This window comes from Ostrinia nubilalis, chromosome 15 (assembly GCF_963855985.1).
Source record: "Ostrinia nubilalis chromosome 15, ilOstNubi1.1, whole genome shotgun sequence".
Classification (NCBI taxonomy): domain Eukaryota; kingdom Metazoa; phylum Arthropoda; class Insecta; order Lepidoptera; family Crambidae; genus Ostrinia; species Ostrinia nubilalis.
In genome coordinates this window covers 3,188,368-3,315,926 of record NC_087102.1, presented here as the reverse complement: position 1 = coordinate 3,315,926, position 127,559 = coordinate 3,188,368, and the positions used below count along the sequence as shown (strand labels likewise).

The following is a 127,559-nucleotide window of genomic DNA, read 5'->3' as shown; positions in this document are numbered from 1 at the left end:
ATTTTTAAAGAATTTAGAAAAAGTTTCATATACAAACGAAACCTTAAACAAAACCACATTACAATATTAGTTAAGTCTGCGCTGTCGCCGTAAATTGTAAACTTGTGCGGTTACCTTCGCACCTGTAGTCTGAAACTTTGGACGTAAATTATAAACAGAATGCTACTAACAGAACCTGGTTTTGTTCGTAAGTGAGCTCACTTACGAACAAGTTTGTGGTTTTAAATTATTTTTGTTCACTCCCTTGATTCAATCAAAAGACGTTCACTGCTGGACAAATACCTCCGCCACGGATTTCTACAACGATTGGCGTGCTTCCCATTAATCATTCGTTTCAGCCGAATGACGTCCACTGCTGGACAAAGGCCTTCCCTAAGGATTTCCACAAAGACTGGTCCTGCGCCGCCCGCATCCAGGCACCTCCCGCGACCTTCACCAGATCGTCAGTCCACCTAGTGGGAGGCCTGGCCACTCTTCGTTTTAAACAGTTTATTAGACGAAATTAATAAGATAAAATATAAAACATCTTTTTAATTTACTCCTATCTATCACTATCTAATAGCCTAAGTTGACGTTACTTGCTACGACGCTACGAAAATGCTACAAAATCCCGTAGAACCAGGCGCTACGACTAGTCGACTACGGCATTCTGTAAAATCATATTCGTTCATTCAGTGAGTGATTTCTTTTTTTTTATTTAGATTTGTTTGGATATAAAGTAAGATGCTTATAGTGACCTTAATGCCATATGGCATTATGTTCCAGAATAAATGAATACCTACATTTCTTAGAAAACAGCACCAGTATAAATCTTATTAGGATTAGCAAGCTGAAGTGGCAATGGGCAGGGCACATAGTACGCAGAGGCCGGGTACTGGAAAACGCAGCGTGGGACCGACGACATCGTAAAGGTAGCAGGAAAGCGCTGGACGCAGGCCGCTACCAATCGATCAACGTGGAAAGCATTGGGGGAGGCCTATGTTCAGCAGTGGACGTCCTATGGCTGAAATGATGATGATAATGATGATAAATCTTATTCCTTTCTACAGTAAAAGTAATAAGCCCCTACAGTAAATTTTCTTATCATAACTACGCCCATATTTCTACGTCGTCAGTCCGATACTTTGTACTAATGCTAATGACTGTACACAGTTACGTTGCCACATTACTCCAAACTTGTAACATAAATATATCAGCCATTTTCATTGTAGCGAGTGGGCGTTCACAATGCGATGACAAACGTTTAAACTTCGGAATAAAGGGTTCATGAATCATTTAGAAAAGTGAAATATGGCTTAACTGGAGCAAAGATAAAAACGTAGAAGGCCTAGACTGAGTTGCACAACCTAATAACTTTCAGTAAATATAACGATTAACCGGTGTTTTTTGTATGGAGTTTGACAGATTTTTAACGGTTGTTAATGTTAAAGTAAGATGGAGCAACCCAGCCTTATTGTTTACTAGCCTAGCTTTTTCCCTTCACTGGTTTTTTTGGCGGACAAGTTGTAGATACTGGCTACACAGGAGTTGCAGCGTGAATAGTCCCGTAGATTTTGCACGCGGTGTTACCCGCCCGAATATCGGTTTGTCAAAGAAAGACTATCGTACACGTCCCCCTTTCAAATCTGGGATAAAAACTATGGTATGAACTTACTCTTTGACGAATTTTGAGTACCTAAACCTTTTTTATGAATCACTATCAATAGATAGTAAAAACCGTATAAAAATGGTTAAGATGGATTTATCGCAAACAGGTGGACAAAATGTGGCGAAGGACTTTGTTTTATAATAGGTAAGTAAGTAGGTAGTGATTAATAGTGATGAAACGAACAAAAACTCAAAAAGCAAATACCTACCATTTTCATGAAAATATCTTTTACATTGACAATTTTGTTCCCTAAAACTGTGGGTAGGTAGGTACACAATATTTTTATCCCTAAAAGGTACTAAAGCTAGAGATACCCACCACATCTCGATTTACAGCTTTGGGTTGGCACAGCAGTTATGCTTCTATGCCTTTTCTGTCCCCCGTTTAACTCGTCGAAACTTTGAGAAATACAGCTGATTGTTCTAAAACTTCGCAAAATATGATTCGAGTTTGTTTTTGGATTCTCTCATTTGGGCCGCGGACATTTTATTGCTTGAAATTACACCTGAGATGTGTCGAAAGTTTTGCAGACAGACAACTCAAGTTGTTTTAGTCAAGATTATGAGAAATGTAAAGTTTGTAAGCATTTAGCGAAATGTACGAAATTGCTCATTTCTTTTTTTTGGGATGGACTATCCCGCATTGCTCATTTCAAGTAAAGCTTCAATCCTATGATTGTTTTGTTTTTTTTTTCAATTGGATTTGAATGTATTAGTAGGTAGTTAGTGATATTTAATTTTCATACTTGGGTGATTTCATAGGGGTATAACTGTCAGTCAATCAACTAATAAAATAATATAATCTTATATTGATCAGATTTAGCCTACATCAAAAGCGGCCAAAACTATATGTGACAAATCCCAACTGGTATTGTTAATACGATAACGAAACGGGTGCCTTTTAATTCCAACAGAGTAGACTTAATTGCCCATTCTTTCCGTGAATGCCATCAAAGTCGACTAAGGTACAAATAGGTATACAAAAATCAGGCAAGCCTCTTACCCAATCGACCTGGCCAGCATGAGGAGTGTAGGCCAAAGACCGAATAGACATAGTATTTTGTAATGAGGGCTATCGTTTTAGCGCTCACCAGTTAGCGCCACTGTAGAGTAAGGTCCTGTCACTTGCTAGTAGCGAAGACAGTGGCACCAACTGGTGAGCGCGAAAGTGGTAGGAGGACTATCGCATTTGCACTCATCAAGATGGCGCCACTGTAGAGTAAGGTCCTGTCAATCGCCAGGGGTGCCAACTGTTAAGTATAAAAACGATAGCCCTCATTGAGGCGGCAACCTGATCAAAGTCAATATTTCTTTATTTGTTTAGAACTAATAAACAGTACTCACAAATCTCAAATATTTTGCTCTTAAGGAGCCTTTACATGTCTCATAATCTTTTTACCCTACCAGCGCTTCAAGACCAACATTTGGCAAGTGCTGAGAAGAAGCGCCGCAACAAACTCAGTCACCACCACCTGATCCAAAGGAAAGAGTAAGGCGTTAGGAAAGAAATGCGTTTAGCTACAAATTGAGGTGTGTCTTGCCTTTAGGTTATACAGATTTTATAACGTATCTCCGACGAATCGCGGGTGTTTCGTCGTAAAGCTAATCATGGTGAACTTTCTTTCAGAGAACCTACGGTTCATCCAGTGAGTAACTGATTAATAGTGACCACTTACCATCATTTGTAGCGTTTGGCGAAGAAACTGCAGTGGAGAAACGAGATGCTCGCAGATCCCAGAAATGGTTATAAGTAAGTCCAACGTGCATATTGTTCAAAGTCACACGAAAATCTAGTTTTTTTCTTGTAAGTAATTTACACTATAGATTTTTTCTTAGTTTCACTTTCACTGCACAAATTAAGCAACACACCTAATTAGTATTTCTTTTTCTCACTGTAAGTAATCAAAAGTAGCGCTTGCAGTAGCGGTGACGATACTTTGACAGAGCAAAATTTTACGACTACCTACACACCTGCCCAATATTTTTTTTGTTTGGTACTTTCTTTTTATAGGAAAAGGCAAAGGCATTCGCCATACAGCCAGCCCAATAATTTAAAAAATATATATTTTATTAGGGATGGGATTTATTAGGGACCAGTTAAGAATATTTTTTTGACCATTTCAAAAAACATTTTTTTAATATCTATGAAGTCACATTAACCTTTCATATTTATCTCGTAGGCATGGATTAGGTACAGTTAAAACTGTTTTTAACTGGAATTTCAAGGGACCTAGAATCATTTGTCATTTAGATGTTTTTCATTTACTTCCCAAATATAACTAACTTGCTTGCTGTATCATCATGTTTTCAGGGGTCAGTAAAAAAAACAAAAATAATGTTACGTAATGTTTTATTTTATAATTAAAACAACTAACCACGTGTAACTAAGGTACGTATTGCGTTATTTATTTATATTATGTACTATACATACGCCCGCGCCACCAATTCCCGGCATCGTGCATGGTGCAGTGGTGTATACCTCTCTCGCTCACACATATATACAAACATGGCGCGGGCGTGCAGTAACTATGATAGTTAATATTACAGTTATAGTATGGCAATCTAAATAAGGCCAAAACCAACATTTCCATTTTTTCAGCAGCTCTAGTGCAACTTAAAATAACGTGTTTGGTTTTACTTATGTTTAAAAGGGTTTGTAGTGAATAATAAATATTTTAGGTAGGTATGTATATCGAATGTAAAATCCAGGAACAAAAATAGGTGACAAAAAAGTAATTGTAAACTAAAAATCATACTTTTTCCTATATTGTAGAGCCACAGGACATCATGAAAGTAATAAAACATAGAGTATTAAGTAGTTAATTGAAGAAAAATCTCATAACTCGTAGACCTATGTACATGGCAAGCTACAGACCTTACGAAACACCGAATCACTATAGGTTATATGTTTTTATTATATACTTATATTTACATAAACTTATTTCTATAAATTATACTTAGAAAAAAATATTCACAACAGATTTTGGTCAAATACTGCATTGGCAATGTTAATCAGTATATTTACAAAAAATAATAATTTCTAGCGCTAATTTAACAATTTATTAATTACTTACATCGCATTAAATTGATTTTCAACCAAAATATCAACGTATTTTTAATGTAAATATTAAACTTATGCTTTAAGTTCTATTAATTTTCTTACATACTGGGTTTTATTTATTTAAAAGCCTTTTCACAAGAAACCTAGAGTTCTATAATTTTATAACTATGTAGGTATACAATTTTAGTTAATTTATTATTATTATAAGTGTCATTTTTTATAGTTACTTTTGTGAAGCCTCAATGTAACCTTGTTGGTGTTCAAATAAATAAATAAATAAATAAATTATTCATTACAGAATGTCACACTGGATTTTCTAAATTGGAAATTCTCAAGTAAAATATTTTTATCTAAAGCATACATAGACAAATGAGTGAGAATTGCTTACTATTATGATTTATTAAATTAATGTATCGAAATAAAGTGCTCGTCAGATTGAAAAACTTAAAAGAATTTATTTTAATACTTATGTACAAATCGAAAATACTTAAATACTAATTATTTGTATTAAAAACAATAAAACAGTATTTATGGCACAAGACATTGGCACGTGGAATACTTTTGGGCAGTTCGTATGGCACATGTGAACTCACGGATTTAATTCAATAAAGTATTTACAAAAGGTGAACTTTGTAAAAGCATGATAATTTCCTAAATGTGTCATTCCTAAAGCTGCGATAATATTTTTTGTTTTAATGAATGAGAATCGATATTTTATTTGTTGATATTGTAGTTGAAACGGCAGCATCAATAGCACTTGCGTGTTGGGCAGTAGTGCAGAAGCGCTCTTTAGAACCATGACTTCTAAATAGGTTTTAAAGTTTCCGCTGTTTAATTGATGTAGTAGCGTAGAGATGATGTTTGTATATGAGTCGCATCATCTTTGAGGCTAGATCGACGCAGCTTCGCAGCAGCATCGAGCGGCAGCGGGAGTGGCAGCAGCGCTCGCGAATGGAAGATGGCCAGCAGGAGCGTTCTTTAGAACCAGAATTGAATCTGAATAGGTTTTCTCTAAGAATTGCAGCTGTGACTTGATGTAGTAACATAGAGATAAGGATAAGGATGTATCTTTTTGAGTCGCGTCGTCTCTAGATAGCTAGGCTAGCGGAGCTAGAACGTGATTTATTTTGCAAGGTCTTTCTCCTGAGACAAATCTAAAACCTGAACACGCGATTGTTCTAGTTTCTAGTAGTTTCTTAATTATTCGAGGTGTTTGGGCGGGTCGGGCGGCTGCGTCGTGGACGGCGTGTCGTGCGGCAGCAGCGACAGCGGCAGCGGCAGCAGCGCGCGCGACTGGAAGCTGGCTAGCGAGTTCAGGAGCGTTCTTTAGAACCAAAAGTATATCTGAATAGGTGGTCTCTAAGAGTTGCTGCTTTCACTTGATGTAGGTAGTAGGGTAGAGATAAGGATATTTCTTTCAGTGGCGTTGTCACTATAGGCTAGACTGGCGGAGCTAGATCAAGATCTTTGCGAGCTAGAACGAGGACTTTGAGGGTTTTGCGAGGTGTTTCTTCTGAGACAAATCTAGATCCTAACTACGCAATTATTCAAGATTCCAGCACATTGTATATAGCTTCTTGGTAGATTATTCGAGGTGTTTCGGCGGGTCGGGCGGCTGCGGCGCGGACGGCGCGTCGTGCGGCAGCAGCGACAGCGGCAGCGGCAGCAGCGCGCGCGACTGGAAGCTAGCCAGCGAATGCACGAGTGCTGCTGCGGAGTGCTCTTTAGAACGAGAAGTACCAATAAATAGTTTTCTCCACAAGTTGCCGCTGTCACGTAGCATTAAGTTACTTAGGGCTGTTTATATTTGAGTCAAGACGCTAAAGGCTAAGCTGCCGCAGGCAAAGCCTGATTTTTCGCCTAGCAATTAGATTTCACAGTTGAAGTTGGTTGTATTTATAGCAGTTTCTTCTGAAGATTTTGCGTTCGGTAGATTAGATTATTCAAGGTGTTTAGGCGGGTCGGGCGGCTGCGGCGCGGACGGCGCATCGTGCGGCAGCAGCGACAGCGGCAGCGGCGGCAGGTGCAACGGCAGCGGCAGCAGCGCGCGCGACTGGAAGCTGGCCAGCGAATGCAGGAGCGCCCTTTAGAACCAGAAGTGAATCTGAATAGGTGATCTCTATGAGTTGGTGCTGTCACTTGATGTAGTAGGGTAGAGATAAGGATGTTTCTTTCAGTGGCGTTGTCACTATTGGCTAGACTGGCGGAGCTAGATCGAGATCTTTGCGAGCTAGAACGAGGACTTTGAGGGTTTTGCGAGGTGTTTCTTCTGAGACAAATCTAGATCCTGACTACGCAATTATTCAAGATTCCAGCACATTGTATATAGCTTCTTGGTAGATTATTCGAGGTGCTTAGGCGGGTCGGGCGGCTGCGGCGCGGACGGCGCGTCGTGCGGCAGCAGCGACAGCGGCAGCGGCGGTAGGTGCAGCGGCAGCGGCAGCAGCGCGCGCGACTGGAAGCTGGCCAGCGAATGCAGGAGCGCTGCGGAGTGCTCGTGCGCTTTGCGACGGAGTTCCGCCACGCTGGACGAGCGGACTTCTTCTTTGGGGCAGCAGGGGCAGGGCGGGCCCCAACCTGGTTGGAAAATAATTTAAGTTTTGTAATTCTGTGAGTTATAATTATAGCACTAGATATACTCGTAGTTTGTGAAGTAATTTTTTACATGGGGATTCGTATTGGCATTCGAAATACAGCTTCAGCTTTGTTGACCTAAACTTAGTAAAAAATATTTGAGAAATTAGAAGCTCCAAACAGTTTTGACAAATCTACCTATTTATTAACGATTAAATAAATGAGTATAAGATGGCAGGCCTTAGACCTTACCAGTAAAGTAACAGTTAGCCTATAGAAATTTTAACCTAAGAGAATCATGGCTTCTTGAATTGTTTCAAAACAAGCGTTGACCTTTTTACTTATGAAGAGTTATCTTCTTAACTATGAGTTTCAAGAATAGATTATTCATTGTTCATTCTTAACTAAGTAATATTAATTAAAAAAACTAAAGCTACCTTTCAGCGGGAAGAAGGGCTGTGACAAGTGGTTGAGGTGCTGCGACAGATGCGAGAGATGCGGCGGCAGGAACAGCGGCGGCGGCGGCGCGGGCGCCGGCTCGCTCGTGGCGCCGCCGGGGGACGAGCGGAACGCGCCGGAACTACAACAATGAGAAATACCGGTGAGATGCTAGTTTTATAAGGGCCCATGGACACCATGGGCTTAGTTGCGCTGTGAAACTTAAAATATTGATTACTTTTTGTATCCATCTTACAAGTTACAAGTTTGTTATAGCACTATATACAAAAAAAACGTAAAAAGCGCGTTCTGATTTCATGATACCGCCCTTGGAGGGCTCCTGAAATGAAACGTAATGGTTTGAAGTTACTCGAAAGTTAACTCATACTTTGTACTCACTAGAGGGGTTATAACGAGGGGTACGAGAGGGGACCGTAAGACACTCTACGTCACTTGATTCTAAGATAAGCTCCATATTAGGTCAGCTTGTTATTAATTAATAGCTTAGGAAAATAGTTATACCCAACTACGTAAATTACGTCTGCCTTTAGCCACGTAAAACAGACATCTTTATCTACTTTTTCAAAATGTAAAGATGCAAACATTTTCTTCTACATGATAAAAAGGGTTTCACATCAAATTTAACATTTAAAGTTAGTTTTTCGAATACAAAACGATAAAACTCTAGCCCCAGACGATGTGTAAGACACTCTTACTTGACATCCAATCGCTTTGATCTAAGTAACTCCATTTGCGACCGGCGAAGCGTGCGGACAGTCGCCGCCTTTGGCACGGCCTTACTTCAAGAAAATTTGTATAAATGAGCAAATCTTGTTAAACCAGGACTGTTTTGGGGATTTCTAGGACACGGGTACTAAACACGGGTTCAGCAACAAATTATTGAGTTATTGAATACTTACTAATGTCAATGTAGAAATTAGCAATCATTTTATTGTCTTTCTTTGTAAGATAATGTCCTTTTTCATGGAAACGCAAAGGTATACAGTCAAGTCTTCAGTATGATTACTTTGTTTTTCTATTGCTTATGCATTTGATTTGCGTACCTAAACCTATATGTATAAAATTCAATATTTAAATGAACACTAGTCATAGTCTAAAATTAAACAAACTCTTTTTCAAAAAGCAAAAATAAACTCGCTCTAGTTTCATACCAGTTATTCTCTTTGCAAACATTGTTTAGCATTCTCAACAAGATCAAGCGTCCAGTTCCACATTACAATGCTTTTATACAGCGCACTGTACAGTGAGAAATGAGATGTAGGTATACCTAGTATGCATTCAATTTTCAGCTGTTCTACTCATACTTACTTAGAATTTGAATTTAAATAGTATACGAGTAATACAATGTCTAGTACAGTTTCCTACAAACATTTATTTTAGAATTTAGGGGATACCGAAATTTCTAGGAAAGTTAAATGCTACAAGTAACGTAGTAGTACTCATAACGACTAATTAGGTATTTATTGATTTAAACCTAGTTACTAAAAATAACTCCATAGTAGGGTACTAAAATGAAAATTGAAATGTTCCTCAAATTAGGCTGTAAGTATCTATTTGGCTTGATTCGGGCACTGCCAACACGCAAAAACAATACGCAAGAATGATCATTAAATACCTACCTGAGGGTTCATTATTTTGTTATCTATCCATGGACTCCTTTTATTTCTAAGGGGCAACGCACACTGTAGTCATATTTTCAAGCGTCGCCCGGTACTTCCTAGTCTAGACAATGAAATGCACTACAATTTTAATTAGGCTTCTCGGACATCTTAGCACTCCGGGGGCTTAAAGGCGCGTTGTATAATGCAGTCTGAAATAATATTTAAATTACTTTAGAAAAAGAGCTGTAGTTGTTATTATTATGATATGACGGCTTATTGTAACTAAAGCAATAAAGTTTTAAATATTTGTATTATTCCTCCAAAATGTCGAGAAAATCTATTCAAGCACATAATTGCACATAGTCTGAATAAAACCGAAAATTAAGAACCTTTTGTAGATGACCAGCAGAAAATTATTTTCTTCATTGAAAACTCTTTCAATAATCTGTTTGAAAAGTAATGTCGGAGACTGGCGTTAGACAAACATACAAGTAACTTGATAGAATCCATTTTAAGATCCATTCTTAGACACCTTAAGCTATATATAAGTAATTACCAACATGGATTCGTGAGCTCTAGATCCACTTGCACTAACCTTGTAGTTTTTACAGAATATCTGACAAAAGCCTTGGATGCTGGTAAGGAGGTTGACGTCATTTACACAGATTTGAGTAAAGCCTTTGACCGGGTCCCTCATGATGTTCTGATTCAGAAGTTGTCAGATTACGGCATTACAGGATCACTACTGAAATGGCTCGAGTCTTACCTCTCTCAAAGGGGGCTCTTTGTCGTGATGAACGGTTCTAACTCCGGTATTCGTAATATTAATTCAGGCGTTCCCCAGGGATCTCACCTGGGCCCTGTCCTCTTTAATGTTTTTATAAACGACCTTCCCTGGCACTTACGACATTCCGAACCTTTCCTATACGCTGACGACTTAAAAATTGCCAAAATTATCAACTCTAAAAATGATGCTGATCTTTTACAGTTGGACATTGACTCCCTAACAACATGGTGTAGTGCTAATAAGATGCAACTCAATTACAAAAAATGCTTTCACATGAAATTTTCAAGGAAGATAAATGAATCGCACTTTAGCTACTTGATCAATAACAACATAATACAGGCTGTAGACACAATGAAAGATCTAGGTGTTATATATGACAAAAAATTAACTTTTCAGTCTCATATTGAGTACATAAACAAAAGAGCATCTAAAATGCTGGGATTTGTGCTCCGAAATATTAAGTGTCTTAAACGACGCAAGATCAAAATACTTTTATATAATTGTTTAATACGAAGTATTCTGGAATACTGTTGCACAGTGTGGCGTCCTCACTATGCCGTGCATTCACTTCGTCTAGAACGCATACAAAAGCGCTTCTTGTGGCATCTTGCGTTCGCAGAGGGTAAAGCTAAGAAGCTTTCCTCATATAATAGTAGATTACTGCAATTTAACATTATGTCACTTGAAAAGCGTAGGGATCTAATGGATGCACTGTTTCTACATAAAATATTCCACAACAAGATCGACAGTCCACAATTGTTGGGTCTATTCGCGCTTCGCGTCCCTCTTAGAACACCGAGGAAGCCAATCACTCCACTATATCCCCCTCTTAGAAGAACCGTATTAGGGACTAGTTCTCCAATACCCCGGCTGAGTAAGCTTGTCAACAGCATAAGTGATCTGGTTGATTTACACGCGGACTCTCTGACATCATACCGTAAAGCCATTTTTAGTCACTTGTCCGGTCCCAGCTCTGCGGAAAACACGTCTTCATGAAAATAAAATTCTCTAGATACTTACTTGCTTAATTAATGTAAAAAATCTGTACAACTTTGTTTCTGTTAAAACTTAGCACATGTCTGTTGGATTGATTTATACCTATCATTATAATATAATGTATAATATTAGTCTTCACGTTAAATGCATGCTGTGTTTGCCTGTAATAAGTTAATACATTGAACATGTACCTATTCTTCTTAAGATTTATACAATTGTATTGGTGTAATTAACTGTTGGTGAACCAAATAAATAAAATAAAATAAAAAATAAAAAATAAAATAAAGAGCCTAGATCATCAGGTCGAGAAATCAGGCAGATTTTAATTCTATTCTTACTATGAGTAGAATGTACCGATGTCTGCCGGTGCCCATAGACTAGGCAGATCACAACTACCACTTGAGTAGTGCGTACATTTGGTACAATACACGTACAAAGCAGCTTTGGCTTGTTTGCGAGGGCAGCGGCGCCGTGCAAAATTCATCGCCCGCCGAGAGCACAGAAATTAAGTAAGCAGGAGGTGTCTTGATACTTTTTATATGTTAATTTTAAAGAAAACTGCTTGGAACCCTCAAATGTCACTGTCCATATACTAGTGAGATCAAACTATAGATGACCTACACTGAACTGTCATTGACAGGGGGGCATCACCATCGTTCAACTTTAAAGGTTTCCAACATGGCAAAAATCGGAACCAGAAAGAAAGAAAGAAAGAAAATAACTTTATTTTGGCAACAACAAATTCAGGCAACATAGACATACACAAAAAAAATAATAACTAAGTTGCCAAAAAAGGTCACCCACTCAGTAATATCTTGACAGTGTGACTGCCAAGACACTGATTTTCAGTGGGTGCCTTTTGCAGCGCTATACAAAACAAAGAAAGAAATTAGAAGAAAAAATTATAATAATAAAACCATAAATTAATCATTCAAAAAATTAAAAATTAAATAATAACAAAATACATCATTCCAAATTAAAACATAACAATATTATTAATAATCATTACATACACATGTCAAAAACAAAAACCAATGCTACAGACAGAGAAAAAAAAAAACAATTAAAAAAAAAAATAATGTCACTTGTCAAGTTGACATTTGCCACGTCCACCAGCCACGTAACAAATTAGCTATTGGTTTTTGCAATAATAAAAAAATAACATATCATAAAATTGTGATTAAATTGAATAGAAATTATAAAAACAAAATATAAAATTGTGATTAAAATAAATAGAAATGTCATAACCAGGTGCCGAGAATTGATGAGAACATGGTAGGTGAGTGGATTTTTCTAACCTCGACGAATAATCCCGCGTTCAATTAAACAATTTACTCAATAACGTACGAACCAGCGATCCAGTATTAAACGGTAGCGCCCCCTGTCAATGTCACGGGTGGGACAGTTCATTGTATTGGGTCTATACCACTTGAGTAGTGCGTACATTTGGTACAATGCACGTACAAAGCAGTTTTGGCTTGTTTGCGAGAGCAGCGGCGCCGTGCAAAATTCATCGCCCGCCGAGAGCAGAGACAATGAAATCAGCAGGAAGTGTCTTGATACTTTTAATATAATTTTAAAGAAAACGGCTTGGAACTCTCAAACGTCACTGTCCATAGACTAGGCGGATCAAAACTACCACTTGAGTAGTGCGTATTTGGTACAATACACGTACAAAGCAGTTTTGGCTTGTTTGCGAGGGCAGCGGCGCCGTGCAAAATTCATCGCCCGCCGAGAGCAGAGACAATGAAATGAGCGGGAGGTGTCGCGCCGTTCCCGCATTCTCTCAGTGCATACTTGATGCCGCGGGCTGGAGCGGGGCTTAGGCGGCAGCGGGCTGGGGCATTGGCGGCAGCGGGGAATATGGTCGAAAGAATTGAAGAATAAGTTCAAAAGTCAAACCGAACAAGAGCGACAAAATCTGACCGAACTCGTATCGTAATAGTTACCCGTTAATAATACGAGTACGTAGATGTATAAAGGACTTTTATAAGATAGCTAGGATCTGCCATAAAGTGTAACATTAGCTATAGTTTTATCGCCAGGGCGAAACTACTAGTTTTTCCTTTTCTCATAAAATTACGGCTAAATATGTTACACTTTATGGTAGAATCTGGAGTATTAACTTTGCCTCAAAGAATCAGCACCACAAAATTAACGGTCTTGCACCAAGATACACCCTTATTTATTTATGTAGTAGGTTGTACCTTATCGCTGTCGCTTGTGATTCGCGCCGGAATTCCCTTCGGCACTCGTTCAATGGAATCAAAGGATTTGCGTTCATTACAGGCTGTAATAATTGATGGAATGACGGCAACGTCGGACCGCACGACGAACGTCGCAGTATTATCCGTGATTTTTCATTTTATACAAAATATGCAGAATCTTAACCTAACGCAAACAGTGATTGGTGTTCCATAAATGATATTCCATGACCTAAGGTATCATAATTGATGGAATAATAGCACACCGGATCGCAAGACGAACTCCTCAGATTCATCCGTGATTCTTGATAGATTTCATGATCTCCAAGATATTTAAGGAAGATCGTGAAATTAGTGGAATGACGGCAGCGTCCGACGATGGAACTGCACACTTTCATCCATGATTCTTTGCGTTTCACAGAAAAGCCATTCTTATCCAAACAGTGGTTGTTGTTCGATTTAGATGTTTAAGATGATCTAAGTAAGCATAAAGAAAATGAGGGCAAAAAAGGAGGACCAATGTCCATTCAGTCCATTTTAGGTATCAATAAAATACGAGAAAAAGTTAAAATTGTCATTATTTTCATGGATATTTAAACGTAACAAATTATGCATGGTACTGTATTGCCCCAACAACTAAAAGCCACACTGACAGCCGACCTTTAGCTCCTACAACGGGTAGGCGCCGTATTATTTGATAAAAAAAACTGAAGCTTTAAGCTTCTTAAAAAGCTTTTAATAAAGATGAACCAGACTGGATACTTTTAAAAGTACGGCAGTAGGTGCATGTAAAACTACCAAAACACTAAGCAAAACTATGCTTTAAGCAACGAGGACGATTTTTTTACGTTTTAGTCAGTCTCAATTTTCAATCTTAGACATAGATTGTGTACTGTGATTAGTCTAAATATCAGATATTCCATTAATAAAAGCCTCAATCTATGCCTGAAAAATCAAGATTTGAGCCGTTTTGTATGTAATACGACACTTCCACTTATATTGTGCCGTTTCATTTATTCTTTTATCTACGGACCTTAGACTTTAAACTCTTAAACCCCTTTTGAGTTGCATTTATTTTTAACATTTTACAGTTACTTGATACCCAGGTTAGGCAAAGAGCCATAGTGTAGGCATTCGCCGAAGGTAGGGGGCGCTCGTGTCGCTATAATCAGTTAATTACATGAATAATTGAGCCGTCATTAGGCGGCACTACCCGCCCGCCCAAACTACGGGGGCGGCGGGGCGGTTAGACAACGAGCACACTGGTGCTTGAACAGTAGCGGTTGGTTAGTTAAATATCTTGTTTTTTTTTCACTAAAAAGAATTCATATCAATTGGTTTTTCAAAAATTGATGAAACTTAATTTTTAAAATAATATTCAAGATCTTTTCCAATTAAGAGTCCGTCGACTTGTGTTGAGTTTAACATTATTTTATTAGTCGTATCTTGATTTTTTTATTATGAAATTATCAAATCTTAGTTTAAAATGAGTCCTGTAACATCTAAGAAATTGGTACGTGCAAATACTTTATGATGTAAATATAAAATCATTTTGAAATGTTAAAAATACGGATAACTTTAACTGGATTTAAATAGACATTAAATAACATAGCTTTGAACACCTTTGGACTAAAGGAAGTCTTACTTAATAAATATTCAGGCACCTTCGAAGCTAATAGACTATCTTGGCACTCAATTCACTAATGAAAATAACAATGACTTATTTAGTGTGATATTAATTCTCTTTGTAGAGGAGCTTCTTGTAATTCGTGAAATACAGTGGAAGCTCCTTAGACCCGGTTTCCACCAAGGCCAAGAAGAAGTGTCGGACCGTAATTTTTTTCTATAGAATTTGACAGCGGCGCGTCACGGCGCAGCAGAGTTGTGCGGAGCGGAGAGAAGAAATGGAAATAATGAAATGTGATTGATTATTGTATTCTTTAAGGCCGTGTGGGGACGGCTGCAAAGAATATAATTCCCCACCAGCAACAGGAGGCGTGTCGTAAGAGCCGACAAGATCCTGTGGCACGAGATGGGCAGTAGCGTTTGCGTGCGAAACCTTATAAAAAAAACTGCGCTCGCCAATCCGCCTGCCCAAGCGTGGCGAGTATCTATCGGCAATGATCCCCGCAATGAGAAACACAACAGCGACCAGGCCCCCAGTCTCCAGTGGCCCAGCTGTTCCTGGCTATGCTAGAGGTCAGGGTGACAGCGGTGCGGGGGGTGCTAAGAATGCCCGGAGGCGGTCACGCCAACGACGACATCATAAAGGTAACAGGGAAGCGCTGGACGCAGGCTGCTACCAATCGATCAACATGGAAAACATTGGGGGAGGCCTATGTTCAGCAGTGGACGTCCTATGGCTGAAATGATGATGATGATGATTGGTTATTCAAAACACTTCTCCGCTCCGCTCTGCTCCGCCTTGGTGAAAACCGGGCCTTATTCTGAGGTTATAGTGTCTAGACATGGCACCATTATTGCCATAAGTCAGTTTGGTGACTACAGACTCAAGTAAAGGTGAGAGCCACAACTACACAGAAAGGTACTTTATACTCGTACTTTACTTTGACGCATAATTTAATTAATTTGTGAGTCTTGGTATTCAATTTTCTTATTGTCAATTATACAGGTAACCTACTTAGCCACAGGAAAAATTCAAAGATTGACAAGGTTTTAACAAAGTTACAACGATACTTATGTGTATTAAGGAATTTGTTGCTCCTAGTCTTATTTTCAACATACGCATTCTGTGAAAAATTTACTGTCTGCCTATAACAATTTCAGCCCGCCGCTTCGGCAGACGGGCGAAAGGACAACATAGATTTAGTTATTGAGTCCTATTGGTTTGACACCCATGGGGTACGGAACCCCAAAAAGGACCAAAGTATATCGCCTGTACTCGAATAGGGAGTTAGAATATTAATAGAAGGAGCGGAGTGTCTCGCAGAAATCAATTAATACGCAATGCTTCGTTAGCGGCGCCACTGTTGACCCTCCTTCCTTCGTAATGCCATTTGCTGGCCCAGCTTCAGTTTGATGTTGTAATACACAGATTATGGCAGGGGTATTACTTTCTGTAACATTTTTAGGGTGTAGATTGTAGTTTTTTAAAACTTGTACGTCTAGTTTTGGCTAGGGTAACTACTTATTGGTGATTTTTGGACACGAATGGAAATATTGGGGCATTGTATGTAGGTATGTTGTAATAGGTGTTACTTCACACTAAAAAGATACAAAAATACAACGTTGTCTATGAACAAGAAAAAGTGAAATCATTACAATACATTAATAAGGCTGGGTTGCACCTCTTACTGTAACAAACGTCAAAAGCCTGTCAAACTCCATACAAAAACACCAGTTATTGTTATAGTATACAATAAAAAATAAAGATACATAAACGTAATGTGCTTTTATGTAAACTGTAAACTACTGTAACTACACCAAGTATACAGATTCTACAAAGTAATTAACCCGTTCGCATCCAGACACGAGCTCAACCCGATTACGGGCGTAACGCGGCATTACCATACGTCGCTAAGACGGCACACCCTCCGAAATTACTGTCAATTTATCATTATGCATAGTTAATTTTCATTAGCCGGCACAAGTGTGGATCCGGTTAGTGTTCAACTATATTTTGATCATTAATTCATGCGCTGTCAGCCCTGGCGGCGTATCAAAGGAATCGAATCAGTCGCAGGAGTGTAGCCCGATTTAATATTTAAAAGCGAATATAATATACATATTGATAGTGCTGCGAACGTGTTAATTAGGCTTTGATGGGTCATTATGAGGGTAAAGTGATGATTTGGGACGGTGGGCTTTCGGATAAGCTGTAAGTTATGTTGGTTTTATAAAGGAATATAACTCTGTGTTTCGTAGGTCACATTGAGCCATCGTAAAACCATGTTTCTGTTTTTTAACTATGTTATTTAAGAGTTGCTCAGTTATTACATCCCAAACGGTACGAGAAAAATATTTTTATTGCCTTTGTTTATTTGAACTATGTATAGTATTTGGTGATAAGCACAAATATTTTAATACTTCTTTTATTTTAAATACTGAAGTCTGAAACAACCTTGATGATGATGATGATGTTCATAGATCAATTGGACTGGCATTATCAGATTTATTTTCTTGCGATTCAACTTGCAAACTTTATTTTATCCTATCCTTTTTAAAAATATTTCACTGACCTACAAGTATCAGTAGCTTCAGATCAAGAAATTATCTATAACTACCTTAATTTCTTTAATAACTTTTCTCTACTTTTTTATGATTTTACATGAAGGCAAACAGCTTCGAGCCTTAAAAATGGGCGGGCACCCTAATTTGACGGGGAGGCGATTACGGCTATTAAATATGCAATAACGAATTTTTCTCTTAAAAAGCTGAAAAAACGTTGAGGATAAAATTGCCAATTAAGGCCCGCCCGCCTTTCGCCTGAAATTCAATTTTCCCCTTAAGTATACAAAGTGAGTGTCGGAGGCTTAATATTTCCCGTTATGCGTAAGCTGGTAATTACCTAATTTAAATGTATACGGTATGACAGAATTAGCCATGATTAAATATAACCGTCTCTAGCCGTCGTAAATGGAAGCACATCGCCAGGAGAGCTACCCTCGGAGATGACATCGGACACCTCACCGTGTAAATCGACAGCGCAACCACGCAAAGAGTGCCCAATTAAGAAGACGAAGAATATACTAATATACGTAATGGGATCATATACGAGGTGGACCGACGACATCGTAAAGGTAGCAGGAAGGCGCTGGATGCAGGCCGCTACCAACCGTGCGATGTGGAGTCATTGGGGGCCTATATTCAGCAGTGGATTAAATGGTGATTAGGGTGGTCCTTATTCCTACGAAAAAAAATTTTTTTCTTATATTTTTCGGGGCACCACGTAATTTGAATATATACCATATGAAAGTCTTTCATTATTTTTTTTTTAATTTTTAAAAGACATTTAGGGGTCGCTACCAAGGTTTGAATTTTAAGTAAAAACAAAATCTGTATTTGTTAGATTCATTTATTTTCAAAGCCAAAGCCACATAAAAATATTACAAAATTATTGTTGTTGCTATGAACTAAGATATTATGTACAATGTACATATTTGAATCAATTATTTTTAAGATATAAGGGTTTACTTGTTAGTATCTCGACGCGTCGGTACCATGGTCGGTATAGAAGAGGGGTTGAGGGGAGAAGGGGACAAGAAGCGATTGTCTATACTATCTATGCGATGTTCATTTGCACGTAAAATGTGATATAAACACTTAAATAAAACATTTATGAAACCATGATTTAAGATTTTCAAAGCTTTTGTAAATATTTTGACAGCTGGTAGCGACCTCTAAATCTTGACTAAAAAAAAAAACAAAAAAAGCTAATTTCATATTTAGAGGTATATAATCGAATGAGAAAGTGCCCCGGGGATAATTCAAAAGTCGAAAAATAAGGACCACCCTAATGGTGATGATGATGATGAAATAAAATCTTCATAAATGGAAGCACGTCGCCAGGAGAGCTAACCTCGGAGATGACATCGAACACCCCACCGTGTACCTCGTCAGCGCAACCACGACAAGAGTGCCCAATTAAGAAGAAGAATTACAGTTTGAAAACAATAATAGTGATATCAGTCGATTACTTATTTCTAAACTATACAAGATATCGAAAAGCTAGTTACCGATGCTGAAAGTGCTTCACGAGCTCTTTCAAACGGTACTACTGTAATGGGATCAAGAATGATACTTTCATAATTGAAAGTCAAATTAAGCGACTACTCGTGTCAAATTACTTCGAATTTCGACTTGGAAGATGAAAACGGGTCCAATGACACTTGTGATTTACTTAATGAATTGTAAGCTATTTTAGTAAAATTAATCAAAGATGTTACATTTACGTAGAGGCTTTGCAAATAGCACTCTTTTAGCTATATTAGGCAGTTAAGCAAATAAATTAACTATGTTGATGTGTTGTATGAACAAGTTGTACAAAATGAAGTTATTCCTTTAAAATTGAAACAGGTTGCAGGTAAAACCATTTGAGAATGAAAATGTAAATTATTCTGAAGCAGAATTTTCTTTACTCTGACTAAAGAACTACATGACTGAAATTTATGGAAGTGCAAGCCAGTGTTAGATTAATTTTAAATTGATCTGTGCAATTGTAAGGTTTAATCTTTCTGAAAGGATGAAAATGATACAGTTGAATTAATAATTCTGATAGAAAGGAGCTCTATTACAATATTTACAATGTGTCTTAGGACAAATCTATCGCTTATTATTTTATGCAATAAACTAGTTTTTTATTTCAAAATACACAACACACCTTAGCACATATACTTATTTATGTACATATCGCTTCACATAATCCAATACAGCCTCGCAAAGGTATATTCCCAAACTATATCCACCTCAAAAGAAAACACGCATTACGTGATTAGGTAGAGACGTGGCCTGACCCTCGTAATTCCGCAAATGGCTGTAACTAGAGCTGCGGCTTTAAAATTGAAATTTATATGCGCGCATTATACATGAGCGCGGGGATTACCCGAAAGACGCGGGTAGGTACGTGTAGTGCGCACTACCCACCTCGAGCGGGATTGGACTCTGCATATTGATAGTAATATCACTCCACTTTTCACGTGACATTACAATTTGGAAGTTCAATTTTGTTATTGACCAATTTAGAGACTCGTCTGTGGCGGGTGTTGGAAATTTCGTGAATTCGGTCTTATTTTTGTGTTCTATTTGTTTGAATAGATTTTTTAGACATTCCATAAAATCTAATGTCTCTAACTCGTAACATTTTGGAATCCTTTTAAAATTTATACACTGCATTAATGCATTTAACCAATACTGTTAAACCAACACTGCTTCTAGTCATTCAATGAATACTTTTCATGTGATTCCCAAGAGACTAGCGCAAAATTGAATAATAATGTGATGTAGACTCTGACCTGGCAGACCTGCAGTCTAGTTCAACTTATTGTATTTCTTGTGATCGTTAGTTTTCACAGTGTATTTTTTATTAGTTGGTATCTTTATAATCAAGGGATTAAGGCAGCCCAGCGTAGCCCTCTTATTGCGGACTAAAGGAATTTTGTCGTAGTTACCGTAGCCGAAAGCGGCTTGGGAGTATATGGAATATAGGGATTTCTTAAAAGTCCTATAGACCTCTCAAAGACAGTTCTAGAGTCACAGAATAAACACGCAGAGTTTACCGTTCAGGAGTCAATTCCGCAAAATCATAACAGCCGTCTTTCTCAGATTTACAGACCAAGAAAACAGTGGGAGAAACTTTACGATTGTTTTTTTTTTAAGTAGAGGTTATTGACAACCGTCTTTCTCTGATCTACCGGTAATAAAAGAGACGGATCAAATACTTCGGGATTGGTTATCAAAGTAGAGGTTTTGTTTTTCGTACGAATGGGGTTTTTAAGCCATAAGCAGTTTAAAGTCCGTCGGGAGACGGCTGCATTAGCGAGCAGGATTTGAGCAAATGTTATTATTTCGCGGCGGATTAGCGGATGCCTTTTACCCTCGGGTATGGGGTTCAGTTCCCCTTTGGTTTGTTTGGTTTTGTTTAAACAGAATGTAAAAGTTTAAAGTATTGCCAAAGGTCAGGAATGTACTAATATTAATTGCATGTTCAAAATGTCTTAAAAAGATGACGTTACTTATAATTATTTTGCTGTATCTCCATTCCGTTCAAATTTTATTATACAAAAGAGTTAGGTAGGTACCTACTATTCCTTTACTTATATTTAGGTCACACCTATTTTATTTTTGATGCAAATTACAACTTTATATGACGCTACAATGTGTTAGATTGATGTGCGGTTGCCCGTAAGAATTGTAAACCACGGCAGATTCCAATTAGACACACTGATTGCGTTATCAACTCAAAGCCATAAAAATTAAACAGCAAAATCAAAACGCATCATTGAAAATTACTAAAATAAATACGTATCAGATTTCTATGATTACACCGTGTTGAGATTCGATATCAAGCTGAATCATTGTTGATTCGAACCAATTGGTCCAGTTAATCCGTTTACGCCGCATTATTCAACAAATTCAAACGTGAACGAACCGCTCTCGTCTCATGAACCTAATCGAAACACATTTGTTCAAATTACGCGTATAAATTGAGACGACATCGTCACTACCAAACACCACATAAATATCAATGAAGTGTTATCAAATTAGAAAAATTAAAGTGATAAATAAAGGCCAATTAAGCGTTATTGCGTAAAAAACGCATAAATTAATGCGTAGAACGGAACGTTGGAAAAGCGCGGGAGATGTCAAGTGGAATAGGGGTGCGCAGAGGACGGATCGAGTGTCACGATGATTATTTTAGATTGGATAAGGTTTTGATACAATTACATTAGAATGGGTATTGATTTTGTTTGTTCTTGTGGGTTAGTAGAGCAGATAAAGATACTACTGATTATATTATTTTTGATAAGGAGATACAGTCTGCTTAATTTTATTTTATAATGCTAATTTCAATAGGTATATGTACTCGTAAGTTCATAAATAGTATTTTGTGAGATTCAGTTATGTTGTGAGATGTAAGCAATCGCATAATAGAGATCGTTTATTTAATTTCGGTGTACATATCCACCATTTAAAAAACTGTTGACAAAATTAAGATATTAAGAGAGAGTTTACCATTCATTAATCAAAATATAAAGTAGTTTGCCATTCATTATTTTAAATAGAGGATCTAGGTCACTCTTCTCACAAGTTTTTCTGGATTAGAGAGTCTTTCGCACATATTTGTCCCTTAGTCATCTTACGACATCCACGCGAAGACTAAGAGAGGTCCTCTACTCTGCTACAACTACGTGGTGAAAGTTTGCCGTTTTGAGTCGAAAGTAAATATTTTATCTTTATTAGCGACATCGTCCGATCATCGATCCGCAGGAGAACCAAAGTGACCGACATAGCTCGCAGAATTGCTAAAATCAAGTGGCAGTGGGGGGGCACATAGCTCGTAGAGACGATGGCCGTTGGGGCAGAAAAGTTCTCGAGTGGCGACCACGGGCTAGAAGACGTAGCGTGAGTGGCCTCCTACTAGGTGGACCGACGATCTGGTAAAGGTCGCGGGACGAGCCTGGATGCGGGCAGCGCAGGACCGTGCAAGCCGTGCATTGTGGAAAACCTTGGAGTAGGCCTTTGTCCAGCAGTGGACGTCATTTGGCTGAAACGAACGAACGAACGATTAGCGACATCGACATTGCGACATCACTATCGCCCGCCACACGTGGTCTCTAATTACGCGCTTAAATTCCCTTAATTAGAGCGCGACCGAAAGCGAAAGGGTTAGCTCATTGAGCCGAATACTTTAAACACATCCGTCGCATTATGAGGGTAATATGCATAATTTTATCGTCTTATCAATTAATTGTTATGGATGCTATGACTTTATTAAGGGAGGAGTGTTGGTTTTAAGGTTCTTACACTTATTATTTCTGCTTTACGTTCGGTAACTCCGTTTAACCCTGTGGTAGAATAAGCCAATAAACACCTAAGGGCTTGTTCCCATGGAGACATCCTGTTTTTTGCAGTATCCCGTTTAGAATACGTGTTTTAATATTAATGTGCACACGAATATCCCGTTTGCAGTGTCCGCAAAAACCCGATCCGTTTGAATTTGTAATTTGAATTTTGTAATTTGAATTTTAAATTATAAATGTGTGATCATAGTCTAGTTTTCCTTTTCCCGGATCCTGCATTACCTACTGAATCCCACACAACTGGATTGCCTTGAGAACGAGCTTCAACCAGTGAAGCTTTTAGAACAATCCCAGAGTAAAAATAACTGTCAATTGTCTCAAATTAAAAGCATTAAAAGCTAAGCATCAATACAAAATAAATAAGCCGTTGTTACCCAACTATACATAGTCTCAGATATTCAAATAGCCCACTTGCGATTCTTTGTAGCAACTACACCGTGGATAATCTAAAACAAATTGTTATGTTCCCAAGTCGCCCGTTCAAAGGCTATAAACTAAACTGTATAACATAAAAGGCGAATTCACAGCATTGGATACATCAAAAAGGGGCTATTATGAAAAATCGTAACGCATTTACTGGGCAGACTTGTGTGTATTATTCATGAGAGAAATTGCTCCTCAGGTACGTACCTGCTCGAGCTGTTATTTATACGTTCCGGGCAGTACTCGTAACAGTCGGTATGGGGAGAACGCCCCTCCCTACGCGATGTGTAAAAGTTAGGTGGATTATTTTGTAGCGTTTTACATAAAACGATAGAGAATATTGGATGAGTGTTGGGAAGTGAGCAGTTGAGAACGAGTCTTCTTTCTATTACTTACTAGAAACTTAGAAAGATATTTTCAGAGGAGCTGAGCTGAAAGTTTTTTATATGATTTTATTTGTACGTAGGAAAATTGGTTTCAGTGCTTAAGTAATATTATGTTTTTTTTTATTTTTAACATTGAAATGTGCATAAATACAAGCAATTTTAGGCTCTAGCTAGAGGGTCAGACTGTCGTAAGCTAACTTTAAAACAGACGACATCTAGGTCTTTAGACAAAGTTACCTAGGATTTTCATGTGATAAACTCGCTTATACCTATCTATACATACATTATTTACCTACATATGTAGCTCTAGATAATTCTAGAAAATGTGACGTGGTTCTACTCAAAAAAAGTGAAATACCTACCTACTCTTTTCGACGTATAATTTGGCAAAAACAGCGAAGCTGACTCAATCTAAATCAAGTCAAATTGAATTTAAAACTGATAAGCATAATCTACACCCACTTTTCGACGTATAATTTGGCAAAAGCAGCGAAGCTGACTCAATCTAAATCAAGTCAAATTGAATTCAAAACTGATAAGCAATATCTACACGCCTAATCCCAGCAGTAACTTACATTCACTTCTCCTTCACCACAGCCCCATCATTACACCACAGTCTCGCCGTCCCACAACAAATGCGTCCCGTCAGATCCGTAACCCGGGACATTTATCTGTCCCCTAGCAATCAGGGTGTTTGCAATAAAGACGTTAGGCGACGAGCGCGTGACTCGCCTGAAGATGGTTAGGGCCTTGACACGCTGGCGTTTACAGCGCGATCTTGAATATAGTTTTTATGTTGGTAGTACGTGAAACTAAGCTTAGTTCTAATGAGAGATTACGCCCGTATTCACAAATTATGCTTGCTTAAGTGAAGCAGAAAATCGAACGCACAGCGTTGAATAGAGCTCAGTGATTGGCACCCTGTACGTTCACGCGCACTGTGAGACCTCATAATAATGTTTGTGAATAAACAAACTCAAGCTCAGCTCTTGGCAACGTCTCTACATACAATAGAAATATTCTAATTCGTGCACTTTCTTAATATACTGTTTATAGCCATATAGAAATAATTTTCCTACTTTTCGATGTGAACAGTACCTTAAAATTGTATCTGTGATTAACTGTAGATAAATGAAACCTGTTTTGAGACAAATAAACACTTTATTTCTATCTATATTTGTTAATGTGTAGTTTTAGCACATGGATACACATGAACTAAAAAAGTAGGGATCACTTAACATCATTTGCCTTATTCAATACAAAATCACTGTATCTGTACTGTATTTTGAGTATTTATCGGTAGTGTGTATTGTTGGCCCTTTTCAGCACACGGGTCCTACCCATGAACTAGAAATTCACTAACACTAGCGATTCACTTAACATCATTTGCCTTAATAACTTATACAAAATCACTGTATCTGTATTTTGAGTATCTATCGGTAGATTCGGTAGCAATACAAGGCTTTTAGATCTTTTCGTATCACACTTGATGCTAGTATGTGATTGGCCTTAAGTGAACAGCCAATGGCGTTTGCTGAAATCCTCTTGGACACAATATGGCGGCTTTGATTTGAGGCTTGGGGAAATTGCCTTTTTGGTACTTATTAATTTCAATTGCATGTTTGCTATGAGTTTCAGTTTTTTAAGAAAGAGCCTGAGGCCTTTGCTAAGCAGTGGACGTATTTGATTGAAACGATCAGACATGAAGACTTATAGAAACTGTGATTAAGATCCTATTCAATAAGTGTATATAAGTTAGACTCCATATTTTTGACAGTCATCGTTAATCAAATATTAATATAGTACTTACTCAGAAGATTAACTTCTACATGAATCAATCAATTCAGGCTCAATAAACACTAAGAAAAAGTATTATTTGAAATGGATTTACATAAATCCAAATACAACCGAAAAATTATATTTTTTCAAATCCTGCGCCAATCCTAACGAAATACAATTACATAATCAGCAGTTAGAAAAGAAAAATCTCTTCGGCTTACGGTCGCATTAAATAATGTCACCTTCACTCGCTCAGCGGATTTAGTCCGCTCGCTCCGCTCAGCTCGCGGCGCGCAGAAACTCAATTATCATATTTTATACCTCATAATACTTACGAGAGAGATATTCAATTATATAATTTTTCCTCTGAAAAGGGAATCCCTTTTCATTTCTCATTTGGATTTTTCTCTTAAACAATTACGGAGTCGCCTCGGGTATTCACGAGTATTCTAATTTATCTTTTAACAAGGAGCGGAATGCTATGTTAACTTATGCACGGACCGCGTTAGCTGTTTTCGTTTATTAAAAGTGTGTTCCGCGGATGATTTTATGAGTTTCGGCGAGTTATGAATTTGTTTGCGCGCGGAATAGAAATGAGCTCATTTCATGCTCCTCGGTTGGTTTATTCTTGATTTATATGCGAATATTGTATGACTTCGCGATGCCGAAATTGTTAATCCGGTACAGCTCGTTAGAAAACACTGGCGCGAAATAAAGAAAAATAAAACGCGAATCTAGAACGCGCTCGTCATTTGTTTCGAAGTTCCAAACAGCCTGATAATTTTATATTTGCAATCATGTCGAACGGCAAATGGAATTTGAAAGCAATTCGAATTCCGAACGCGGCAGATCTCCCGAAACATGATAATAAATATTGTAATCTTCGCTTTGACAGAATCAAAGTTTAATTCGCAGCATAATTCGGACAAATGAAGTTCGAACAACTCGATGCTCAAGCGGTCCGAATTCGATTCGTGAAACTGGCGGATCGGATTCCGGGAAACTCGGGTAATCGTATCGCGCGGCCGGGAACACAAATTATTCGTGAGCCGAAACTCGCTAACTTCGTCAACCCTATAAAGGAGGCGAGGAACAAAGAGAACCACAATTGGAGTGAGCCGAACCTCTACCTGGGTCGATGGAAGTTTTTAAAATGGCGGCTCTTTGATAGCAAACTCGATAAGGGCGCGCCGCGGGACGCGAAAATGCAATTTGCCAGAATCGCTCCGCCTTTGCCGACGCTCGTGACGAGGATTTGCTTGTTTTCCTTTGCCTGTGTACCTACACGTGAATAAACTAAAAATGTTGCCAGATGAAACTTGTACGCTTAAAGATTGGGGAAAAAGAAAGTGCCAGCAAACGTGATTTGGATGCCCGGAATATTCGGTTTTATCCCGCTTTGCGGAACTGAAACTAGGTTTTAAAGCCTTTAATTTTTAACTAGTGCTTCTCTTTTTGATATGATTCAGATAAATACTTCTCCGTATTATTTTTAACTTAGTAATAATAGGTACCTATCTCACCAAAAGATTATTTATTTGTCGAAGCTGTAGAATCCAATTTTGCGGTAGTAGTTAAACCCAAGTCACGTTATAAAACACATAGGTTGTAAAATAACTTTCTTAGTGCCTCTAGAAAAACATATTTTGGTTAGCAGATAAGTAAGTAAAGGTAAACTGGTCGAGAATGCTTTAGTGCATTAAGTTCGCCTTATGTACAAATTTATTTTGACATTAAAGTTTAAATAAATAAATAAATAAATAATCCTCAAAAAATCCTATTTGTTTCAGAGGAAATGCAATAAAGTATTGAGTATTGAGGACACGTTAAACCGTTTGATTCATACGAGTTCTCAAGAACTCTCTCAAGATTCGGATTGTATCAAAACTACTAATACAATCTAAAAACATACTCAAAAGCAAGTTCCCTTTTCAGTAAAATCATGAAACCCTCATTTCATACAAGAAAAGAAAAAATACAATAACCAGCACCATTTTATCAACGTCTGTGCCAATTCCAAGATGGTCGGCGTCGCAAATGATCAAAGTTTTAAGTAGATCAGCATAATTTTTATTGGGTAAATCATTCTTGGGGATGTTACAACACGACTTTCCGAGTGGCCCGACTGCGACGCGACGTGGCGTAGGGGTACCATGAGTTTGGGAAAATTTAGGACTTTACATTGCTATTATCCTACAGCCTAAGAGCAACTCATGTAAACATGGTATTTGATATATAGATTTAATAAGTATAATGTGCGATTTCATCGAACCTACCTCCAGTATTTTTTTCTTTAATGCGTTTCAAATTCATGATTTTCAAATTCGTTAAAGATTTAGATTCGTAATTATTCACTTTCTTCAAAGAAGGTTCGGTTAGGTACACTATCAACCATACATGTTGGTCCTAGCTACAAAATTATGAGAGTTAGTTACAAAGATATTATATTTTGTAATAGGTCGTATTTTTGGCACCCAACATGTAGCACTGATAGGCATGAAATTAAGTGAAGTGAAAATTGTTTGATTAGTGATTACTTGTAATAATAAAGCATTTTTTTATAAGAAATCTTATTGGCTGCATAATATTATCTGCAATTACCGTCATGAACGAAATAAGCGCAAAAGTAGAAATGTTAAATAAATAAAACAACAGAAATATCCGAAGGCAGAAGTGTCATGTGGTCACCCGAGTCGCATTGCGATGCAAATTAAGAGAATGATAGCGCAACTCCCTTACAAATTACTTTCCAAATTTTAATTTGTTATTTGGAACCGCAATTAACTTCCACTCCATTTTCAATGTAAAGATGAGGGATTATTTAAGCTAATAATGGTGTCTATGGCATTCTCATTTACTGTGTAGATTTAATAATCAATATATTTAATGATCTTGAGAACAGTAAACTAAATAAGTGAGATCTAAATAAATAATAAATCTTTGGACAATTTCACACAGCGCCAGCTAGCCCTAAAGTAAGCAACTTAATGCTTGTGTTATGGGTGCTAGCTTAACGGATATACTACTTATATACTTAAACTGTAAACGTTATGATATTCAAGGATATATTTTTATAGCAAGCAATAGGACTTGTGCACTAACCTAAGTTATATTTTAATCTACTAAAATATTATTTAAAACGTTTTCATGCCCAATAGTTTTATGTAATAGCATTTGCACTATCTTGAATTACTTGCACCAGCAATCCGATTAACACAACTGAAAATTTAAGGTATTACACCCAAAAATTGTTTTTTCTATTTACTACTCTAGACTTATTTTTTGCTACTCTAGGCTAGTGTATCCCAAAAAATACTTTATCACTACGAGCCAAGCCAACACCATCCGCTAACTGCTCTCATCCAATCGAGTCCGCTCGTTAACGTAACGAAACTAACGGCAACGGTAACGGAACCGAGAGGGTAACGGAATGTAACGAGTGTAACGACGTTACCGCGTTCGATTGTTGGCCGAAAACTCTTTTCGCAGTCGCCGCCAGCAATTTGTGCCTTGCCATATCGTAATAGGGTTTATTTTAGCAGCACGGCGTGGACTTCGTTAGGGTGCGAACCGATTACAGTAACGGCTGTAACTCGTTTGATTGGCTCGCGAGTTCGCAAACATTTTGCCAAGATGCGGGAAGTTCGTGCGGATTATTTGCCGGATCATGCGTATCTCAAAGAGAAACGTTGCGGTAGGATTAGTGAGTTACTGGCTTTCGGTAATGATAACTGGACTGTATCAGCCGAGTAAATGTAGTTGCTGAAATGCTTTGAATCACAAATCATAAGGTTTTCATTGCATATTTGATTTGTTATTCTTCAAAACCAAGAGGCATTTAAAATATTCTCTCATGAAGATTGCCATTCTAGGAAAGCTTTAGAAAAGACATTAGAAAACAATAATGCTGCTCCAAATTGCTTTTATTTTGTAAGGTGCACTGATTTGCAGTATTCTTTATGTTTCTTCAAATAGCTTCTTCTTCTTTAGTTTCAACGACTGACAAAAAATATCAGAGTATCTACCAGTATTATCTACTCTTGCTGAAGTTTCAATATTCACTGCGCATAAGGAGTTTCAATGTCACCCTAAATCCATTCACATTTCCCCATAACCACTTAAAAAGGATCAAATCAAAAAGTCACAATAATTACCCTGTTTTTCTCGCATGATTGCGTCCGCCCGCATGCGGCCAAAGGGTTAAGGTCGCTCAATCCTTACTCTATGGGTCGCCACTCAATCCTGCTCTATGGTCCTGATTTATTTTTTATGGTCACTCGATGCTGGCGTCACTAATCCCGTAAGGGGCGGGACACAATGGTGGGAAAGTCGCGAGTTTTTTGTGGTGTACTTTATTGGGAAATGCTTAACTGGGATATTTTTGAGTTAAATGGTTTAGTGGTAATTGAAAGAGTTGTAAGGAGACGAATTTATTGGTTGTGTGGAACTAATTTATTTATTCTAGAAAGAAGAGCCCAACCGAATATGAAACAAAAAAAGAGTTGGGTAAAAATAAAAGTTTCACACAGTTTTAACCACAAGTAACTGAAAATCGAGCCCGTGTAGCGCTAATGACAAAATGTTACTGAAAAAACTTACAAAAAACTTATCGGATTTAGAAGTCAAACCAACAATTTTATCTCACTAAAACGGTTTAATTGACCAAAAACAATTCCCGCCCATAGCCAAACAAACATACTTGACGCATAAAGCGGGGTTGACACCGGGCGGCACGCGCGCGCCGCGTGTCGTTCAAATATCACATTCAAATATGGCCGCCGCCCGGGGCGCGCGGCGGGCGGCCATTGAGACGGCAATCTGCTCAGGCGCGAACAAAATGTGTCCTGATGCTTTTGTAAACTATTCAATAGTGGTATGATTATTTTCGGTTTGCTACTGTTTTTTATTAAGGTCGGACTGCGATATCTGTAGCTTTTTTTAATGAACATGTGTGTTAAGGTTAACTTTGACCAATTTGGTTTTGAATATTAAGCATACAAATTATCGTGAAAATATTTGTATTTCTTCAAATATTGTATTGTTTTCGTTTGTAGAGACGGTTTATCTCAATATTTTGTGAGTAAGGTAAACACTGGCAGTGAGAAGGGATGGGCACATAGCTCGTAGAGCTGAGGCAGAAAAGTTCTCGAGTGGCGACCAAGGGCCGGAAGACTGTGTGGGCAGTTCCCCCACTAGGTAGACCGGCGATCAGTGGGTTGAAAATGTATGAAAATTTTAGTTTTTGAACGTTTCCCGCTAGGGTCGCTGTACAATCCGTCATACATGTAATGTCATTTTTTGACGCGCTCACTAGTGAGCGCGTTTGATGTAAACTCACACTGCCCTCTGATGAAAGTAAAAACTAGAAAAATAATGATATTTTTCAATTCTCCAAAGAAACAAAGACTTATCTCCAAAATCATGATGGCTTTTATCAATTGCCATTACGTATTCATTAACAAAAGACGGTTCCCTAAATGACAAGGCAATTCAGCTGCGGAAATCAAGATGCAATTACGGTACATTTGGCATGAATGCGTGCACTCGTGCTCACACGCTCCTCCGGTCGCGTGCCGTTCGCGAGGCGTTTTGTTTATACGCCCGATCCGAGTCAATTTAGCGTTCTGATATCCCTCATTGCGCTGCGGGGTGGCGAATAGGGTCAAAGCATGTTTTTTTGTTAGTACGGGTAATTAAAGAAGAGAAAATTGGTTACTTTCTTAATGTAGATCAGGCACCTGCAATGCGTTTCAAAACTTTATGCAATCTTAATACAAGATCAACGAAGATGATGTAAGTTACTACAAAGTTAAGTTACTACAAATCAAGATCATTAACATAGCAAAATCAGTCAATAATGTAGTAATTTCGCTTAGTTTTTGTTATGATCTTTAATTTACTAGGTGTTCCCAAATTATAATTAAATTACCTACAAATATTTTGAATTTAAGTCCTCATATCAGTGTAAAAACTCAACTAAATATAAATATAAGTGTGAGTAAAAAAGTCAATAGTCATTAATCACTGACCCCATCGAATCCGGTGGCTTTCACTTACGTTTTTTAAACGCAGCGGTCTCCCGCCGCGCGTGTACACCAGCCTTATTGTCCTCTGATTGCGATCGGTTTCGGCCATTAAACCGATATTTGTGACATTTTTATTTTTTTCTGGACGTTATTAATGAGTGTCGATGGCAATAGCTTTTATGCCGTTTTGATAGACTAGAGGATTTTATTGATTTAAGTGGAGTGAGTGGGTGGAGTGCCATGAATGAGACATTAATGGCCACATACAAACTTTTTTTAATTTTTGTTTTTTATTAGATATGCGGATTTATTAAGGAAGAAGATAACTGATATACTTACTTTTAACTTAGGGACTTCTAGGTCAGTGGTTATGTATAAAGAATACTTTATTTATGTATTTTAGAAAAAAATACGCATTCAATCACATCTTAATTCTGAAATCGGTGCTGTGGTTAAACAAAAGCAAATAGTTTCTGAGGGTAACCTACTCTAAGGCTGAGTTGCACCAAATATTAATCGCAATAACAATAACCGGTGTATTTTGTATGGAGTTTGACAGATTTTTGACGTTTGGTAAAGTCAAAGTAAGATGGTGCATCCCATCCTTAGTGATATAGGTTAGGTTTGTATTTTTGTTAATTTGGCTAGAGAAAGATAGAGATCTTCCTTCTGTTCTTAAGTTTTAGAGAGAACTGCTAAATCAATTTTAAACATTCTTTCACCAGTAGAAAGCTGCATTATTCTTGAGTGACTAACTCTATATCTTTCTTTGGCAAACCGAAATCTACGACGAAGTCATCGCAAAGGCTAGTTTAATAAAGTTATCTACATGAAAACATTCTCAACTAAAACATAAATATTCGTCGTAAAACATCGCGTTGAGTCACAGCGCAGAACAATAGAGCGGGTCTGTGTTCATTAGCGGCTTTAATTAATGTTTAATTGAGCCAAATAGAGTATCAATTTAGCGACGGCAATTGGATCATGCATCCCGCGCGCTACTGCATACTTATACGTATGTATTCGAGTAAATACGGATGAATCTATGGTAATATGCGAATATTTTGTCCGGCTGTTTCTTGTTAACCAATTTTGATGAAAAAAAGAGGAGTAAAAGGATTTAGAAGTTATCATGAAAGAATGAAAAAGATGATGATGATGTAGGTTTTGTATATCGTAATTTGTTAAGTTACTTAAATGAAATTCAGACTGTAGCTGAAAATTCGGGCCATAGCTAAAAGTCAACGGTTTGCTATAAGTAAACCAATACCACTTTATTGCCGTTTTGTCTGTTCTAATGTAAATAATCCTTCATCTTTCTAAATATCAATTTATAATGATTTTATATACCTAACAGATGGAAAACTTGTAGCAGTAGTCAGTAGGTAATCTCTTAGATTCTTCAAGGAATTCAGCATTTACAGTGTTCAGAATAATGGAATATTCCCTGAAACAACGTAACCCGCCGCTAATATTTCATAGCAACTGGAACTGTGAAAGCTTCATCAAATAGAGAAACATTATATTTTATGAATTCATTGACTTCTGTGTCTTCATTACGATATAATAAAGATAGAACTGTAAGATTAATGCAGATTTTTTAATAAAATACTTATTTAAAACAATAAGAGAATCTTTAATCAGCATAACAATGTGACGAACAAAACAAAAGTAAACATTATATTAAAAATATGCTGAAGAAGCGCCCGATTAGCAAAAATCGCCACTGAAGCTGGTTTTTAACGGGAACCAACGCGTGATGGGGACTGTATTTGGGCAATAATTTGATGTTGTTTGCTAATCAGCCACTTTTGACTGGGTTAGAACTGGCTGATGAGGAAAGCCACGATAACCCAAATTAGGGTTCCTGCCAAAGCTCAAACTTAACGGTGATCCAACGTTTTTACTTATACTATTGGGAGCATGCGCTGACAAACTTTCAACTTTTATAAAATAATGAAAATCTGGGGTTCACGGGCTTTTAGTCCACTCGTTTAAAAGAACAAAAGATGAAGAATTACAAGTTTATCCATTGAAACTTGTTTCATTGAGCCTCAGCCCAGTGAGTCAGGAAGCGTCGCGGGCGCAGAGTGCGTCGCAAGCCGTTTCATTAGCGGCATTAATTAGCGGAATTGACTTAAATAGACAAGCTATTACTTACGCGGCAATCAACGCGGTTAGCTCTGTTAATGTACTCCTAGCTGTCTTCTGGGAAAATTGTGTTGTCTATGTGTGTTTGTTTTTGTCATTGTATTAATTTAAGTTAACCATTGCACAGGGCAACCATTGGGCAGGCCTCCTACTAGGTGGACCGACGATCTGGTAAAGGTCGCGGGAAGGGCCTGGATGTGGGCAGCGCAGGACCGTGCATTGTGGAAAACCTTGGGAGAGGCCTTTGTCCAGCAGTGGACGTCATTTGGCTGAAACAACCCAGCCTTAGTCTATATCTATGCACAAAGATAGTATTAATCAAGATGTTACGTCAGGTGACTTTCTTTAGAATGGTTCTCATGTAAAATATATTTTTCATGACTAAATTTCAATCCAAGCAAATGCACATTCAGAGAGTAACATTTTCAATCAAAATCAAAATTATCTTCATTTGTATAGACTAATTAAATTAGTATGTACTTACAAATCGTCAAATGCTCTTAAGGAGCCTATACATGCCTCATTCTTTTTTTGCCTTACCAGCGCTTCGTGACAAACATTTGGCAAGTGCTGAGAAGAAGCGCCGCAACAAACTCAGTCACCACTGTCTGCCGGTTTAAAGTAAGTATCTGGGACTCATTCGTTAAAGTTGCTATTTGATTAACTTTAATAAGGCTGTCAAAACTGTAATAAAATGTATTATTTACCTAGGATTGCTATAACCCCAGCTACCAGTCCAGTTAACTAAAATCTTTTAACTAATCTGCTAAATAGTACGAGTGTAAGCACATCATCGACATAACCGCCACATGGTCGATTTGCCCCAAATTGCGTTAAGCGCGTTAACCATGGCAACGCGATTACAACGCGTTAGCGAGCGCGTCGCGCGGACAAATGCTCGCTAACGAACTTATCCGCGCGAACGCTCGGGGACCGGGCGACACAATGAAAATGCATGCTCTTTGTGATGTTTGTGTGTTTTCTTTCTGTTGGTAAAAAGGACTTTGATTTTTAATTTAATAAGATGTAACCATAGGTCTGAAGCAAACTTCTAGGTCCTGTAATGTTACTTTTTTACAAATATGTATTTACAGAATTTGTGATCAAGACTAGGCTGCTTTGGGCATCCCCTGCGTGAATTTTTGGCTACTTTTGATGTCATGAACTATTTGACGCTGACTGTACATACTCGAAATTGGTAAATTGGTTAAAAATGTCAAGATAATTATGATATCCTATTAAATAACGTTTTAATTACAAAGTTATTTATTAATTTTGATTCGTCCATTTCTCTTTGAAGAGTTATTAAGCTGAATGTTATCATCAAGACACTGATAGCATCTAAATCATTGACCTCACACCGCTATTGTAAGTTATTGCGACACATTTTGAACCCTAACACAATGGTATAAGATTGCTGGTGTTGTACAGTCAGCTGCTTAATGCTGCTGTGAAATATTGAGCTTTATTCGGCCGTGTTAAAGTTTAACATGTGACAAACGTATCATTTGTGCTATCGGTACGTGGGGTGAAACCGGGCGATGTAAATCTATTTGTCATATTAATGCGGCAATTAGGCAGCATGCGGGCAAAGGGTTGCCGCGCGAATCCGCCGGGTTCGTTACACCCGCCTAATGGGTGAGCACCCGAATGCGTGCCTAAGCGTTGGAGCGCACGCGCGAAAACGGTGTATCTTTGTATGCAGTATTGTGACATAGTTTCCTTAATACCTCCTTACCTTCCTTCTACCTCTATTTTTATTTTATGCTACAGCTTGCGTTGTTATCTTATAAAATACGAACTCTACGAATGTTATAAAATACGATAGAAAGACTAGATATATTTGTTTGTAAATGTAGAGAAAGTAGAATATACTGTTCAATTCACAAAATATTATTTTCAACTTTCATATCTTACTGGATTCGGGACCTCTCTCAGAGTTCCGACTCGCTCTTGTCCAATTTTTCAATTTGCTGCACAAACGCAATATTGTTTTAATTGGTGCTTTTAATTAGATTTAAGTATGATACTGCTTTTAAAAGTGTATTAACTAAATGAACAGTTGTATGCGGTCCGAAACAATTACTGACAATAAACGAGAGTAACGTCACATACTGACTGTACGTTTTTGGCGGTTATTACTTATTGTATGAAGAGAATTAAGTTCATCTAGTCAGCAATTGATAATATCTTTATATGTACTTAACACATAGTTGAAGATACTTAGAAGATCGAATAGAGACGATGAATTCTTAAAATAGATTGGAAACTTAATAAAAAAGTCAATTAAAGTCCTTTTATTAAAAAATTCAAAAAGTAGAGTAGAGTGAACCCTAATTAATAACAAAATTGACAGTTTTTAAATAACGAAAATTGGTTATTAATCTACTTCAACTCAGCAACGTTAATTAAAATATGAAAGAACTGTCATTAAGTTGTTTCACTCTCTCTACAATTAAAATCATAATAAAATAATACTGTTTTTAGACCAACCAAGCATTATCTTTGTCATCAGTTCACAGTCCTAATAATTAAGTAAAGAACACTTTATTAAAACAAACAAAAAGAGTGTAATTATGTTTACGATGAGTGACTTGATAAATTATTACGTCTGCATTTGTCTTAATAAAGTAATAAGTACTTCAGTGTCCAGTATTATTTCAAAATAACAAAATAATTGCTCGTGTAACGTAGACATTAGTAACAATTATTGCATGCAAATTATGTGATAATAGTATAATAATGTATGGGTTTTTATTTATTTTAAATGAACAACGAACATGCTGTCACACAGAGTTTACCGGACCTTTTCATGGCGAGAGTGAATAGGCACTTACAGGGCAGATATGTATGTACCATCCTAGACTGCATCTCACTTAACATGAGGTACGATTGCGGCTTAATACCTGCCTTGTACTGCATAAAAAAGTTACCCATTCTATCACTTTATTTTTAATAGCTGCATTTGTTTTTTGCACACATTATTTTATGAAAACTTTGTAGCCAGCCAGTCCTATGAACTCAATTCATCTCGCACTCAAACCTCCTAGTTCCAGCAACAATTGAGTTGCGCACGCGCTTCGGAATTCAAATAACAGTAACGTTAACTAAACGTATTGCCGCGGGGTTAGAGCATAAAGGGCACTGCCCTACAAATAAAGTGGTATGGACACGTAATTGGAACTTCGCGGTTATGGCGCATTCATTTGAAATGACAAAGTGTTGATTGTGGAAGAATGATGGTGATGATTAGTGTGAAAAGGGCTCTGCATTGACCAGTCAATCTTGTAGCAAGTCTTTTATTAAGGGTCGCATGAAAAAATTATAAAAAGTGACATTAGTGGCATAGTAGGCATTATTTTATCACGAGCAAAGGTAAGGAAATAGTAAAAACTTTCTTTCTGTTCACTCACAGAATTAAAATTAAGCTTCCACCTTCGGATAGATCATTACTTTCCATCAGGTGAGATGCAGGGCAAGAACTTTCTCGTTATGTATAAAAAAAGAAACAAGTATTAAACTCACTACAAATAATTTTGCGACTCATTTTTAAATTAAATATAAACAATTTGGTTTCAGTGTGCCAACCAACTGGGTATACAAATCAAAACTGACATTGTTTTGAAATGATTGAGTTTACAGTCTCTATTACGAGTACATTGCTACGTGCTACATGCTACATCTACGTAGTTAGTAACTTATAAATAAAAAAATACATAAATAAATAAATAAATAAGTTATTACTGGCACTTTCATATACTCGTAGGTATATACTGCGGTAAAATGCGATCAAGCCTGCTTCCCCACACTCGTAAAATATCTTCATATTAATGTTATCACACATCCATAACCGGGATTAAAAGATGAAAAGCGCATTAGTGCGGTATTACGGCACCGGCGGCGATATAAGCCGGCTTCCGGTCCGGCCGGATGCGCCGCCATTTTGTTCTAAGGCGGCCATGCTGTTTTGCTGCTCGCGCACGTCCGAGTTATCTGATTGCAGGATAATAAGCTTTGAGTCCAAGAGGGTTGATTGTTTGAAAACTGTTCAGAAATCTTCAGAAAAGTAATGGAATGAACGTTTACGTTAACTTTCAGTACTCGGTATAATATGAAAACAGCCTTTTAGTTTTTATCCTTTTAAGCAATAAAATACTCCATTATGATTGCTCTACCTTCTATTAAATGACTTGCTTTATTTACATATTGATTTCTGGAGTATTCGATACGGTACATAGGCTGTACGTACACTACGTACAGTGAACAGTTTTGTAATAATTATCACAGTGGAGCTAAAAATAAATACTATACATACTCCGGTTAAAGTTCGAGAAACACACAATATTGTCCACCGTCAAGATACTTTCCGATACCAAGTGAATTACGAAGTCTGAAGCATAATAAATTACCGTTAACTTAAAAGTTAATTTCCGAGCGGAACCAAGTTAACCTCGATTATTATTATTGACCATTAGCCCCGGGATTCGATTACCGACAATCTTGCGAGTTTGACAGCTCCGACAACTTCAACTTAAAATGCCTAAAGTTAGCATAAATCTACGGAGCAAATTGGCGGAATTGAATTTTGTAAACGATGAAGATGGCCATTGTTATAAGCGTTCTATGACTTGATTAGTGTTTTAATTAATCATGTATTACATCATTATTTTAATTGCTGAATGTGGGAACAAGAAGTAGGAATTACTGTCTCATCTGACACTTAGAAATTCTTAAAACAAACGAAAGGAACGTCCTTTTTTCACTGTTAAGAATATAATTGTTACTTTTCTGATTTGAAGAGTCCCTAACTCATTTTTTCATACAGATATTCACGATTTTAAATAGAATTGCCCTTTTTAGCTTCATGTAATTGAGACAAGATTATATTAGTTGACTTTGAGAGCTAACTGGCCTAGAAATAATATGATACGAGACTTTTACATAACCATCGGCACTCCTTCAAAGGAAGCTCACAACTGTGTCTGTGTTTTGACCTATTAATTAACACGAAGTTACATTTTACACCATTTTTAATTAACTCAACTACTACGCCCATAAACTGATATTGTAGAGCCCTGAAATCGTTAAAGACAATTAAACAGACCACAGAAGTGTAATCAGGAATTTTTCATACGTTTAATGGTAATTAAAATCAATTCGGACGACCTCTCTGCAATTGGATTGGTCTACCGCATTGACAGTAACTTTAGAAGTGTTCAGAATCAAATAGGTATCAGGGTTTAGTAAGCCTTTAAAAATAGTAAAAGGACACCATTTCAATACAAATGGGAATATTTGAAGTTTAGGTATTGGTATGTGTGTGAAATGTTAAGTTAAAATTCATTCAATCGGATGGCAATCTTTAAAGTTTAAGTTCATAACTTTTTCCTAAAAATCATCCCGCAAAATAAATTTAATAAACGAGCTTTTATTTTACTGTAATTGGAACTTAAGGCACGTAGGGAAAGCTATAATTTGAGACGTATACAAGCGCCCTAGAAAGGGCGTTAGTACTGAATTATATGTTGATTTAATTTATTTCATTGTAAACACTTAGTTAATACTTTTTCATAGCTCCATCTTGAGACATGATGGGTTTGCCTTTAACAAACTTGATCTCCTATTCAACCATTCAGTGTTATTCTTGCCACTCCATACGTTGTCCGAAGTAAACAGCAGCAAAAGCAATCTCCTCCAGACAACCTTCAGGTGACTGTCGAAACGCTCAATAATTCAGTTCGGATTCAATTGCTCGACAGTATCAATCACGACCCAAATATCGATGCCAATCGGACGCACTCAATCGATTACAATTGGATTTGTTAGCGAGTCGACAATGAGATATCATCGCGTACAAACATCACATCAAGGTAAACACTGTGGTGTTCTATGTACTGGTAATAGGTTCTATTTTTCAACAAACTCTATGTCTGACTGTAGCTATTGTTGTCGTTAATTTGTGTAACATATTTATTTGAGGTTGACGGTCAAGAATACGAATTCATTGGCAAAGTTAATAACGGAATATTTCTATAAGCGTACGTAGTAGAATTGACGACGTCATATCAATGATTAATGTAGGTAAGTACCTATGTAGTTATAATAGGTACGTTTTTGCAACAAAACTAAACGGTAACCTAAATGAACAGACGACTCTATAATACTGAGTAAACTGAACTTAAACTTTACGCCTAAAGCGGTAGGGTCTATAGAAGAACTATGAAACTATTTTCTTTATTTCTTTATTAGCTTTATAAGCTGTTACCTACATACAGTACCTATCTTTTGAAATCTAGCGTCTAGAGTTAAATGTCCTAACAGAGTTGTATTAATTACCTACTTAAATTCTGAAAACAGATACGTTAAGCAAGGTTCTATACACTTGCTTAAAAGTTACTGCAAACTAAATAGAACTTGTAGAAAATTCCACACTCGTTCCAATTTCCGAGAAGCATCGGTACTTAGGTATAGTAGCGTGTGGCTATGGAGTGGTGGACGCAATATAATTACAGTTCATTAGTTAGTGGCGGCAGTGTAACGAAGTAATCGCGCGCACCAGCGATCAGCGATCAGGGTTGCCAGTTACGGGAACTGTTATTTCCTATAACTGGCTATATGTATTTTTTTATATGACAACGAAAACGATTTTTTTCAAATGGCAACATCTCTTAGCGATGTCAAAGTGAAATACTGTGTGAATTTTTCAAGTTGCATCTACGCATGTTCGACAATTATGCAAAAAATAGTGAAATTAGTTCATTCGTTTCAGCCATGTACCACTGCTGTAAGGATTGTCGAAATTGATTTTGGTAAAAACCAAAGTTGCATAATTAGGTGATTTAATAAAGGCTTAGCCTAGCTAGGAATGAAACTCCTGTATTATGAGTTAATCTCGAATCTATAGCCAGGAATCAAAGCTCAAGATTATGAAACCTAAAATTTTGTAACAATTACAGCTTTAATCAGTTGAAATTCTAAATTATATGGATTAGGTCTATTACGAGTAGGTACTCGTATGTAACATGTATATCCCAACTGAATGATTGACTGAAAAAATCTTGTTCAAAATTCCACCGCTGCTCCAGAAAATCAGAGCAAATTAAAATTGTATGAGTGTACAAACTAATGCAAATTTTTAAGAAATCACGAATATCGCAAAGTTGAACTCTATGTTGGAAATATTAAAGTGCAAAGCTTTTGGACTCTATCGCTTGCTCGAGTGAAGCAGCAAATCGAACGCACAGCATTCAATATACCTCTGTAATTGGTTCATGTGTCACCCTGTGCGTCCACGCGCACTGTGAGACCTCATAGTAATGTTTGTGAATACGGGTAATACTAGCCCTAGTGACCACGTCCAACTCGCTGGAATCGCGCCGTTCGGTTATTCGATTAATCAGTCGGCCAAAGTTCAGCATCTCATTTGTTAGTCAAGCGTTTTCATGCATCATCATCAGCATCAGCATCATTGTGTGCTTAATGGAATAATTTGACCGGCAATTGGTACATTTGAACGTATTATAAACGATTTGTTAAGGAATGTTACTGACGTTTGTGATTATAAAGTTCACATTTCCAATAATTTGCTACGAATTTTCACAATTACTGACTTTTTTAAACCTTCAAGATAGTATTTTTATAGGTGTTTGGAAATACCATTAATTGCTAGATATACTCCTTGGTCACGCAGCTGGCCACAAATAAACTTTTTGCTCTTTAATTGACCAAAACCGATTGTCAATTGTTTTTTTTTCTGGAGAGACATTTTCGCGCTAAGATTATCATGGGAATAGTACCTATTTATTTTAATCAACTATTTAATGTAATCGAATCAATGAAATTCTTAAATCCTCATACGTTTAATACGTACCTTAATACATATCTCCAAGATTTAAGAACTTCACAAGACTTTCACGACGATAAAACTTATGGACTGTCATATTGTAAGTAGGTATGTATTTTTCACGAGTTTTATGATGATTTAATTTTTGATGTGGTTCAAAATATTAAGTAATGGTGGTAATGGTAAGATAAAAAAAAAACCCCAAATATATCGTCCTATCCCGGTAATAGCTCTAATCATTATCCTACCAGTTCCAAAGAACAAAGTTTAATCAAAAATAGTCCTAAAACCAAAAGGCTCATCTACCTTCAGACCGCAGTACATACTTAAAGCTAGGTACTCACTGGTCGAAGGGCGAGAACAGGTGGTGCGAGGGCCGCTGGTCGGAGGGCGCGTCCCTCGACCCCACGCTGCCGACCGAAGGCGCAGGAGACGCGCAGCTTGCTTCTGACCTGGTGGAGGAAGGGTTTATTACTTTTAAAAGGGTTTTAATTTTTGAAATAAAACAATATTTTTACTCATTCAGTAAGATTCTGACACGAACCACTGCTGAACTTAGGCCTCCTCCAATGACTTCCATATTGACCGGTTGGTAGCGGTCTCTTCCCATGGATGATGTTTAAAAAGAATTGTTTTCATCTATTGTTCCCTCCACTGCAACTCCTGTATAGCCACGATCTACAGCTTAACCGCTTTATTAAACTTTATAAGTATTTTTATAGGTCTTTTAAAAGCGCTTTTACAAGACCCATTTAAAGCCTACCACGCTGCCTTTGGAGGACGTGGGACGCGAAGCTCGCTTCGGACCTGATGGGTGGAAGGGTTTATTAAATTAGTTTTGAGAGGTTTTAAACACTGAAACTTTGTTTTTTAGTCTGTGTTCTTTCGTTTCAGCCAAATGACACCCACAACTGGACAAAAGCCTTCACCAAGGATTTCCACAACGCGCGGTCCTGCGTTGCCCGCATCCAGGTACCTACTTACCGCAACCTTCCCTTCACCAAATTGCCGGTGCACCTAGCGGGAGGCCTGCCCATACTGCGTCTTACATATTCTGTAAATCATGTTAAATTCTGCCTTGAACGAGAGCTGGGGATAGAGTCACAATGTTAACCCTGGAGATGAGGTTACCTCTCGTTCCTAGGTGACCTGTTAGGCGACCGGTGCGGCGACCATAGCGGCGACCAGCTCAGAAAGCCGACGGCAGATACCGGCGGGCGACGCCTCTGTTAAACCCCTGGACATGCCAAACTCGGAGGAACCTTGAAGATTAAGTTACCTCTGGTTTCTAGGTGACCTGTTAGGCGACCGGTGCGGCGACCGTAGCGGCGACCGCCGCGGAGAGCCGGGCGTGACGGGCGGCGACGCCCTGGGTGATCCAGTGGCGGATACTGGTGACGCCTCTGCGGAGCCCCGGGACATGCCGCACTCAGAGGAACCCTGGAGATTGAGATGTGGTTTAATTCTGCTATAGTTGCCATAGCGTACGTATTCATTATTTCAAGATATTATGGCAATCCTTTCCTCCAAAGAATGCCACTAAACACAATTATCTCGATTGAATCTGGTCGCATTCCACGATGATGTAGGGACGGTCTTATTTTTCAGTTCGTTCGTTCGTTTCAGCCAAATGACGTCCACTGCTGGACAAAGGCCTCCTCCAAGGTTTTCCACAATGCACGGTCCTGCGCTTTTTTTCAGTATTCAAATCAAAGTATGAAAATTAAAACGAGTCGAAATGAGACGAAAAATCGGGCGTAGAACAAAAATCATTGAATTTAGGGATAGACATTCTGGTATTCGCAAATGGTCTAAGAATAATCACCGAAAGTAACATGAGCATGAGATTAAAAAAAATCGGGAATATTTTCAGAAAATGTTGTATGAAAACAAGATTAACGCACGGGCAAATGTTACTTTTCTTTGATTTTTTTCCGCCGAAAGCCGAAAAAATAAGTAAAAAACTGCGTGAATCCCTTCACAGTCGACACACCTTGTCATCGGAGGAGTCCCGCTTGGTGAGCACCTCGGCGCCTTCCCTCTTGCGCTGCTCCTCTTTTAACCTCTCCGCTTTTCGCCACTTCGCCCTTCTGTTTTGGAACCACACCTGTAACAAACGAACAACCGTCAAAAATGCATATTATAACGCAAGAATATATAGAGAAATACCATGGCAAAAAAATATGTTGTTGGTATACAGTCTTTCTTTTTTTTTTGTGCATAACAAGACAGTTATTTGACCACAATCGCACCTGGTGTTAAGTGAGATGCAGTCTAGGATGTCATATTGGCCGGCCGTTTGGTGTCAGTAGTGGCACAGAATAATAATAAGTACTACGTACAGAAGTTTTACTTCCCGAAGGTATTTAAAAAAATGTATGCTCAATGTCATTAACAATATGGTGTAATTTAGCCTGTCTCAAGAGTCAAGCACCATTTTGTTGACAAACGTCAGTGATCGGCACTGCGCCGAAGCTATAGGGCTGACTTCGGTAAAATGATGTGACATGAGGTGCCAAACTGCGGAAAATGGCGGAGGATATACATGATTTAGCATGAATTATCATGAATAATATTAACTACTTATTTACCCCTCAGTGTCTTGAGGCAACTTAAAAAAGTACATTCTGTGTTTTTATTATTATTTAGGCAGTTAAATACTGCACAGTATTTAGTACACCATTTTCTTTATTTTCTTCCATCATACACAAGAATACGCGTGCGTGAGTCAATGTTCGCTCGTATGTGAGGCCTTGTCGAATAGTATCCTGTAGGTGGGCCATCGTGCGTGTTTTGTTTTCGATGTAAACTCGCAGAGATGAACAGGCCTGGTAGTGGTTCGAAACGGACTACTATTCCAGAGGTAGCGGGTTCGATTCCCGCACAGTACAAACATTTGTGTGCATGAACATATTTGTTTGTATTGGACTGGGTGTTTTCTATGTATAATAAGTATGTATTTACAAAAAAAGTATTTAAGTATGTTTATATCCGTTGTCTTGTATCCATAGTACAAGCTTTGCTTAGTTTGGGACTAGAAGCGCAGTGTAAAATGTCCGAAGATATTAATTTATTTATTATTTATTTATTTGCACTGTATAATTGTTTATTCACTCTCGCCTTGTTCTGTGACAGACTGTTTTAATACACACGGGCGAAGCCGCGGGCAAAAGCTTTACTTATATTAATAAAATCAGTGATGACTCTACAAAACACGCATTATATAGGCTTTCTTGATAGACCAAAATTCGCACAAGGGAATCCCCGTGTACATCTAATAAGTAATAAACACTGGTTAATTGAACCTGCACCCCGTCGCATTCCGAAATACAACAAAAATATTAGGCCCACTTCCCTCGTAACTAGCGCCATAAATAATAAACTCACACTGATCCAGCTGTCGACGCACAAGTATTTTATATCACGTCATTACCGCCCCATTCTGGGCATAACATGAAGATTACAGATCATTCCACGACCAAATGCGAGGGTAAAACCACCAGGATAACCTGGACTTACGTAGCAAGGCAGCAGCATGCTACGAGAGCTCAAAGTAAACTGGACATTGCCGTACTAAGGCCAGGGAAAAAGACCTTTGTTGAAAGGTAATTAGTAAGAAAAGCAAGGCCTAGTTATTTTTGTCAGTATAAGTTTGTTAGAGAGGACAGAGCCACATTTGCAGCGCAATTTTCGCAATATACTTTTAATAAGCCGGCTGGGCGCAGCAGTGCTAAAATCTTGCGGTGATCAAGCTGGCTTTTTTGTACAGAAGCGATGTTTGGCATAAACTAAAAATTACGTTAACGATACACGACTTAGTCAGATATTTTCTTTTTTTTATATGACTTTAATATAATAAGGTACACTGTTATAATCAGTACACAAAAAAATACCAAAAAATATTGCAAATAATAATCGTTCAGTCGATTTTATCGTTGCACCAGTAATTAGGAACTAAGAGGCAGTAGGTATACTATCTAAATTTTTCCTCAAGGTATAGATAATGACCCCAAATAAGTATAAACATCGCAAACATGTAAAAATTATATTCAGTACCTACATAATATAACTAAGTCTAAAAAATCCTTTCAGTTTTTTTTAATCAAAAACAAAACACCAAATTGACTGACCTACTTTGAACATTTTAGAACTTGACCCTTCTGTAGCAACTTAATCTTTGACGTCCCTTAACGATCGTAAGCTAATTTCGTTAAAATAATAATCCGGCCATAATCCCCGCCGCCCTAATAGTTTTTATCTCTTACTTACGGGGTTGTGTTAATATTTAACGCGTTCACCCGCGTCTGCAACCCTCCGCTATTCTTTGTGGGGGCAATTTTTGTTGTTTGCATTAAGATGTAATGACGATGGAAAAAAGACTGGGAAGTTTTTTGAGTGCGATTTGTGGCTGGCTGGTCTTAATGAGGTGTCAGTTTGATTCTCTGGACATGTTATGCGAAGACTTGTTACTACATAAGCCAGCTATCCTTACTTATGTAAACATTAGACCAAATAACAAGACACTGTTAAAACTAGAGACTGTTATACAAAAGTTGTTTCAGCCTATGGTATCCCACTCGTGATAACAAAAGATTCCACAAACGATCTCTCGCTTTTTAATAATAATAAATTAGTGAGTGTTATTATTATCTTTCATTTTGTTAAAAATATCATAAAAATCGTTATTAAAGATTTTCCCAAAGGTTTTCTCTAATTTTTCCTTTTTTCAGATCGATACATACATCGTACAAAATAACTCTACAATATTGACTTCCCTCGCACCATTGGGCTTACAACTTGACATGACGCTCTTCATCAAATCCCTATTAACTAAACAAACGACCTCCCTCTGACAAGGTTGTATCACTCCACAACACATGTTCACTTGCAACTTTGTCACTTTTAAGTTGCAAGCCAAAATAATGAGACCTCCCGTGCCGTTTTGTTTGACTTGCAAAAGGGGTCAGGTTGAATTTGTCGCTGTTGGAAGTAAGGGGTGGTGTATACGTGGGGCGAGGTGATTGCCTGCATACAGAGTGTCGATTGTTTCACGTTGTTACACGGTGCGGTGAGCACTCAGCTTAACAATAACAAAATGTTTAGTGTTGTTAGCGCGGGCCGTTAATTGTTTCTTTTGTCGTTATTGTTGCTGTGTTTGTTAATGGGAACACTTGGCTTTGTGTGATTTTGAACGGTTGAATTGGGGAGGCGTATTGTGTTCGATACCTCTTTAAGTATTATTAGTTTGGTAAGTGTAAATTATACGATGAAAATTTAATCAAGAATTAAAAAGTTTGCATGTTTTAATATATTTTGGCATGATTCAAGTTACTTTCAGTTCAATATAAAACATGGAAAATACTTACCCCCTTACTAATAAAAGTTACACGCCCATTGAACACTAATTAAAGTGACTTTTAGTATGGAAATGTCATTTTAAACTTACCGTTGTTCACATGTGTAACTTTTTTACTAACCCCCTTATGCAGGTAAGTGAGTAAGAAAGTCTCTCTCAAATGAGCAATAACTTTTAATTGCACAAAAATTTAATACACCCGAGTGAAAATCCTGGCGCAGAGTAAAACTGGTAAAACTCCAAAACTTCCAAACACATAATGTTCATCAAATTAAACCGTGAAATCCTCGAACTCGCCACTTTAGTCACATGTCGGCAAACTTTGGAAAAACCTTCAGCAACCACTTAGGAGTTGCGGTAATTGCGTCAGCCAGCCATAATGTTTTAAAACACTCCATACGGGGACTTAACGCAACATTAGCGTTCATAACTAGGGATGTGAAGGCTACAAAGTGTAACTGAAGTATGAGTTTTCTTGATTAGTTATCGTGGCTCCAATTTGGGGGACGAAGACTGTTTAATGCGAAATATAAAGTAACAATTTTGAAAAATTCTTAAGTAATTAAAGAAGAAGACGAATTTTGTTATAGGTAGCAATAGAATTTGTAAATCGTTTATATCAATTTGTATAACCTGTGCTATGCTTTATTAATTTTCCTGTAAGTTTTCTTAAAAGTGAAAAACAAAATAAAATTTGAATACATCTTAGAACGATTGTGTTACTTTAAAATTAATTTAGAATCATACTAATGAATCTCGATTTGGAAGAAACTTTACTACTAAATAAATAATTACTATTTATTGGAACAGTAATTAAAGCTACGTTTTACCAATTTATACGCGGGCAAATTCACATAGTCTCTCCTAAAAATTACAAGTTCGATACTCGATTGCACATACGGTACATTGCTGCAGGTATCGTTAATAACCTATGAAAATGTATTAAATCAGAATATCACCCAAACTATTGGATAGTTAAAACTACTTTTTATCCAATTACACGCAAACAAAGATGCGGCAAAAGGTTACCTTAAAAAGTACGAGTTCGATATTCGAGTGCACATACGGTACATCACTACAGGTAACGTTAATAACCTATGAAAATGTATTAAGAATGTGAGGGGAACTCTTCAAGGAGGGCGGAACGCGGGCTGACAGGTCGCGGGAGACTAATGTATTGAAATTTGTCGCGAAACATATTTGTGAGGATTTTTCTAAATTGCATCTGGGTAAATTTTGTGAAACAGTTAAATTGTGTGTTATTTTATACTGAAGCGATGTTTTGTATGCTATTTTGACTTACCTAGGTACAGAGGAAATGTTTTGAGATTATGTCTGCCTATACTATAAATAAGTAGCTTATAGACGTGTTCTTTAAAAATTGACAAAAAAACTAGCTATGTTTCGCGTGACACTAGGGGTACCTAGAGACTAGAGTCATAATAATAACAAAGCGACTTCGAAATTATTTGTAGTTACAATAATAATAGTAATTTTGAACAACATAAGAAGAACAATACCGTATTATTGATAAAATAAATTGGATTTACAATCAAGCTCAGTGCAAGTTTTTGTTGTTTTAAAAAATGCTGGGACAATGGATCCAGTCCATCAATTATAACAAAAGTTATAAAAAATATAAGCAGTTATTTAAAATAGTAACAACTTCTATCGCATCTATCGTATTTCTCTCAGTATCACATAGACCAATTAATTCACAACTTTCAAAAAATATATAACTTACTTTAACTGTCACATTAACATCCAAAACATACAAATCTGTAGTAATCCTACGTAATCATAACTATAATTTATAACATGGTTACGTTGTTGAATATTAAAGTTATTCTTACATTACTTATTACATAACATCAATAGAATCACCCAAAACTAATATCGTAGTAAACGTGTAATCAGTTAACCACATCAAGCGAGTTGGTAAGTTTTTCAGCACGTAATTAGGGAGAATTAGCCCCCTCCCCCCTCTCCTGGGATGCGGCAAATCTCTCTTTATCCCTCAGGATGGGAAGCTTCTGGAGACGAGGCGAGGATGTGAGAAAGTAGGGGATAAGGCAAATATTTTTTTGTTCGTGTGAGTTAAATAAAATTGCATGGAATTATCGCTTTTAATGTTATTGCAAACGACACTCTCTATAAGTCTGTTTCCATTTCACATCGAAACCAGAAAAAAAGTAATTTAATTTTGGTATAGAAATACATAGTTTGGACTGAACTTGGATTCAAGTAAAATATATTTTTACACGTGAAAATAAAAGTACCTCCAGGTTCTGACCAAACATTTTCATTCAATTGTTTGGACTTTGAGATAGCGAAGAAAGGGTAGAATAGGACCTAAATCGGCAATAAGTGACTCTACTAAATAATGTACAACCACAGAATACATAAACAACCAACAAGTAGAAAACAATATAAAATGACGGTATAAATAAATAACCCATCAAACCCTAAGCGGTCGCATGAATCGCGGTTACTTTAAGGGATGAGTACATTTTATTATCCTATTTAGAGGACCTAAATACTAGTCGTTCCTCGTATGTTGGGGTTGGTAAAAATGGTTTTCAATACTCGTAGTGCACCGTGGTTCAGCGGTCAAAGAAGTCGTTGGTTGAATTCGTACCTAAGCCCAGTAAAAAAACATAGACATGGCACATCCATCCCACCTTCGCACATCCTTGTACTAATTAGATTCTCGTCTGAGTGGTGTAATTCGCGCAAAACGTAAGACGTATTGGAGTAACTTGTTTACGCGAAATTATCCGGACGCGATCCCACTTCGGTATTCATGGGTTAACTGGAGATTAATTTGCAATTAATGTATAATGTTCTTAATTACGTTTTTGTTAATAGCAGTTTGAGGAATTTAAGTGTTGTGGGAAAACTTCAAATTGGTAACGAAGATTAATTAACTGTTAATGATCACACCTGCACTGAAATTAAGTGTGCAGATTACTATTTATAACATAAGTATTGATTTGATTGTTGAAATAGTTTATAGAAAAACGCTTACAACAGAATAGGCACTATTTGAATTATTTACGTCATTCATCAACCTTATGAATTATTTTCTACTTATTGAATAAGATCCAGTACAAAGGAGTCATAAATAACATTATCCTAACTGACTAATAACATGCAAAAGTTTGTATGTTTGGATATTTGTTACCTACTTTTTCACGAAAAAAAGTACCTACTGGATGGATTTTGATAAAACTTTACAGTATTATTGGTCTTGCAGATATCGTTCGAGCGATAAATCTACCTGAAAAGTGTTTTAATCCTATAACGGCATTATTGTGTTCCGGCAGTTAGAGGTAAGATAGTCAGTTCCTCCGTGGTTGAGGATTCCGGGTGAAGCTCGCTTCCACCTTCGGCCTGATCGTCACTTACCATCAAGTGAGATACAGGCCAAGAGCTTCCTCATTGAGGATTAAAAAAATTGACATTTTAGGTGGTGTGCAAAAAAGTGTCTCTGTTTCTATCTTCTATATTTTTGCCATCATATAGTGTCAAGAACTAGCCAATCACTCAACCCGCTACCAAAGGGTTGCGACCCCAGCCACTCGTCCCACGCGTCTCGCGTTACCCGACATGATGCAATTAGTGGAACTGCTGTTATGACGGCAATAAATTTGGGTTATTTGCACGAAATCATTATTTGGTAATGGGGCAAGAAATTGTTTTGATGGTGACGAAAATTAGAGTACTTTTGAGACCACCTGCCCCATTTTTTTAATACGCTGATTGGTAAAACTTACAAATACGAGAAATATAGGTAAAATTGAAACGGCACTTGCCGGTCTTATAGCTAGGAAGATCTCTTCACACTCACACAAACCAGGGAAAGAAGAGGAGGTTTAAGTCTAAATTCAAGGCTGGCCAGGACAATCGCATTGGATATTTCAAAGCCCCAGAGTCTAAGGTCTGCAGATTTAATTTCAACGTCATCTCAGGTAAAGAAGTATTTATTTATTCAAGTGCAAAAATTCGGAGCGAAGCGACTAAACTGTGACGAACGAATCTTGCTTTGTCTAGAGGGGGCACGTAACCTTAAAAAAAAAATGATTTGATTTCATTTAGAATTACGCGAAACAAAATAAGTACTCTTAGATCAGACTCCAAGTATGATTGGCACAACAAAGGTTGCACTCAGCGAGTGAGACACATTTCATTGCGCCCCTGATTCAATTTGAGACAGGTCCGATGAGGCGTGCTCAAGACACGAGTGCCAAAAAGAGGTCTAGGGGTGCAGGTGGGGAGACGTGATTCAAAATACCCGCCGGTGTTTTAAAAATTGACATTTTAGGTGGTGTGCAAAAAAGTGTCTCTGTTTCTATCTTCTATATTTTTGCCATCATATAGTGTCAAGAACTAGCCAATCACTCAACCCGCTACCAAAGGGTTGCGACCCCAGCCACTCGTCTATATTGATAGAGTCTATCAATACTAATAAATTATATCCCACTCAATAAATAGGTTTTGTGGAACTACTCGTAGCTATATGGAACTACTAGGCATAAAGCGTTTTTTTTTGTTTACTCTTTAATAGTATCTTCACAGATAGTGTAAAATCCAGGGCAAAAAGTATTGGATAGTTTTTATCACGATTTTTAAAAATGGACACACACGTAAATGTCACCTGGTGGTTTATTCTAATGTACAAAACTAATTCAAATTATTGGCACGCTGGCCCTTAACAGGGCACTTATACACGTCTCAAATATAACTTGCTCTCACACTACTTCCAGACATTGTCAATTGCTGAGATGAAGTGACGAAAAAACTTAGTCACCTATTTCAGACTTAGCTAGCTAGTTTCAGAGCTAGGCAGGTTTAAGGTCTATGCTCTCTTATTATTTACCATTTAACAAAAATAATCAAATAAATAGAAACTCAGCAATTAATGTTGCAGTGCGTACAGATCTAGCGGTTAAAAATCATAACCCTCCTTTTGCTTTGCCGTAGTCGGGTAAAACACAACAGACGTCGCACGATGATAGGGTTGCGCACGCGTCTCCAGGGACCGGACAGATCGTTGCTCCATTTGTAACTCGATCCTAACGTGCTGTCGCGAAATAATGTCAATATTAATTAAATTATAATCAACTAATATTGTAAAGAACTGTGACAGCTCTATCAGTATTTTTAGCATGATATATAGGGCTTGGGTGAAGGGAAAAATATTGACTTTTTTGGACGACACTGGCTAAATTGGTGAAAGAAATATAAATGAAGAATTTGATATGATGACTCAATCAGTCTGGGAGTTGTTTGGGACAACTCGCAATGAAAGAAGGAACTCGAGTTATTAAATATTAAATTACTCGTACATAGAATATTGTGCAGGACAAGGAAAATAATTTCCTTTAGGTAATAAAAACCTAGAGCCAGAGTATTGTTGTCACAGCCACCAATAGTGCATTAAAATCAGAATGACAAAAACAACACTTGGACTGGACCGTTTTGGGAGCAAATTAATGAAAAAATATCACAATAGCAACACCATCTTCAAACACCATCGAACTCTGAACCCGAAATCCAAACAAACATTCTCTAGCCCCATAGAACCCCCTTTATTCCAGAACAATTAAGGGTAATCGACAGCCCTGCCACCAATTTGCAACTTTCAAGTCCCATTGTTTGGTTGACAACCCTATTGTTCAACCAATGAGGAGGGAGCTCTCGTGTGACGTCACCAAAGTGAAGAGCCGTGCGATTTAATTGGCGTTAAAACGAGTGAATATTGTTTTTGGTGAAGTGTTGTGACAGTTTATAAGTACTTAAATAATGTAAAATTATTTACGAGTACGTGCTGACCTATCGAATGATCAGTACGTAAAAAACACTGTAAGCGATAACGGCGTCAAGTGGGGATTCAAAACCTCTTTAAAACATCTACAGGATAGGTACATTAAAGGCATATTACCTTGAACTACAGTGTTCAGTGTCTAATAAGTGTCGTTTATGTGTCACAAAAAATCGAATATGTCCCGTTTCTAAAAATACAGAACACAACCCAATCACTTACCCGCAAAATTCACTTCTCCCCAAAATTGCGGGGTCAGAACATGACAGTTGACGTAAAACATCTCTGGCCACTGCTTAATCCATCGACATAACCACCCGCTGGACACGTAAGACAATATTCAATTTGTGCGTCGATCCTGCAGGGCTATTCCGAAACGCTGTTTTAGTAGTTTCAGGTCATCTGTCACTGTCGCTCATGCAAGCATTTCGGTTCGTGAGAGGGAAGGCAACATTCGAAACTTCGGTTCGTTTTTCGGGGTAACCCCTCTGCCTCCATTAGTTAACAAGCATTGTCAAAAGCTACTCTATCGTTGCCAAGACCGCCAAAACTGTTGCGAATTGAATGGCTGTGTGACCAGCGTAAGGAGAGCTTGCATTCTTTAAGGCTGTCCGGGAAGTTTCCGACTGCTCTAGTAGTTGCAAATATTACTTACCCTAATCGCATAAGTTTCTAAATGAGCGGAATCCCAAAATATGGACCATGTTATGACCGAAGCGAATAGATTGGTCGGTCAGTTATTTTTTACCAGAAAACTACTAACATTTTATCAAGGAACTGAATTTTGATAATTTGTATTTACGTGAAATGGTAATAATAAGTACCAATAATGTTTTCTATTTAAAAAACTATCCTAAAAATCTTAGTTAATATTTACCCAAAAATATAGGTAGGTACTCAGTTGCCAAGGAAAATTTATAAAACCTTTCGGAATAAGATATGGGACAAATGGCCAAAGTCAGTAGAAAATGTATAATCTCCAAAAGTGAAATCATTTTCCAGGCAGACACTTCAGAAATAGTCATCGGGTCTAAGGACCAAGCTCCACTGGCTATTGGTAACGCATTTAAGTCGCTCATCTCGAAATGGCATTACGGTATGTGGCTGTTACCTTTCCCCTCCCGTCTTGGCACGTGGTTCAGGGCTGGCGAAGAACATTTGAGTTTATTAAACAGATCCAGGAGTCAGGACTGTAGTGAAAATAAAGAGAATACATTCTTTTTTTATGCAAAGCAGGTATTTGCCCGCATTCGGACCTGGTGTTAAGTGAGATGCAGTCTAGGATGGTACATAGGTATCTGCCCTGTATGTGCCTATTCACTCTTGCCTTGAAAAGGCCCGGGTTATAGTGACCGGGTTATAGTAGAAAGACAGCGAATTCCAGTCCCTAGCTGTCATAGTTCATGGTCAGATGGGATATAGGGGATAGAGCCAAATACTAAGGGATAAGAATAGGCAAAGAAAGAGAGATAGAGTTAATTTAATAAAAAACCTTGACAAAAAGATGGCCGAACATCAGGCTCTGTTGTGAGGGTTGAGGGAAACTGAGGTCATCTCTGTCTAAAGACTTAGGGCCAGGTCTATCAAAGCGGAGAAGAGAAATGTGTTTGAATAACCAACAGTTTTCTGAACCGATGCTGAGCGGAGAGGCGATGTGGAAATAACGAAATCTGATTGGTTTACATGAACTCTTGATTGGATACCGGGTGTTAAACTCAGAATCATTACATTTCTTTTTGGACACGATAGTCACTTTGTGGAACACGCAGTATTTTCACACACAAAATATGTCTATCCCACGTGAAAATAAAACCAAAATCAAGACGTTCAATTTTCTTGCACCTTTCGTCCTACCTACTTACTTTAATGATTGAACTCAACCCGTATGTGTAGGTACGGTTTAATGTCACTAGACATAAGTTATGATATACCCTCAAACGCAGCCCTAAGCTCCCGTAATATAATTGAGTCGGCTTTCAATTTGATTCGCATCCTCCGTCCGGAGAGTGTCGGTGATAATTCGCTAGAAAAATATAAAAAGAACCCACCGGGAACGGCTGTCAGCCGGATTGGATTACCTGAGGTGCGCGCGCGGTCTTTTAGACCGTTTTATTGAGTCAAACTCGATACTGTTTATAGCGGAATGTTATGGATAAATGATTTTAGGCTTTATGAAATGACGCTTCAGTATCAGTCCATACTAAAAGATAGAATCACGCCTGTGATTGGTTTAAGTTATGATGAAGATATTGAGTTTTATTCGAATTTTAAGTCTTAATTCTAAATTAATGTCACTTCAGCGCTATCAAACTCAGCTTAGTCAAATAACTTTTTAACTTAACCTACGACCCTGGATGCATAGGTTATTTGTATAGTCGAAAGGGAGCGCGTTTCAAATAAGTTAGAGAACCCCTGCCCTAGGGCATGGCTAGAAAAGCTTCTCTTCCGAAGTCTTCTTTTGGATGATTTAAAGTTCCACTTCTTTTCAGGACCAAAGTCCAAGTTTCATATTACTGAAGTAAGTATCAAATAGCTAAAGCTTCTTGTGCCACAGTATGTTAATGAACTGTTTAGTAATATAGCATGCTTTTCAGAAAGATTGGGTTGAAATCCATATATGTATTCCACCCACAATACATATAAATTGCTACAATATAATAAATAACATGCCCACAAGACGTACATTACCTCGTCGCACAAAAGCTTTCAATACAGGGTTACAAAGACAAACACATACAATACAATATCCTTCCCAATTGGGTCGCCTCCGCAGCCAATAAGCAAAACCGAAACAATACCGGAACCGATTCCGAGCCGTGGAGCAATCCCATCTAAAACGCATTAGGTAGAGAACGGAGCCAAGTTTTGTATTCATAAGCCTTTCGTAAGTCAATGTCTGCCGTGAAGGGAAGGAGAGTAGGCAGATGAAAATAGTACATACATGTTTATTTAATGCTAAATAGCCAAAAAAATCTCATTATACAAAATAAAGTGTTCTTGAAGGCAATGCCAATTCAATATTATAAATTTAATGCGGTAAAATGAGATTTAGCTTAAGACTTAGCATTGATCAATCAAGACGCTAATTTAGCAATAAATCTAGCTAAAATCTGATTATTTTACATATTATGTGCTTATAGTACTTTTTGATTACAAACAACCAATATGACAATTGAACTTATACGGTGTTACATACAACGCGTACCTAAATAAGTGCGGCCTATCTAAATATCAATCCTGCCAGTTAGTTGAGCCAATTTTATTGATTAACAAGACAAACCATTTTACCTTTAAGGACGTAGCAGATTTATCTCCTCAGAAAAGGATGAGAGCCTAAATGAGACTAAACTTTGACAGGTTAGTTAATACTTATGACCAAAAATGTTTACATCACCAAACATCCAATCAACTTGGCCATTCCTCTGCCAGAGACAACGTTACTAAATTGCGAACGTGGCGCGCCGTAGCGGCGAACGGCGCAATTTTTATTGGCACATAAATAAAATACGCCCGCTTGCGCGCAGCAATTTGCCTAAAACCGGCCGATGAGTGTAGGGTTGACCCGGAATCCGGATATATTTATAGGCCCGGTTTTAGATGACTACGAATTGAATGTTTGCGGGTCAAACCAGAGGTAATTTCGACGAAGACTTCTTTTGCTTCGAAGTTAAATAGATAACAATTAAATTAATTAACTGACCTCTACTTACACATTAATACATCCTTGTCTTATGTAAGTACATAGCTTCTACTAAAAACATGATTTTCTATCTTACACGAAAAACAAACGCCTAGAACCTTAAACTTTTGTTGGCAGGGCGGCCAAGATAACCAATGAGATAATAAACATTTCAGACTTGTCTATGTGAACATTTTCAAGTGACTTGTAAGTGGATTATTTATATTCAGCATAAAAAAATTTAGAATTGAAGTTTTAATAGTTACGATGAATAAAATTTATTTTTTACAAGCTAACCAAAATTCAGTACCTACAGAAAACTTTTACTATGCTTCGATTATAGGCATAAACATTTTACATGGCAACCTGAAACTACCTCTGTCTGACATAGCTGTGCCTACGTTAAATTCAAATAATAACTAGACACCTACAAAATTCATTTCACGGGATTTTCCCCATCGATTAGCAAACTTTTTAACTTGGCAACACCAACCCAACCCTACCTTCAGTATATCCAGTTATCCGTGTATGTGAACAGTAACCCGGGAAGGCAGCTTGAATACTAATGTTATTTACGGTGTTGCCAGCGCCTTCAATATTTACAGCCGTGAACGTGAGCGAACTTTGTTGCAATCATACAAATGTATGAGATTATGGTATGGTTAAATTAAGGTTAGGACTACCCCATTTTTGTATCTGTTTTAAGGTTCCGTACTTCTAAACGAAATGAAGAACTTTTCAAGATTGTCAAACCTCGCAAGGGATAAAATCAATGCCTTAGGCTGGGTTGCACCATCTTACTTTAACTTTAACTTACGTCAAAGTCAGTCAAACTCCATAAAAAAAACACCGGTTAAGGTTATAGTTACGGTTAAAGTAAGATAGTGCAACTCAACAGTAAAGACTTCTGTGGACATAGAATCATGAGAGGTAAGAACGAAGATTTTTCAATACAAGTTTCTGCCTAACGGGGAAAATCTGAATATATTTCAGCTGTGGCTCTATCACAATCGGCATTACAAACTTGAGTTTTTAAGTAGATAGTATGGGAGACGTTTTATTCAACTGCAAAGTTAAGTTTGTATTGAAATGCAGAAAATAAGTAGAGCATGTTCAATGGACTCGGAAAATGAAGATGACAAATCATCAAGCTACGCATTTAGCAGCTGCTTACCATATTGTATAGTGGCAATAGGTTCTATTTTGAAACAAAAACATAGTCCATAAGGTGAACAAGGTCATGACTACTTTAGGAAAAATAAGAAAAAAAGATAGATATTTTTTCTTATTTTTCTTAAAGTAATGATGAACTTGTCCAACCTATGGCGCCGGCTTATCGTTGAATTTTGGGACACGATGTATAAAGAAATTAATAACATTTCTTCTTGTCTGAAAGACAGCACTTTCTAGCAGAGACAATTTTGATTATCAGTTTTCTTTCAATAAAAAAAATCTATGCAATAATTATCCCACTCAAGTGAACGGCGAGTTAATTAGTGCTCGAACAATACCTAATTATAGAGGCGAGCTGTGATTGGCCGGGCTGCTAACCAACCAGAGTTAACCTTCATCTGCTTAGCGGGGTTTTTAGACCTTGTTATGGATTTGTATAATCCACTCTGCAGCCGAGCTGAATGCTAAGTGGAAAATGAGGGGTTTGTGTGGAAAAATTTTCGATTTATCTCAGCAGATAGGCATACGGTGTAGTTAAGGAATGCCTACCTAGATAGATAGATACGTACTCTTTATTGTACTATTGTACACGACACAAAATGTAGATTTTTAATAGATAAAAAAAACTATTTCCATTTTCAGCTTCGTTTCTAGAAACAACACTATAGTAGTTTTTAGATTCTATGAAAGGGTGAGACAGGGTCTACTCTACAGTGTGTCTGTTAAAGAAAACTAACCAGTGAAGGTAGAGTAGTTCCAGGGGATAGGTGATTGTCTAGAAACCAGGAATGAATGATGGAATTGCAAAGCGAGTTAAATGACTGAAAAGATTAAAGTCTTTCTACATGGTGTGGCGTAAATAGTGGCCCAAAGCAAAAGGATCGATACACTGTACACTGAGGTACCAAATACAAGTATTTAAAAAAATATTTATGTTAAAGGATGTTCAAAAAGTAAAGGTAAAGTCAACCGTTTTGCTAGTAGTGAGTATTGAATTTCGAAAAAAACTAGTTTATTAAAATTCAGTTTGTAAAAAAAATATTGGAATACTAATTTGTAACGCAAGGTACCAATTTAAAAAAAAAGTTTTTTGAACAACCTTGAAAAGTTCCTCAGTGTACAGTGTATCGTCCCCTTTGCTTTGGACCACTATTTACGACACATCCTGTATAAATGAGAATGCCTATACACAAAGTCATAGCATACTCGTAGTTACCACAATTTATACTTAGAGAGGTATTTAGTCTTTCTAAGAATGAGATATACTAAACCACGATGCACATACCAGTAGGTCAGCCATGTCGGTTATCATCACGTACATTTATGCATCTATGACGGTGAGCGGCGCGGGCGCACAAAGCAAAACCCCTCACCGACGCATCGGATGCAATCATTTACATTACGTGTGTTTGATAGACTTGCGAATTTGACTTTGACAAAACCAATTAGAGTTATTAGAGGAATAACATCAACGTACTTTGTATGACCAAGATTTGAATATTTAAATAATTGCATTTCTGTTTGGAATTTAAAAATAATGAAAATTCAATATATGAAACTGTCAAATCTGTGTTTCAGTAGACTTTAATCATGTTGAATAAATAACTATCGAACTGCAGCACCATATTATGTTTTGGAAAGGGCTCAAAGACAGTTAAAATTCCGAAGTTAGACTATGAATACAAAAAGTTTAAGGAGCTCTACCAACAATACCATTTTTTAGATTTTTAAATAAAATTATACTCTTTGGGAATTTATGTAAAGGCACTTAGAATGGTTTCCTACCACCGAGTAAGGCAATATTACAGGTTGAGATGCTGTGAAACATATCCTTACGACATAAACATCAAATATGAGTTAACGTTTCACGAGAGAAACCAGAATTTTATTGCTAAAATGATGGTAATGAGTAAGATTTTACAAGAGTTGGTGGGGTTTTCTTGAACATTGAAGCATTTTGAAGATTTTTGTGTAAGTAACATTAAAGATATTTAATTTAATTCCGTGCTTTCGTAGATGATGTGTTTAGGTAGTGTCGATATCGTGTACAACGGACTACCAAGCCAGAGGTCGCGGGTTCGATTCCCCTACTTTGCACATTTAAGGACTAACTTGGGATCGCAAAGAGGTTACTAAATCAAAATTATAGCTAATGTATCTTGCTGAAAATCCCGGTCCTAGTCAATAATAAAACAAAGGCTTAATAAGACATCATTAAGACAATAATGGAGGAAAACTTTGTGACTTTTCTTTCACCGCTATCAAAGACAAAAGTCGAGCCTCGCAAATGCATCTGCATTACTACAGGACCACCCATATAATGGGTAACATATTGGTAACCCATAACATATTATGTCCAAAAAGTCCAAATACAGGGTGTTAGGTAAATGGGTATATGAGCAGACACTAGCCCATGTTAACATGGGCATATAAATGGTATGGTGAAGTCAGAATTTGATATCATCATTTAATTTTTTTAAATTTTCATACAAAATAAATTTTATAAAATCCGATTTGTATGAAAATTAAAATAATTAAAATGAAGATATACATTTTCTGACTTCACCATACCATTTATATGCACATGTTAATATGGGCTAGTGTCGGCTCATATACCCATTTACCTAACACCCTGTATAAACTTATGCATACCTGCACTCTGGCCTCCGTGAGGTTGATTTTGAGCGCGAGGTCCTCCCGCGTGAATACGTCGGGATAGTGCGTCTGCGCGAACGCCGTCTCCAGCTCTTCCAGCTGGAACACGTACAGAAGTATTAGAAATGTATAATTTGGTAGTTGATACTATTAACATCAACTTAGTAACTTGTGATGTCAAACCAATAAAAATTTGTTCGTTGGCACACAAAATATTTAAAATGATACATTTTTTTTCCTTTTATTCTATCTGCGATCAGCCATCACCCTTTATCAGATTGGATTGAGTTGGTAATAGTTGGATTGAATTGGTAATATGACAGTTCCGGCTCTATACATCCCATGATGGGTCACCTCGATTCTTTTACAATAACTCTTCAGATTGATGCTATTCGCTTAGTCCTGAGCCTGAATAGAGTTCTCAGAATTTATAAGGGATGCAGCAAGTACATTCTTTGTTTGTAAGCTTTACATGGCAAGCAATGATACAAATATGCAAAAGAAAAAGTGTGACAAAATGGTCCCCGACTTAGTATTAGTCGTGACAATGGATAATGCCGCGACAGTGATTTTAAGCAGAGAGGAGGATTCAGGAGCAATGCTAGGATTTTTCACTGGATGAGTTACACGTCAATATAACCCATCCAGTGAAAACAACCAGCCAAACAGTAGATCCGCTATACGGGGGTTTCGTAGTGAGCACGAGGTGGAACCGTAGAGGTTTGGAACTGCTCTATAGGAGAAAATGTAATGTAACGTAATAAATTATCTTCAGGGCTGATTATTAATACAAAGCATATTCCAATCGCAAAAAGCATACAAGTCAAATGAAAGTCAAGAAGGCCCAAATGAAAAAAGGATACTCACTTGCTGCAACGTGAACGTGGTCCGATTCCGCCGTTGTTTGCGACGGACGAATGTGTCATCGTGGATCGCTGGGTGGTACGAGTAGCTCGTGTCTGGGGGCAAAAGGCGTTGGTTAGTCACACAAATAACAGTCTGTTGTTAAAAAACATTACTGTGTATAAAAAATACGTTCGTGTTCGTTCCTTCACCACTGCTTAATAAAGGCCTTCTTCAAATATTTCCACAACGACACACTTCTAAGTTTGTGTATCATCTCTTTTATTTTTTTATTTATTTAATAGGACAACCAACAAGACATTCTTTCTTTCTTTTGTGTCATTTATAATGAAACTAGCTGTGCCCGCGACTTCGTACGCGTGAAAACCCGTTTTCGCAACATTTTTCATTGTTGCTCTGCTCCTATTGATCGTAGCGTGATGTTGTATAGCCTATAGCCTTCCTCGATAAATGGGCTATCTAACACTGAAAGAATTTTCCAAATTGGACCAGTAGTTCCGGAGATTAGCGCGTTCAAGTAAACAAACAAACAAACTCTTCGCTCTATAATATTAGTATAGATACGATTTAAAGTTCAAGAAGCGAATATTAGAAACTCATACATAATTTGTTTTTAAGGACTTTTTTCCATTAGAAAATTTGTCAAATCAAATCAAAAGGTTTGAAAACTGCATCATTAACTCTCCATAAACAAACAAGTAACAATTACTGGCCGTAAACGGTCGTTACAGCATTCCTCCACAAAAGTTGTCTATGGTGTCCCATAGAGCTTCGGAAGCGCGCGCCATTACGCGACGCCGCCCCATAGATAAAGCGATCGGATAGTGTCTATGGAATTGATGAGGTGGGGACACTGTGGGGTGTCCATAAAGCTGGTTGCATTCAGAATCATTTTAATATTTATAGGGATGTATTATTTGGCATGTGGGAAACGTTTGAAAATTTTCAAGACTTCCTGAATTTTCACGCGCGTTAACATTCTATTATTTTAAAAATATCGGGTTTTTTTAGTCGAAATTGCAATCAACTTCGTTTAAACATAGGAAAAGGTTCATTGTCCATATTATGATTTCTTTTACAACTACTCTAGGGTTTGTTTTTCCTCTGCATTAATAACAAGTACACTCATATCGTTTCTTTAAGTAAACCAAGAACAATGTTGTGCTCTCTGATTTAATTTAGTTAAATAGAAAAATAATGAGCAATTAATAATGTTAATTACAATTAAATAATTTGAAACTAACATAACTCTGAAATAAACTTACTGAAATTGTAACTGAAAGTCACAATCGTTGATCAATATAAATCATTGTCACCATTCGAGCAATTACAGTTCTCATGACAATATTAGGGCTCAACATTTCTATTATTCTGCCTAATGCGACTCTATTCGTGGGACCTCTGCTAATGGCCAATATAGACGATTGTCACAGCCCTCTGTTATTGAGTAGATTGAGTTCAGGATTGAAGATTGGGAAAATCATTAATGATCTAAGATTTTGTTCTATAAATTTACTTAGGCGGCGAACTTCGTACCGCCAAGTCAAATAGTGTGTGACATGAAGTGTCAATGGTGGAAAAGAAATAGGTACTTAATTTATTTATTAACAAAGTTTTCATACGGATTCCTAATTTTAAAAATATCATCTATGTTCATTAGAGAGACTGCAGGATTTTAATGGTGAAAAATTTTTTCAAATCATTTCAGTAGTTCCGAAGCTTAATTACTAACAAACAAAACTTTCCTATTTATAATATTAGTGTACATTAATTTACAAATGGCACCGATCTGACTATCGTTTCATCTACAGAACCAGCACAACTTTTCCGATGCTCAAAGCAATCAATTTAAAACTTCAACATGGCGGGCTATTTTAAAAGCATCACACTCGTGTATTTTCGGGCTGCAGTTAAATGGAAGATTAATTGGACGTATTCGTATCATGGAGACTCACTTGGATTAAATTGTTGATGGTTATGACTTTTTAAAACCAATTTGTCTTGGTTGGGTTTGACAGGATACTGAATTAAGTAAATGTTTTGCTGCTGATAGATTCAATATCAGTAGGTACATAGCAAGCGACACTTCACCTTTGTTTGTCACCTGTCATCCGCTTGTCAATGGAGGGAAGTCGAACCATAATTTCGAACTCCTCTTATGTTCTTCTGATTAATTTCGTTGCGGGTCCAATGACAGTTTAACTTTCCCTCGGGACAAACTTGACCTTCATTGGTTGGGTTTTTATGGCGGTCAAGCTGTAGATCCTGGCTACACAGGAGTTGAAACGAGAGGTGGGAATAGTCCCGTTCACGAGTGGACACTTTTTTCTGGTTCGCACAGCTTGTGATTGGGCCACGCCAAAAGTGGGCACTTCGAAAAAAGTACAAAATGCCTTTTTCAAAAGTGGTATTTTAACTGTACCGTCTGAAAATGTGTCGTAAAAACAAAATGTTAAAACAATTCTGTCAATTTTCTCAAGCATTCCCGCGGTCTTTAGAAAACTGCTAACAGGTTAAGCAAAACCTGGAATGCTTCGTCAAAACACCAATATTTAACACCGCCCTGTACAAGTTTTCATAACTTTAACACTGCCATCCTTTCCAAGTTTCATTGGCCAAACTGAAATTCCATTGAATCCAAATAAACGCGTATTCCATGCCCGCTTGGAATGCGTGCGAGTTGTCAATTTGCGCATAACAAAGCATGAAGCGAGCGATAGGGCGCGTAGTATCATCGCACCTGCTAATTAGTGCCGGTGATTAGGGCATTGGATGGATGCACGTGAAATGGATAGGATTGGATTAGTATAGTTTCTGATTAAAGACATTTTATACGTTAAAAATATAACTTGTTCGACTTTTAACCAGTAAGAAAAATTATTGATTCTGTTGAAAAAAACAATTTGAAATTAACCGGTGTGACTTTTTTCCGGACGAATTAATTAGTGAAGCTATGATACTAGTAGCAAATTCGCCTCACAATTAATATGAACATTACAACAATGAAGACAAAGTTTACTATAAAAACTAATAGGTAAAAAATATGATACTATCATTTACCTACCACTTGGGTATTTTGGTTACAAACCCCGTTATCACTGTAACTTCTAAACAAAGCACCGTCCAGATTAAGAAGCTTATAAATATTTTCATTAATTGAATGTTAATAATTGAAGCTCATCAGGCTGGTAGAAAAATCCCTCGGAGGCGGAAATTAAAAAGTGTTGGCTTCCGCCGGAAGCTGGAGTGCAGCAAAAAGTTGGGGATTACTAAAGCTGCTAAGCTCGCCTCTTTGTGCTAGCCAAAGATTGACCGTAAACGTATCGGAATTCCTACTTCGTTAGGTAGTTTATTGCTTAAATACTGCTATAGAAGTGAAGTGATTTTTGGAAAAAATATAGACCATATTTTAGATTACAAATAGTTTTTTTTAATCACGAAATCAGCTCAATGATTTAGGCATCCGATGTTGCCGAATCGATCCCTTAAGATCGCTAAAAAATATAGGTAAAACATCAACTAGGTATCTTTCCTTGTTTCTGAGACCTTATTTGTTTTTGTTTAATTTTAGGCTACCCAAAGATGGCGATGACAGATGAATATAAAATTTAAACACATTAATTGAAGAGATAAGTCACTCTTTACACCCCACAAATACACGGAAAGTCAAGAAAGGACCACCAACATATCTAATTCATAAATAAACTTGTGCCTTCAGTATTTTCATTCAATCGCAATAGCACAGCCCTGAGGAGGCACGGCGTCCATCGGCAGCTATGAGATTCGGCTAACGAGCGCCGAGTATTCCAGGCTCAAATTGCCTTATACATTTTTAATAGATTCGTTTAAGCCGCTTTTTTATTCACTAGCCGCCGACCGCTTTTTAAACCCCCACCCACCCTAGCATTTCGTTAATAGATTTTAAAAATTAATACATTTACCCAATCATCCGACAGCGACATTTTGATAACTAGTTTACTGCCTTTGATCGTGTTTTTAAAAAATTACGCGGGCTTAATCAAAAGTGACGTGATCCTTATTGGGTTATCTGTAACTGGATTACTGCGAGTGGCGCGACTCAAAAACTATTTTATGAATAATAGATGGCGCTGGCGGCGACCAATCCCCGGGGGCCCCGCCCATCCCCCGCCCGCCTTCTATTCATTAGCCACATTGCCACCCCCGGGATAGCAGATGGTAAAAGAAACTGATTTGGAACGTTTGAGGTTATGCTCGCCCGCTAATCTACTGAGGAATGAACCGAAAGGGTATTTTTTACTCGTAATTAAGTTTTACGACTTTTATACGTGTCTCATGTTCTCTTAGGTTTTAGATAGTAGGTACACTATAGCGCTGCTTCTTTCGTAAAGACTAAAGAACACATCTAACACTGCTAAAAGTTAGCAAACAGATTGTGATAGTGACTGTTTTTAAACACCAAGGTATGATTGATTTAATGTGAAACACAGTGACAACTGTAAAATCATAAAAATGAACTTACATTCCCTAAAAAATGCATTATAAACATATTAATGAAAGAACATGTCTAGCTGTGATTAAAAAAGAAAAAAATGTATTTTATGAAAAAGGTGAATATTATTACTTAAATGATCAAATCATTTATCTCATACAGATAACTTTCATTAAAACGATCTACCAAAAAGGCAAATTCAAATTCTTGATTATTTATTCAATCTTAAATTAAAACGTATTTAACCCATCAACGGCCACAGATTCGTCCGGATCGATTAATTAGTGAAAATCGAGTTCTCGGAAACAAGGCGAGAGTTTAACTCGAGTAACGCAGTTAGAGTCAAGTTACGAACTTGCGGCAACTTCGTTGTGCTGTCGTTCGATACGTTGAAGTTAGTGACCGACCGAATATTCGTTTTCGTTTTCGTTTTCGGCCATTTTCGGCCAAAAAATGGACATTCGGCCATATTTTCGTTTTCGGCCAAAAACCAGCCGAAGCTTCGGCCAAACCGAATATCAGAAATACTTGAATAAAATGGTGACGTATATAACGTTCTGATATCTTCGGGAGTGAATCGGACGGGATATTGTCACACTGTTTTGAAGTTGTGAAGTGAGGTTACGGTACAAAGGTGTCCAGCGGGAATTTTCCAAGTTCAAAATTGAATACAAATAAAGCCAAAGGGTTTTATTAAGTTAATGCGGATTTGAAATACGCCATGAGTCACTTGGTCAGGAGCCCACAGAGTTCGCAATTGAGCAATATTTGAAATACGCCTCGGTCACCAGATCTCACACTATGCGACTTTTTCTTGTGGGGATTTATCTCAAGTCAAAAAATTTACAGTAACAATCCTCAAATAATTCAGGTTCCGTAAGAAAATATCAGCCGTGAAGTTGCAAGAAAATTACCAGCGCGTTTTGCTCTCGCGTAGTTGCGAATGTAAGAGTCCGGCTGTAAAAGTGCCTAGAGTAAAACGGGCATCATTTAAACGATATTGCCTATAAAAAAAATAATCCGCATTGTTAAACTCCAGTTTGCATTAGTAATAAATAATAATAAAAAAACATTTCTGTCATTTGTATTAATTTTTGAAGTTGAAAAATTGCCACTGGATACCCTTTATTTCTCCTTCACTTCCTCCAGGTCACTAATGCCGGTTTTCTTTAAACAATCCATTATCCAAATCCGTCAAACGTCAATATGTTTTTGGTCAAAATACGGTTTTTGAATTTTTTACATATTTCATTGTTTACGAGACTACTTAAACAATTTAAGAGTGTAAAAGCATCGAAAATTATGGGCATTTGATCGCAAACAGATTGAAATTTGACAGTTGAAGGTCATTTTCGTTTTCGTTTTCGTTTTCGGCCGAAAATGAGACTGCTGCCGAAGCTTCGTTTTCGTTTTCGTTTTCGGCTGAAAATCCATTTTCGGTCGGACACTAGTTGAAGTGTATTTTGTAGCATATTTAATTTTGTTATTCGAGTATGACGAAATGTTGTGCTTAACAAATCAATTTAGAACACAAAAAAAATGGAAAGACCTGGAACCGATAGACGATTACGTTAAAACAGTTGATTTGTCTGCAACCAGTGGTTAGTGATATTGAATAGGAAGGATATTTATGAAATAAAAAAAATAATTATTCATTGAAAAGCTCCCTTAAGTTTTATAACTAAACACACATTATTGCCCATTTTCCCTTTTTTCTTTTTTATTACTTTTTTATTATTTTTCACGGTCATTATGACTCGTAAGTGCAAATCTCAAAATTGAATAATGTTTTTGATTTAATTTGATTTTGATTTGATTTTTAGTAGTGTAAAGTCAGGTCAGAAAATATACACGTTTAACCTCGTTTAACAAATTAAGCGTTCATATTGCCCTTGTTCATTTGCAAAGTAGCGTTTTAAGTAAATCGATGGGTAATCGAGTTCGTCAAAAACAAGAGAAGCAAGGGCCAGTTAACGGTTAACGTAGTTACGCGACCCAACCGAATTATGGAACTTTCTGCCGAGGCATCCACTAAACGTTAAAGCTAAATCTAAAACTAAATTTATTTGAATAGGCAGATTACTACGAGTATTAGTGTTTGTTCAAATGTAATAATGGACTTTGGGTCTGCCATTGTGGAAATCGTTGGGGGAGGCCTTTGTTCAGCAGTGGACGTCTTATGGCTGAAAATGATGATGAAAAATTAATGGACTTTACAAATGCCGCTCTTTAAATAGAACAAAAATTGAAAAAACATAATCAACATGACAAAGTTGCACAGCGTGCTATGGAGAGGGCTATGCTTGGTGTTTCTTTGCGAGATCGAATCAGAAATGAGGAAATCCGTAAACGAACTAAAGTCGCTGACATAGCCCGACGGATTAGCAAGCTGAAGTGGCAATGGGCAGGGCACATAGTGCGCAGAACTGACGGCCGATGGGGCAGCAAGGTTCTGGAATGGAGGCCGCGTACCGGAAGGCGCAGCGTGGGACGTCCACCTACAAGGTGGACCGACGACATCGTAGGGGTGGCGGGGAAGCGCTGGATGCAGGCCGCTACCAATCGATCAACGTGGAAAGCATTAGGGGAGGCCTATGTTCAGCAGTGGACGTCCTATGGCTGACATGATGAATCAACATGAGGAGAAAGTCTTTATACAACAATCGTTTGCAAGTAATCCATCATTAAGTAATTAAAATAAGTCTTATAGGATAATGATTCACAAAAGGGTTTCATGGCAAAAGTTAGCCCTTAGGGTGCTCTTTTACGTGTTTCAAATAAAAATTGTTACCTATGTCAAAAAAGGTAGATTTTAAGGGGCTCTACATGCATGTTTCTTCCTTAACTTTTAGGCTCTATCAGTGCTTCGAAATAAAGGTTTATTACGAAGCACTAGTAGAGCCTGCCAGTATGGAAAGTACTGACAAGAAGGACAAATAACGTAGTCATCTATAGCTGGTAGATATTTATGTGGAAAAGAAAAAAAAAACAGTAAGAAGTAGCTGAAAAGACAACGGCCTCTAACTCTCACAGCATTAACCATAGAGCTTCTAGGATACCAAGACATATAAATAATTCGCTGCCTGCTGCTATCTTTCCCGAACACTATAATCCGGGCCTTTTCAAATTGAGAGTGAATAGACACTTACAGGGCAGATAATTATGTACCATCGATCCTAGGCTACATCTCACTTAACATCAGGTGCGATTGCGATCAAATACATGCCTTGTTCTGCATAAAAAATATTTAAAAAAGTACTTACAAGGATGCGAAGCCGTGAAGGGGTACTCGAGAGTCGGCAGCCTGTGCTGATGGGGCGGCAGGCTGGGCGGGCAGTGGTAGCAGAAGAGACCTCGCCCTCCGCCGCCGCCGCTCGCCAGCTGAGGGACAAACAGCTATGTTAGATCTGTTTTACAGTGCAGGGAGGTGCCTGGATGCGGGCAGCGCAAGACCGGTCTTTGTGAAAATCAGTGGGCGTCTTTCGAACGAATAGTGCAGGAGTTCAATGTGATAATGAAAAGAACAAATATCAAAATTCAAAATTAAAAATATCACAAAAAGTGTTAGTCCAGCTTCGTATGTAGAGCTTTTAGTGCTCACCAGTTGGTGCCACTATAGTACTTATTATTATTCTGTGCCACTATACAGGGTGTTAGGTAAATGGGTATATGAGCCGACACTAGCCCATGTTAACATAGGCATATAAATGGTATGGTGAAGTCAGAAATTTGATATCATGATTTTTTTTTTTTTTATTTTCATACAAAATAAATTTTATAAAATCCGATTTGTATGAAAATTAAAATAATTAAAATGAAGATATCAATTTTCTGACTTCACCATACCATTTATATGACCATGTTAACATGGCCTAGTGTCGGCTCATATACCCATTTACCTAACACCCTGTAGAGTAAGGTCCTGTCAGTCCTATCACTTGCGAGTGGCTAACGCCCGTATTTACAAACGATGCTTACTTAAGTAAAGCAGCAAATCGAACACACAGCGTTGAATAGAGCTCTGTGACTGGTTCGTGTGTCACCCTATGTGTCCACGCGCTCTGTGAGACCTCATAGTAATGTTTGTGAATACAGGCGTAAGACAATGACGCCAGCTGATAAGCACTACAGCAGTAGGGGGAACTATCCAATACTAGTCTTAACTTGTTTAAAATATGTTTAGTACTTTTTTATGTAGGTATAGAAAAAGGAATCAATTGTACATGCAAAGCTCACTTCTCTCCTTACATAACCACATCTGTAGAAATGCTCAAATAAGTAAGTTAGTGTTAGTGCATCAATGCAAAACATATTGAAGTCATTGACCGAGTTTATTGTTGCCACTAAGTCCTATTGAAGTCATAGTCCTTTTAATTCACAAAGTATGCTACATATTAGCGAATGTTAATATCGGCGACCGACAATCGCACAATGTAACTACGAATATAACTATAACACAATACATGCGAGGCTGAAATTAGCCAACAATCACAAAAGCCGCATTAGAAATCGAGAAACTGTAATCACAATCGATCTAATACTGCGAGGATTTGCATAGAAACATTGCCGCGTAATCATAAGGCGCTCGGGCCTTGATCGGCGCGCGCGCAGAATGCAAACGATGCAACAGATCTGTGCCGGTGCGCGGTGTTGCAAGCTGATATGATAGAAAGTCCCCAGTTGAAAAATTGGTGCAGAGAATGAATATGGGTGATTTATATAGAGTTGTACAGTCGGAAAATCGAACTATAGAATTTTGTCGCAAAGTCGCTCTATCACAACTATATAAGAAGAACAGGCCTGAATATACCTGAAAAAAGCTTTTGAGATATATGTAATTATGTAGAGTTAAAGATTGGGGTTTTGTAATACGGTAAATGTCAAATTTTGAGATTTTTATCACTCAAATTCTAAGCGAGCTTTTCAGGCAAGTCTTAGTTCTCTATTTTCAATATTCAGTTGTGAATTGTTCTTTAGAGTATTCTACTGTAAATTAAGCTTTTCAGGCAAATCTTAATTTTCCTATTTCAATATTCGTTTGTCAATACTTCTGGTAGTTTAAAAATGTATTTAACTATTAAAATATTTTTTATTTATTGAACACCTTTGCACTGGCAACTCTATTCCAACAATCGAGATGTAAGGGCATTGTATCGTGATCATGCAATCACTCGCACTTATTGTCGCTTAGTTTTATCGAATATTAAGTTGCGCTGTCGTGGCTTATTGACCTAGGTCTACAATGTAACAATAGCTAGATTTGTATTATGCAGACTGTTAATTGTCTTATTATCTGAAACTCTGGTACATTTTACTCGCAAAGAAAAAAAATGCAGTAAAATTAAACTCAATTTCATAGGCACAGGTATCCCAAAATATCGATTTTTAATTAGTCATATCTATTTAGTTTTTTCAACTCTAGAGATTCTGGATTTGGGATATGGCATAAAATAGTATAATCACTTTGTTTCCAATTAAAAGTACCTCTTTTCATCAAGTTAGTAGTCATTAAAAACTGTTGGGGCGATTAAACCATTTCAGTCTCCTGTCCTAGTCTGTAAACATTATGAAATGATCCACACGAAATTATGAAAAAATCGATACTTCAAAATTCAACTAAGAATTTAGTCACGAATAGTTAAAACCAATTTAATTTACCCACGAATCGATAAAAACCTCATTACGCGATATATTAAAAATTTAAAGGCGTTACAACAGATAAACTTGTAACACCATTCCCCCAGGCGACAAAGGACACTGCGCGCATAAATCAATTAATTTCGATGAGCAAATTGCTAGATTGCATCGTGCGACTGTACTGCACTATTCGCGATACCTCCTCCGGTAGGGATGTAGGGTAGAGCCAATTGTTCATGTTATATTGCACCGCTTAAAAGAATAGCACCAATGTAGTATTTTGCGACAAAACTGATTGTTTTGATGTGCTTTTGATAGTTTGATTTCAAAATGATTTGATTTGAAAAGTTAATAATTTGATGAAACTAAAGCTTTTCAAGTTAATCAAATTATTTCAAACTGTAACTTTTTCAAATAGGCACTTTAATTGAAATCTAATTAGTTTATAACCATAAAGTTAGGTGTGCACTGTTTTGTCTGACACAAACAAAACATAGATCATTTCAAAACATTGATTTTAAACTGACCTCATCAGACCGACCAAAGCTTAACAAGCAGTTATGAAGCACGGAATCTAAGGCTGAGTTTCAATGACCGGTGTTTTTAGTATGGAGTTTGACAGATTTTTGGCGTTTGTCAAAGTTAAAGTTAAGATGGTGCAACTCAGCCTACTGGTATCAGATAGTCGTGGAAGTCTACCACCACATAATTTGAGTACGTAATCATTTCGTTATTACCACAAAGATTTTAAAATTGAGCATATAACCATATTTATTGCATCCACAACTAGCTCGTCATCCGTTTAGTCTCAATTCACACAATCAGCGCAGCTAGCAAATCATTTCCAGCATTCCGTAACAATGTTTGAGAGGAAAATGGCAATGAAATTCAATTGTAGAACCGAGACCCACGTGCGGCCCGCGCGGCGTCGCGCAAGCAAGTGACGTTAATGGCCAATGAATTGTATGTGATGCGCACACGCAGCGTTATCAACTTGCACGACTCGTGATATGACTTCAACTCAAATTGCACTTTTCAGGGCACAACAGACGTCCCAAATCTTCAGTGAAGTTCTAACAGTGTGTAAGTTAAAATTGTGCATTTTATAGAAGATTGATCGGAAAAAAGCACGCGGTCTTTCTTCATCCAATGGCATCAAAATGAAAATAGCAAAACCGTCAAAAAATTACTTACTTAGAATTTCACTGACGAAATATCTAAGCTGGCTCTACTACTTCAGGACAATATATCGACTGGTCCTGAGAAGAAGTGGTGGAAGCTTCTACTTTTTTACAGGAAATATTCAAGATATTAGTAATAATTGTGAGCTAAGCAGGTAGAGTCCTTGCCTTTTTTTTTTTATGTGATAGGATGCAAACGAGCAGACGGATCACCTGATGGTAATTAAGTGATTGCCTCTAATCATTCACTATTATGTATCCTTTTCCCAGGGATTCCGTTTTGGTTTTTATGTGGATCCGTGGATGTCTTAAAAGGTGACTAAGGGCATGCAAACTTCAGGCTTCCCAACGCAGAGAAAAAGTCCCTTTTTGCGTCCACCGGTAGGGCACCGACGAGATGATCCAGACGCGGTGAGGAAGACGGTGGGCGGGAGTTTGCATCGTGCGGTCCACACAGCTTATATGACCGCAGTCTATGGAGGAACACTATTATGTACCTATAGTCTTTTTCACCTAAGATGATCCGTATGACGTTTCGAGTTTGAAAGATATAGAGATGTCACATAACTAAACCATAGCGATTTTTATCTATCGATTTTTTCGAACAGTTAGTAAAACCTACTTTTAGATAAATATTTTGTATAGGTGTTATTTAACAAAAAACATGTTTTTTAATTATTGTAACAATTTTTTATTGATAATATTCAAATTTCATGCTTCGTGTTCAAAAAAACGATTGATCAAAGTACTGGTTCTGTTTCTTTAAATTAAAAACTATTAATTTATTTTCAATGCGTTTATTAAAGTCAATAATCGAAAAATATAGTTGATTTTTGTGATGTTTTTAATAACTAAGTATTCACTGCAATCGATTAATGAACCGCGGAAATAATCGATTTTATTATACAAGAAATACCCCAGCACTAAATCTATTCCGTTTCACACATTGCGTACATTAATTAAAAAATATTTTTACATCGTATTTAATTAAAATATAATCAATTGACTCAGATTTTACTATATATTTCAAGACAAGTACCTAGTATTTTTTTTTATTATATTGCTAATAAAGTACAAATATTTTTTCAAAAATATTCTGCATATGTAGTATGCGTAATATGGATAACCTTGAAGTGTCATACGGATCATCTTACGTGAAAAAGACTATATATTGTTTTAAACTTTCATGGTCACTAACATAATTGAAGGAACTTGCGGGTGAGATGTTATGAGTTACTCCGTGACCATGGCGCTTGAAACAATGCCGAAATATCGGAAACTCAAAATTAATATAAAATTACACTATAGTATCTGGTCGCGATCCTCATCAGTAAGTGGCCGAGGCAGAAGAAGATAGTCCACAGCCCACAGGTGGTATAATAATAATTGCGTTGAATTAACCGATTTTTTTAAATAGATACATTTGTTGCAAAATAGCAACTATAGCCTGACCAGGAACATAAAAACCCTGGCATAGAGGCGCGTCAATTGCATTTGATAGTGCAACACTGAGTACAGTCGTACCTGTGTTAATTAATAGGCTAACTTTATGTATCAGGATTCAGGATTACGGGCTAATTTGATATTTTCATAAATTAACGAAAAAATATTATTATAGGTAACCTGGTTTAAATAAATTAAATGAAACCATTAATCGAGCTAGTAGGATTTATTTTAAGTATTATTCATCAATAATCAAATTCAGAACTTGAATATTCAACTGCAATGTTTGCTCATGAACGCTTCAAACTCGGTACTTCTTTCCCAATTCCATAAAATTCAACACTTAGAAAGTGACAAAAAATTTTAAAATAGGTAGTTGAAACAAACCACAGCTAATTTTCATAGTGGACTGTACTATGCGATAAACATGTCAGTCAATTTGACAACCTTTGTCGGAAACATTATTCAATGAAAATATTGTCCGAACCCTTAGTATTTCTCTTCGACAAACACTTTAACACATTGTAAACCACTTTTCTTTCACGACTATAAAACGATTTTAGCAATTTAATTCACAAAATCAATTGCGCACATTTAAAATAAAGTTTGTTTACACTTTGACAGCAATAGACTGACATGCAAGGTGACATGACAATGAAGTTTTCAGTTACTGTTGCCATTAAAAGAAATTAGTACCATTAGTTTTCCGCAACATGGCGAGGGTTTTTATGTTCCTGGTCAGGCTATACATAAGATGTCGCTATTTACCTTGATGTGCCGTGATCTGTACCTAATTGGGCACACAGTATAATGTCGTTCAAAGCGTCCAAGTGACTTTAATGGGCGATGAATCGCATGCGCCCGCGTCGCGTGACGTCAGCGCGATGGCACTCAGCTTGCTCTTTCATTCAATTAATCGATTTGAACACAATTTTCAATAAAAACGATTAAGCTGTTAATAACGATGTTACTCGCACTGTCTGTAGGTACTGTTTGTTTTTAGTTAGTAATTATAAGTATAGATAAGCAAATCAAATCAAAAATATTATTCAATTTTAACCAGTAGGTAGGTTTAGGTATTTTGGCACATAATCAATTATTTTTGGAAGGTTAGCCTTCAAAAAAGTCCTCTCAACTGATGGAAATATTATAATTAAAGGTAAGAATGGTCACTAAAATGAGAATATTTTTGGTTTAAATCCAGTCAGTAGAAAAGCTTCCTCAAAAAAGATTCAATGATTTGCTTAAAAAAACTCTTTGGTCAAGAATTTTTCGGCTCTTATTTAAAGGTAGACAGTGAAGATCAGAATCTGCGAATTCCATTACCTTTTTAACCAAATCTATATTAAAAACCTATTGGCTATAAAAATGTGCACCATGTGACCTTGTCGCACAAATCAGCGTGTCCCACGTAAACGGTCCCCGCCAAGGTTACTGCAGCGCGGATGGCGCGGTGGGTGTCGTTTTTAAATACCTTCGCGAAGAACTTTTGTACGTAATAGTTACTTATTATTATTCTGTTATACATCACTAGGCTATCATGATATTTAAAATCCACGCGGGTGAATTCACGAGCAAAAGGTAATATTTTAGCCAGGAGCAAAAATGATCATAAAAAAGGTGCACCATGTGACCTTGTCGCAAAAATCAGCGTGTCCCACGTAAACGGTCCCCGCCAAGGTTACTGCAGCGCGGATGCCGCGGTGGGTGTCGTAATGTGGTAATGGCACTAATATAAATAGGATTAGTCGGATAGGGACCCCACGCGCGTAGACAGGACGAGCCAATACACGCTATCAACCGTTACGTGTAACTGCTTGCTTTTTTATTGAAATTGTCGGTTAATTTGCTAATTGTATCACGAAGAGAGATGGGACTATTCCGACCGCTAGTTCCCACCGCTGCAACTCCTGTGTAGCCAGGCTCTACAACTTGACTGCCAATAAAAACCCAACCAGTGAAGGTCAACAGTATACTTTGAACTTCTTACGGTCAGTCTCGGAACATTGATGATAAGGTCACATTCGTCACGCTGTTGATGAATTTATATAAGTTGCAAATGTGGGAAAAAGATGTGGGATCAGTCCCGACATAGTATTGGAAAGCAAAAATTAAATTAATTGAAAATCAATAGTGTCAAGCTCTCTGTACTGTAGTCCATCTTTAAGCAATGACATGAGTTAATACCAAAACTTAGAAGTATTGAGCTCACACATACTCTAGCTTTAATCCTATTTTCTAACTTCATTTCCTCTTAATTTGAGTAATTTTTGAAACTCAAAAATAAAATCAACAATCCATTTTTTCAGTGCACACAAAACCAAAAACACCGATATTTCACAGCATTAATAACTTTCGAAACGGATTACCTTTCGCATTTCTTCAACATTAAAAACAGCTTCAGGCAAATGAATTCACAAATCCAACTTGAAATTCCATCAATTTATTTGCTCGCAAACATCGAAGCTCAATAACGTTCGCAAACACAATTTGCGGCGAAATTATATCGATATCAAATCGACTTCGCTTAATCAATCGACTAATTCGAGCCAAATCGAGTAATTAGAGTATCGATGGCTAATGCCGTTTAATATCTATGAGTAATTGATTGGTTTTAGCTATTTAGATGTTAATTATTTAGCAGTTAGATTAACGGTATATTTGATCTGCATATGTTTACAAAGGATTATCTACATTTAACTGTAATTAAAGACTGATTTAGATGAATGATATTAAGCTATGAATTAAGCTAGATTAGTGTCAATAATACGTATTTAGGTTAATATCGAGTCAAAAGTATTATCAAAAACTCAATTCGATTCAATATGTCATAGATTCTGTCCTCTTATTGTTCTTTAGAATATGTACCTAAACACTAGCTGTGTCCGCGACTTCGTACGCGTGAAAACCCGTTTTCGCAACATTTTTCATTATTGCTCTGCTCCTATTGATCGTAGCGTGATGTTATATAGCCTATAGCCTTCCTCGATAAATGGGCTATCTAAAACTGAAAGAATTTTTCAAATCGGACCAGTAGTTCCGGAGATTAGCGCGTTCAAGTAAACAAACAAACAAACAAACTCTTCAGCTTTATAATATTAGTAAGTAAGTAAGTATAGATGGATTCCTTCACTAATAAAAGCTCATCTGTGCTCAGTCGTAACTCACACATAGTAACTAGGTAACATAGGTACCTCTAAAGCAGTCTTTCCCAAAGTGGGCGATAACGCCCCCTTGTGGGCGCTGCAGGCTTAAAGGGGGGCGGTAAGACACCCAGAAAAAAAATCGGGACGTTGTATAGAGGCTTGGGAGGCGTCATTTACTAGGAGGTCTCTTAGACACCGACTGAGCACTCGACTCTCGACTACAAATGGGGGCGCTAAAAAGAATTTATTCTCAAAGTGGGCAGTAGACAAAACAAGTTTGGGAACCGCTGCTCTAAAGTATTCCTCATAAAACTGATTATATTATTATTTCATTATTAGTTAAAACTCCCCTGTTCCCAAATTAACAGGTCTAATAATCTCAATGCCCATCAACACTAAGCTTTCAAAACTAAGCACAAAACATAGCCACTTCATTTCTCGCTAATACAATATTCGCGGAATTAAATAGCTTATAAGCCTTAAGCCTGTATAAAGGGGTTAAGATAACCCATCGGTTCCCACGTTTTGTCGGCGTCTCACAATAGGCCTCTTACCTATAAGAGTGTTGTACTGGTGTCGATTATATCGCCTCTGTACTGAATGCAAGAATGATAAGTGAAATAAACAAGTGCCGATCTGTGGCTGTGGTTCCGTATGTTTTATACTGAATGTATACAGGGTGGAATTTTGTAACGCCACCTGGAGGGAAAGTACCCTTATACTGTAGATAGAAAATTTTACTTAAAGAAAACATTCCTTTATTTTTGAAAAGAAAGAGAACTGCATTCAAAGATTTCCGAAAAATTTTCGAAAATTTACCACCATGCCATACAATTTTCTGTAGATTACAATAATTTACGATTTCATGGTTTTCCTTTCATTTGATTTATCAAGTTTGTTTGAGTAATTTCATCCATATACTTAACCCTAACGATCGATGCAATAAAAATACAGAATGTAATTTTTATCATCTTTTAGTTGGTTCGATTCCCGGGTGTAGCAAGCAAATTTTTGGAAATCTTTGAATGCAGTTCTATTTCTTTTCAAAAATAAAGGAATGTTTTCATTTAGTAAAATTTTCTATCTACAGTATTAAGAGTACTTTCCCTTCAGGTGGCATTACAAAATTCCACCCTGTATAATTGTATTTTATGATCATTACCCGACAGGTGCGCGAGAAGGAGAGTTATGTTTTTTTAACCACGACGAACCGGACATTTGGAAATCATTGGCCTATGTTCAGTAGTGGGCTGATTTCCAGATTGGCCGGTTGAAAGCGACCATTATCTAACTGCTTTCTGCAACTATTATTTTGGATGGAAAATGACATCAGTACTGTATCAATACACTCAAACAATACAGGCTTTGAATCTGAAGGTCTAAGAGAAATAAAATAAATATAAATTAACTAATGTAGAAATAACTTTCAAACTTTAACCTTATTTTTTACCTCATGATAATAAATAAATATGAAAACCTAAGGAAATATTATTGGCGACTGAACCCTATTGAACACAAGCCACAGCCAAAATAAAGTCAGAATAAAAAATATTAGCACCAATGCTATTTTGCTTTGATTCATTTTTGTTGTTTTTAAGAACTGTTGGGTTGATTTAATCTGTGACTGCTTACACAGGGTAAGAAGTAAAACTACTAAGGAACACATTATCGCAGAAGAAAACTTATCTACCTACATCTCGCCATAAAGAATAGTTAGAATGTTAGTACTTTTAATTAGATAATGATTTATTTGTACTTTAATAATGTCTATGCTTACCACTACACCTTAAGAGGATAATTATACTGAAAGTTATCTTTTTGTATATCTTTTATCATGCCCTCATCCTGAGCAGTGAAATTACTTAGAAAATGATAATAAGAGTTAATAAGTGTGTACTGAAAGCATTCAGACTGTCATATAAAAAATGCACGTTAATTTGACAATACAACCCGTTTGAATCCAATTACCATTAAAAAGCTCACTCCAGCTAAAAATACGCGCGAATAAAAATTAATACTTCAATCAAGCTCGTTCAAGTAATTAGTATTAATGAACATAATTATTTCACATCGCGAGCGTCATTATGAAGTGGAATGATCGTTAATCTGAATCGCGATGCTGAATTCGAATTATCGAGTTTGCCGAATTGAGGCATTTGCTGAAATGACTCAGGGTTGCCACGTGTGTGTTAAATTGTGTCATGTCAGTCGTAGAGACGTGTCAGGGCCCTTTACCATTACAATCCAGTTTTGGGGGATCCTGCAAAACTGGACTTGTGTATTCATTCACACGACAGAATCCCGTTTTTTTGCAGGTAGGTAAATGTGTCTGCAAAAATTGTAGATAGAAAGCCATTGGAACACTTCTATTGAACAACACTTGTATTTAAACTTAGTCGTTTTTTATACTGGTCCTGATTACGAATCTGTTTTTGTTATTGTTGTTATTTATACCCATTCATTTTAAAACATTAACACAAATCACATCAACGGTCGTCAAACAAAATCGAAACGCAATTGAAATAAATTATTTTACGATGCAAACCCACCCGTAACGATTGAACAATCAATATTCAATACTCAATACTCGATTCATCTAATATCAACTTTTACTAACTGCAATCGAGACCAATTGAACAGTATTAACTATTAATACCAATAATGATTCAATCCGGGAGGCAGACGGATCGATTTAAAAATGCGGGATGGCGTTTTAAAACCGTTCAGCGTGTTTAAAAGTCTGTCTACCTATGACCTTATTTGCTTCCAGTTAATTAAACAAAGCTATTTAATTGACAATTTATAAATACGACTTATAAGCGAGTTGACAATAATTTAAAACAAGTAAGCTATTGTGATAAGTGTTACTACATAAATCGTTACATATTTATAAAGAAACAAGTCCCATAGAGTGCCTTAAAAGCATAGAGATTTTGTAATGCACTTTTACTACAGCTTTTTTGTTGTCTGTATTGAAATACAGGCAGTCATATTTGAAGATCTGTCTTCATAATAATAATAGAAAAAGACTGTTCATTTCAACATATTCTAAATTCAAAGTTTATGAAAACTACTTTCTATAAAAAATACTGGCCATTTGCCTATTTCAATTTTAAAACAGTTTTTGCAATTAAAGAAAAAATATCTCCCACCACAAAGTTGATGGAGTCTCCTTTCTTTAAAAATACTGGCCACTGCTCATTCCAATTTTAAAACACTTTCGCGATTGAATTAAAAAACTAAAACACATTTAACCCTACACCGGCGACGCCAGTTGTCAGTCATCGTTACAATAACCGGGTCCGTCTGGCCCTAATCGCTTTACATGCTATTCATGCTTCATTCAATTAATGCTTAACAACCAATAAAATACAGTGCTCTAATTTTGAAACAACACTTATGCCAATAAAAACGCGTGGCAAAAATTTCGTATGAGTATTTTTACGCAAGCTACAAACAAATAAAGTAAGAAGGGATAATAATTATGATCTACAGTTCAGGCGTATTTAGGTCATATTTAACTAGTTAACATCCTTTTGATATAAAGGATTCAGATATAGACTGAGCAACTTTAATTATCTAGTTACTCTATAATAACCTTTATTAATCATCATTAATTCGGATGATTAACATTATCACAATTAATCCAGATCCATCACGTCGCTACATAATTATATTACTAACCAATTTAGTAAATTAAATGGATGAGAATAATTAACACAAATTGAAATTTCTCTAAGTAGACGCTATTCTAGATTTTGGTAAATGGTCTTCAACATAAACAACTCTTTCATGATTTTAAACTCAAACAGAATAATGTTATTAAGCTCCAGCATTTAATCCGTAGTGCTATCAGAAACTAATTACTCCATTAGTACCGTTAGTTTTGGCAAACTATCAAGTTACTACAAGTTAACAGCAAGTATAATGTGATTTGTAAGTTCACTCAGAGCCGATGTATCCAGAGTTGTTAGTTACCCGGTTAGTGCTTTGAAACTTTGTGCGGGCTATGATCGCAGTGTAGGGTTAATATTTGGGTTTAACTTAGGCACGGGGACAATTAGACCAATATCACCTAACTCCTATATTGATAAAAATGGGGATACACATGACCTATACAAACAAATGTATTGTGACAGTTGGTTATGTTTTCACGCATTACATTATTTGAATTACAATTTAAGACATTGACAACCTAGAATTAGTAGGTTAATGAAAACTCTCTCTCTCTCTCCCTGAGAGAAAATTTTCTTTTTGACATATAATTTTCTACACAAGAATATTTGATACGTCTGGTTATAATAATATGCTGATGATAAAAGTTATTTGGTGATTGAAAATTGTACTTAAGCCATGTTGTTAAGGCTTGATATTTTGTCATCCGCACATCTGCGACAGCGAACATGTTAAACGTAATTTTTTAATTTAATCTAAGCTTTTCATAGAGTTACTATAGACCAATTTTTTCTTCGCCCATTATAGTAGCTGAAAAGCGCTGGATACAGGCCGCAACCGGTCATTATGAAAATCATTGTGGGAGACGTATGTAAGCAGTGGACGTCCTATGGCTGATGTGATTATGACGATTTTTTTCCCATTGAAAAAATATATAAAAGTAATGGCAGCAACCAAAGAGTTCAACAACTTACAAACTACCCTACCAAAAGACATTCAAACCAAGTTCCCGTCGGAACAGTAATGCCATCAGGTAGAAATATTAAATTCCATGCTTACATCTTCCTTAATTCAGGAATATTATGCAAATGGGATTAAAGTGGCTACATTAAAGCGAGTCTATACCATCCGAGTTAATTTTACATACAGATAAACTGAGAGCGTTATAATTTTGCATTTCTGACAAATAACGTTAGGTTCATATTAAATACGTCGGGTGTATTAATTCAACTTTGTAATATGATACGACGTTTTAAAGTCATAATAAGCATAGCTAGACTTAATAGCACTTTTTTTTAGTAAATTAGGATTAATTACAAACTAATTACAATTATTTCACTTGTTATACTCGTAGATACTTGCTAATTAACGGTAGTAGATCAATTGGGCCACTGTTAAATTGATTAAAGTCAGTTGTAAAAAGTAAAATTTAAGCCAATAATTTTAATGAGGAACCAAGCGGTACAAACAGATTTTTCGGGAATAGAGACCGTCAATGACTTTATATTTTTTATAACAAAGCGCGTAGGTATAGTTAGTTATAGGTTTCCACAATATTATTTTTAGCATCGTTGTTTTGAAGTTTCTAATGTTCATAATAAGTGGTAAATTAAATTGAGCAGTGCGAATATGCAGCCATCATTCGTTTGCTTAGTTTGTTTGTGAATACCTAACTAAATGATTGATATTATTACAATATTTTCCGATTTGATGTTTGAACGCTTTCAACTTTAAAAAAATAATTATTAAATTACATTCAAATTCAAATTTCTGGAAATAACAACTTATTGACAACAATCTCAAATGTTTTTTCTAAGATCATTATTTTGTTCTATCACTAGTGTAAACTAAAACACATTTATTAAATACCGATCAGTTCCTAAGTTTGATCATTTAATTTAAACCGGTCTTCGAGTTTCGACGGCTAAGTGGTAGCAAGGCTGTAGCAGTTTCGTAGCCGTTCGTAGCAACTCGTAGCAGATGCTTACAAACTCAGTTTCAGGAATCGCTTCATTTTATTAATTTGCTACGAACCAATGTTTTCTTTTCTTTAAACTGCCAGTATTATTATGATGTGATCCGTTCTTTTTATAAAAATAAACGACATAATTTTGAATTTCAATTTAGGAATCGAAATTTTTGAAATTGGAACGTTGATCTCACTTCTTTTCTGCCATTTTGTTCGAATTTCAAAATGCTAGTGTTGTACTCGATAGTCATTTCAAAGGTTGTGTTCCGAGTTAACATAAATCAATGTTAATAAAATCTATCAGTTCCACACTGATTGACTCTACTAAGTGGCATATTATATCGGAGCGCCAGAACAATTGAGCGAGGCGCCGCTGCGATTGCATATCAATACTCTTATTTGTCAATAATTGAGCCGATTGTCTGTGTGGCCTTATTGGCCTTTATTGTATTAAACGTTGTGCACCGACTGACGTTTCATATAAGCAATTGGCAACACTATTTAGTATCATGTGATGGGTGCTTGATCAATTGTTGATGCAAAAATAAGTTGTTTAAGAGTAGGTTTTGGAATGGTCAGAATGTGTTATTATAAAATTCAAATTAGTAATCGTATAGGCGTTTTAATTACGGGATTTAAAAAGAATAGAGTCCCAAATATGAAATAAAGTGGCAAAAGAAGGAAACTCAGTCAACTTTATCAGCCTTTTGAGCAGAATGCGTAGCACTTAATAGTAGATCTTGTATTCCAGTGAATTATATTCTTTCGAATAAAACGCAGCTTAAGTCGGGGGTAGGTTTAGAAAAATAATGTTAAATGCATCGGCAACTCGTTTTTTATTTATTTTGAAATTTCTTATTTCTTCTTATTTTAAATAATTTAACAATAATTTAAGTATGTACGAAACTTTTTAGGAAAATGCGGACAGCACTTTTGATAGCTTAGATTGCGTCACAGCTTCAACTACGGCAAGTGGCAGTAAGCAAAACTTAGAAAAAATAAATATTCACAGAGATAGACAAGGATAAATTTTTGTGCAAGCAAGTTTTTTAAATATATTTATTTATACACTTCTTAAAATAATAAGAAATAGTTTGGAAAAAATAGAGTAGTTTGTTTATTTCACAAAACTATGAGAGTCTTTCTATGTTCAGTGACACTAATTCCTGAAAACTGCAACACATAAACTTGCAACTATCTACAGTCTTAAAAATTGACATCAATTAATTTAATTTCGCTGACTTTTAATTTTCTTTGTTCGTGAGCTTTTTCAGACAAATATTAAAATGCAAATCATAGCTGGATTAGCGATTTATTTTTCCGCCGTCTATGAATTTTAACAGCGCAATTATTTTTGCTGCTTTTAACCACCCGCTTTCACGAAAAAAACTAAAAACACTTTTCAAAAAGTTTTCAGGCGTCTCCAAACTTTCTGAAAACCGAACATCACTATTTAAAAAAATCATTACCTTATTAGCGTCCGAAAATATTTTGTTAAGTTGCGGCGGGAAGTTTTCCCGCCGAAATCCACGTGCGATAAAGCGCGGTCACCGAGCCGCCACTGTCATGTCACTCTCGCGCGACCGACCGCGCGCGCGCCGCTCACTCGACTGCGAGTAATCGCCAGAAACCGCCCTCGCCAAACAAAACCCCACCCGTAAAGAGCATTTTAGCACGCGCGCCTCCCTCCCGCGCCCTGATTTAATAGCAGCGCGGGCACTGATTCAGTTAGCCGAACGCTACTACCGACTCCTTCTCTCTCACTCCTGCTCCGACACTCGGCCTCACACCACCATCCCTCTCGCTCCCTCGCCGCCAAAAAACTACGACCAGAAAGAGACGGTGCTGCGCCACGGACACTTCTTTTCTCCAACTCGATTTGCATGCGGGGGTCGCGCAAACTTTATGTCCTCGTTTCGTAAATTATTTATACGTTTGAAAATACTTTTAACGGCATGCCAGCGAAAAAGATTGCTTTATAACGAGCCGGATTAAGTGACCGGCCGGCCGGATTACCGCGCGTGACGCGATCATACAAATCAAATTTCATCCCGCTCTTTGATGAACTGGAAATGAACTTTGGGTAACTTTTTAAAAGGTAACAAGGTACAAACAAACTTTTTTGGATTTACCTCCATGGGTTGAGTTCTTCTAATTTTTATAATTGCCTCCTAACAGACAGGTTATGTAGGTATTTGTAAATGATAAAGAGATCTTTTGAGCTCTACATTTTCTTGAGGAAAATCTAAGAAAACTAACTATGTAGGTATTTAAAAATATTTCGATATTAAATATTTCCTAAGTTTCTTAATCTGTTAAAAAATATTCAAGCTTTTCAAATGGCTTTACAAAAACTGAAATATCAAATAAGGTACAGCCTCCAAATCAATTAGCCGCCTTTCACTTTGTCTGATATTCGGTAACTATTAGTTTTTACAAATAACTATTCCGGAATTTCAGATTTATTTCCATCTTTTTTCTTTTCAGGATGTCATTTTCAGGCCTACTACTGAAATTTTCATTTGTTTTTTTGTAACTTATTCCCCCTTATTAATAAAAAGTTACACCTAGGATGAACTCTGGATTAATCCATACTATATGACAATTTAAGCCAAAGTTTAACTACGGTGTAACTTTTATTAATTAAGGGATTGAGTGAGTATAGATAGATGTATCCGAGTTGAAACTAGAGTCGTACAGTTACAATAATTAGGCAATGCCTACCTTCGCCATCAATATTTTATTGATGCAATACAGTGGATTAAAGTTACATAGGTTCATAAGAACACTTCAAAAACTTCTCTAAGCCGTTCACTATCTCAACTACCCTACAAACCCGAGCAAGTTTTATTGAAATAACACTAAGTTTAGAACTCTTTCGTCCCAAATTACGGGAACAGTTTGGGCTATCTAATCATCGTGATCGCGTTAGAGAAGCAAACCTACAGCTAATGGCGGCGTGACCCTTTGCTAACTCCTCCGTGCTCAGTTACCGATGCCCCTACCACTGGTAAGTCGAGTTGAACTTAACTAGACAGTAGAAATATTTCAGTTGTACCTTTATGAAAAACTTGTAAGCTTCAAAACCGCGAGTGATGAGTCATGCTCAAACGAAATATGATTTTTAGTAAAAAATATATTTAGTAGTAAGTATTTGCTAAAGAACAAAACAGATGTAGCAGTACTACACAAAATGAAATTGAAAAACTGACTCCACTTCTGGTTCTTCTGACGCGCATGAAATCTTGACTCTTATGTCTCTAGGTATTAAGTTTTCATTATAAATTTCATACCTAAACGTGTGAGGATTTTATTTAATGTAGCTTGAAAATATTTTTCGTACTTCTTTTCACGAATGAAAACCGAACGCAGGACTTTAAAGTCGAGTTCAAAACTTTACATTAATACCTCTAATTTCAGAAGTACAAAAGTTTATATAAGTAATAAGTAAGTAAGGTATTTTCAGAATTGCTAAAATCAAGTGGCAGTGGGCGGGGCACATAGCTCGTAGAGACGATGGCCGTTGGGGCAGGAAAGTTCTCGAGTGGCGACCACGGGCTGGAAGACGTAGCGTGGGCAGGCCTCCTACTAGGTGGACCGACGATCTGGTAAAGGTCGCGGGAAGAGCCTGGATGCGGGCAGCGCAGGACCGTTCATTGTGGAAAACCTTGGGGGAGGCCTTTGTCCAGCAGTGGACGTCATTTGGCTGAAACGAACGAACGAAGGTATTTTCAAGCTTTTTTAAAATCTCAGTTCAGAAATCAACCGTAACTTTTTTATCACTAGTCTGTTAACTATTAAAAAGTGTTTTCAGTAAATCCTGCTTCTACCATTCTACTCGCTCTACCTCGGGGCCACACAGAATGGATCAACGCTAGGTAAGCTGGTTTCTCTAGTATCACCACTGGTTTGTACTGTAACTTCCGTATTCACAAACGATGCTTGCATAAGTGAAGCGGCAAATCGAATGCACAGCGTTGAATAGAGCTCTGTGATTGGTTCATATGTCACCCTGTGCGTCCACGCGCACTGTGAGACCTTATAGTAATGTTTGTGAACGGATGTTACTCTTGTAAGTATGGCTAGGAAAACAAAATTATGAAACCAACATTTACTTTAGTTGCTTTCAAATACTTTATTGTACTGAAGATCAATTTAAGGATCTGAAAATTTGAATCAAACGCTTTTGTAAACAGTTTTGAATTTTCACAGCCGCTGCAAAATTATCAGAAGTAGAGTTTTCAAACTTATTTTGAACTTGTTTCATATTAATATTAAATTTATCCACTTCGAACTTTTCACGCTGAAAATCAAAAGATGTGAGAACATTTCGAGAATGTAGAGTTCTGGTTGTTTTCCTATAATCCGTTTAAGATCTAATTCACTAATTTGCTACGATATTCGTTACATGATAACTCGGTTATCATCAGCGAAATAACGAAATGAATATCAATCAACGGAAATTGGGATCGATGTCTGAAGCACCTACTTAATATATACGGATTGTATCCTGAAAGCTCTTATTAATTCTGCAAAAGCTAATATATACGGATTGTATCCTGAAAGCTCTTATTAATTCTGTAACGCAACAATAAGAAGACATTATCAAATATTCTCGGACAATCCAAAATAAGCATCTTAATACTTTATAAGCAATCGTTTCAGCGTCTGATTCTTTAATCATAGCGCTGATTCAAAATTTACTGGTCTTGTATACTGCGCCGCCACGATAGGCGAGCGGTCGGGGAAAATGATTTTGGTTCTTAAGGGAAGTGCGGCAAAGATTGCCGGCGATACAATATTAGAGGTAAACAAATCTTGGGGAGGTGTAAGTGACAATAAAACGGGGGCTTAGCTCTCGGGGCCGTCTTGAAGTGGAACGGCGGCGCGGGGCGGCAGGAGGAGGAGCGACTCCTGCATCCCGCTCTAACGCCCGCTCGCCGACTAGCGCTCATCCGTTTTACTTCTTGTTTGTCCGCGAGCCGTCTTCCCTCGCTACATAATTTATTTTGAGCGGGTACATTTAAAAAATTGGCTGAGCCGTACGAGTTTAGGCGGCGAAATGGAGTTTGCGGGCGCGGGGCTCGGGGAAGGCGTTTGCAAATGAAAATAATATGGTAAATGATTTCATTTGAATTGCCGTTTCGGCGTAATCGTCGAGGGCGGGTAATGGGCCGTGGAAAGACCCGCTCCATTGTCCGCGCTTTCATTTACTCGCTGAATTTATTTTGCGACGTTTTATTGCGATACTTGACTTTTATTGCCCGCATACATATTCAATGCGCTCGCGTCCTGTCTGCCATCGAAAACTATTTGATACAGTGTTTGTGACACTGTAAGTACTTTATTGACGCGTGATGCGATATGGATAGAGTCGGCCGATAAATATTTATGAGTTATGTATTCGAGCACAATATTTTTCTGACATATTGCATTTGCAACTTTGATTTTGGTGGATGGAAGTGGACGAATGATTCGGGAATTTGTTTAACTTGACATTACTAGCTCTGGTTATTTATTAAAGCAACAGATAACTAATAATATGTTCAATGAATGAAGTTATCATTGAGAATGTTTAATTTGTATTGACTTGCTTTGTTTTTATTCAACTGGCACCATATTATGTGTCTCATTTTACAGGTACGGTAAAAACTTTAAGCTTAGAACACCAACATTCACCAGAAAAAAACCTGTTTAAAAGAAACATACATTATTTAATATTATACTACCTAAAAGTAATATTTTCCAGAAATAGTAGAGCAATTGCTGAATAATAATCAATTAACTACTACATTTTTATTAAAGACAATAAGGAGATCGATGCACATAAGTGTTAATGAATATTCTCAGAACTCTACATTTTGTTTGAAAATTAAAACACAAAAGAAACCAAATGCCTAGATAGGTACTACCACAGATAATACTGTACTACATATATTATGTAGGTATACCTAATGTAAAGCTTAGATGTTTTTTTGTTTTCTCTACCTAACTTTAATAGACTAACCTACCGAATTCATTTATTTATTGTACTGTCACTAAAAATTAAAAATTTCGCCGCTAATTACAAATGTCGAAAACCCACAGTCATAAGCATTGGTTATTTTACCTAGAACTCCGTTAGGTTAATTTCCTAGGTTATCTTACACTGATCACTTTCATTTTGTATATGACTAGCGGCCGCCCGCGACTTCGTACGCGTGAATCCCGTTTTTCCCGCTAATTCCCGTTCCCGTGGGAATTTCGGGAATTCCTTTCTTAGTGCACCTCTACGGTACCTAAGCTACGTCCCTTCCAAATTTCAAGTGCCTACGTTTAGCCGTTTAGGCTGTGCGTTGATCTGTCAGTCAGTCAGTCAGTTTCTCCTTTTATATAATTAATATTTAGATTTATTTTAAACAAAAGTTAAGCAATAACGCCTTTAATAAACTTACTAAACAACTATTAATAATAATTGTAGGTATTTATCCCAACTATATAATATTATAAATGCGAAAGTAACTCTGTCTGTCTGTCTGTCTGTCTGTCTGTCTGTTACGCTTTCCCGCTTAAACCTCGCAACCGATTTTGATGAAATTTGGCATAGAGATAGTTTGAGTCCCGGGAAAGAACATAGGATAGTTTTTATCCCGGTTTTTGAAACAGGGACGCGCGCGATAAAGTTTTTCTGTGACAGACAAAATTCCACGCGGGCGAAGCCGCGGGCGGAAAGCTAGTACTTAATAAAAGTACATACATATTTTGTTTACTGGATACATTTGAGAAAATTCTCATCACAAAGCGAATCCCATATTACCATAACCAACACTGAGGCAGTCAAAGGCAGTGACTGGCAAAACCAATAATAGCTCTATAATAACTACATCAATGGTCCGGTAATTGTATTCTGTCTTTTGTAGGAAAAAAATCAACCCTCTAATGCTTTGGGTGCTTTGGACCCCTCGGGCGAGTGATTTATTGAAGAAAGCTCTTAACCCCTTGCGGTCGGCATTGTTGGGTCGTCTTCACCATGGGTCATTACGGACGGGAATGGATTTGCTCTGATAACTTTGATATTTTATTGTTTTTCTCTTTGTTGCATTAATTAGCTGGTGATTGCTGGAAGATATGAAAGCTGGCAATCGGTTGATATTTTCTTCAGATTATTTTAAATTGATATCAGATAGAGTCCTCCCCGCAGCCTACAGACTTTTATCGACCTATAATTTGGTTAGTACTTACTTACTATCGGCCGATAGAAAAGCCCGTACTTACCTAGGCGGGAAGTCTAATACTTACGACACTAAAACTACTAAAGAACTAGTACATCTATCCCTTTGTTTTATTCAGTGCTTGAATAATTTATCACTTTGCCAAATACTTCAAATAAAGCTTTTTAACCGCTTTTTTACCATGTGACCTAATCACTTTAGCAATTTGAAAATATTATATTTTAAAACTGCTTCGCTGACATAATGTCGGTGATGAAATTAATGTAGATCTAGTATCAATCTACTAGTAGTATTTTTGCGACTTGGACGTGAAAAGCACTCCTACTTCTTGTAGGTATGTGATACACTAATAGGCTTTTATTATACACTAGCGGCCGCCCGCGACTTCGTACGCCTGGATCCCGTTTTAGATTTTTTCATACAAATGTTTTTCCCGCTGACTCTTGTTCCCGTGGGAATTTTTCAATATCCTGTTGTAACTAAGCTTTAAGTTTACTAAGGTACCTGCATGCCGAATTTCAAGCTTCTAAAAAAGGATTTTCCCGCTAATTCCCGTACCCGTGGGAATTCCTAAGTAATACTATAACATGCCCAGGAGTATGAAGAATAATTGTACCAAGTTTCGTTAAAATCCGTCGAGTAGTTTTTATTTCTTAAGGAACATACAGACAGACAGACAGACAAAAATTTTACTTTTGCATTTTTGGCATCAGTATCGATCACTAATCACCCCCATAGTTATTTTGAAAATATATTTCATGTACAGAATTGACCTCTTTACAGATTTATTATAGTAGGTAGGTATAGATAAAACTTTTTTTCCAGTTGGGGCAGAAAAGTTCTCGACCGAAGTTGGCGTCCACCGTTGGCTGGAAGACGTAGCGTGGATAGGCCTCATAAATACTAGGTGGACCGTCGATCTGGTAAAGGTCGCTGGAAGAACCTGGATGCGGGTGCGCAGGACCATTCATTATGGAAAACCATGGGGGAGACCTTTGTCTTAAACAAACATTCATTTGGCTTAAACGAACGAACTGATTTTTCCAAGCTGATGAAAACTGGGAGCGCTGGTATCAGAGGTGTATTCCCTAGAAATAATCAAAATAAACAATCAAAACATAAAAATAAGGAAATAAAATACTTAAGTAACTAAAAACTAAGTAATGGTTGTAAAAACTAAGGTCAGCCTGAGGTTGCTCAGGAGTGAAATTGATCCGTCGTTCAAACTCATCCTATTTTCTTTATGTAATTTCGTTGCGAGTCCAGTGAAAATTTCGCTCATCTGGAGCAACAGTCAGTTTGATTCAAGCCTAGGATGATTTATCTGGCTAGAAAAATAGAGTCATTTTTGTTTCTGTGGAACACAAGGTGCACCAACTCAGCCGAATTAAAAGGGCATTTCTAGACCACAGAACCGATTTTTATGTAACAGAGATACTTAGTTTGAGTCCCCGGAAAGGACATAATATAGTTTTATTCCGGGTTTTTCAACAAAAACACGCGCGTTAAAGTTTTTTTTCGACAGAGAAAATTCCACGCGGGTAAAAGCCGCGGGAAAAAAATCATAAAAATCAAAGTTGCCCGAGAAAAGGATTTTAATTTTATAGTACTACTGTAGCTGTAGGTAGGTAAGTAGCATTGTATACTTTTCAAAAAGTTGACTCCAGACAATAGTATTAAGAAAATGCTTCTTTATAAACCGTGTATCAATTACGAGATAATTCAATATATTTACAAAATATCCATTCATATAGGTACTTACTTGCGCAATGAAGATTGAATGTTCCTATGTATTACTTTTCTATATGATTGAATGCAAGAAATACTATTTAATATTTTACAACTTTTTTACCTCTAACGCCATCTAGCGGCAACTGTAAAAAATATCCAAACTTTATCAAACATAATAATATTCTTTTGTACAGGATTTTTTTGTCTTAGTAATTAAAGTATTTTTCGCAGTAAATACAAAAATCCTAACACATTTAATATTAGAGTATTATTTTTAAATTTCTGAACGAAATTAAATTATCGACAACAAGAAGGCCGACCATGATTCAATAATTTTTCGCGTTGTTTTTTTGTCTGTGGGAGCGTCTGAACTACAGAGCCATCTAGCGGTTTTGTTGCCAAAATTGCTATATGTCGGTAAAGCAGTTCAAGACTTCGGAATAATTTTAGTACTTTTATATTGTAATTTAGTTATTTAAAGTTTGATGACAAAAAAAATGCATTTAAAAAATATTTGTATTTTTTGATTAGTGCTTAGGAAAGAAAAAGCTTTGATTTTAGACTATAAGGAATTTTTTTGTATTTACCGCCAACAATCGGCGGCATTTCAACCATTTTGCGAACCCCGCTACAGGAAGTGAGTGTTATAGGTGCTACGCAGGCGCAAATTGACCTTTCGGTTGAAGAACCCGTCGGTCACATGTGAGTGTCGATAAATATCTTAGTTTTATCGTGATTCTATTAAAAATTGTTGTGAATATCGTTTTCGTAAGTATTTTATATGGTGAATAAGTTTTTGTGAAAATACTGCTGCACGGCCATGTGGATTATGTGTAATAAATATTGGAAATGAAATAGTTCCGCGGCACCGGCACGTTTGTCAAATTGCTATTTTTCTTTCGTTATCTCTTCCGATTCTGACTGAGGATCAAGTTTGTGTAAATTATTTGCAATTTTGGAGTGGTTTTACCGGGAGTGTAGCTACGTAAATTGGTTTGTGGTTTATTATTTTCGTAATCTGAAGACACGGACAAGATGTCCCTCTGTAGCCACATGTTCGTGTACCACAGAGAGAGGTCACCACCACGTCGGTCTCTGGCTTGATATCATACGTGTTTCTTGATTATTACAAGTAATTTCTACATTAATGATAGTTTCATCTATTCTTATTTAGCAAAGCGATACAAAAGAGGATGTATGTGCTGTCCTGTCGATAGGTGGGGTTAGTTATGGCAATATTGGCAGTGCAATCCCTGAAATATATAGCATGTACAGCAACTACTAATCATTACTCCCGTTCCTGTCTGCACGTAAGTGGTGTCGTACGTACATCAGGTATTTTATTACTTTTTGGTACTTTTGTGGCTGTTCTCTTTTCGATATAAAGTGTAACACGATTTTATTGTCATGCCGAATTATTTGGCACACGGACACGTGGTGTTTTCACTCGATTTCTTTATTACCTTATCACTGTGGGAGTGACAAGGCCTCAATTACCGTGCAATGATTCAATTGAATATCGTGCTAAATCTATAACATATGTTCAGTATGTCAATTTGGCTGACCCAAGCACTTTGTGAATGATAGATTTCTACTATCACAATACTTGATGATACCATTCATTATCACATGAATTATTGATGTCAAGCTGACTTCACTGAGCTATACTGTTCTTTTTCTTCAGTAATTAATTACTTCTTTCATCCAAATTATGTATTCTTTTTACAGCATAATATTTTCATGTTTATGCTCTCCTACATTATTTTCACAATGAATGCCAAATACATCTTCAAAGTGAACATTTAGTATCCTTGTGTTTTTGTATTGTTGGTATGTGTTATTTTATTGTCATTTTTATAGTGAGCAAAGTATCTACTTCCAGGCCTTAGCAGTGTGTCAAGAACTATTTTTATTTAATAGTTATATTTTTTGCATTTCAGTCTTCATAACTTAGTTTAAAAACACTTCCTATAGAATTATATTAATATGTAAATGCAAAAGTAAATCTGAAGTTTGCTATGTCGTCACCCATAAACTTCAGGATCTATTTTGCTACAGAACTGAAGAGATGTGCTAGGATTTGAAACTTGATGTCTTGTATGCTTTTGACAAATAATTTTTTTTTTAGTTTTCACTTTGTAACAAGATTGGTTCAGATGCTGACAGAAGCTAACTGCCTATTATATTAGTTCTCGAGCCCATAGAGTCGCGAATACGGTTTTGTACTGTCTTCGTGCTGAGGGTACTCGAACATTGTAGACCAGGCCCGACTATGCGTCTCATTTTACAACTGTACTATGGGATCACCGTCCAGGGGTACAACTTTAGTAACAATCTTAATTGTGCACGATTACTGCTTGAATAAATATTTATGTGTGATTGTATCTTATGAGTGTGGTATTTGTACTGATCTCATTTAATATTCAATAGACTAAACAAATGTTTAAATTTTTACGAACTAAGCAATCCATAAACTTGTGTTTCAGCAATTCGCTACTTCTAGCAATTTTATTAAGAATCACTTTCATAAGCCTACTTTTGGGGTTCATTGACCTGGGGTCAACAGCCTGATTGCCAATTTTTTTTCTCACTTAAGTGTGAATCATGACTTAGCCTCAGTTACTGTTATGGCCAAGGTTTCTTTGGTTAGAGATGTCATTATTCTTTTCAATGGTTTGAATGTCAAGGAGTTTGATCTTAAGTTTTGAATATTAGGTTAGTGGAATTAGTTTTTTTAGTGTTTTTATTACAGAGGTTTGTTACAATCAGGGATTTTGGTGTTTTTCATAGCTAAGTATCGTCTTGATTAGGGTTATCTTGAAATGGAATAGCCTAGCCTAGTTACCAGATCTTGAAAATGCTGTTGTGGTCGGCAATTTCTTAAAAAGTTAGAGAACTCTGGACACCTGGCAACCATATCTATGGCAGTGTGTCAAGCATATTCACTCACACATACAAAGTTACACACATTAGCTACTGATTTGATTCCACAGGTTAAAGTTTATCAGCGATGAAATTATTTTCATTTGCAACTTGATGATATCTTTGTATTTTAGTACGTCATAACTCATATCATCTTCTGATCCTGTCGACAAAAAACCTACACAGTGTCAGCCCAGAACTCCGCTACAAGAGTGACGTTGTCAGCAGCATTAATTAAATCCTGCGTGCAGTTGCTCGGGCACTCACTCTCCACCTCGTCATATCATTATACTAGCTGTGCCCGCGACTTCGTACGCGTGAAAACCCGTTTTCGCAACATTTTTCATTGTTGCTCTGCTCCTATTGATCGTAGCGTGATGTTGTTAGCCTATAGCCTTCCTCGATAAATGGGCTATCTAACACTGAAAAAGAATTTTCGAGCCAGTAGTTCCGGAGATTAGCGCGTTCAAGTAAACAAACAAACTCTTCAGCTTTATAATATTAGTATTTAGTATAGATTTGATCAAATATTGTTTTCAATCGCAGATCACTCCGGACCGTAGTTGACTTAACATCAAAATGGGCGACATCGAGGACACTCACTTCGAGACCGGAGACTCCGGGGCGTCTGCGACGTTCCCGATGCAGTGCTCGGCTCTGCGCAAGAACGGTTTCGTCATGCTGAAGGGGCGCCCCTGCAAAATCGTGGAGATGTCGACCAGTAAGACCGGGAAACACGGTCACGCCAAGGTCCACTTGGTGGGCATTGACATTTTCAACGGGAAGAAGTGAGTTGATGCATGTTTTTTTTAAGATTTTTATTATTAGTGCACTGTTTGAGTAGAAGAAAGTATGATACATTGATTTACTCAACATAAACCTACCTACTACCACCATAACTGCGGGCAGCGCAGGACCGTTCACTGTGGAAAACCTTGAGGGAGGCCTTTGTCCAGCAATTTCGAAATTAATGAACGAACTCGCCATAAAACTTGGGGAATTATAAGTACTTGACTGTCCATATTTGGAAAATGCTTAAGGATGTGCGATATTGTTTTCAGAACAGTGTCATTACCTACATTGTACTATATTCACTAACATTCATGACTACAGTCTATTACTGCAAGATGTAAAACATCAAGAATTTTGCTACACCAATGTTGTCCAGAAAGCATAAAAGTTGTTTTTGATATTGACCCAATAAATTCTGTCAAGACAATGCTTGCCAAATTATAATCTCTTATTAGTTTGGTTTTCCGAATTTATCTTACAATATTGATAAAATTATCACTTTGAATCATTACAATGTAAAACAAGCTCATGAATAACAGAACATGTAGAGTGTAATCGAGTGTACTGAGGCATGACTCATGTTCATAGAATTTGACGCCTTATATTTTCTTTGAAGCAATTACACCTTAAGCTGATAAAGACAAGCATTTTGTACATATTTTAAACACTGACGCCCGTATTCACAAACGATGCTTGCTTAAGTGAAGCAGCAAATCGAATGCACGGCGTTTAATAAAGCTCTGTGATTGGTTCGTGTGTCACCCTGTGCGTCCACGCGCGTGAGACCTCATAGTAATGTTTGTGAATACGTGAATCATACTTTCTTAAGTACTATCTCAAACTGAATAACCATCACAATCAATTTTAGTTTGTATTGCGAGCCCATAGAGTCGCGAATGCAGTTTTGTACTGTTTTCGTGCTGAGGGTACTCGAACATTGTAGACCAGGCCCGACTATGCGTCTCATTTTACAACTGTACTATGGGATCACCGTCCAGGGGCACAAGTTAAAAAAAAAAAAAAAAAAAACATACGGGTCGAATTGAGAACCTCCTCCTTTTTTTTGAAGTCGGTTGATAACAAGTAAAATTAAGAGTATTCCAATTTATCTTTCACGTGACTTCAATTTCTTTCTGTCAAATGTAATGCAATAGTCTTGTAGTCTTTCCTTTTTGGCACTAAATTGCGAATTTCTGTCTCTGGAAATAAACTCACTACTTCAGTTTTTAAACAGTAAACTGCATGGCTGAACCATTTGGCAAGTGGCAATTTGCCTCCCATGTATTTTATATGGGAAACAAGTTCTTTGTATCTGTCTATATTTTGATGTATGTAGTACCATTTTTTCATCAATAAAACATCAAGGCTGTATAATTACTTAAGCACCACTGGCCTAACAAGTTACAATGTAATTTCAGTGAACCCTAATTATCATTGTTATCACAGGTTCAAATGTCAATTTACTGACTTAATTAAAAACTGGAGTACAATGGATGGTGTACATAATCTTTAACTAAGTAATTGCTACTTAATTTTGTCACAACCATGTCTTTAATTAAAGTTTTTTTAAAGATAGCATGTCTCCCTTTTCTCCCGATATTTGGCTTTCCTTTGTGATAGTGATAAAGGTTACTTGTAGGCCTAGGATAGGCGTCGCGATAATTTTTTATCGCGCTATTTTATAATTTTTACTCGATAAGCCCATACATTTGTCACCTAAATAAAATTATCGATAACATTTTATCGCAGCGCATATCCTAGCCCAGCTAAGTGACGGACTGTGGGTCTCTTCTACCTTGCCCAACACAGTCAAATGCATGAGCAAAAGGAAATCATAATAACAATTGTCTCCCCAACCTACTATTACTTAACTTGATAATTACTGTTACTTGTACTGTAACCGGAGTAGTATTGCTGCGTCACAGCAGTGCCTCTTACGACACCCCGACATAATGCGGATTGGATACCGTTTCGGTGACACGCATTTCATTTTCATTTCATTTTTTCAACCCAGGTACGAAGATATCTGCCCATCCACCCACAACATGGACGTGCCCCACGTGAAGCGCGAGGACTACCAGTTGACCGACATATCCGACGACGGCTACCTGACCCTGATGGCTGACAACGGCGACCTGCGCGAGGACCTCAAGATCCCCGACGGCGACCTCGGCACCCAACTCCGCTCAGACTTCGACAGCGGCAAAGAGTTGTTGGTGAGTTGATAATGCTTATAGATCGTTTCATCCACGAGAGCGCCGCACCAGTCTTCCGCTAATGTTTGAGTGTTATCGGTACACGCTAAATTATCCATGAGTGCATACTGCATAGTGCGCACAATACAATAATGATGCTCGGATTACTCGGATCACCCCGCGCTTACCTCGACCAAAAATTGGTGGGACGCGGCGTCGTGGATGAAACGAACTATAACTTGATAAATTCCTTCTTCATTTGTTTGTCTCAAGGGCCAGAGCATCAGCGATCGGGATTCGCGACAAAACAACATCGCGACTTCATGCGTTTAGACGTTATCGGAATCGCGCGTTCGGTGCGTCGAGCTTCGAAAAGCGAGCAATGTGTAGTCGCTGCATTCTTCTAAAAAGCTGCTTAATCGCCGATTGCCGAAGCTAAAAGTAGCATGTGTGCTTTGGCTCTAAAAGGCAGACTACGTTTTTCTCCATAGTCGACACTTTACGACCGCGATTAACTTGAAAGACATAAATATTATTATCATGCTAGATATTTGCGATTGTTTTGCTGCATACTTATGCACTTCATAGATTGCGATATCATCGCGTAAACACAACACGTCGACGACATCTCAAAAAACGTAGTGTGCATGAGCCCTAAGCTCTGCCTGTACAGTCAACCACACATCAGTATACATTTTCGTTGAGAAATAGCATCTTAGTTAGTTAGTTAGTAGTTAGTTTTGCAGGGCAATCGAATACCGCACTTAGCCTCATGATAGGGCCATTGTGCGCGATTTGTGGTTTATCTTCCTACTCCAACCACCCCAGATCCCCCCAGAAGGCGAGCAGCCCGTCCAGGCTGCTGCAGGCTTCCCGTAGCGACGACGGTGATCGAAGAAATTGAGCCCGTTGTTTTTCCACGCTACTGCACTCCATGAGCACATGCTGCGGTGTTTCCTCTGCCTCCATGCACCCCCTGCATAGTGGGCTGTCTGTGACACCTATATTGTATAGGTGCTTGTTTAGCAGACCTAGCATACAGTGTCCGGTTATGACACTTAAGACCTTGCGGATGCTGTCCCTGTTTAGTCTGATGAGGCTGCGGGAGAACTTTATCGATACGTCCGGAACCGCATCTTTTGTTTGCCTGCATCCTTCGCTATTTTTCCATTCTGTGTGGTGTTTTTCTTCTGTTTTGGAACGCAGCCAGTTCCTGATCTGTGCTTGTGGTATCGGCAGTATTGGTTCCGGGCCAAATACTGTTATGTCCGAACCTCTTTTTGCCAGTTCATCCGCTGCGTCGTTGCCTAAAGAGTTACTGTGCCCTTTGATCCATTGCAGGGTAACTCCATTTACAGCTGCAATGTCTTGGAGCGCTTCATGGCATTCCAATATAAGGGCCGTTGTTATTGTGTTGCTTTTTAGCGCTTGCAGTACGGATGCACTATCCGAGATAATTCTTATGTTTAGACCTCGGATGTCTCTGGCTGTTACCGCCTGTGCTGCTTTGGTAATTCCAATGCATTCTGCTGGGAAAATTGTATTGTGTTTATCTAATGTTGTTGATATTCTTATATTAAGATCATTCGAGAAGACACCAGCTCCTGTACCCGTTTGAGTTTTGGAGCCGTCCGTGTATATCCTAACTTCATTGATTCCAGAGTAATCTCGCGTCTCCGCTGTAAGTTGGATATTATATCTTCGGTCGAAAATGTGTTCACAGGGTATCCTGTCGGTGGGTGCCTCAGTGAGAGGTATTTCTTTTATGGTTTTCTGCAGGATCGCAGAGTGTCCTGTCTCCTTGTTTTGCTTCCATAGGCCGTTTCCTTTGAGTCTTAGAGCGGCTGCTTGCGCTTCCTCCTGAATGATGAGATCTAAGGGTCTAAGATTCAGAAGGTACTCAAGTGATGCCGATGGTGTGGTTCTCATGCAACCAGTGGCCGCTATGCTTGCTAGACGTTGCAGGCTTTGGAGTTTTGATCTTACTGTGGATAGTTTTGTTCTGGGCCACCAGACAACTGATCCATAAGTGATAGAGGGCCTGATAATAAATGAATAGCATCTTATTACAACTAGAAGATACCACAGTGTTTAGGTAGTCCGTACTGTGGTAAGTACATAATAAAAAAAAACACAGCCGAATGAATTCCAAAACAAAGTTTTGCTTTAATTAGTAATTTAATGCTTTAATAAGTAGGTGATTTCAAATTGTTTGCTTAGAACCTGAAAGATTGCCAAAATAAATTCTTCGACCACATGTTAAATTACACGACACATTTGAATATGTATTAGCGCGCACGCACGCATATTTAAATAGCTTAAGTTTCGAGTATTTTAATATCATTTGGCACGCTTGTAACACACCCATAAAGGGTAGGTGTTTGATGAAACACAAAATATCGTCTAGACATCCCAAAAATAGATGTAATTGAAGTAAGGTAAATCTTTTGTAGCAAAATTCTTATTACGCTCACTGATAAAGAAATTGGCCCAGTTGATTCTTTTCACAAAAATATTCCAAGTCTTTTTGCGAGATCTTATAAATAGATTATTCAAATGATATTGAAACATTTTCAATTATAAGATCTTGTGTGGGCTTCTTTTTTGCTCGCAAGATTATTAACAGTTAAATGAACCGATTCGTACTCCAAAGGCGCTTGTAAGTCATCGCAATTTGGGAAGGATTATGTGATTTATGGAAATGTATATAAGTCTCAATATTATCATATTGAACTTATATCATTGTGAAGTATTTATCAAATCCCTAAGTGATAAACTTATTCAACTACATTATTTACCTATTCCAACACTAAGGTCGTATAAAAGCATTTCAATCAATATAACAATGTCGTTCAGTTCCAGTGTAAGTTATGCTATCGTTTTTGCGTCAATAATTTGAATAACAATACCACATCCAATAACTAGGTCTTGTAAATTCAATATAGAGGAAAAACTAAGTCAAATTATAATACGAAATACGGTTTCCTGGCTGTTTGAATATAATTCACAATATCGTTTAAGAGAGAACTACGCAAGAATAAATTCTCTCGTATAAACTCCCGATGCTTTCATAAAATAAAATAAAGAAAAATGCGATATTACTCAGAGTGTTGCTGAAGGGTACTGCACTTGAATGGACCCGTCTGAGATTCTAGAAACATCAGCAGTCTATCTTTAGCGAAGTTGGATATCGATTTTATTCGCTCCAGTCGCCTACACAGGTAATTATTAATTAGAGACTGCTTGGTCGCCTTGACTCCGTCGGCATTACGTAAAATATTTACATTTTCAGCACTTATTCAATTTACGGGAAGGAGTTAAATAATCAGACTATCTTGTAAACGAGATAAATAATAAAAACTGAAACATTACAAATGTCTTTCATACCTTAGCAGTAGGAAATATCAATAGGAGCGTATAAGTACGTGATAATAGACTAAAAAACTTTTGTAGCGGTAATAGGAGCAAGTTCGTGAAAATGTATAATGACTAATGTGTTGTCGACTGTACTCTTACATTATACATTTGGCCGCCTAATGTCGTGGCAATTTTCTATGAGTTACTTTTGAGGCAATAGGCGATTCTTGATTCGTTCGTTTCAACACTTTCAGCCGAAAGACGTCCACTGCTGGATAAAGGCCTCCCCAAGGATTTCCACAAAGACCGGTCCTGCGCCGCTCGCGTCCAGGCACCTCCCGCGACCTTCACCAGATCGTCGGTGCACCCAGTGGGAGGCCTGCCCACGCAGGTCTAATTAAGAATCGTTCGTTCGTTTCAGCCGAAAGACGTCCACTGCTGGACAAAAGCCTCCCCAAGGATTTCCACAAAGACCGGTCCTGCGCCGCTCGCGTCCAGGCACCTCCCGCGACCTTCACCAGATCGTCGGTCCACCTAGTGGGAGGCCTGCCTACGCAGGTCTAATTAAGAATATATTATTTTATTTACCATTGCGAGTACATAAAACCATCGGCCTTCAATCACGCGCTTCTTTGCCCTGTTACTACTATTCCGTTATTTACTCTAGTTTTATGTTAGCATAATAATTACAATTTTATGGGACACATACGAGTATAGAGTCTCTGACACATTTCAATAGTGTGTTGGTGCTAAATCCACTCGAAGATTGAATCTCTACCTGTAACCTGGGCTAGTTGTTATAATCAGCTGTATGGATGATTTGGGTTTGAGAACATGTGTCTATTTCACAGTACAAAAAATTTAAGAATTAGTAGAAATAATGGATTTTTTTTCTAAAGATCGATTATTGACAAATTTTTTGATGTTATAATATCATGACATAGAGACAACACTAAATAATTTAGTTATTTTAATCAATGTCTTTTAAATGCTGTGTTTTCTCAAATTTTGTGAAGATATTTATTGGAATAGGAACTTAATAAAATTTTCTTTTTGTTCCAGTGCACCGTGCTGAAGTCCTGCGGCGAGGAATGTGTTATTGCAGTCAAAGCAAATACAGCTCTCGACAAATAAACCAACTCAGCATTTATAGGGATATAACAAGCGTATAATTTTTTTACAATCAACAACTCTTACATAAATGTAAAACATAATATTATGTATAATTTAACGTAAAATATTGAGGACGGCGCGGCGCTTGCGAATACTCTCAACTATTCGCCCATTGTGATGATATTACTGTTACCTCCGCCGTCGTGCAGCCCTAATGCGGTCCTTTGTATTAAGGATTCGATTCTAGAGACTTGGGACGGTTTATTGTATGTATAGAGGAGTCTCTAGTCCAGGTGCTGAAAACGCCGTCGGATATTATAATAATTCGAGCCGATCGCGTTTTCAGTACTGGAACACGTTGGCCGACCGGCATCGTTGTATCGAGCGTGTGGATGTAAACAAATGAAATGTGTATCAATGAAATAGTGCGCGAGCGGCGCCGCACATTTATTTATTTACGCGTAATAGTGTACCGAGAGAGATAGCCAGTGTACAGGAGCACACGGAACGGGAAGATGTAGATATGACTCTGGACAAGACAATAATATTGGTAAAGCCTAGCTGTGCGTGTGCGCATGCCGTCTCGCTCTCGCGCTGCTCGCGTGCGCATGCCGTCTCGCTCCCGCGCCGCGGGCGTGCGCGCGCTGTCCCGCTCCCACGCCGACGCGCGTATGCCGTCTCGCTCGCGCCGCTCGCCGCACAATCGCGCGCCGCGCCCCGCTAACTTCACGTTTGTATTTTTTTGTTACGTTTGTCTTTTCGCTTCACTCGCCGATAGATCGTTGATCGACGTCGGTTATTAAAATTCCCCGTGGAAGATAATTTAATGTTTTATACCCGTGCGAAAAGATTAACGCAAACTTGGAGTTATTACCATATTTTAATGCTAAATTAATTAATACATATAAAAAATCAAGAAAATAAACAAAAAAATAGAAATAAACGAAATTCTTGAATGTGGTGTGTGATTGATTAGTCCTGTTTTGGGGCGTCCCGCGCTCCCGCCTCCCGAGGCGTTATATCCCTTCGTGTGTAACACTTGCCATCTGTTCAAATAATTTCTAAGTTCCGCTAACCTAACTTGTGCTAAATCGTTAAAGACTGATGGACTGTCGCTTGTGAAACGAATCTTCAGTGGAGACTGAAATGCATTTTGTATGAAATAGTTGATTTTTGTATGACTAACGTTTGGCTAGACACGGCCTTTCCTTGCTCTCTTGATTTGAATATTTGAACATATGAAAATGTTACACATAATCGAGTGGCTTATGTTTGCCTGAATCCGTGTTAGTGGCGCGTGCGTCGCACGGCAAGTGTTGCTTCAAGGGCACTAGGGTAACATTCTGCTTGTATGTCGGTGGACTTCGTCGTTAACATCAAATTGTCAAAGACAAATTGATATACGATAATTATGTAAGAATGTAAGGTAAGGCCCTATAGGAGAGATATTTTTTTATGCATTCAAAATTCGTACATCGCAGTTGTAGACTAACTAGGCTGTTTAGACAACAGCTCTCTGTACATTTTTTTCCTCGAAATTGCATAATCGTTATTGTTGGTCAAGTTTTATACTTAGCAGCTTGTAATCGGGTTTTTATTTTATAAATAAAATAAACCTAAAGTATGTGTAAAGACATCGCGAGGTGTAAAAATAAAATACTTTAGTAAATATATATAAAGTTTTCATTTGGTCAGATAGTAGTTCCCTAAGATCTTGGTGTAATACTGAATGTCTTGTATAATATCCGACGCATAGGTTGCGTATGTATTTAATGTGAACTTATTTATTCTTACCAAGTAGTTATTCGTCGGTGCACCCATACTTTGTCATTAGGAATTGATACACTGCACGACAGTCGCCGCTTATGTCCTAAACCTGTAAGACGAGCTATAGCGTTGGAACTCCGCGTCATATCTATTGGCACTGCATTTACTTATACCGACCCAACACAACTGTAGACTTATGGCCAAATTTATAGCTCGTACCCTAATGTTCACCATTTCTATAATATTGACAATGTATATCTTAGGAGCAGTTAGACCTTATGATCGAGAGATGGGACTTATTTATTTACATTATTCTGTAGATGTGCGGATTTTATTAGGAATCTTAAATTATTTTTTATATTGGGGCGAAGGTCAGGTTTAATAACGGAATGTTGAAGCTCTGTATATACGTAAGAACATACCAGTTGACAAAATATAAATCCATACTTGCAGTTTTCTACGTATATTTATGTCAAATGTGCAAAATTTCTACCGAATTTAATAATAGCAACGGCCAATAAATGAATGTAAATGCAGTAATAAGTTTTCAGTCTGTCGAATTAAATCTGTACAAAACGAACGATCGTGTCTGTGATTCATCACCTCTTTATGTAGATTTTTGTTCGTAGATGAGTAGTGTAGATTTTTAGTTGCTTTTTATATTTTTTACGACCCCAATTTTAGTTTTTTACCAGCTTTTATATTCAGACGTATATGTTATTATGGGTTAATTGGTCAATAGGTAATGTGTCAATTGTTTTATGAACTGAAGATCTGATATTTAAAAAAAACATGGATATTTACCTACCTACACTATTTCACTACTTTACAAACTTGATTAATTTCATTGCGGGTCCAATGACAGATTGACTTTCCCACGGGACAAACTTGACCTTCACTGGTTGGGTTTTTATTGGCGGTCAAGCTGTAGATCCTGGCGACACAGGAGTTGCAGCGGTGGGAATAGTAACCTACTTGACCAACTATTTTACTTTGATCCGACGATGTACCGGCTCCGGCTACAAAGTCAAATAATAGAGAGGAGAAAATAATCTGCAGAGAATAAGAGCAGCTGAAATTATTGCACTACAACCATAGCGACAACACTCGCAAGTACAAAACACCAATTAGGTAGGTACCAGCTAGGTTCATGGTCCATGAACCTAGCTGGGACCTTATCATCCACATCATCCTGCGGACCTTATCATCCATGAATCATGGATGATAAGGTCCGCACACGGAGACGTAGCTTCACGCATATTCATCATTGTTACTTCTTGGTGCTACGTCCTACGCCTGCTTGCAGCTTATGAAGAAACTACTGGAACAGAAAAGTGACAGCTACATGCAGGGTCTAAACTCCTTCGAAAAGTTTTTAGTTCCGTATGCTATATAGGCTTAAAGCTATGCCTCCTTCCATCATATTACACATTTATAAATTCCACCTTTTTCCTCTTAATCACTAAGTTGAAACCTGTTTCTTCATAAACAGAATTAAGGTAAACTGTTCCTTTACATTACATGCAAAGATTAGGCTTACATTATTTCTGGGAAAATAAAACGGGTATGTAATAAAAAAGAATAATTTAATACTTTATTGCCTCGTTAAAAGTAATATTATGATATGTACACGGCAGTAAGTTTTTATTTTAGACTAACATGATTTGATTAACAACAAAACTGTATTTGGAACTATTGTTTAACTGTAATAACAACGAATAAATTATTGCTATGAGAGTTATAGAATCTAGAAGAAACGCATAGGAAGTCCCTGTTCTAGAAAGGCTAAAGGTGAACAAACTGGAAAAAGAGACTGAAGTAAAAGCAGAACACTTGAATATTTAACAAATACTAGATATTTCCAATAAATAAAATACACTTTCTGGAACAAACTGTCAGTTCACTCTTCAGTTTCAATGCTCAATATTTAAAAAATATTTTTACTAAAGGCAACATATACAAATAAATAGTAGCTGTTTGTGAATATGTATTAACTTTTTCGTAAACAACACTATACACTATCGTAAAACAGTCAATAAAATTTAAAAGGCAATGCAAAGGCCCTGCATTGATATGGTTTGTATCATATTTGACACATAAAACAAAACAAGTTTTACTAAAAAAGCAAGATTGCTTAGAAGTTGCAACACAGACGTAAAGAACTGATGAATCCCTTTGTAGTTCGTACCTTATTCTTGCAACGATATACGAAATTGTAGTCTGTTGCACTTTAACCACTATAAAAATGACGCATTATTCGTTAACTCATCGTCTTCGTCTTCACTGTCTGATGAAATCTCAACTACTAAAAATGGATCTTCTACACTTAAAATAGTAGTCGTAAAATCATTTCCCAGCATATCCAATTCTTCTTGTATATCGACACACGGTTCCTTCTTAATTTCTTTGACTAAAAGCCCATTATCTCCATCAGTTTCTCTTTTCTCTTCGCTTCTACTGTTTTCTTTATCTAAACTTGAACCACTAATCGTAGGTTTTACTACATCGTTTTCGAAATGTAAATCTAATTTACTCAATACAACTTTTGTTTCTAAAGTGAAGTCGTGGTTCGAAATATTATAAGGATCAACTTCATTTGATGTCACATTTGGCTTATTTATTGTACTCTTACGCCTAACAACATCGGATGTTTCCAATGTTATAGGAGTTATTCTTCGTTTTGCATGAGATCCATATACCACGGATATTGAATCTATCTCTGAGTTGTTTGGTTTATTGTTAACAGTGAATTTGATCTCGTGAACTCTATTCATGTTGTTATTATTGATTTGACTAGAATTGTTTCTTGTTGTATTGTCTTTGATGGCTGTAACGTCATTTGCTGCTTCTGCATCAGAATCATCAGTATTTATACAGTCATTTTCTTTGGTACATTCTTTACTGGGCAGGCCGTAACTCATCTCACAGTACCTGAAAATGAAACATTAATTTAGAATGAGATATTGAAAAAAGCATAGAATCAATAATTTAATACCAATCAATAGTAAGAATAGGACCACTTCCACTGTTCCTGCGGATGACGTAAAAAGCTTTTGACGGCGGCCTACCTGTGTTTATGTCCAGCATGTGGTTGAGACGACTGCAGTGGCAACTAAATGACCTGTGGACTAAGTGTGAGTTTACACCAAACGTCCTCACTAGTGAGCACGTAAAAAATGACATTAAATGTATGACGGATTGTATAGCGCCCCTAGCGGAAACTTTTAAGAACTAAAATTTTTATATATTTTTAACGCGCTCACTAGTGAGGACGTTTGATGTAAACTCACACTAAGCCCTCTGTAGACCTAGGACGCGCACCATGATAAACTTTTATTGAAGAATTTAAGTGACACGATAGTAACGGATTTTATCACGGCTTTCATCCTAGCCCGGCTGATGATGGTAATGACATACCTGTCTATAAGATCTTGCTCCCTCTTGACTGCCGCCTGCCTGTTGGCCTGCAGACGAGCCATCAGCTCGGGGTCGCTGTCTGCAGGATCCGCGATGGCCTCCGTCTTGACGAGATGCAGCATGTCAGTTGCGGCTCTCTTAAAGGGGGCTAATGATGGTGATACCATACCTGTCCATGAGTCCATGAACTGTACATGAGTCTCTGAGCACGTAGAATTTTGTCCAATGACCCCAAGCTACCCATCCATATCGGTCGCGTGTAATTATATTGCTGTCGCGACTGTGCGACGGGCGCCCGCAGTGAGTGTGCGAGCGCGACAGCAACATGATAAGGATGGGTAGCTTGGGGTCATTGGACAAAATTCGACGTGCTCAGAGACCAGACTATAGCCGTACTGTGCGCAAGCGACTCGCTGATGGTGGGAAGACCTTTGTTCAGCAGTGGGCGGCTTTTGGTAGAGAACATGAAATCCAGTGAAAACCAAGCGACCCAATCATGATGACATACCTGTCGATAAGTTCCTGCTCCCTCTTGACTGCCGCCTGCCTGTTGGCCTGCAGACGAGCCATTAGCTCGGGGTCGCTGTCGGCGGGATCCGCGATGGCCTCCGTCTTGACGAGATGCAGCATGTCGGTTGCGGCTCTCTTAATGGGGGCTAATGATGATACCATACCTGTCCATGAGTCCATGAACTGTAGTCTGGTCTCTGAGCACGTAGAATTTTGTCCAATGACCCCAAGCTACCCATCCTTATCGCTCGCGGGTAATGAGGGCTATCGTTTTAGCGCTCACCAGTTAGCGCCACTGTAGAGTAAGGTCCTGTCACTTGCTTGTAGCGAAGACAGTGGCACCAACTGGTGAGCGCTAAAGTGGTAGGAGGACTATCGCATTTGCACTCATCAAGATGGCGCCACTGTAGAGTAAGGTCCTGTCAATCGCCAGGGGTGCCAACTGTTAAGTATAAAAACGATAGCCCTCATTATGTTGCTGTCGCGCTCGCACACTCACTGCGGGCGCCCGTCGCACAGTCGCGACAGCAACATAATTACGCGCGAGCGATAAGGATGGGCAGCTTGGGGTCATTGGACAAAATTCTACGTGCTCAGAGACTCATGTATGGCCGTACTGTCCGCAAGCGACTCGCTGATGGTGGGGAGACCTTTGTCCAGCAGTGGACGGCTTTTGGTAGAGAACATGATCATCCAGTGAAAACCAAACGATTAACGCCCGTATTCACAAACATTACTATGAGGTCTCACAGTGCTCGTGGACGCACAGGGTGACACAAGAACCAATCACAGTGCTCTATTCACCGCTGTGCGTTCGATTTGCTGCTTCACATAAGCAAGCATCGTTTGTGAATACGGACATAAATCATGATGACATACCTGTCGATAAGATCCTGCTCCCTCTTGACTGCCGCCTGCCTGTTGGCCTGCAGACGAGCCATCAGCTCTGGATCGCTGTCTGCGGGATCCGCGATGGCCTCCGTCTTGACTAGATGCAGCATGTCGCGCCATTCGCGTCGCTTGCGGCTCTCTTGGAGAGCCCGTCCGCAGCAGGTGAATAGGGCGTTCGCTGTAAATAGTAATAAATAATAAATAAATAAATATCCTTAGACATTTTACACTGCGCTTCTGGTCCCAAACTAAGCAAAGCTTGTACTATGGGTACTAGATAACGGATATAAACATACTTAAATACTTTTTTTTTGTAAATACATACTTATTATAACATAGAAAACACCCAGTCCAATACAAACAAATATGTTCATGCACACAAAATGTTTATTAAAATTATTTAGTAAAGTATTTATATCTATAAAAGCGAAAGGTTGACTGACCTCATGACGAAATCTCAGAAACTAAAAGTGCTAGGAGTCTCAAATTTTGCATGGGGGTTCCTTTTAGAATGTAGGTGCTCACTAAGAGGGGATTTTGCAAAATTCAACCCCTAAGGGGGTAAAACGGGGGTTGGAAGTTTCCACGCGTACTAAGTCGCGGGCGGCCGTTATTAGTATTAAAATATTTTTAAACTTTTATGCTGCATTTTTCACTATCACTTACGGGATTTGGGAACAAAACACATACAAACTGTACCACGGACGAAAATATTGTGCAAATGCGGGTGGGTGAAGAAAATTCATCGCGCCGCAGACGATGCCGCATCTCTTCAGTCTGCCCGCGACCATGACTCGTGCAACCGAGTTGATACGTCGGGAGGGTAAATATCTGTTTACCTTTATAAAAGTGTTTTGTTGCCAAAATCCCGTAATAATGATAATAAATAAGTATAAAAAAAAATTATTTCTGAACATTTTCATAAATAGTTATAGGTAGAGGTTACTCTGTAGTTGAAAATTCGGTGTATTCCCTTCCATTCCACTTAAAAAGTCACAACTCCGGCCGATGCAGTGGGACAAAAGAAATAAAAAGAATATTGATTAAATTCCCACCAGTAGACAAGCTTGATGGGGAAAACGGGAATAAGTTGAGAGTTCTGGGTGAGGCTTGCTTCCACGCTCGACCTGAGCATCACTTTTCATCAGGTGAGGATACAAACCAAGAGCTTCCCTCTTTACTGGCTGCTGAACGGCTGAACATAGGCCTCCCGCAATGACTTTCACATCGCACGGTTGGTAGGGGCTTGCAGCCCTGCATCCAGCGCCTGCCTGCTAATTTTATCAGGTCGTCTGTCCATCTTGTGGTGGTTTTCCGTTACGCACGCGCTTTACTAGTCCCAAATTCCCATATAACCCGCTGTATATCTCACCCCTAGCACATTCACTGTAGTCGCTACTTTTACTGTGGCAATCGAATATCAAAAGGAAAGCCTTGCTTTTATTTTTTACATCAATAAAATAAACCACAAACCTTCAATCAAGACTTCATTCCTGTTAAATCCCAAACTGCCTTCGTTATTAGCCTCTTTCACACAACTGAGTACATCCTGAAAGTCAGGGAAATGAGGTAGACCATCGTCTCCGATGTTATCATTGATCAACTCTTCTAATTTCTCGACACACAGCTGGGAGCGAGAGTTAGCGGGCTTGAGACGGACTTCCCGCCGCTTCACCGCTGGCTCGCCGGTTAACTTGCACAGTTTTTTGTATAAATTCACTATCTTCGCTTTGTAACTGAAAATATGGAAAATTTACAAGTAATAAATAAAACATTTAAAACACGTAACAAAGCTGATATTGTACTGGAGATTAACATTTTGTTTCAAACTACAACAGTCGGGATTCGAACCCGCCAGCACGCTGGTATTGTCTATGTAGTGAAGTCCGGTCGCCGAGCAGATAGAATTTCGTCCAATGACCCCAAGCTACCCATCCTTCTCAATTATATTGCTGTCGCGACTGAGCGACGGGCGGCGGCAGTGAGTGTGCATGCGCGACAGCAATATAATTTAGAAGGATGGGTAGCTTGGGGTCTTTGGACGAAATTCTATCTGCTCGGCGACCGGACTTTAGTGTCAGTTACTATTTTAAATTTCAATAATTTTGGAGTTACCTTTCACACTGAATATATGGAGACCACATAGTATCAGCTTCTACTTCTTGTTGTTCCAATCTGGCGACATGACGTTTGTATAGTGATATTTCGTTTTCTATTTCCTTTATTGTAGCCATCAACTTCTCCTCAGTGGGACCCTCAAATATTTCAGCTTTGTGTGGCACAAGGAAACTATCTTCATTTGTAAGATCTGATACATTATTGCTATCTAATTTTTCATCATCATCATCGTCATCTAGTACAATCAAGTCACAATCTTGTATGGGCTCTTTCGTTTTACTAGTATTTTTAGCAGAAGCAGAGTTAACTAACGCTCTAGCTACGTTTTCTTTAAATTTATCTTTTATAGTTTTTTGAGCAGGTACATTACAAGTTTCATCGTCATCTAATATTATCAAATCATTGGTTTCTAATGGTACTGTTCTTTTGCTAGCATTACCAACTAGTATATTATTGTTTTGTAGTGGTTCTTCTTTTTTATTAGCATTATCATTTAATACTAAATCACTGTTTCGTAGAGGTTCATCACTTTCATTAGCATTATCGTCTAATACTATTATATCATTGCTTTTTTGTAGTTTTTCCCTTTTTTTAGCATCATCTAATACTTGTGCTGGTTCTTCACATTTATTTTCATTATCTATAGAAGCTGTATCATTTATGGGAATTTGAATTTTATTTTCGATGATAACTTCTTCACAGTTTGCTAATTCTCTATAGTCATATTCACCTAATAACATAAAATCATTGTTTTGAAGTTTTTTACTACTTTTACTGTCATTACCTTTTCCTGAAGCAGGAGCAACATTGGGTTCTTTTTCAGAATTACTTTCCAAAGTTTTATGAGTTGATATCAGCTTACATGTGTCGTCTTCGTCTAATATTACTACGTCGTTATCCTCACTACAGTCAACGTTTTTATGACTTTCAGACACAATGGAAATATTAGTTATCTCATTTCCACAAACAGCTGTACTAGAACTTTCAACTTTTGGGCTTTCTCTAGCTACATTTTCATCTACTTCTTGAGTAGTTGTAACTAATACATCTTCGTTTCTGTCTAATGCAATCAACTCATTATCTTTAGCACCTTTATCAAGTGCATTATAGTCATCCTCACAAGAAACAGTACTTGATATTTCTTGAGAACTAACTACTGGAGAATTTGCCAATCTTGTGTTAACTTCAGTTTGACTAACTGGTTCATTATTTTCTAAATCTGTAGCATTGATATTGGGAACTGGTTCTTCTATTGTCCTATTATTATTATTATTTTGTAACAATTCTGGTTCATTTTGATTACTAAAAACTTCTTGTAAGTCATCATTATTTATGTTAGAGTTTTGTTTCTGTAAATCAGGACCAAAACTTATACTTTCTTTCACATCAACTGCATCAGTTGTCCCTGCAAGTGTGTTTACATCATCAATATCTATTTCTATGAATACATCTGGTTTAGAAATAGTTTCATCACATTTGGAAGACACATCAGTGATATGTTGTGACGGTAATTCATCTAAGTTAATTATAGGCACATCGAAACCATCAGAGTCGTCAGACACAACAATATTTTCGGTTTCATTCAGTTTGTTTTTCTTCTTTGGGGGTGCAGTGGCCATATTTTGCTTTAGCTTAGCCATTTTTTTCTTTCGCTTCCTAATACAGTCTTTTGCATTTGTTCTATCTGAAATAAGTATAATAAACATTTTATTTCTTCTATAGTTGAAGAATAGGTATACATTTATCTTAGAAAACTTAGATTATTAATCAGTCACTTCTAAATTAAGTTATATTAATAAAAACTTTACATCATCAACTAATATCACATTATTAACAAGCATAAAAGTGCTTTAATTTTCAAAAAAGGCTTATGCATAAATATAGAGGGTACCAACCTCTGACCATTTTTCTGTACAATTTCGTTGAATTTTTACTCATTTCACAACACAACTCTTTGATGTAGAAAAATTTAAAGTTAGGATCAGACTCAATTTTACAGATGGCCCTAGTTACAAGTTTATTTAACATTGGAGATCTTTTAAACACATCACTTGAGCCGTAGTACGCTGGAATCAGGGATTTTTTTATTACTCTGTTCATTCTCTCGCTATGTTCTATGTCCAGGCATTTCTCAATGAATTCCCCCAGCAGCCTGCAGTCTTTCATTATTTGATCATATGATTCTGCTTCATTGACGAATACAACCTCATCACTGCTTTCTTTTATTTCCACAATGTCGCTGTCGCTCGACTCATCAGAAAGATATATTGAATCCATAGCTATTGTGGCCTGAAAATAAACACAAAACTTGATAAAAGTAAATTAAGTCGACGTGGTCGAAGCGAAGTTCATGGTAAGGTATTCCTTGATTTGAATACAATAAATCCTCTGTTATAATGAATGGAGTATTCGGTGACAACTAATTATAAATAAAATAGACAGCATTCTTACCTTTTACTGTATTATCAGGCTAAACAAAATTTATAAAATCACCTGGTGTTACAACCTGTTGTGGTCAACAACAAACCATCGCAAGGTTTTACTGCATTATAACCTATGGCTATAGGGTTAATTATTAAAGGAGCAAATTACTAAAGGAGGTCTACGTTTATATCAGTGATTTTAAATTAATTTAAGTACACGAAATCACAAAATGAAATTGTGTTCAACAAAACTTCAAATGTGACTTTTGACACTGACACTACTGACAGATTGACTGACAGACAGTACCAAAGAGCATAAAAGAGTCAGTACCAACTTATAGTGATGTAGGTAACATATTTCAATAAGTTGTTATGTTCGATTCTTGATTATTCACTGATTATATTTAAATTTATTACTTTTGGACTTTCTGGTAAATCTGCAAAAAATACTTCATTGCTAGTACGCAAATAGAAGCACCATAATGTATGTATAGCAAATAGAAAATCTTTGAGGACTAAAAAATACGATTACAGTAGGTGTTATTGAAGGAATGAGAAGGAAAACATGAACAAAAGATAGTGTCTTCCACGTAGTGACTAAAATAATTTCTTCTTTTGCAACTAAATTATAATTAACGAAAAAAATATCAGACCATTTTTAATTAGATTTTGAATGAATGCGCCCCTCATAGCGCAGCGTATGAGCCTTTGTACACTGGTGCATAACAGGGATGCAAAATCGTCATAATTAATTTTATAATCATCATCATTATGCCATTCATAATAATTAAAATCGTCGAGAAATCGCGCTATTGGGTATAGTAGGTGGTATAGATAGGCTTTGAGAGATACCTAAACGGAAACGGAAGTGATCGACGCTATTTTAATTTTATTTACTGCTTTGTATATCTGGAAATATAAAATAATAAATCCTATCCTACTAATATTATAAATGCGAAAGTTTGGAAATCTAGATGGATGTTTGTTACTCTTTCACGCAAAAAATACTGAACGGATTTTGATGAAACTTTACAGTATTATTCTTTATAACGCAGAATAACATATAGGCTTTAATTTATGACGATCTGTGACAAACTAAAGGTCACACGGGTGAAGCCGCGGGCAAAAGCTAGTAGATTATATTTCCAAACAAGCATCTAAGTAATAGGGATGTTTCCTGGTTAAAAAAGCAAGAGTTTTAATTAGTTCGTCAGTTAGCTTATCAAAAACTACTCGACACGTACCTATTTTTCACTTTTTAAAACTAATGAAAGTGTAAAGAAAAAGAAATAAAGCGTGCCAAAGTTCTAAAGAAAAGGCCCGTGACGTCAGTGAGTGCGTAAAAGTGCAGCACTTTGTGACGTCGCGCGGAACTTCAACGCACTATAACTTTGTAATTATTTGTTTGATTGACAATTAAAAATATACGTGTCCAATATTTTTTTTATATTAAATTGACGGACTAAAATTTTTTTTTAGGAAACTGGCATATTATTATTATTTTATTTAATAAAAATCAAACACCATTGTTACAGATAAATATTTATTTATTTAGAGAGGCCAATTTAAAATAATAGTTATTATGAAATTAATTGCAACATTAATAAAACATTGGCTCGTTGCTGTTATAACTAATATTAGCTACTAAATTTTTATAAGTGTTCTCTTACTTAATCCTTAATTTACAAATACAAGATTATCTAATTTACAATAAAAGAATACTAAATGTAAGCAATAAAAATGCAATCGCTGATGAGATGGACAACATGGGCGAAATAATCAAGAAATCATAATAAAAAATGAGATTACAGTAAAATTTTGACAAAGGTGACCTAGATTTTTATATTACAATTTACACAATTTTAATGTATCCTTGAAGAAAATACAGAAATATAATGGACTATATTTCAAAGCACCACTGTGGTAGCATTGACACTTATGCTAAAATAATTTTACAATCTTCAATAGAATTTGCTATGTCTAATTCTTTTACATAGTCATCATAAGTTTTCGAAGTTTTCTATATACTAATCACAAGCATATACAATTCTGGGAGAAATGGAAATACAGTAGGCCTGTCTGTTTAGTTCCTATGATATAGGATGTTCTGAACAAATATTTATGCATATGGTCGCATTTTATACGAAATAGGGAGTTGTAATTTTAATCACATAGCAGTAAGGCTGGTTTTAGTGTCACGCGGACCGTCCGGTGCAGACCCGCTCCGCACGGCCAATCTGTATGAACTTCTAGGGAGCGTTTTAGAGTAATGCGGTCCGGAGGAACCGCTCCGCTCCCTAGCAGTTCATACAGATCGGCTGTGCGAAGCGATCCGCACTGACAGTCCGCATGACACTAAAACCAGCCTAAACGTTGCACTTTCATTTTTTTGTTGATTTCTGGGCAAATAAATGACCAAAAAGATATGAATTTAGTATTGCCAGTACATATTAACTTTGGGGTCTGGCTGGAATCATTGTGTAAATCACACAAACTTGTATACTTGTTTTACATAGTCAGTTATGCAGTTCGTTGGTACAATGAATATGCTTGTGATGTTGAAGAAGTTGTTTCTAGAAATTCTATATTGCCCGAGTTTATCCATTTCTTTTCTCCCACCTGAAATAGATATCAAACATTATAAAAAGTTAATGATAATAAACATTTTGCTTAAAACGTTTGGAGGCGCTCTCGGATTATCACATCTGACTGCCGAATTCGAAAAGACACTACTAATCTCATCACACACTTTATGAGATGACTATGGTATTTTTATTTAATGGTAGTAAGATCTTAAATATAACGTTATCATAGTATAGTAAATCCAATTACAATGTTGGTTAACCGTGTCAAGTATTAGAGCTGTGGTATTATTAGCCCCCACTGCACTTGTTAGTTGTGGCACGCGACGTGGCGTCGCTTATTCTATTAACTCCTAAATCTGTGAGTCGCGACGCGCGACCTGGAATCATCATCATCATCACTATCTCAGCCATAGGACATCCATTGCTGAACATAGGCCTGCCCCAATGCTTTCCATGCTGCCCGGTTGGTAGCGGCCTGAGTCCAGCGCCTTCCTGCTACCTTTATGATGTCGTCGGTCCACCTTGTGGGTGGACGTGGTGTGGTGGATGTGGAATCACTTGTCGCTCAATCTATTAACCCCTCGGTACCTGCCTGTTAGTCGTGGCGCGCGACGCACGGTGGGCTGATATTAGAGCTTCATAGACTTAGCGTCGCTCAAAAATCAAGTGCCGAATTTTGAAAAAATAAATATGCCAATGTGTTCCTTTACCAAAAAGGAATATTTTATGTTATGTAACGTTTCTTGATAAAGTTATTATTTAATAAGTTATTGACAATTTCCTTTTTTTTTGTATGGAGCTCAACATTTATTTTTATTTTATTCGTTATTCTTAAGCTTTCTTAAGAAATTGACTTTTGTATTATGTAATGCAACATATAAGCTATGTTATCACCAAGTGTCGCATTTCGGAAATCTTCGGAACATTGTCATTTTGGACTTTAAAATAAAAAAAATTAAAAAAATTAAATAACTGCCAAATTTTGTAAATATAACTACGCCAATGTGTTCCTTTGCCAAAAAGAAATATTTTATGTTATGTAACTTTTCTTGATAAAGTTATTATTTAATAAGTTATTGACAATAATTACTTTTTTTTGTATGGAGCTCAACATTTATTTTTATTTTATTCGTTATTCTTAAGCTTTCTTAAGAAATTGCTTTTTGTATTATGTAATGCATCATATAAGCTATATTATCACCAAGGGACGAATCCCGGAAACCCTCGGAACATTGTCATTTTCGACTTTAAAATAAAAAAAAAGAAAAAGAAAACTGCAATGTTATGTACTTTCTTCCGTACTATTCTAACGAGGTGAAGAACTTAGCACGTTTTTTATAGTGATGTTCCCAGGAGGCCTAATCGACATGATTACTAAGGTTACTACACTCGTCGTCAAATAATTCGCACCTCCCGCGACAAGCACTTTTAAACGTATGCATCCCCACTTCCCACCAATATTGGCACTACTTAAAAGCCTAGTTCTAAACTTGATTTCATTATAGGAAAGGTTTTTACCCCAAAAATGTGTCTTAAGAAGGATCCAGAGTCACTTCTTCAAAAAATAGGTAACGCTTGAGCCAACTTTTATGGCTATAAAACTGTTAAGTTGGGATTAATCGCTATCCATCGGTTAAAGAGGACACGTGAGATCATTATTTGGTTTTATTACCATAAAAATTGGTCTAATTGATCCCAGAGGTGAGCCCAAAGTGAGGTCTTTTTTCAAGTCACATTTATGGTATATGTTAATCATTTATTAAGAAATTGAATGCATTTTTCTTTAAGGATATTTATTGGGCTTTCAAATAATACCAATATTGTTGGGGTACCATGATTGTGTCAGAAGAAAATCTTTAAAGTTCGCGTCGCGGAAGGTGCGATTTATTTGATGTTGAGTATATAATACATATAATATTTGTTTTATGGAAATTAAGCCAGTTTGAAGTTAAATTTATTGGTTAGACTCAAGAGCCACTTTCTGAATCTACAAAAGTAAAGCTGTCTTTCTCAGTATCACCTAGACATGAAATTGATCATTTATAGTGGACTTTTTGGTGGTGTTGAAAACCTTTCTTGATGGCAATTACGTCTAAGTTATTCATTTCTGTTGATATGACTTTACAAATATCACATCGCTGCTTGTGCAGAGCTGCCATTTATCAACGATATTATTTTTCTATCTATCAAGTGAGAATCAGTTATTACGAGATTGTTTTGCTTCCAGAATTTTATTACGATCTATTAAATTTTCAATTTCCGCGTCCATTAAGTTTTTTTCATTGTTAACATTAAAATAGGTCGACAATAATTATGAATCGACGATAGTAAAAAGTGGAGCTAGAAACCTTATTTTCCCTTATCCATTTTATCTGGAGACATCAAACCGAACGTTCATTTAGGCACTTACAAGTTGCCCTAAAACGCTAGAATCATCATTTTCGCAAATTTTGTTTCGCAGACCAAACTATCAAAATTATTGCTCACGGAAAAGATATTTACTTCCAATCAGAAAGTACTACACCACGCTCGAATTTTGCATGAGAGCAACTAATGAAGATATTTTACACAATTTATTTTTAAAATCTGATTCTCAGATATAGATAATAATATAAACTTCATAGAAAACACAAAGTTTTATCAACAGCAGCAAAAAGTTAATTAATAAATGATCGATTTGATGATGAGGCTGATACTGATACTGAAAGAAAGCTTTACTTTTGTGGACATTAGCCTATTTCACGGTTCAGAAACTGACTCTGAATAACCAATAAACTTAACTTCGCACTGGCTTAATTTCCATAAAACATATTTTAATAATCTTACAAGTGGATTAGGCCTCCTGGAAACACCACTATAAAAAAAGTGCTTAGTTCTTCACCTCGTTAGGGTAGTACGGAAGAAAGTACATAACATTGCAGTAAATTTTTTTTTCGTTTTTTTTATTATTTTAAAGTCGAAAATGACAATGTTCCGAGGGTTTCCGGGATTCGTCCCTTGGTGATAATATAGCTTATATGATGCATTACATAATACAAAAAGCAATTTATTAAGAAAGCTTAAGAATAACGAATAAAATAAAAATAAATGTTGAGCTCCATACAAAAAAAAGTAATTATTGTCAATAACTTATTAAATAATAACTTTATCAAAAAAAGTTACATAGCATAAAATATTTCTTTTTGGCAAAGGAACACATTGGCGTAGTTATATTTACAAAATTTGGCAGTTATTTAATTTTTTTTATTTTTTTTATTTTAAAGTCCAAAATGACAATGTTCCGAAGATTTCCGAAATGCGACACTTGGTGATAACATAGCTTATATGTTGCATTACATAATACAAAAGTCAATTTCTTAAGAAAGCTTAAGAATAACGAATAAAATAAAAATAAATGTTGAACTCCATACAAAAAAAAAGGAAATTGCCAATAACTTATTAAATAATAACTTTATCAAGAAACGTTACATAACATAAAATATTCCTTTTTGGTAAAGGAACACATTGGCATATTTATTTTTTCAAAATTCGGCACTTGATTTTTGAGCGACGCTAAGTCTATGAAGCTCTAATATCAGCCCACCGTGCGACGTGGCGGCGCTGCAGCGCCAGCGCCAGGTCGTGCTGCAGCGCGCCACGTATCAGCGCCATCTGTTGAGTGACGCCTGCTACTAGTTTGTCCGTTAGTACCTGTTAGTCGTGGCGCGCGACGTGGCGGCGCTGCAGCGCCAGCGCGAGGTCGTGCTGCAGCGCGCTACGTATCAGCGCCATCTGTTGACTGATGCCTGCTACTAGTTTGTCCGTTAGTACCTGTTAGTCGTGGCGCGCGACGTGGCGGCGCTGCAGCGCCAGCGCCAGGTCGTGCTGCAGCGCGCTACGTATCAGCGCCATCTGTTGACTGATGCCTGCTACTAGTTTGTCCGTTAGTACCTGTTAGTCGTGGCGCGCGACGTGGCGGCGCTGCAGCGCCAGCGCCAGGTCGTGCTGCAGCGCGCTACGTATCAGCGCCATCTGTTGACTGATGCCTGCTACTAGTTTGTCCGTTAGTACCTGTTAGTCGTGGCGCGCGACGTGGCGGCGCTGCAGCGCCAGCGCCAGGTCGTGCTGCAGCGCGCTACGTATCAGCGCCATCTGTTGACTGATGCCTGCTACTAGTTTGTCCGTTAGTACCTGTTAGTCGTGGCGCGCGACGTGGCGGCGCTGCAGCGCCAGCGCGAGGTCGTGCTGCAGCGCGACACGTATCAGCGCCATCTGTTGACTGATCCTGCTACTAGTTCGTCCGTTAGTACCTGTTAGTCGTGGCGCGCGACGTGGCGGCGCTGCAGCGCCAGCGCGAGGTCGTGCTGCAGCGCGACACGTATCAGCGCCATCTGTTGACTGATCCTGCTACTAGTTCGTCCGTTAGTACCTGTTAGTCGTGGCGCGCGACGTGGCGGCGCTGCAGCGCCAGCGCGAGGTCGTGCTGCAGCGCGACACGTATCAGCGCCATCTGTTGACTGATCCTGCTACTAGTTCGTCCGTTAGTACCTGTTAGTCGTGGCGCGCGACGTGGCGGCGCTGCAGCGCCAGCGCGAGGTCGTGCTGCAGCGCGACACGTATCAGCGCCATCTGTTGACTGATCCTGCTACTAGTTCGTCCGTTAGTACCTGTTAGTCGTGGCGCGCGACGTGGCGGCGCTGCAGCGCCAGCGCGAGGTCGTGCTGCAGCGCGGCGGTGCGGCGCGCCACGTCGGCCGGCACCACCGAGCGGAGCCCGTTCACTATGTCTTTGGTCTTGCCTGAAAAGTAAACACAAAATAATCTTAAGTTTTATCTAAACAACTGAAAAAATCGAACTGCCTAAGGCGGAAATCGAAGAAGCGACTCTAATCGCTAAGAAATTTTAATAATCTTAAGTTTGTTTTAGTCTTACAAAATCGTTTTCTTAACTAGTTCGAAGCCAACTACACGCAGCAGCACGTGTCGTCGTGACATCTCGTTGGGTTTCTGTTTATTTGTGCGACACATACTGGGTGCAAAACTCATGTGCGTATTTCGGGTGCCCAACCAATGCTCATAACATTAATTTTGAGGGAGTGCCTCCGCTGGCTACCGAATCAGCGGCCGGCGCCGGTAGCGGAGACACTCCCTCAAAATTCAATTTTACGCCGGGCCGCTGCACTGGTTCGGCAGCCGGCGCCAGTCGCTCATACGGTAACCGGCGCCAGTCACTTATTCGGTAACCGGCGCCAGTCGCTGATTCGGTTGCCGTCTACCGGCGGCATAATACATTTTATTTTTAATTACCAAATAAATAAATTTTGAATTTTGAATTGTATAAAATACCTACGACACGACGTATCACTAGCAACGAAGGCTATTTGATAGGAATATAAAGTAACGAGAAGAGTCACGACGTCATGATAATACTCATAACATTACAATATTACTTTCAATAATATGTTACAGTTAGCATAACAAACAATATTAGACATCATTGTGTTGTAGCCACAATAAAAATAAACAGCTAACCATTAATATGAAATGGTAAGGATTATTGTGTTGATGATAATAAATTGTGTAGAAATGAAGCCACTCACCAAAATAAATGTCATTGAGTGTATTCCTAATCTTGTTCTCCATGTCTTCCACCATGCGGCCGATGTTTATTATGTGGGGGGTCACGTCACTGACCGCGGAGTCTTGTTCAGCCTGGAACATTTATCATAATAAATAAATATCTATAAAGTTTGTCAGGTTGGTTCCCAAACAAATTGTGTAATTATTCTTGAGTAATCACAAGTAGGACTGATACTTAAATCCAGTTTAAACGGATTACTAATGTTTGGCCAAAAAACGTTTCCCAAATTATCACATCGCAAACAACGTTTCGCAAATTTTCATTTGGCAAATTCTCATTTGGCAAAACAACTTATTGCAAACTTTTAATTCGCAAATGTCGTTTTTGACATATTATTGTTTAGCAAATTATTGTTTGGCAAAGTATGTTTTGCCAAATGTTTCATTTGGCAAAAATATTTCACGATAAACTATTTACAAAATAATTTGATTGTCGCATAGAATGGACTACAAATTAGCTTGTGGTTATTATTTTGTTTAGTGGGTAGATAATATAAAATTTGTTCTAAATTAATTTTCATATTTCATTCTTTTTATCGAAATTTCCAAATGATTCATTAAACAATAGAGGTGATTCGTTAAGGGTCACTGTTCTAACCTAACCTAACCTACTATTTTCTGCGATACCTACTTTCTGCAACCATACTATTTTCTGCAATCTCTTTGTTTTACATAAAATTCTTGTGAAAACCATGATCATCTGCCATATGCTTTGATTTGTGGGTAACTGTGGGTAAGTAGGTATGTGAAGTGTCAATTTGACCAAACAAATTATTTGGGATATAATATTTGGCAAAATAAAACATTATAAAGCTATATAAACATTTGCCAAGTAAAATTTTGCCAAATGATAATTTGACCAAATGAATTAGTTGCGAAAAGTACAGTTGCTAAAAGTTCATTTGGGAAATGAAACTTTGGCGATAAGTTGTTTGCGAAGTGAAATTTGGCGAAAAGTAATTTGGCCAAACGGAAGGATACCAGTTTAAACACAATTCATTCTCTTTACCCCAATTAACTTTCCAGTGAAAGAAACAATAAATTAAATCCTTTCTTTTAACAGTTGTGTAGGTATTTAGTAGGTTAAATTGTTTTACAGACCTGTCACTGCTTTATCATACATTTTTTTAGTAATGATTTCTCAAAAAAGAAAGAACTAGATTTTTTCAAATTTACAACAGGCTTTACAAAACTTTAAGTAATAGATTTTTGAAATAATTTATCTATTATACTTTAATGCCACAAAATTGGTACATAAGGCGAACTTAATGGCATTGGGCATTTTCTGCCAGTTCCCCTTTGAGCCAAAGAGAAAAAAATCATTCAACACTTAAAGAATTAATTATAAGCTGTCTGTTCACAAAAATAAATAAAAAAGTTACCTGTCTAGTGAGACTGCCTCCCAAATTCATAGTTCCACTTCCTTCCTTGTTCGTTTGAAGCCAGAGCATGGCGGTGGAAGTGAGCTTGTAGTGTGCATTACGTCCTGAACTCTTCTCCACGACTTCCACCACGTGGATGGAGTCCCAGCAACCTTTGATCTTCTGGGAGCCATCGCCGGCCTTTTTTATCAGGATCACTCCTGAAATATGTGCCAAGGAAATAGTAGTAAGTTCAAAATTGTATACTTATTTAAGAGCGCTTTCACATTAGGGCTTTAGTAGCGCAACTGTAGCGCGGCAGCGGCATTTTTATGATGTGAAGACATGCATCCACTGTCAAATAGTATGAAATTTTCGCGCGTTTGTCGCGGTGCTGAAACGCCTAAATGTGAAAGTACTCTAAATTCTCTATTGCTTGGTGTTGGTATAGATGACCCACGCTGAACTGTCCCACCAAACTCAATGACAGGGGGGCGCTACCATCGTTCAACTATATGGTTTTCAACATGGCAAAAATCGGAACCAGCGATCCGGTATTGACGGTGGCGCCCCACTGTCAATGTCACGGATAGGACAGTTCAGTATTTTGGAACTATATACAAAGGTTCTTACATAATATACATAGACCTATAACAGACCCATACTTAATGAGGAAAGAAGACAAAAATCCTTAGTTAATGCTCAATTACAATTTTAAATGTTTTTATTGGATGCAATTCAAATTAATTACATAAAATATTTGACCTCGTAAAACTAATAGCAACTGGAGCATGGCATAGCTTATTATTTTTGGATAGCAACACTTGGGTCTATTTTGTAAACAGGAAGTATGAGATTGATATATTTAGCATCAAAATGTCCACAACTAACCTGCAAACCCATGATCCATGTCCCATAAGTACACTGAGCTCACCCCACCCTCGAAATACATTTCTCTATACTGATCAAATGCATAATTGGCCTCAATTTCTAATTTCCTCAACTTTTCGGATGGCATAGAGCCATCCTCTAATGGTGGGTCGTAAGTGTTCGACCAAGGAGATCTGTACGAGTCTCCATCTCTGTTATAATCGCACAAAAGGTAGTCTTTGCCGTTGCTTCGGTCCTGCGCGATCTTCAAGGGCTGGTCCACTGATGATAGCAGATCCTCACACAAATTAGGCACGAGGTCTATTAAGTCCGTCAGATTCTTTTCGATCTGTTGGGGAGGCAGCCTCCGCATCAAGTCCAACGCACAATCCATTTGTTGTTCAGTCTGAAATTCAAAGAAACAGGTCGTAATCTACACAAACCAGATTATTAGTCATCCGTGCTGTGATGGCACTTTAGCAGTTTCAAAACAAATGATATTAGTTAGAAGTATTGTTACCATATTAGTTTCGATGGTATAGAATACGATAACAAAATGAAAATAACTGAAAACTTAATTTATTTTGAGAAAATAATTTCGATAAACTGTAAAGTGCAAACACCTAGATTTGACAGTTTTGACAACTGATTGCATTACGTCACCACAGATATCGGTTAGTATATGCGTTTGGTTTTGTCGAAAACTCACATAATTTAGCTATAAAATAATAAAACTAATAATGATAATAAAATAAGTAGGTTTTCATATTTTTTCCAATATTCAATGCATCACAATAAATAACAGTGAAGTATTTTAAGAGAAACAGCTGTCTACGTCAGTAGTTGCTGTATAATAGGTTGGCATTTGTAGTTTGGTAGACGCCGGTACACTCGCACTCGTCACACCATCTCGAAAAGGCATAAGAAAGAAAGAGACAAAATCATCGTCATTTGCATTTTTATTGTGTTGCGCTGTCTACTTCCTGCCAAACGTCAAGTTTTGTCACAGTAATGTTTTGCTAAACTTTTGTTGATATTACTTTATTTCAGTTAGAGTTTACTGGTATTTACTTTACACTTTTATCAATGGGATTGTGATCTTAATTTACGGTTATTACGTGACTGTGCTTAAGTAAACATTCCAAAAGGTTTGTACTCCTTCATCAAACATACAGTGATTCACGTTATGGGAATGTCTCTAGCAATATTAAACCGTAACACCCATTGTACAGCCTAAATCAGGAAGCAAACTACTGGTAGCATGAGTTAAAGAGCTATTGAGTGATTACGAGGCTTTGTTTGAAGGTATAATTTTGCAGAGGTTATAACCAAGTTACTGAAACCATACAAAGTGCATAATGCATACAGTGCATTTACATAGAATACAGATTTGTCTTCCTTGAGGACATTGTAAATGTGATTTAAGAAGCCAGATTTAATTTTAAAACACCAATATTATGCCTACTAACTAAATCAAATAAAGTTTGTCTAGCCTCTAGCACCACTTATCATCTCTTGTAAGAGAGCTCTACTGAGTTTTATGTAGTTATTAAGTATATAAAATACTTTAGCGGTAGTCAAAACAAGTTTATTATACTTACAAGAGTTCATTGGCATTAATTTTAAACTTTTTAACTTTATATATGTATATGTAAGTTACAAAATGTTTAATTGTTTATTTTTCCATTTCAGAAACCCACCATTCCAATTACATTCCATTCAAAATAAGTTCTAAAAATTGTCATGATGCCGACTCAGTTGGTGAACCAGGACAATCACGCAAACGACATCCGCGTCAAAACAGTGTACAGCGGAGATGTGATGATTACGTACATCAATCATAACATATCGCTGGAGGAGTTTACGCAGGAGATGGTGGCTATATGCCGCTTTCTGCCGGATCAGGTTAGTGTTTAATTACATTTTAATTCTAAGCCTACAGTTTTGCTTGGGTATGTACGGTTAGGTTTAGTTTAGCTGCAATTTGAAATTCGTAATATAGGCATAACAGTTAAGTACAACAATGGGCAATCTGTCATAGATCTAGACATTGACCTATCTTGTCAGTAAACAAGAACTTTGAAGGAGAGTTTTAGTAAAAAATACTTAGGCTATTGTTTGATTATTTTAGTCTCAATTTTTGTATTCATTTTTAAATAAGATTATAATAGGTTGATATATCATGCTCTAAGTATGTCAATAAGCAATGAAGGGGAATAATTAAAAATTTGAAAATCAAATTAGAATCTATGAAGATAAATTTTGGGAAGAGTTATCTCTTCTCTATCTATTAATTTTTTCAACTTCTCTATCTACATTGATTCTAAGGGATATTCCTAAATGCAGAAACAATAATTATCATATTATTTTTATCAGGTAAATAAAAATGCACTGTTTCATTTAAATTAATCTCAAATAAACATTTATTTTCAGGTGTTTACCATGAAGTGGGTGGACGAAGAAGGTGACCCGTGCACGATATCCACGCAGCTGGAGCTGGACGAGGCCCTGAGGCTGTATGAGCTGAATCGGGACTCCGAGCTGACTGTTCACGGTAAGTACCTTTTTGTTTAAACCGGTTAGAACGTAGGAAGAGCTCCCACAAGATTTATCGGCTCAAATATTTAATCTGTCTAAGAAAAGACATCTGTGAAAGAAAAATTTACTGCTTGTGTACAATAATAATAAAATCATCTGTATTGGTGTAATGGTTGAGTTGTCTCATTTTATTTTACAATGGAGGGTTATGCCAAAATGATATTTAGTTTAATATAAACATCTGTGTGATTAGTTAACAACTGTTACTTTTGGCGGCGAGTAAAGTAATAAAAACGCGTTTTAAAGCAGGTAAGTAGATCGATGCTGATGGAACTAGCGACCCTCTGTCAATCGGAAATCGATAGTGAAACCGTTAGGATATTGTGGATACGTGTTATTTTATTTACCTTTTATAGGAAATACTATACTATACTATACTTCAAGTCAAATCGATTATGTCACTCACATTGTATTGGACGTTTTAGCACCTTATTTTGTAATTAAACCAATGAATTGTCGGTTTTCTGATATAACTCGCACGAGTAGCTTTGATCATAACATTCGCACGCCAACAACCTTGAGTTATTTATTAATTTCAATATGTCTACATATTTCGTAAGATTGAAATTAATAATTTGAACAGACTAAAGTCATGCTAACAGTCCGCGCCAACAGAAATTGGCAGATTTTATGAATACAGGATGATAAGTATTAAGCATCCTTACTCATGTGATATTACTTCAGTTTACAAAGTTATAGGTCTAGCTGTCAGTCAGTGTTGAGGTATGGGGACAGCACAGGAGGGGTGACATTGACGCGACAGAGTATACAAATCTAAGGCGGTTATCACACAGATTTTCGACAGATTTATTCATTGTATGCAAGTACTTCAGTTAGTATAGAAAACACGCGCGGCACTTCACACTGACAACGCGTCCGCGCGCGGGTTTTTTTATATGAAATCACGGGCTCCGCGGCGGAGCGCGGCGCAGTGTGATAACCGCCTAAAGCACATTTTGAAGTCTCACTGATTTTTGAGGTTCGAAACCCTTTCTTGCCGCTCCCATAATTCAGACACTGGCTGGGTTAAGCACTAGATCTATAGGTTTACAGCTCGGTATCATTTTAATAGGTACGGCTTTTATTAGAAAATGGTTCCATGGGCGTTTGGGCGTGGACGTGGACAGTATGTGAGTGAAAACATGTATAACAACTATACATAAGATGGTAAAGTGCTTATTGTCCGTCCACTATTGTCTGATGACCTCGCCACACTTCTTTTCATCTCATGAAGCCCTATATGTTATGTGCATAATTATGTAAAAGTCTTATATAACCGTACATGCCTTGCGGTCTGATTGTAGCGGCTTAAAAAACCGCAAATGAAATTAGTTGTGAATAGACTTTTTTTTAAACTTCTTAGACTTTTTTATACTTACTTACTTAAAAAAAAACATCAAAGTTATAAAAATAGATTTACCCGAAATCTAATTATGCGAATGCATAAATGTTGTATGGATTGAAAAAAATTGAAAACATTAAAAAACTCATGAAAAAAAATCGAGCGGTCGGGGGGTCGCAAAATATTTTT

At 37.3% G+C, this 127,559-nt stretch overlaps 4 protein-coding genes and 1 long non-coding RNA gene across 7 annotated transcripts; 1 reads left to right on the top strand and 4 right to left on the bottom strand.

The window, feature by feature from the left end:
• Positions 1–41,816: 41,816 nt before the first annotated feature.
• On the bottom strand, positions 41,817–84,063 carry LOC135078603 (paired mesoderm homeobox protein 2B-like; the record flags this gene model as incomplete). Its single annotated transcript, XM_063973132.1, has 7 exons — positions 41,817–41,928; positions 42,756–42,916; positions 43,470–43,583; positions 60,161–60,262; positions 61,031–61,122; positions 68,762–68,879; positions 84,019–84,063. Coding segments are annotated over 7 exons (744 nt in total), but the record flags the coding sequence as incomplete, so codon positions are not given.
• An 8,020-nt stretch (positions 84,064–92,083) lies between these two features.
• LOC135078752 (eukaryotic translation initiation factor 5A) lies at positions 92,084–104,217 on the top strand. Of its 3 annotated transcripts, none has more exons than XM_063973308.1 (4): positions 92,084–92,193; positions 94,960–95,201; positions 97,220–97,421; positions 101,820–104,217. In XM_063973308.1, exons 2-4 carry the CDS (start codon positions 94,993–94,995, stop codon positions 101,889–101,891), a joined length of 483 nt encoding a protein of 160 aa, XP_063829378.1. In that variant the 5' UTR covers positions 92,084–92,193; positions 94,960–94,992; the 3' UTR covers positions 101,892–104,217. The 3 variants fall into 3 exon arrangements, with proteins under 3 accessions (XP_063829378.1, XP_063829379.1, XP_063829381.1); XM_063973309.1 differs by having other exon boundaries at positions 92,150–92,259; XM_063973311.1 differs by lacking the exon at positions 92,084–92,193 and adding an exon at positions 92,411–92,484.
• Positions 104,218–105,206: 989 nt separating this feature from the next.
• On the bottom strand, positions 105,207–113,267 carry LOC135078750 (uncharacterized). The gene is made up of 6 exons (XM_063973306.1): positions 113,025–113,267; positions 112,469–112,862; positions 110,571–112,257; positions 109,929–110,191; positions 108,444–108,633; positions 105,207–106,568 (listed from the first exon to the last, which is right to left on the bottom strand). Exons 2-6 carry the CDS (start codon positions 112,848–112,850, stop codon positions 105,875–105,877), a joined length of 3,216 nt encoding a protein of 1,071 aa, XP_063829376.1. The 5' UTR covers positions 112,851–112,862; positions 113,025–113,267; the 3' UTR covers positions 105,207–105,874.
• Positions 113,268–114,522: 1,255 nt separating this feature from the next.
• On the bottom strand, positions 114,523–119,363 carry LOC135078748 (uncharacterized). Its single transcript, XR_010258656.1, has 2 exons — positions 119,272–119,363; positions 114,523–115,615 (listed from the first exon to the last, which is right to left on the bottom strand). It is a non-coding gene; the product is annotated as an uncharacterized LOC135078748 (long non-coding RNA).
• Positions 119,364–120,214: 851 nt separating this feature from the next.
• On the bottom strand, positions 120,215–124,085 carry LOC135078426 (F-actin-capping protein subunit beta). The gene is made up of 5 exons (XM_063972989.1): positions 123,951–124,085; positions 123,452–123,836; positions 122,582–122,781; positions 121,160–121,271; positions 120,215–120,358 (listed from the first exon to the last, which is right to left on the bottom strand). The coding sequence occupies exons 1-5, from the start codon at positions 123,951–123,953 to the stop codon at positions 120,231–120,233; spliced, it is 828 nt and encodes a 275-aa protein (XP_063829059.1). The 5' UTR covers positions 123,954–124,085; the 3' UTR covers positions 120,215–120,230.
• Between the last annotated feature and the right edge of the window lie 3,474 nt (positions 124,086–127,559).

Excerpts from the sequence above, each read along its gene's own strand:
- LOC135078426 (XM_063972989.1), bottom strand. Across the intron at positions 122,782-123,451 it reads CATGGATCATGGGTTTGCAG|GAGTGATCCTGATAAAAAAG; the intron begins GTTAGTTGTGGA and ends CACATATTTCAG. Across the intron at positions 121,272-122,581 it reads GAGGCAGTCTCACTAGACAG|GCTGAACAAGACTCCGCGGT; the intron begins GTAACTTTTTTA and ends TAAATGTTCCAG.
- LOC135078750 (XM_063973306.1), bottom strand. The coding sequence starts at position 112,850 with ATGGATTCAATATATCTTTCTGATGAGTCGAGCGACAGCGACATTGTG. Across the intron at positions 110,192-110,570 it reads CCATATATTCAGTGTGAAAG|TTACAAAGCGAAGATAGTGA; the intron begins GTAACTCCAAAA and ends CCATATTTTCAG. Across the intron at positions 108,634-109,928 it reads GAATGAAGTCTTGATTGAAG|CGAACGCCCTATTCACCTGC; the intron begins GTTTGTGGTTTA and ends TACTATTTACAG.
- LOC135078752 (XM_063973308.1), top strand. The coding sequence starts at position 94,993 with ATGGGCGACATCGAGGACACTCACTTCGAGACCGGAGACTCCGGGGCG. Across the intron at positions 95,202-97,219 it reads GACATTTTCAACGGGAAGAA|GTACGAAGATATCTGCCCAT; the intron begins GTGAGTTGATGC and ends TTTTCAACCCAG. Across the intron at positions 97,422-101,819 it reads ACAGCGGCAAAGAGTTGTTG|TGCACCGTGCTGAAGTCCTG; the intron begins GTGAGTTGATAA and ends TTTTTGTTCCAG.